General features: G+C 46.9%; 4 protein-coding genes across 5 annotated transcripts; 2 read left to right on the plus strand and 2 right to left on the minus strand.

Moving 5' to 3' along the window:
- Nucleotides 1–2,023: 2,023 nt before the first annotated feature.
- LOC149350445 (terminal nucleotidyltransferase 4B-like) lies at nt 2,024–57,814 on the minus strand. The gene is made up of 9 exons (XM_089579478.1): nt 57,136–57,814; nt 15,259–15,382; nt 13,412–13,458; nt 11,812–11,932; nt 10,958–11,053; nt 9,389–9,740; nt 6,870–6,993; nt 5,879–6,040; nt 2,024–4,125 (listed from the first exon to the last, which is right to left on the minus strand). Exons 1-9 carry the CDS (start codon nt 57,492–57,494, stop codon nt 3,708–3,710), a joined length of 1,803 nt encoding a protein of 600 aa, XP_089435604.1. The 5' UTR covers nt 57,495–57,814; the 3' UTR covers nt 2,024–3,707.
- On the plus strand, nt 45,266–47,279 carry LOC149350446 (uncharacterized). Its single transcript, XM_089583058.1, has 2 exons — nt 45,266–46,214; nt 47,068–47,279. Exons 1-2 carry the CDS (start codon nt 45,365–45,367, stop codon nt 47,277–47,279), a joined length of 1,062 nt encoding a protein of 353 aa, XP_089439184.1. The 5' UTR covers nt 45,266–45,364.
- A 357-nt stretch (nt 57,815–58,171) lies between the features above and the next one.
- NHP2 (NHP2 ribonucleoprotein) lies at nt 58,172–59,279 on the plus strand. The gene is made up of 2 exons (XM_089579481.1): nt 58,172–58,977; nt 59,024–59,279. Exon 1 carries the CDS (start codon nt 58,226–58,228, stop codon nt 58,796–58,798), a length of 573 nt encoding a protein of 190 aa, XP_089435607.1. The 5' UTR covers nt 58,172–58,225; the 3' UTR covers nt 58,799–58,977; nt 59,024–59,279.
- A 2,087-nt stretch (nt 59,280–61,366) lies between these two features.
- Pgi (glucose-6-phosphate isomerase) lies at nt 61,367–79,411 on the minus strand. 2 transcript variants are annotated; one of them, XM_089579479.1, is made up of 15 exons: nt 79,148–79,411; nt 78,250–78,481; nt 75,940–76,074; nt 75,583–75,726; nt 75,421–75,492; nt 75,229–75,327; nt 75,088–75,148; nt 70,276–70,355; nt 69,641–69,724; nt 68,316–68,478; nt 66,819–66,895; nt 66,594–66,722; nt 62,380–62,455; nt 62,241–62,307; nt 61,367–62,140 (listed from the first exon to the last, which is right to left on the minus strand). In XM_089579479.1, the coding sequence occupies exons 1-15, from the start codon at nt 79,285–79,287 to the stop codon at nt 62,020–62,022; spliced, it is 1,680 nt and encodes a 559-aa protein (XP_089435605.1). In that variant the 5' UTR covers nt 79,288–79,411; the 3' UTR covers nt 61,367–62,019. The 2 variants fall into 2 exon arrangements, with proteins under 2 accessions (XP_089435605.1, XP_089435606.1); XM_089579480.1 differs by lacking the exon at nt 79,148–79,411 and adding an exon at nt 78,617–78,910.
- Nucleotides 79,412–117,822: the final 38,411 nt, after the last annotated feature.

Consider the following 117,822-nt stretch of genomic DNA (forward strand, 5'->3'; position numbering starts at 1 on the left):
CTGAAGCTGATTACCTGGCAAGCTTGTTGTGAGAAATTTAAAATATGCACTAGCATTACATTTACACTCTGCCCATGATCATACATTTCAAGTATTGCAATTATAGGTATCAGTTTGTTTTACTATGATAGCAGCACCAGTGGCATTTGGCGAATATGCCATCGTCGTCTGTGTGAAGCCTCGGCAAGTGAAGCCTCCACTCATCACCAATCTTACCTCTTCCACAAGGCCTGCATCCACTAGAAGCCCATGCACAAGTTGGGGCAAAAAAGTGACAGCAAAATCACATCCAAAGACACAGTGGCAAAGCCAGCTGCATTCCAGAAGCACCAACCCTCAGCCACCTCTCTAGCTGGAGAACTTCCACCTATCCATTGCCATCCTTGACCCACCTCTGTCCACCTTCACCCTCCTGAAAATTGTGCGTGCGAAACCTTGGCTTAGAGTAAAAGCATCCAAGTAATTATTATCAGGCCAAACCCGACTGCTGTTGCAGTTTTTTTGCACCAGGTTTAATGATTGTCATGCCAATTTATTTATTTGTGAATACACTGAATTAATCTTAAAAGACTAGTGCCTAGGTCTGCTACTAGAAAAAAAAAACAACTCTTATTTATACCTTCAAGAGCAGCAGTGGCGTAGAGTCGAAATTTTCGGTAATTCTGTAGCGCAAGCTTCAGAAAAAGCAGGGCATAATGCACTGTGTGGTGTGCATGTGTGTTGTTCAGTAACTGAACGCAAGTAGAAAGTTTGCTAGTGGAAGTTCATAAAACAACACTACTCAAATGTGTACATGCATGGTATGTGGGGTTTAATGTCCCAAAGCTCCACGTGACCTATGAGAGATGCCGTAATAGACTGCTCTGGATCAATTTTAGCCACCTGTGGTCCTTTAACGTGAACCGGCATCACAACAGTTTGGCATTTTTACAATTTGTCTATTGAAATGTAGTCGCTGCAGCCAGGATTAGATCCTGCTTCCTGGGGCTTGGTTGTTGAATGCAACTTCAGCGGGCAAACCATACTATATTAGCAATGACCAACATTTTGAGCCTAACTACATACTACATAAATTGCTACTTGAAACGAGAGAGGGATGGCCATCCAGAAAGTAGTTGAGGACGATTGCAGGAGGGCAGATATAGCTGCTTTGTACCCACAGAAGCAGTGCAGATCTGTCAAATTTCTAGACCACAAACTCCATAACTGTGTGAACGAATTCAGACAGACCTTTTCGCTAATAGGTCGAAAGGCTCTGCCATGTTTAAAGGGATACTGAAGCAAAATCTTAAAATTGGACAAAAACACTGAAAATAGTTTCTCGAAATGTGATTACATCGAAATCTAGTAGCTTCGCATATTTTTCAGTGGATGGTTTTATTTTGTTTTCCGACCACGCCAAGCCCTACTGGCCGGTGCGAGGTGAAGAGCGTGCAACGATATGGCAACAAATCGTTAAAAAAACATGCTGTCTGCCTTTTTTCGCTGAAATGCTTGTTGCATTTATCAGTTTTAGCAGTCAAGCTCTTGTTTACATGTAAAAGAGCAGCTCCAAAAGTTTGGTTTAGTATCCCTGTAACACTGGGCTGTGGGGAACACACAACACCTGCTTATAGAACAAGGAGTTCACATACAATGCTCCCCCACATGCTCCGAAAGCCAGCTGTCTTGGTCACGGAAAGGTCTATAGGCATTTCCAAGCAGATTGCTGCCATATGGCTGGCTGGACTGAGTTTTGTACCTGGCGCAATCAATCCACCACACCTAGGCAAGGGGCACGCAGCAGGTTAGTTAACAATAAGGCGATGCCCAGGAACGGCTGGTCACGCCAGGTATAGTCCAGAGAGCAATATGGCGGCAATCAGGTTGGAAAGGTATATAGGCTAAAACTGCAAGCCAGTCGCAGCCTTTGGGGAAAGTGGAACAAATGCATCTCTAGCTTGAAAAAGAGTGGAAGCAGTGGCACAACTGTGTGCAATTAGACACTGTGGAATTGGAATAAAATGAACACATGAGACATCTATCATGATGATGTTTTGTTTATTCTTTTGAAATATTTGTTGATGAGACCTCCCAGCAAAATGTAGTTACAGTGCATAGTTATGAATGCCTTTGCTGGGAGTTTTAAGTAACACAACTGACCTTTTTTTTTACACAGTGGCAACGTGTACTGTAAACTCATTTGTGTGACTAGGATGACTTGACATTAATGGAAACCACAAGATGCACTTTTACATACACATCAGAAGGTCTTGCAAAGCCACTAAAGCTGGTCTCTGTGCAGTTTTCTTGATCTTGAATGCAGACGACTACACCCAGGAGCCCACAGATGGGCATCATTACTTTCACACCAAGAGCACAAGCAGCAGTGCCCCTCTGGACACCAGAGCCGCAATCAGAATGTGAATTGCCTGGTGAAAGAAAACGTGCCACCACAGACAATTGTGAGGCAAACACAAACACACTGCACATGAGCAGCCTGGTAGGCAGTATCCTATTGGCACACCACAAAACATGGACTAGCTCCTTTTAACAACTGCCACCATCCACTTGCACTGGAGAAATGTCCCCACAGCCGAGAGAGCACAATGTGGCCCTGCCCAGAAATGGCACACTTCTCACACAAAACGCACAACATCGAATGAGAGTCCACTCAACAACTCATGATGAAACATGGTCATTAAAAAGGAAAGAAGAACAGCGTCCTCTTCTTGGAGACACATTGTGCAAGGCCTTCATGAAGCACCAGGTTTTGAGCACTTCACAACAAACTTGTAGAGAGCCATTAAACACAACACTAAATCAGTGACATTAAAAAGAAAAGTGTCTAACAAGGCTCTCAAGGGTACAAAAACACCTTAATGTCACAGCACTTCACTGACCCAATAAAAGACCCCACAAAAAAGCTGTAATTCAGGAACAAAATGTTCCCGTCATCACTGAACATTCATTACTTCTACTGCAGGCAGGTGCTCCAGCACTTAAAAAAAAATCCTGCAGTCCTAGTGCGAGAAATGATCCAAACAAAATCCCTCAAATCAATGAGTGATGTGCTTTCGTTTCAAAGGTTTCAATCCAACAGCACAGAAAGGTATGTTAAAAATGTGTAGACCATCTGCATCAGTGCAGAACATATTACACACAGTATTTACACATTCACGAACACAGTTTTCATGAAACTAAAAATATACATGGCAATATATTTGTAGATGTGTATAGCATCATCACTATATACAGACAAACAGTGCTTACATCCACAAATAATAGGAATAAATACAATTAATTGAAAACATCTGTATAATTGACCACCCATTCATTACGAATGAATGATTAAGGACATGTACAGACAAAAGAAAAAAAAAACACAATTTAGCACAGATGCTTACTTAGCCAAACTAAGAATAGCAGACCATCACTGGCCTGAACTTGCATAAATGCATATATTTTTTTTTGGTGCAATTTTACATCTCAACTTTCAAATTTTTACTTTTTTTTTTCAATTTTTTTTTGCATACATACAAGACAAACTCACTCGCTCCTTAAAAAAATTAATAAATAACTTCACTCAACTTGTAAAAATGAAAGTCCATAGCAAAGAAAAAAAAGGGGCGACAAACGGGCACAGGTGAAACCAATGGTGCACACACGGCACAAGGTCCCAGCGAGTGGTGGCTGCCTCAGCCACACAGTCTAGGCAGTCCCTGGCACTACCTGAAGGAGGCCACTGTGTACACGTCCCGGTGCACAAGGCCCTGTGTCACCAGCACCGTCTCACGGGTGGGCCGGCTCAAGTTGCGCTGCCGCCGCCTAGCACTGCTGCTTGAGAAGCCCCGACAGCTGCTATGCTCGGCTGCTGCCTCGGGAGTGCCCGTCGAGAACTTGCGCTGCTTGGGAAAGAAGGTTCGACTGTTGGTGAGCTGGCAACCGTCAGCCAGCTGCTCGCTGGCTTCACAGGTGCCCTCAGAGTCCTGGGCCCACACAGCAGCCACGCCGTTGGTGCACGCCCCCTGACTCCGGACCCCACTCACGCCATCACTGCCCGTTGCAGAGGTGTGCTGTGGACTGCCCCCAAATGAAGGCCCACTTGGTGGTGTCGAGCTGCTGCCATCGGCCTCGTTGGTTGTCCTGTGCCAAATGACATCTCTCCCTCATGACCAAAGTAAGGTACACGGAACGAGTGTCACAAGACCAGGCCAGGCCAGAACGGCTGATGGGTAGTCACTTTCTATAATCAACACAACTGCTAACTATAAACAGGGGATTTAAAATGCTGCGAAATGCACGATGGGCGACAACACTGGAAATCTGCACAGCCAATTGTTACCATGTTATGCTTATCCCAGCTCAGGCTCATGAATGTCAAAGGACAACCATTTTTTTGTACTGCGTCGCAACAAATCAATTTAAAAAAAAAACGGACAGCACACTTTAGCTGCACCATGAACCACTTGGAAGAGGTGTCTGCTTCAATGGAACTGTGTCGTCTCAGCTGCATGTACGACTGGCAAGCACAACTGAATGTCGCCAAAGTTCTGTTGAAAAATATACCTTAGCTGCTCTGCTACTTGCAAGGCTTTCATAGAGATGAAACAGGATGAAATTCACTGACAGCCTGAATGTGGACTGTGTTGCTTGCAGCACTGAGCTTAGAGACTGATTTCTGTCCGAGAATCAAAATCTTAATTTGCGTTACACTGGGCGATGCTTTTGCTTTTATGAGTACAATGCGATCACCTTGAACACCACCAAGGTCAGCTGATCAAGGGTCAGCAAGGTGAAAAGGCCTCCATAAAAAGTTAAAGAAAAGAAACCTAGTGCACAGGCTTAGCAACTTGCAAACATTCTGCTTCTTATTCTGCGTCAAGGGCTAAGGAAAAGTTACACTGCTCTCAACAGGATCAGCTACTGGAAAAAAAACGCTTTTCCAGTATTTTGGCTCCACAATAGCGCCTTTGTCCCACTGCATCCTGAACAGATGACTCAAGATCAGTAACTATTTCTGATCTTCAAGAACCATGACATCAAAACTTTTTCAGAGTGTGACACAAGACCACAGTGAATGTCCCAGCATTCTTATCTGTCTGCTACACAAGAGCCTTTATTGACAATGGCACCCATTTTACTGTGAATCACCACAAAAGCCACAATACTGTTCTTTTGCTTTTTTTTTGTAAAGCAGTGTGCCCCTTGCAATAATACTTGATAGGTGCTGAGGGTGTGCTGTGAATAAAAGGAAATGGAAAGCGCATGACCACAGTTCTCTGCTCCTGTTTGCATCATATATGTCAGCAAATGCTAGTTTCTTCTTCCCTGTCTCCATCTACTGACAAAAAAAAGTTGTTAAACAGAGGCAGTCGCTACGAACAAAACAGAACAAGTGAAATCTGAGAGCCAGCATAATAGTTAATATTGGTTCAGTTGAGACACCCTCTGTAAAATGCGAGAACCACCAATAAAAGATCTTGCTTAATAAACAGCCTGAAATGACCCAGCTGACTTCAACAACCTGTACCGAACAGTGCGAGCACAGACAAGCACAAGACACGAGGAAACAGCTTGTCTGTGCTCGCACTGTTCAATACAGGACGCTTAGCCAACTAGACCGCCAAAACGCTCTAGCGCAGTTGACTTCAACAAGCAATGCCACAGCAGCAGGACAAAGTTCCCATCACTTCCACTTTTCGGACTTCACAAGTTTACAAACCCAACACTGCTCTTAAGCTCTGCCACTACCGGCACTGGTACACAACTACAGAAACTTATCAATTTCCATCAGAACACATACTACCTTCGCATATCATTACAGACCTGTACTTTACAAAAGTGCAGGCAGCTTTTCAGCAAAACGACGTTGACTGACTTGCATCAACAGACTCACCTCTTTCCATGGGACCTATTGCTGGCTTCCTGCTTTGTGCATTCAGAATCAGGAGGTGGAAGCGTAGAAAGCTCCTCATTGTTGTCTACAGGGAACTTTTCTTGAATCCACTGGCGGTATTGGATGACCTCATCAGTCACTCGAATGATCCTCCCGAGTATGCTGCAAACAGTGACGACAGGTTCATTAATGCTAAGAGCGAGTAATAAATATGAAATCACTCTTGCCTTTAAAGGATCTTTAGAGGGCTCCTAAACAACCTTTCAGATCATCTAAAACAACATGTAGGCCTCAGGAACATGGTCACCTTGACCAAATAATTCTACTCAATATCTTCTAGCAAGCCCAAATTTTCAAACCGAAGCAGTGAACACTCTGGTAGTGGTGGTTGCATCACTTGATGCCGGTGCTTGCATCGTACGGCTGGCAGCAACAGCAACATTGTAGCACACTGCTGCTCTTGCAAGAAACTTCACAGAAGCTGGCAGTGCTGGCAGACAAACAGTAGATGAAACTGTTATTGCCTATACTGAAGACTTGCCATGAAGCAAAAATGCAAAATATAATGTAAAGGACCACCACTGTGACGTAAGGCACAGGCTTGGACACGGGCTCACGCGGCCCCTACCAAAAACCTGTAGGAGTTTGCACGTAATGAGGTAAAAAGAAAGATCAAGGATGTACGGAAAACACTATCACCTCTACTGCTCGAAATGCAGCTATTACTTCGCTTTCTTCCAGGGGAATATTTTATGCACAGTGCCCTGAACACCAGTTAACTGCAAACTTTGAGAAAACATGGTATAGGGAGCCTAACTTTTCTAGCAATTAAGAGTAAAAAGATAACCTTAAAATTACGTGCATAACTCAGTTTCACAACTAAGTGCAAACTGCTTTTTATCAGACATTGACAATTTATTTCCCCAGCCTACAACTTCTCGAACTACCTTCCAAAGCGACTAAGATATGAAGCTTCAAAATGGATCCCTACCTTTGTTTTGGGTCACTCATGGCAGGATGAAAGGAGTGCACTGCTTGATTGAGTACCATGAAAGCATACTCAAATGCTTTTTTCACTGTCAATGCTCCATACGAGCTACGTCCAATATCATTACCTGGGGGGGGGGGGGTAAAGGCCAATAACAAGAAAAGTCAATACCAAGGTGAGAGATTGAGATTTTGTTTCAAGCAGACTACATTTGTCTAGAAGCTGAACAACACCATGTGCACTTGTTATTACAAACAGACGCTCACAACACAGCACAAAAATGAACGGCTGCTGTTAATAGGATCGCCTATAACCAAGTGTCTTGAGAGCCTTGTTGCACAAGGGCTAGAAGACAAACCCCAAGACAAGGACACTACCATGAAGGGAGCAGGGAGCAAAATACAATAGGACCCCGCTGTTCGGTTTCTAAAAAAAAAAGTTAACTGGGAAATGCAGTAGCCAAATACAGCATGCGAGAAAAACTGCGGATCATTGTCTGCAGCATTTTTCTTATTTTCTGCAAGTAAAACATACTCCTCTGGAGTATGCAAGGTTTTGCGACTCTCGTAGTCATTCTGTATGCTCAGAAGGTCCCAAGCACCCTGCGATGGTTCTCCGCCTGCCCGAGCAGCTGTCAGTGGAAGGAAGGCAGCAGCAAAGAGGGAGTGGGCCAAGTTTCGGCACGTGTGTGCGCTTCTGCACCGTTTTCATGGTAGTCACTTTAATCCTACACATTTCTAGTCTATTGGCACCTACGATGAGTCTCTCAAGCCTGAGGGGAGAATAAAGCTTGTGACAAAAACAAAAGCCTTGGACTCAACCCATTCAACCGCATCTTGTGCAGCGCTGCCCGCGCGCCATCCCTCATGGCATAGTTTCTTTTGCACCTTCACTCATCCTTGCTCGCTACAAAGTCGGGTCAATGCATGCCAAATACCCAGACATTGCCATTCGATCTTAGGTTCCAAGAAAAAAAAATTATGGTGCGTAGTGTTACTGTGGTGAACACTCTCCCAACTGGTTTTCGGAAAACATTTCTTCCTGCCGCGGCTGCCACCTTAAGTTTGCACTAAAAGCAAAACCTAGCTAGCCTGTGAAAAAAAATTTCTAGAACAAAATTTTCAAGCACGACTTCGAATTTTTTGAAGGCGAATATAAGACATTGTGCTTTAATATATGATGACTTGAAATGAATTAGCTTTATTTTTCCTCAAATATGAAGCACTGAAAAAAGTATGAAACCAAAGTGCTTAGAATTTTTTTTATTGGTTTTTATGTTCTCACAGAAGTCATTCCAACTTCTCACATTCTGCACGCTCAAAGAAGCCTTCAAAAATGCTTCGGTGCGCAAGGAATACAAAGCACGTCAGAAAAAAAAAATCTAAACTTGGGAAAAAAAAAATCCAGCTTTTGAAGGCGTGCTGTCGCCATACAGTGCGCACAAAACACAGGCTGTCAAAATGCTGGCACTGGCTAAAGCAGTATAGCACGAGGGGACACTCAAGACTTGCCACGCAGGAATGCTGCCACAGTTGTGATGTTACAGCCCAGTTTGTACTACAAGGGGTAATATGGGAGCAACAGCTGGACTGGTCCAAACATGCAGCAACGGGCCTGTACTGAATGGCTTGAAATGACACATTCAACTACATTAAAATAATTCTAGCAGGAGAATGACCCTAGCAAATAGCTTTAGAGATCAACCAATTCTGAAGTTATATCCACACGAACTTTTGACTAACAACTTCTGCTTAACACTATTAACTTTCTTTATACCCCCCCAACGGATTAAAACATAACGCTCGACGATATGCACACCTGAGGTTTCAGCCATTTTCTTACCCAAAAAGGCACCTTTTTAGATGCAAACAGCATATTATATTATCTTTGAAAGAGCATCAGTCCAGATGAACTTAATGCATGTCCATAGCCACTTCAAAGGTTGACATTTTCAATGCCTACGCTAACTGAGAAAATGAGTGGACTAGAAACATGCTTTCATTAAATAGCGAATAATATGTCATTCAAGAGCTATCGCACGTACTTCATGCTTGAACATTTCCCATGCGGCAAACAAGGGTAGGCTGCCAGAAAAACAGTTTCGCAGCTGCGATCGCACATGAATAATAAACTCTTGGTCATTCACAAGCGACAAGTTTAACTTTCAAAGCAACCACTACGGCCTAAATTGTGAACTGTCCTTGCCTCCAAGCCGAGCAACCACCATACAATGATCAGAAAATGAAACCCGTAGTATAGTTCCACAAACAAGCCCGCTTGAAACTACAGCGCAAGGTGCGTAAATCGATATGAACACTACACAAACCCAGACATGACTAGTTAAAGCCAAATATAAATCACTCCACTCCACACTCCTCTCTAGGACAATAATAGTACATGAGGTGACCAGCTGTGGCATTTGTGATGTCTCAACATAGAAACCTGCACAGGCCATGTGAATTGAACTCTCTCTGAAGTCAGATGTGTGTATTGTGTGCACAATTAAGAATGTGCAAGCTCACCTGGAGTGAGAGGATCCTCGATGCAAAGAATAGATGGACGGTAGGAGTCCCCTGCATCACGTAGCATCTCTTCTTTTCGTATATAAGCACCACCATCTTTGATACGAATTCCTGTCACAAAATAGTTGAAGTGCTTGCCGTAGAGGTCAAAAAATTCGAGCAACAATGTGCCAAGGTTTGGAGATGGAGCATCCCCGCCCCGCGGGTGCAGCTGCAGAAAGCTCACAGTCATCAATATCAAGGAGTAGGAGCTGATGCCACCAGTGAACACTTCGTTCAAGTCCCGCTGCAGAAGAAACTGCTTCAGCACTAGCACCAGCTTGGGAAGCGCAGGGAACTTCTCCTTGAATGACTGCAGAGGAGGAAAAAATATTACTGCAACTCGCATATGAGAAGCAAATGGCAAACAGCAACAACACCACTCAACTAGTACACTTTTGCGTCTCTCCCTCTCCAAGCACTACATCAACAAAACAGAGGTTATCAAAAGACTTGGTTGTGACACCATCAGAGACCCCTATGCCAAATGTACCACATTGTATTAGTAGGCGAAGTAATTAAAGTGACTGGAAAAACTCTGATGTCCACCAAAGGCCGAGGGTAGCTTCATAAATCTTGGCTAAGGCCCCTAGCTTCCAGAGATTCCACAATTCCGCACAAAATTGTGGGTTTAAGCATTTTCAGTGGAATTGCGTTTTGGCAGCTACATTCTCATTTTTGACACTACTGTTATAGACATCAGTAAGGACGACAGTATGATGGAACAATGATTATTTTACCTTAACTGCACAAATATAATGTGAGAGGAGTCTGAGAGTTCAGGAGAACTTTAAAAGAAATAGTATAAGAATTGTAATGCAATATCAAACTGTTCAGGCCTACCATAGCTGAGGGCTGCCACAAGAAATGCAGACTGCATGCTAAAATATGGACGCAGCATATACGTCAATGTAATTTAAGAAACACCGCTTCACAAGTGTTAGACAACCGAGCACAGCCGTGCCTCCGATACTTGCACGCAGCCCCGTCCCCACTGTGCCGCCACTACTTGGTGTTTAGAGCTGACCAGTCCTATGCTCACTTGTCCTCCTTTCCTTTCCCTACTCCACTCAACTCTTTCAGTGCCTTCTCTTTCCCGATGACAAACATTGCTTTCTCTCCATACCATAGCCACCATTTCCTTTCCACTTGTATGGTGCACGCTTCTAGCAGTTCTCAAGCCTGATGGCGAAGGTCACTTTAGCTACCTCGAAAAGTGAAAAAAAAAAAAAAAAAAACAACAGCAATTACAACAACAAAAAACAACTCTCACTATATTCATACCTCTGTTCAGGATATAACGCGAGTATTCTGAAGCATTATTTGATGTCTCCCATAGAATTTCATTGATTCTTTGTTTTGCAATTCACGGAACTTGACATTTTCCGCCCGCAGAAAGTTAGGAGCCTCAGTCTTGGTTAGTGCAGCTTGCCACAACTCTCCAAACTAAGTTTATAAACTGTGCCCATTGGTGAAGAGATTTGTTCAGAAAAACTGGGCTACAGTCATCTGCAACTGCAATAGGATTACCTGAATGAGGCAGGCACTTTTGACTCCATTGTTCATGTTGAAGCTGATGTCGACCTTGACCGTTGTTTTTGCATCGGTCAGCTTCACAATCGGAACCTGAAATATTTGAAGAACAGAGTTCAAACTTCTGCACTATTTTCAACAATTAAGGCTAAGCAGTATGTGCTGGTGTCAGAAAGCAAGGATAGAATTCTCTTCCGGTTAACTATGAAAATCACTATAGAAAGAAATAATATTGATTTTATTCAGCTGTCATAAATAAACTTGCAGAATCTTAGTTTCCCCAAAAACTGTCACGACTGCCATAAAATTTGGGGTGAAAAAACCTGCCTACTGTTTTTCACAGGGTGTGATTATGTGGCCATATCCAAAAAAAAAATCAAGCTAAACTGCATTCAAGTTGTCCCAAAACATACTAAGTTTAAAAAGTAACAGCATTTGTACTGAAGATAAAGCTCTGGCTCACCTTTAGCATTACTACGTACTGCTGCTGTTACCACTACCACAGAGTGTCAACTCGTCACACGTTCACTTTCCTGAACAGTGTCCCCTGCCACCCGTCAGCTGACTGATTATCTTATTTTTAAATGGTGCAAGGGCAGCTTGGCCAAAGACTGCAGTTCTTCATATACCCCGAGTTCTTTAACGTGCACTGAAATCTAAATCAGCATCTCTGCACGTAGTCTCCAGTGAACTGTGGCCACCTCACTTCAATCTGATATGCAACACCATGCTCAGCAGCAGTATGCCACCTTACCACTGAGCTGCTGCAAAAGTCATCTGCACAGAAGTAACCACTAGCGGCTATCCAATGAGCATGTGTTTACACCAGCCGGGTATGGAAAACAACTTACAGAGGCCTTGTCAAGGACCTTGATGGACTGTGGCTCGGCTATTCCATGACTTAGCAAGGCCTTCTCTAGTGTCCACATAGGCAATGTTTCCCACTTGCCGAGGACGACGACATCAATGTCGCTACAGGGAAATACATATTGCAGCATGTCAGAGCACATAGTAAAAAAGAGGAGAATCGGATGAACATTTACTGTTTGCCCACACTGCTTTAAAGAGTTTTTCCAGAAACTTCTGCAAGGCGCTATGAAAACAGTTTACTCCCAGCGTTTGCCCACAAGCTCTTCAGAATAAAGTAAAAGATGATGTCACTAATTGCATTCAGAGAATGGCAGAGTTACATTGAAGCCATTTACAAAAAAAAAAAAAACCATCAAAAAACAGCTAGCCAAATGAAAGACATTTAGCAGCAATCTGCACAGTCAGTCCTTTGGCAGAAAGATCAACAATGAAATATGTACGAACAAGTTTCTTGCAACGTACACCAGACGAGCTTGGTAATTATTTTGTAGCCACTACTACACGTGGCTAGGCCCTAGTACAGACTGAATTTAAGTGCTAAGAGTAAACAAAAACAAATGCTGACACAAGGGTTTCCTGGAGCAATGCCTTCCGAAACAGTGAATAGCAAGAACACAAGACTCCATGCTCTCATAGACAGTGTTTTTACACTGAAATTTCACCTCAGCAGCAATTCTTTGATCACTGCTCTTGGTGCAGTCACTAGGACAGCGACATACAGCACTATGTGAGGCAGAACATAAAAATGGGTGCTACTGTCCCCAAGGCTGGAGCCAAATAATTTATTTGCTACCTTTTACAATGACCAATGCAATGTGGCATCCCTAAGAACAGCTACAACTCATATGCATACACAAGTAAAAGCAGTATAAAAAGAAACAATTAGCATGCAGTCAATGACGTCTCCTGAAGCATATCCGACACGCACCCCTTTTACATCTTTGAAGCAGTCTTCCTTAGAATGCATGATGCTCCTAGCATCTTTTCAAAGTTCAATACAGAAGTAAACACCAATTTTGTTCCTCAGTTCAAGCCAGGAGTTACAACTGCTCATACCTGCACCTCTGGGTTCCTGCACTAAAGTAAATGCAGGAGAAAGGCACATGGGCAAACTTGCCTCTTCTGGTTTAGATGCTCCAACATGCCTCATGAGGAGCAAAGGGCCATCTCTATTGATATGAGTGAATAAATGGTATGCTTCTCAATGTACTGCAAAATCATCACCAGCCACCTGTACTGATAAAACTTCATGATAAGCATTGATAAGGCTGTCATTACCCAACGGTTTGGTTTGGTTTGGTTTGGTTTGGTTTGGTTTGGTTTGGTTTAATGTCCCAAAGCAACACTGGCTATGAGGGATGCCATAGTGAAGGGCTCCAGAAATTTCAACCACCTGGGGTTCTTCAACATCCACTGACATCGCACAGTACACTGGCCTTTAGAATTTTGCCTCCATCGAAATTAGACCGCCGCGGCCCATAACCCAATGCCTAATTACCTAAATACAGTGAAAACAACAGTGATTCAATACAAAATGCAAAGCTACATAGAAAAGGAATGCCATGCTCATGCTTCACTCACCTGGTAGGAAGATAAAGGCCAGTCCGGAAGCTTCCAAAAATCTCCACCTGGAAGTATTTCCCACCAAGGAAAAAAAGGAATACAAATTATTCCCACAACTTTCAGTAAACAATATCACCATGCAAACTTGCAAATACAACCATTTGACATTTTTATTCCCTGTATAACAAAAACTATGGCCACAGAGAAAACTCCTATTTCGTCGGCTATATTTGGAACAAGCACTGCAAGCCAGGACCATAATTTCAATGCAGTCAATCATTAGCTGAAATGGCATTTTTCAATTACCATAAATTCTGGTGCATTTTTTTTAAACTGCTGCCAGTGCAAATCATCAGTGCATTTTCTTGAAGGATCTACATAAATTGTGAGAAAACTTTAGGTAATGCTGCGCTTTTGCCATATGCTTCACAAAGAATTTTGTGTTATGCATTAAGCTTGTCACATCAGGTCAAAGGCAAGAAGGGGCAACTGTTATTTTTTTTGGTAGCCAATACAAATGACTGAAGGAAAAGCAGAAATTTGTCAATGTAGCCACTACAACATTTGCCGCAACATTAGTGATTTTTATGATTCAACACTTCCTGAAGTAGTGTTTTTTTATGGATGCTGTGAGTTTTTTTGTGGATGAAGTGAGATTTCTGCAACACAACATGGTGGCACTCAACACAGGTTAAGACTAACAATTGTTCCGTGGCAAAAGGAGTGAAGAAATATGGCAATCGCTCATAGATATTTAATGTACTGGTAATGGCAATACATATTCAGATTTATGAACACAGTTTCATCACACCTGTACTTGTACAACTTGTACCGAGGAGACAAAAGGCCAGTCTATGTAAAGGTGCAACTACAGACCTGAAAGTACGGTACTAACAAATCTAAACGCCAGTAACTAACTGTAACTAAGGCCTCAGTAAACAGATGAAGGTGAATTTTCTGTGGCCAAAGAATACCATGGCACAAGGTGCTTTCATCTACTCAGGCTGGGGTCAAGTCCAATTTTCCAAGCATTTAACCCTAAAGAAATTGGGCACCAGGCCAGGAGAAAGCTTCCATCCATTGTATCACCGGTGGGTACCTGGCAGTACTGGACTTCGAACCCTGCACCTTCCATATGCGAGGCAGATGCTCAAACCTCTAGGCCACCACTGTGGTCTGCCTCATAGTGAAAATAAGCTGCATTAAGAGGCCGAACCTGCAACCTCTGCGTTTCATTTACTGTGCTCTCATAGCTAAGCTACAATGGTAGCAATACACCACATTGCATTTCTCTTCATATATTGATGTGCAAAAATATGCAGCCTTGAAAAAAATGTTCACTATGACCCCTGATTAAGTTGCTAGTAAATGACTTGAGCACATTTTTATGTGACCAGCTTGTGATATGGTCACAATGAGCAGCTCTTACGAAATGCCCTTCTTTGACACTCAATGCCCCACTTACACAACAAAGGGTAACAAATAGCTCAGCATCAAATAGAGGGTGAAACACCCATGACGCATGAAATGGTATCAACACAGCAACACTGCTTTGCCCATAGCTTGATATCATAAACATCAAATGACCAAGTGTACATGCAGCACAGTAAGCGAACACCTCAAGGCACAAGCCTGACAGAAACATTTACTGCAATGGAGTATGTGAAAATGGTCAATACAGTTTATATGTTTCCCCTCATTAGCAACATGTTCGCAAACATTACCCTGGCACTAACTGCTCACCTCACCAAACTATCATTGCAAGGATTCAATTTACAACAGCCACAGCTGCTTTGCTTTTCAGAAAATCAAAACAGCTGAACACACCCCATATTTAAAACAAAAACATGAGACTGCAAAAGCACCTCCGCTTGTGGCCAAAGACCAAGGATGACATCTTTTATCCTCTGGATGACCCCCAACCGCATCTGATGCTCAGCTGGAGTTGGCTGCATGTATCTGTAGAACTCTTCGATCTCATCATGAAGCCTGCGATGAAAAAAAAACAAAGCAACAATGACAAAGTGCCACAACTGTAAGCACAGCAGACATCAAAACATCAGACCTGGATGAAAACTGAAAGCATGGCAGATTCTACCATGCCAAAGAAACACTTGGACCCACTGCAGTGGTGGGCTCAATCAATTTCGCCCACCTCATTCAATTTTCACCGAAATCTAGACACACCAACAAATTACCATTTCCCCTCCACTGAAATGCAGCTGCTGTGTCTGGGACTAAACTCGCAAGCTTAGAGTAGCCAACCACCACAGCCGCTGAGCCATCACAGCTGGTACCCGTAGACGAAAATAACAAAAAAGAAGTTACAGAAACCCCAGCTTGAACTCAGCCCTGCCCCTGGATTTGTTTTTCTCCCGTTACCCCTTTATTCTTTCTTCAATACATATAAATGAAATGACCAGCCAGCATTATACTAACACTGAAAGCATTTTAGAAGGACTTGTAGCCGGGCTTGCTGCTGCATACTTAGGAAGAATATTATGTCGAGAAAAGGTACACACAAGTCAGGCCTATGTCTTCTTTGCTCCTGGAAAAGGCTCCAGTTTCTTCCTTTTCCTGCCACAATAGTCTTCCATAACCAGACCCCTACAGCAGGATACAAGTCAAGAAGGCAGCAGCAGATGCCCCTCAAAGTAAGCCCTCAGCAGGCCAATGGTTAATCCCCTAGCTTCACATTGCAGGTGGCTGGCAGGTACCCCCATGAAATTGATCAAATGCGACGTCATGACAGTCAACTTCATTGGCTGTAGGGCGGGGCAGGGGTTCAGCCAGCCAGCAATGTCATTCCAAATCCCACCACCCAGCTTGCCCATGTGAATCTCGCTGCTCCAGCGGTTGCACAAGCACCCACTGACGATGGAGTTTCCTTTGAAGAGATAGATGAACATCTATGACGTGCAGTTAGTGAACGGTGACCGAATTGCGTGCGCAATCAACTTCAACAAAGTGGTGTGCATGAATCCTGCAGCACAGAGTGATCTCGCCGCTCAAGCAGCACCACATCGTCCACCATTATAAACGGATCGAATTCAAACACCATGGAAGTCCGCATGTGCACATTCTTGCATGGTTGCACAAGCGTGCAGCATCACAGTTTCGAGTAACACGCAGCCCAGTGTAAACTTTGTTTACATTGCTTCTTTAGAACTACTAACAGCCCACACATTACACCAACTTCCTATAGACTTGCACCCCTCTTTGGACAGCAGACTCACACCAGCAACAAAGCAACTCCGACAAGTCACCTAATCCAGCAGCTTATGCTGGGAGAGGGCGCTAGAAATAGATGTCTGGCTAGTTGGTTTGTCTTGTAAAGCCACGACGAATTGCACTAAACGACGACACACAGAAGACAGGATGTGGAATGGGCATTGTACATTTTTTTCACTCACTATGATCATATGAACCGTACTCGGTGGCCAAATGGGCCGTCGCCTCGCACCTACACTTCGACTTTCACGACTCCCTTTGCATTTATGGAGACAGCTGTTAAATTGCGAGGAAACCCAGCGGGTGCATGTGCTCACATGATAGCACATGGAACTTCGGAAGGCAGAAGCGCTTGTTATTTGTGATGGGGAGAGAAAACTGCAGTATTGGTCTCGTTCTTGCTGGACACAACTGCATCGTAGGAAAACGGATAAAGTCGCGACTGAAAACAGTAAGAGTGACGTGCCATAGCGGAGGATGCTAATAATTTCGCTCACTTGAGGTTCCTTAATAGTGCACTGGCATCGCACAGTACAAGGCACCTTTCACATTTTGCTTTCATAAAAATGCGGCCGTTGCGGTAGAGATTTCCTCAGTGTTCTTATGATAAGCTTCGAATGCTGCATAAGACAGAAGGCCGGAATTTCAACCCATGTCCTCGTGCTCAGCAGCCGAATGCCACAGAAGACGCTGTCACGGTGGTAGTAGGCATGAACTGCACATGTATAACGCTGACACAAAACCAAACCCACACAATTGCCCAGGGCTGGATTTGGTGTTTGGAAAAGACTAAGTATCGACTATCTAAATTTAGCAACACACTTCAGTTGCGATACGCTGATTAAATTCGAGGACAAAGTTCACATAGCGCCGGAGTACATGTTCTGGCAGTGCGAACAAGAATGGGGAGCATACAGTGTGAGCAGAGCTTATAGTACAGCATTCAGTGCAAGACACTGAAAGGAACCAGGAATTTTCCTCCTCACCCACTGCTACCAGAGGTATCCACCAATCAATTCTCAATGAAGCATGAACAGTAGACGCAACAGCAACCTGCATATCCTCGAGGGATGCATGCTGAAACCAACTGCACCAAAACCTATTTTGAGGAAAGGCACAGTAACTGCCTCAGTCTCTAGACACCTCAGCAGCGCCTTGAGAGAAGGGATGAAAGGGAGAATGAAAAAAGGGACAGAAAGAGGCACCTTAATGGGGTAGCGGAGCTTCAGATACATTTATACCACCTGGTAATCTTTTAATGTGCACTGACACTGCACAAAACACTGGCGTTCTTTGCATTCTGTCTCCACTGAAACGCAGCTGGGATTTGATCCCCCGTCCTCGCACTCAGCAGCCGAATGCACTAACCACTGAGCCACCCCAGCGGGTCCAACTGCACCCTCTACATGCTTGTAAGGAAGCACTCCTCGCATCAAGCCATGATGCAGCATCTAAAGCACCCACAGCGTTCAACAGGTCGTCAAACCCCTGCTCATTCATCACGCTAGAATAGGAAACAAAGAAGACAAAACCAAAACAACAAGAGAAAGCAGTTAAGAGGAAAGAATTAACTAGAGACAAATGCTGCAAAAGGCAGCAAGCGCTATTAGAGGTCTACAGATAGACTGGAAAAAGTTACAACAACCAAAGAAAGCGTTCATTTGCATGATTGCAGAGTATGCAAAAGAACCCCATACAGCCAAAATTAATCTGTAGCCCTCCACTACGATTTTACTATACCTTCTCGGCTTCAGCACGTAAATATCCACCAATATTCTGCGGTATGAACGTGCACAAGCCAGTGCAGTCTGGGCATGCAATTCTCTAACTGGTGAGCAAAAAATAAAAAAGCATGGAACACTTTTTGCACATTTTAAAATTTTCCACCAAGTACCAGTGCAAATCAACATGCTTTGTTTACAGCATATGGCCTTTAAATCCAAGCTCTTGACAGAAAGATACAGCCGCTTTGCTCTTATCCACTGTGGCTCGACATGCGTGCTTTAATGTACTCCAAATTCACAAGACAGGTGAAGGTGGTAAAGCTAAACTCAATTGTCTCATACTGTGGAAGCAGAAATGACAGCAAGATAATTTACTAAAATCCGGAGGGAAAAACAAGCGCGAACGATGTTTCTTTTTTTTTTTTTTTTTTTTTGCCGCGCACAACGCTGCCGGACCTGCTCACTCTGACGACGCCCCTGACTCCAGCGCCCCCCGCGCGGCAGGGGCGCCAACTTTCGGCGGCCGCTCCTCAAGTTTTTCCCTCATTTCGCGCAGTCGTCCACGGTGACGTCCACGGAGGTGTGTAGCTTTAGGAGGTGTCCCATCCACATGCGCCCCGATTTTTTTCCCTCTCTCGGGTGGGGAGTGAAAACAAACGGTGACTGGGAGCGGAAGGGGAAGGGGAAGGCGGACGCAGGAGAGAGAGGCGCCGAAGAGGAAGGTCACGTGGCGGCGCGCGGGGAGAGTGGTTGCGAGCGAATATTTTTGCTTCCGTGTTTTCTTTTTCGAAATGATGCGTTAGATATCAGTTACACGGGTCGCAGCGTGATATTCGTCTGCGAGCGCTAAATGAACAAATTGAATTTCTTCTTGAAGCTGTTTCGGTTTCATCACGCGAACGATGACTGACGTGAGTTCACGTTCAGGTTACGTGAGGCATGGAAGAAACGGCAATATAACTGCTGATACGTCGTTTGTTGTCACTCAAGCTCTTGAAGCAGGCTGGTTTTTATGTATAGCGCATCAGCGTTCCTATTGCAGGTGTTTTCGTGCCTCACGTGATCTAAAGGTCAACTACACGTCACGTCCATTGGTCGGTTGATGAAACCGAAGGTATGAGGCGATAGCGTAATGGGTTAACTCCTACATGCAGAAAGTCATTCTCTACACGCATAAATCCCTGCGAATCCTTATACCCCTCCCAGCGCAGTGGTTAATAAGCTATGCGCCACTGCCTTGCGATGACATGTTCTCCCAGCGGTGTAGCCCAGGTTGCTCTTCCCGAGCGACCAATCAACTGCCTCCTGCCACGGCGGGCAGTTTGCTCACTACCCGGTGGGATTGATTGATTGATTGATTGATAACTTTTATTTCCATCGATTTAGGAGGTCCCCTACTCCCCGTCCCTGGCACGCAGGCCTAGGGGACGGGGGACGGGACCTCCGCGACTAAAGACTGGCGAAGATACATTGTCTCTTCGCGGCTTCAGCCGCCAGGCGGACAGCTCGTTTCTGGTCGGCGGGGACCTCGCTTCGCAGAAGGGCCTCCCAGGCTTCTCTACTTTTAATGTTGTCCTCAGCACCCGGGGATCCAGGGCATTGCCAAATTATATGATCGAGGGTCCCTCTCGCTCCGCAGGTCTTACATTTGTCACCTTTTTTATCGTCTAACGTGGTTTGAAATAACCAGACAGGGTTAACGAAATTTCCGGCCTGTAATCGTCGCCAGGCGATGGCCTCTGTATTGGTTAAGTTTGGATCTGGTGGTGGCATTAGACGCCTGCCTAACCTGTAGTGCACGGCGATTTCCGCGTACGTTTGCAAACGTTCGTCCATCCCCTGGCGGTCGGGCGGCTCTACAGTTACCCGGAAGTAGAGATCTCGAGCTAACATGTGGGCCGCCTCGTTACCGGGGACGGATGTGTGTGCTGGGACCCAAATTAAGGTGATCTTGCGATCAATTTTAGCTGCGGACAGAATTCGAGCCGTTTCTGGCGAGACCCTGCCCTTTCCGATGTTGCAGATTGCTGTTTTGCTGTCACTAAGAATCAAACTAGCCTTGGTTCCGGCGCAAGCAAGCGCTATTGCGACCTCCTCGGCCGTATCTATGTTTCTACTCCTAATGGAGGCGGCAGCGACTGGTGCACCTCGGCTGTCGACTACTGAGGCGACCGCCGCCCCCGACCTGCCACTCGCTGCGTCCACGTAGGCAACCTCATTTGCCCTGATATTTCCGGCCCTTTTAACCAGCGCCTCCGCCCTCTTCTCCCGTCTTTCCCGGTGATGTTCTGGGTGCATGTTGCGGGGGAGGGGGGGAACGATGATATTCTCGCGACATTGTGGCGGTAGGGCGACCTTGTCGCATATGCCCCTATCTACTTTTCGGCCGACCCACTCTAAGATGGTCCGGCCCGTATTTGTTGTACTCAGTCTTTCGAGCTGGGCGATTCGCACCGCCTCGGCGAGTTCAATCCACGTATTATGCACCCCCATTTCCAACAGGCGGTCTGTAGAGGTGGAGATAGGTAGGCCCAGCGCCCTCTTGACGCAACGCCGAATAATTGCGTCGATCTTCTCTCTCTCGTTTACCCTAATATCGAGGAATGGCGTGGCATAGCATATTCGGCTAATAATATAGGCCTGCGTCAGTTTCAAGAGGCTGCTTTCTTTGAGGCCCCTGCCCTTCAGCGCGACCCTCCTGAAGATCCCTGTTACTTGCGCAGCGTAGTTGCTGAGCTTCTTGATCGTTCCTTCATTGTAACCGTCCCCTTGGATAAAAAGTCCGAGGATCCTGATGTGATTAACTTTCGGTACAGCTTTGCCCTCTACCTTAATTTCAAAATTCCAGTCGCGCTTGCACCGGAGCGCTTTCGGATTGTAAACAAAAAGTTCTGATTTCTGCGGCGAACACACAAGGCCCCTTTCGGCCGCGTAGGACACTACAGTGTCTGCCGCTGCCTGCAGCCGCTCTTCTATGCTACCGTCACTACCACTGTTCAACCATATGTTGATGTCATCTGCGTACAAGCTAAATTTTATGCCGTCTATGTTCCTGAGTGCGGCGGGAAGGCCCCTCATTGCCACGTTAAAAAGGAAGGGGGAGAGCACCGATCCCTGTGGCGTTCCCTTACTTCCCAGGTAAACCTTGGGGAATTCTAAGTCCTGAAATTTTAGTTTTATCGTCCTGTGCGACAGGAAATCCTTGATGTAATTATACGTCCTTTCGCCGACACCTATGTCCTGAAGCCCCGCAAGGACGGCCGCATGCTTAACATTGTCGAAGGCTTTGGTTAGATCTAAACCTAAAATCACCTTCGCGTCTTTGGATCTCGAATTTATAATGTCATGTTGCAAGCGAAGCATCACGTCCTGCGTACACAAGCCCGGCCGGAACCCGACCATCTCGTGCGGCCACAGGTCGTTCTGCTCCATGAAGCGTGTCAGTCTAGCCTGGATGACGCGTTCCATAAGCTTTCCTACGCACGAGGTTAGGGAAATTGGTCTGAGATTTTCTAATCCGGGCGGTTTACCCGGCTTAGGGATTAGCACCACGTTTGCAGTTTTCCATTGCTGAGGGAGACGGCCGCTACTCCATACCTCCTGCATGTATTTCGTGAGCGCCGTTATGGACATGTCGTCCAGATTCCTTAATAACTTGTTCGTAACCCCGTCTGGGCCGGGGGCCGATCGCGTCTTTAAAGTCAAAATTTCGGCCCTAACCTCCGCCTCTGTTATGGACGCATCGAGAGTCTCGTTAGGAGGGCCCTTGTACTGCGGGAGGGGGAGGGATTCTGTGTCGCCAATGTAGGTGTTTACTAATTTTGCCACGAGCTCCGCGTCCGTCCCCTCGAACGCGTGCCTGGCCTTCGCCAATCTAGTGCCCGATTGTGTTTTTGACCTATCAGGGTCAAGGAGATGTCGCAGCAGACCCCACGTCTTGGAAAGGCTCATATTGCCTTCCATTTCATCACATCTACTACACCAGTTTTGCTCAGAAAGTTTAATTGCGTATTCCTCAATTTCCTTATTATGCCTGGCTATACTTCGCCTCAAATTTCTGTTCCATCTCTGTGTGCGGAGACGCTTTTCCATGCCTCGTTTAGCTTCCCACATGTGCAAGAGTTTGCTGTCGGCAGTTGTCGGTGCGTCTTCCTCCTGTAGGGTCGTGGTAGCGGCCTTAACGTGGCGCATGAGGACTTCCACCCATTCGTCGATATCCTGGATGTTCTGCTCTACGTCGGAGCTTTCTCTGAGTTGTCTGAATTTATCTGGGCACGTTGTAGTGACGTCGCAAGGTCACGTGACCCAGGTGGCACAACTGCCTCCTCTGGGGACCACCTGCCAGAGCCAGGGCCGCGATTTTTCACTCACAACGACGACATCGGATTTTCTGATGAACCGGGCATTTAACGCTATCGTGTTAAAAATTCAATTAGAAATTATTCAGCAGCTGTAGGCGAATACCCTGCAGTGATACTTATCTAACGAATCATTTGAAAGACCGCGGCGGTTGAATTTCTTTGGAGGAGAAATTCTAGAGGCCCGTGTGCTGTGCGATGTCAGTGCACGTTAGAGAACCCCAGGTGGCCGAAATTTCCGGAGCCCTTCGCTACGGCGTCCCTCATAGCCTAAGCCGCTTTGGGACGTTAAACCCCAATAAACCATAAACCGAACCATCATTTGAAAGAAAAAAGCCGCGTTGCGTAAAAGCCATGCATGCAGCCGTGGCGGAGCGTCGTGCTCGGAAACCTGCACCCATGCGGGAGGCTGAGCCAGAAATGTGCGCCGGTTCAGAGGACGGACGCTCTCGGGACGCTGCCTGCGAACGCTGCCGAAGCGGACGGCTGAGCTCGGAACGCGGCACGTATGCGGTGGCCAGAACCACAAACGTGCGGCGTCTTGAATGGAGGATGAACGTTCTCGGGACGCAAACGCGCTTGCCGACAAGATCAAGACCTAGCCAAGTATTACACGAAACGCTGTACGACGAACGGTTGCATCACAATTTTGATACGAAGGATGGGAAGGCATACAATTGAAGGTGCATATGTCGTCATTACGAATCCCTATAGCAAGCTATAGCCTCCAACTTGCCCAGCACATGCAAGCTATGCATGCAAAGAAATCGTATGACACTATCCCGAACGCTGTACGACAAATGGCTGCGTCACAATTTTGGAACGAATGTCGGGAAAACTGGCGCCACATGGAGGTCGAACGACATGTATGGAATGTCTAAAGTGGCGGTGCTCGGCTTGCTGTGCGCGTTATACGGCCGCTTTATGACGTCACCCTATTGCCATCGCTGGGATTTTTTTAGAGCATCTGCGAGTATACACACACCGCCGGCTTTTCTCGTAATGGGAATAGCAATGCTTTCGCGTTAAATAATAAAAAAAACGCGCTGGTCAGTAGTTGCACCCTTTCGGTAAATAGGCTCTGTCCGCTGGGTAGGCCTGGGCGGCATACCCCGACAGTTACCTAACGCTAGTACCCAACCTAGGACTGTATTTTGTAATGTTTCGTTTTCCCCTCTTTTAGTCGTCTGTCATAGCCGAGGCTTGGCGGTGACATAGGCCGCGGCGGACGACGTTACACTTCCGTTTGCATAAACAGGCCCACGCCGCTATTTTAGTACGAGCGGTCATGATCATCAAAACGAGTTTTCCCAGTTGACTAGGGGGAACTTCATTTCAAAAGAACGGAAACTGTGGTGCCATTGAGGCTGCGTGCATCGCGGCCACGACAGCATTCTGCTTGTGGGTGCCGGCGCCGACACCCTCGCGTGAGCGAGCACGACGCATTTGACATGCGCCAAGAAAGAAAAAAAAAATCAAGCAAGCGAAAAATGAAGCAAGGCCCCTATGACTGGTTGTTTGCTTCCCTCACCTCATGTTGCCTTTATCATGACTGATGGAACAAATTTCAAGAAATGCTTCGGCGCGGCAGACAAGGACAAAACGTAGAATAACACCAGAGCGCCAACTAACAACTGATTTTATTGAAACCCGCGGCAACGAATATATGCTTTGCGCTCATCAACGACAAAAGAAAAAGATAACATGCAGTGAAGACAGCATTAGGCACAAAATGATCAGCACCGATGGCACGTGTGACGCACGCGAACATCGTCATGCCCCAAATCTAATCATTCTGATAGGAATTCTAATTCTCTCTTGAGAAGCGTCGCTGATGGATTGCTCACGCATGTGTTTGTCCCCGAACGAAGGATGACTGCTGCTTCAAAAATTTCTCTTTGAAGCTTGTCTTTGCCCGATGGTTGGCAGGGTGCAATCAAAGAATAGTCTGCGACAAAAAAAAAAAAAAAAACACCAAAATCTTTTCATCCCATGTGCAGTAGGCGTGATCTACAAAATTAAGTTCACCTGTGGTCAGTTTTATGTTGGACAAACCGGCAGGTGCATAAATGACAGACTAAGAGAACACCGCACTGGGGAGCACCTGCCGGCGCACTGCAAAGAATGTGGCTGTTTCCCGCTCTTCAGCGGTACAGTTATTTTAGGCCGCAGAAAAGACAAGCTTCAAAGAAATTTTTCAAGCAGCAGTCATCCTTCGTTCGGGGACAAACACATGCGTGAGCAATCCATCAGCGACGCTTCTCAAGAGAGAATTAGAATTCCTATCAGAATGATTAGACTTGGGGCATGACGATGTTCGCGTGCGTCACACGTGCCATGGGTGCTGATCATTTTGTGCCTAATGCTGTCTTCACTGCATGTTATCTTTTTCTTTTGTCGTTGATGAGCGCAAAGCATATATTCGTTGACGCGGGTTTCAATAAAATCAGTTGTTAGTTGGCGCTGTGGTGTTATTCTACGTTTTGTCCTTGTCTGCCGCGCCGAAGCATTTCTTGAAATATGTATGACCAACTGGCCTACAAAACAACCCTTCTCAGCTGATGGAACAACCAAACGAAATGGAAAACGAAGTTTTACAAAATACGGCCCCTAACCACATTGCGCCTTATATAACAGAATTTCGCCTGCTTTTTCCGGACGCAATCAGGGAGGTAACCTTTCAAGACAGAGAATTCGGAAATGAACTCTACAAATCTTGGATATAATTTGCGGCAATGAGATAAGAACGACACCGGACACAATTCAGTTGCAGTCGTTCCATCAGAAACGCCCAAATAAACGGACTTCCGTCGGGAAACATCGCACCTTGCATGCCTGCGTTTCGAAACAATTACATGCGCGGTGGGTCTAAAGTACAATTAGGTTGGCGAGCCCACGCACCCCTAGGCCATGCGATCTAGGACGCGCACTTTTCTCGCCCCTTTTCACTACCTTCCCTCACGGCGCGGTTCACACGTTCACCCATAGCGGGACAGTTACGTTATTTTCTTCATAGCCTCCACTTTCTCCAAACGTTGCCATGCAACACTACAGTAAGTGGAAACTTTTCCAAGCACTGTATTCCTCTTCACGCTACCAGACTTGGAAGGTTTGAGGCTGCCGCCAGCTGATGTTCCGTGGTGCAACAAACACCACCGCGGTACTGCCTCTGTTTGCAGCGCCGTTATTACCATGACAACCCTATAAACCAGCACATTTGGTAAATTTCAGCGATACCGTGCATCAACGTTCATAAAGAAATGAGAACAGAACTTCTGCAACCAGTGCGGACAGCGAGTTTTGCATCGGTGCCAATTCTACAAAACAGCACAGATGCAATGGAACGATTCAGCTACTGGAGGGTGGTGGGGGAGGTTGCACTGAATATAAACTAGTACCCTGCAAGAAAGACTCGACGCGGATCCAGTGCAAATCAGCTTCCGTTTCTTGCGCGCACCTTCAACCAGGAGAAAAGTGTTTTCTGTTACACGAGTCACCTGCATCATCCTCCGTAAAGCCAGGGCAGTTCAATGCTCGGCACGTACAGCCGGCCAAATCTTTAGCTGGCGTGCGCGATGGCCGCGTTTTCCGTGCTCCTGCCCCTTGTGACGGAGCAAACTTGCGAAAATATCAACTCTAAGCACAGGCTCACTAAGCCCGTGCTTAATAAGGAGCTTTCCGAAAGTTTGCTTCGTCGTAAAGAGCAGGAGCGCAGAAAAAGCGGCCGTCGCGCACGCCAGCCAAAGATTTGGCCGGCTGTACGCGCTAGAAACGCGCACAATCGCTGAAAGCGCCATAAATGCACCAGCGACCAACGTGTGGAAGGCGAGCGCCATCTCTCAAACTCTGAGGCCACCTTCATAGGCCAATGCGCGTGGACGAACAGTCCCGCCGATATTGTTGAGACCGCGCGAGTTTTCAAAGTCGTCGCGAATCTCAATGAGACCTGTTGGCATATCACTTTTATAAAAAATAATGCGCAATTTAAAATGTCACTCATTTCACCCTCGCATTAGAAGGACTCGAAAGAGCACAGCTGGTAATATCACGCACAACCTGCACCGACTCCGTGTTTACATTTCTCGTATCTATCGAAGCTCTTTCTGCATTTGTTTAGGTCATACGCTTGATCGCACTCGCAGTGCGCAGCGAGTGAAAGGATGAAGGTGAAAGTGAAAGAAGAAAAAGCGGCGTCTTGGCCGACGGCTCCGGAACTGTGCGCTTAAAGCCTGTTTCACATGACAGCGAAAATGCTAGCGAATCCTGTCGCCGCGACGGAAAAACCTGTTTTGAGTCGTCGCTGCGACGAGCGGCGAGGTTTCAACAAGTTGGAAATTTTCGCTGCGACGCGTCGCTCAATCGCTCAGTCGCTTGCATGTGAACCGGCCTTCACTGCCACAAATGTCAGTACGAACACACGCCTTACGGCACTTGGTAGCGTGCCGTCAGGAAATACACAACACATCGGTAAGGCCTGTCTTTTTCACGTCAGACCCTGAATTAGTATCCATACGAGAAAAATGTAAGGCTTCCATGAAATGTTCTCTTGCATAACCTCAGAGGTCCAGTAAACCCAAAAGTTAAGAATAACAATGAATCAAACGATGCAGGACCAGTACCGAAACTTGTCGAGCTGCTCTAGCAGCTCGAAACTTGAACGATCAGCAAGGTATATAATGATACAGGGTTGGTGCACTACTAAACGCATAAACTGCAGTCACTAAATTTAACTACTTCCGTTCGCTCGCTTGGTGTCCCGCATTTCAACAGTCTGGACATGACGAAATGAGCGCGAAGAGTACGCCCCTATGTGGAAGTCGTGATTACATTTCAGACAGCCCGGAAGCGGCTTTCTCGGCAACCAAGAATGAAACCTTCCCTTTCTACTGGAAAATTGTGCTTTGGAGATGTCGGCACACTGTACAAATCACTTTTGACACGCGATATCACTGCAGCAACAAGAACAAGAACAACAAAAACAGAGCGAAAGCCCACGGTACGAACAATGAACGGCTCAACTCGAGAGATGAGTCAGGTGCAGAGCGATGAAATAAGGCCCCAGAGAAATACTCCAAATGCGATCGGTACCACGGCTCACACGAGGATGGCGTACTCTCGACGTACAATAAACCCAGCGTTAGCTTGTTTCTAGCATACCGCAGACGTATTAGCGGAGACGTACACCTGTTTACCAGAAGGTTCCTGCGCGCGCGCCTGGCCGCACCTGTGTCACTGGGCGTGCGCAGGAGGAGTCAGGTGAACAGGTATACGTCTCTGCTAATACGTCTCAAGAAGCGCTGCACTACGCCGTTTTAGTAAGCAAGCATCTCTCTCTCTCTCTCTCACACTCACACACACACACACACACACACACACACACACACACACACACACACACACACACACACACACACACACACACACACACACACACACACACACACACAAAAGCAGCAAAATAAAATCAGAGCGCAAAGCCGCACTGCCCAAAAAAATGAAAATATAAAGAAAGAGGGAGGGGGGGAATTAAGAAGTGACAGCACTTTTTAAGGGACAGAACACTGAATTTTAAGCACCCAATGTTTTCGACGCAACGAAAAGCTCGCTGTATAAGGTGCTCGATTCCGCAACGGTTTTGTAAGAAACGCTGCAGATTTTTACCGAGAATTTTTCGATCAGTGCGCGCGCCCGTTTTTACGCATCCATATTCTGGAAACAATGTTGAAAACAAGCGAAAGCGATGGCGACTGCGTGCTGGTAGAAGTGATGCACCGTATAAAATAGACGCCACCTGGCGCCTTCAGGGCGATCTGGCGCATGCGCTGCGCCAACGCGCGCTATGCTAAAGGCACCCACCTAGTCGAGGCCACGGGTCGAGGCCAATCAGCGCGTGCGAACTGGAGACGTGGCGGTACGCGTCATGCTAAAAGTGTTTGCGGTTCCACGATGCCTCTGCACCAGCACGTCCGCGATTACGTGATCATCACAAATACGAAGCAGGTGACAAGGTACAGGGGAGGGGGAGACGGAAGAGAGCCAAGTGCGCACATGAGAGGAGGACCAACAAGGACCTGTCCCTTCCGCCGGCCGCAGCTCGAGCACTGAAGCCATAAGATAGCAAAATGCCGCGGCTGGCAACATTTTCTCCTTTTTTTGTATTTTTTTTTGCATTAATAAACCATTACTACTACCACTACACGTCGACGCGGCGAGTAGCGATGAAAGTAGCTCTATGAACGAGAAGAAACGGCGCCGTGCAAAAACCTGCACGGACTCGGCGCGTAAGTGGCACGCATAAGCTTGGAAACGCGGAGCGCCTAGAGCCCGGGGGATAAAGGGTCCGCTAGAAGCCCCAACTCCACTGCGCGCTTGCACGGCAGCGTTACAAGCGTGGAAGGCAAGAACGTGGAGGACCTCGAACTTCGCGCCCGCGAAGCGCTGCAAAGACGTGAGGTGAGCAAAGACCCCGAGGTCCGGCGTCCTTGGTGTAGACTTTTCCTCTGTCCGCGAGTTTCTAACGCCGGAAACTTGAGCTAGAGCACATCAATAATCGGTGAAGCATTTCGTACAACCAGCTAGCGCTGATACTCGCCGCAACAGGGTGATGAGCGCTGGGCGATTTTTTGCACTCAGCCAGCGTGCTGTGCGAAGTCAGTACGGTCGCTGTACCAGGCATCAAAACGGCAGTTACACAGTTATAGTTTAATACGGGCTTTCAGAATAGGTTTGGTTTTGGTTTATTAGGGTTTAACGTCCCAAAGCAACTCAGGCTATGAGAGACGCCGCAGTGAAGGGCTCCGGAAATACCGACCACCTGTTGTTCTTTAACGTGCACTGGCATCGCACAGTACACGGGCCTCTAGAATTTCGCCTCCATCGAAATTCGGCCGCCGCGGCCGGCATCGAACCCGCGTCTTTCGGGTCAGCAGCCGAGCGCCATGACCACTAAGCCACCGCGGCGGGGCGGGCTTTTAGAATAGGGGAACCCTATCGATTAGGGGGATAGGGGAATAAACGGGGAGCCAGTGCACAGGAGCAGGACATTAACGCCCCTCAACTAAATATCCTGCGCCCCCTAATCGAAAGGGAAGTTTCTAATGCTGCGCTGACATTCATGGTGGCGGTAAGAGCGTTCAATTAGCTGACACGCTGGTGGCATTACGGAGAACCCTGTCTGACTTGAAATTCACCGGCGCAGCAAGCTAACAGTAAGCAATGAGTTCCGAGGCGCACGATCATCCCACCCACCTCTACGATGTTCTACTGTCGACCGCGGATTCGAACCTGGCCGCGGCAACAGAACCTCGACGGAAGCGAAATGCCCATGTGCTGAGCGGAAGCATGATAAAGCTCCCCAGGAGGTCGATATAACCGACATTTTTCCTCAGGCTAAACACAATTACATAAGGCGTCAGCGATGACACAAATCAAACAGTTGTCAAAGGACGTTAAGAAGGTACCGCAACAAATCGAGGTCATTATAATAAAGGCAAGCTGCAGAAGAACTCTGGTATGTGGGCACGTTTATAAGCATTCCTGACTAGCACTTTATTCAGTCGAAGAATTAGCAGCACCATGCTACAAAGTTGACAAGTTCACAAAGCGTTACGCGTAAACGTTTCGGGTTCGTTCAGGTTAAGAAGCTTAAGCACAACAAGACTAATAAACAACGGCAGGGCGAGCGCGACCCGCTCAGGGAAACCCAAGACATGCGCAAACTGACACCTGTGCTGCAAAGCTAGACAGCAAGCAGCACACTGCGCCTACAGCTGACGCGAAAAGTGCACGAGTAGCAACACTCCTTACATCACATCAACAAACTAAAGATATCAGCCAAGGACCCCCCCCCCACCTTTTTTTTCGCGGTGGGTGGAATAGAACACGCGCTACTTGTCCCTGCTTGTCCGATAAGAAATGTGCGCAACAAAACTGTTGCGCACGCATAGGTTACGTTCTCGCCTCGACACAAACTGCGTCAAGTTCGACCGACGCATTCACGGTCGCAGTTGAGTTTTGAAATTTGGTCACATTGTTCTTCCAGCACGTGATACTTTTTTCATTTATTACAGCGCCCACTTAACTAAAGGGCGCCGAGAGAAGTAACAATTTCCAGCACTTGAAGACTGCGCGAAAATAGGTGGCTTGGTATGGAATGTGCACTTTTTGCGCTTAAGTTGTTTTTCCTGTTTGCGTTTATTTTTACGCAAGGCTTTCCACACGTTCGACACCATATCTGCGGATTACTCTGAATCTTGCAACAGCGGTACCGCGCGTCAAAGAAAACTGCAAGCAATTAGTCTACCATCCCGATTTTATGCATTAGTCCAAATTGCAGTAACCGAAAAAACGGAACCACCGATGCAATTTATATCGGAGGAGAACAAGCGCACAGGGAAGCCTTCTATCCTGCTATTTAGTTTGGTTTATTGGGGTTTAACGTCCCAAAGCGACTGAGGCTATGAGAGACGCCGTAGTGAAGGGCTCCGGAAATTTCGACCACCTGGGGTTCTTTAACGTGCACTGATATCGCACAGCACACGGGCCTCTAGAATTTCGCCTTCAAGAAATTCAGCCGCCGCGGCCGGGATCGAACCCGCGTCTTTTGGGTCTTTTGGGTATTTAGTTTCTGTTGATGCGGCATAACAGACGAGTTCGTTTAACTTTATCAGCTTTAACGACACTGCACAGCTTGCTCCCGAGTTCTGGTGTAGTACCTGTCAGTTTTGACAGCGCATATCATCGCAGGCTCCCGCTTCCGTCGCACAAATAAAGTGGCTTGCAGAAAAGCAAACGTAGACAGGCAGTTAAAGCCTGTCCAGTCGCTGTGTTTCCTGCTCTACCTCTGGCCAAGGTCATGTCGCCCAGATTCATTCCTTGCATCAGTAACTCTTTAGCTCAACCGTGTACCGCATTTATGCGCATCGATCTTCCGAGGACATCAACTCCACATCTCTGCTTGTCGGTACCTGCACATGTCTGCAAGCGCGAAGGCTGACTCGGTCACACGTTTCCCATCAGGTCATAGCACAGCCGCAAGTGCCGCTACCAGCGCAAAAGCAAGGGGCCCCGAGGTAAATCCTCTCGCGTGGTCCAGTTAAGACGTCCTCGCAAAGAAGCAGCCGTACAAGCGACGCTCTCTACCTCTGCAAGAGCTGACCTCAGGAGACTATCAACCAGCAAGGTACGCGTACGGATGCCAGAACCTGGCACCCCGGAAGCCACTCGGTGCAGTCAACAGACTGAAGACGCCCGAATTGACCAAAAAGACTGCGTGCTTTGTTCTACCGTTCGAACAGTAAGCGCAGCGACACCTTCCCTGACCACCGTTCATTGAAGAACAGTGAGAAAGTTGGTGAACTTGCAACTTGCTCTGCCTGCTTCGCCGAACGGTCCCCCGAGTTCGGGGGTTTGAACTAACGCTCTTTCAGAATTAACCCCGCGGCGCCAAGCGGGTAGCCGTGCGCGGTTAACCGCTCGCTGTGAAGGCAGCGCTGCGCAACAACTGACCCGCATTATCCGTCAAATATATTTCACACACGACAGCAGTCGCCCGTACACACAGACATATACATCATAAAACGCATCTGCCACGCGTTCCGCTAAAGACATCCAACTCGTAACGAGAGGGCCACAACGCGGCCACGAAGTAGCGTGTCTCGGAACTCCAATGGCACTTTTCCTCCCATTGCACGCCTGTTTCACTGCCGCTTTAGGTAGCGCGTCTCTGGATCCCGACCCAGCAGTATAGTTGAGATAGTGAGGTGGCGTGCAACTTTTTTTTTTTTTTCTGCGCCTCGGCTCGGTGTTCTGGCATGTTCTGGACCCAACGAACGGCACGAACTCAGCAGTGTGCCCCCTCACGCAGGTAAGGCTGCGAAAGGGCACGAAAGTTACACACTCAGTTCAAAAGCAGACAATGCAGTTCAGCGCGTTCGAGTAAAGGCTGGTGCAGTGCACGAAGCCTGCCAGCAGAAAAGCACAATGATCAGCCCGATGAACCAGTACCTAAGGCCGTGGATTTACGATTGACGATACGCCGAAGGTGCATACTGCGCAAGCTTTGCGCAGAGTTCGCACCGTCGGTTCTTTCACGGCTTCTAAATGAGACGCCCGCCACAGCGAAACGAATTAACTGCCGGTGTCGATTTTCGGCTCGGTTCGAAACCGGCAATTTTATACCGGAACGAAGCGAGAACATCGAAGGTTCAGCCGCACATAAAGATGCACGAAACAAACGTCAGAGCATCCAGCACTGGGCGTCTACTGCCACCATGGCTAGTCAGCATACCAGCAAGAGTTTAAATTCGTGTCCCTTTCAGGGGAAGATAAACATTTTTGAACAGCGCACAAACTAGCCTAAGCTTCTAGAATGAAAAAAATGCAGCTCCCCAAAAATGCGTCAAGAGTGCGCGAAAGAGCGGTGGCGACGTGCGGCTCTTCAGTGCCAGTTACACCAAGTATGCGCCGCCGAATGGTTTGCACCGTCCCGTGTTTGAGAGAGCTACACCGACCACAGGCGACACCCCTGCCGCGCGCGGATACGGCCGGGCCACTGACCTCCATCGTTTTTACGCGTGGTTCAAACGCGGGTCGCTACGCTGACGCCCCGTCAATGGCACGGTGAAACCCGGAAATCACGACGGCGAGTAGCCACACGCGCTACTGCCTGTGCAAAGAAGACCGCATTTGGGCCAAAGATTAACGCATGCAAAGTGGCTGCGACCGAAGCCGGCAGGAGAAGGCGGAAAACAGCTTCATCGGCAGGAGGGTAGAATGAATCACCGGGAAACACAAATGTTGTCCGAACCAGCGAGAGCCGCTTTCGCCGCAGGGGCTGCGTATTTCCGTCAAGGGGGGAGGACGCTAAGCGGCGGCCGCGAATTATGCGAAATTATCGGCGGCCGCTCTTCGCCCAGCGCGGCGCGGCGGATGCGGACGAGGGAAGAAAAAACGCGCTTACCGCTGCAGACCCTGGCGCGGGTCTCCACACCAGAACAGAAGGCCGGGCGGCGTCAGGAAGCCGTTCCACGGCTGTCGACACCGCGGCAGCTGCAGCAGGCTCATCGCACTTTTCGCAGCGCTGGCGGCACTGTAAGCAAGTTGCGACCACCGCGCTATCGGGCCGCCTGGCCGGTGGCACACTGCGAGCCAGATTGCAACATCACGCCGCCCCCCTCTTTTCCCGCTGACTGCGGATAGGTGGTGTGCGCAGCGGCTCACGGAGGCCTTCCCTGGCGATGCGCCGATAAGGGACACCGAACCAAGCCTCGCCAATGCAGTCGCAGAAGGGTCACTCCAGAGAACATTCGTCGCTCACAACCGTCGTGCACCGGCAGAAGGCCACCCGGCCCTGCGCCGCTACTTGCGCACGGAACATCTCACAAGCTTCGATTTATGCCGGCCTGCACTCGGGATGGGCCAGCCAGGTGGGAGCTCGCAGCAGGTCGCCGTCCGTAGCAGACCGCGCAGCGGCCGGTGCTGTCTCCGGTTCCAGGACCGAGGCGTTCCGTCAGGTCGAAGCACCGACTACACCGGGTCACTCGCGGAAAGCGCGGCCACTGACGACGCTTGCGGACGACAGGGTGCGTACGCTTCGGTGGATTCACGAACTACGCAGCGAACAAATGACCAGCGTGCTAGACCCGATCATGTGGGGGGAAAACGCCCTCGCGGCAGCTGCCAGTGCGCAGCCAACTCGCGCAAAAGCGAACCGTCAAATAAAACCACCGCGTTTCGAGGCTGCCGCAAAACGCACCGTCCGCTCCTTCAAATCTTCGCAAAGAGAGCGCGGAATACTGGACGGACGCGCGCGCTGACCGACGAATGGCACCGTCACGTAACCAAAAATCTCGCTACGAGCAGCAGGAGGCGGCCGCTCAAGGGGACGCGGCGCAGCTTTTTTGATCAGACGCAGGGAACAGCACACCGCTCACCCGCCGGCAGCCGCCGCGCTACTAACGGAAGCGCGAAGATGGCTGCTGCGGCCGCACGATGATTCGGGCCGCGAACCGAGCACGACACAAACGCTATCACAAGACAAGCCTCTGAGCGCCAGTGGAGGGATGAACGCAGCAATAACGGGCATTACAAGGCGTCGATTTTGTACCACGCTATAGGGCCACAAAAACAAACACCCGGGTCTACCAAAGACGACGCATAAAAACGAGATTGCTTTCGTCACCGAGGTACAACGAAGAGGTTTATGCAAGGAAACTCGCGAGCTGTCGCGGGTTCGCACAGTCAGCACGAGCTGGCGATGGTCACAGGCAAAGATGCTCGATAGCACTCTTATCGGGAGTGCAGCGCGGTCTAACGCGGTAGCCAAATCCACCGAGCGTCGCTGGCGGACCCTCTCGAGACCGGCGCTTGTCGCCACCGAGAGAGAATGCCCCCAAAGTGAAGACCAACGGTGGTGTTGGTCGTCACTTACACGACACGAGCTGAGCGCTCCGTTATTTCGAGAAACGCGCCATTATTAATGCGAAAGCATTTCTAGGCTACGTCGGCGGGGTCGTGTCACCAAAACGTGTAAGCAAAACATGTCCGCAGCAGTTGCGACTTTCTCAGAAGTGGTAGCATCAAACGAGTGGTTGTAATCGAAGGATGATGATGTGAGGATGCTGCCCCCCCCCCCCCCCAAAAAAAAAAAGACTAAATGTCGATAGAATGATTAGCTAGTCAATCAGATCTAAACATGTAGAAAAAACGTCGAAATAGCACGGACGTCGATATAGTGAGTGCATGGGAAAACAGCCGTGGACGGCTAAGTAATGGAAAAATAAGCAAAGGAGTGAAAATAAAGTTGGAAATGAATTGAAACGTATTTGGTGAGCGATATCAGCCGTAGCCGTATGGCTGCGCTCGGGTGGATGCCAATGAGTAATTACTCACTTATTAGATATCAATCGAACAAAAAGTTTGCCAGATTAATTAGTTAATTATCAGCAAAAAACACTGGACGGTTGAATAGGCTGGATGCGAACAAAATGGTTGACCCAGTTGAAAGAAGGTATACTCAGAGTAAATAAATCTATATTTAATTAAAGCACAAGCTAATCACGCTAATTCAGTAGTTAATTTAATTAACAAACAAAACGAAAATGATAAAGAGTGGCGAGGAGGCGTCAATGCTTTCGCATTCTCCCGATGCGGGTCGCCGCAGCGATCTCTTAATTTTTTCACCTACATCAACCAAAAAATTCAGGGGGCACTTCGACTGTCGAAAGTGCGTAGAGGCGAAAGCGTTTTCCGCACCACTTTGCCTATGTGACACTGGTGACGTCACCACTGGATGACGTCACACATAATTGATGACAAAGTAATGACCAATTACTAATTAGTGGCTAATTACTGATTAATGACTAAATAATAATTAACGACGCTTAAGCTTCGCCTTTAGGAGTGGAACGCGACAGCGTGTTGTAGCGCTGCCAGGCAGTCCACGGAACGCCACCACCCGTTCGGCGCGATGCCTTGTGCTTTGAACGCAACGCTTTTTGAGGAAAGGAAATGGCGCAGATTGTCATTTCGGTGGACACCCGAACCCCACCTTACAGGAAGGGAGGAACGCCACCACCCGTTCGGCGCGATCCCTTGCTATTTGAACGCAACGCTTTTAGAGGAAAGGAAATGGCTCAGTAATTCTCTGTCATCTCGGTGGACACCCGAACCCCACCGTACAGGAAGGGAGGAACGCCACCACCCGTTCGGCGCAATGCCTTGCTATTTGAACGCAACGCTTTTTGAGGACAGGAAATGGCGCAGTAATTATCTGTCATCTCGGTGGACACCCGAACCGCACCGTACAGGAAGGGAGGAACGCCACCACCCGTTCGGCGCGATGCCTTGCCATTTGAACGCAATGCTTTTTGAGGAAAGGAAATGGCGCAGCTATTCTCTGTCCTCTCGGTGGACACCCGCACCGTACAGGAAGGGAGGAACGCCACCACCCGTTCGGCGCGATGCCTTGCCCTTTGAACGCAATGCTTTTTGAGGAAAGGAAATGGCGCAGCAATTCTCTGTCATCTCGGTGGACACCCGAACCGCACCGTAGGAAGAGAGGAACGCCACCACCCGTTCGGCGCGATGCCTTGCCATTTGAACGCAATGCTTTTTGAGGAAAGGAAATGGCGCAGCAATTCTCTGTCATCTCGGTGGACACCCCAACCGCACCGTAGGAAGAGAGGAACGCCACCACCCGTTCAGCGCGATGTCCTGCCCTTTGAACGCAATGCTTTTTGAGACAAGGAAATGGCGCAGCAATTCTTTCATCTCGGTGGACACCCGTACCGTAAAGGAAGGGAGGAACGCCACCACCCGTTTGGCGCGATGCCTTGCCCTTTGAATGCAACGCTTTTTGAGGAAAGGAAATGGCGCAGCAATTCTCTGTCATCTCGGTGGACACCCGCACCGTACAGGAAGGGAGGAACGCCACCACCCGTTCGGCGCGATGCCTTGCCCTTTGAACGCAACGCTTTTTGAGGAATGGAAATAGCGCAGCAATTCTCTTTCATATCGGTGGACACCCGAACCGCACCGTAGGAAGAGAGGAACGCCACCACCCGTTCGGCGCGATGCATTGCCCTTTGAACGCAATGCTTTTTGAGGAAAGGAAATGGCGCAGCAATTCTCTGTCATCTCGGTGGACACCCGGACCGCACCGTAGGAAGAGAGGAACGCCACCACCCGTTCGGCGCGATGCCTTGCCCTTTGAATGCGACGCTTTTTGAGGAAAGGAAATGGCGCAGCAATTCTCTTCCATCTCGGTGGACACCCGCACCGTAAAGGAAGGGAGGAACGCCACCACCCGTTCGGCGCGATGGCTTGCCCTTTGAATGCGACGCTTTTTGAGGAAAGGAAATGGCGCAGCAATTCTCTGTCATCGCGGTGGACACCCGCACCATACAGGAAGGGAGGAACGCCACCACCCGTTCGGCGCGATGCCTTGCCCTTTGAATGCGACGCTTTTTGAGGAAAGGAAATGGCGCAGCAATTCTCTGTCATCTCGGTGGACACCCGAACCGCACCGTAGGAAGAGAGGAACGCCACCACCCGTTCGGCGTGATGCCTTGCCCTTTCAACGCAACGCTTTTTGAGGAAAGGAAATGGCGCAGGAATTCTCATCTCGGTGGACACCCGAACCGCACCGTACAGGAAGGGAGGAAGTGGGAGTGAAAGAAGAAAGAGGGGCCGTAATTAAGAAACTGAAAATTGTATTTGAGGAAAGGAAATTACGCAGTAACTGTCTCATATCTCGGTGGACACCCGTCAAAACGCGGACACATCTGCCGACACGGCTGCTAACGACAGTATGAGGCATTAAAGGCTTTCGCCTTAAAATCTTCCATGTTGCGTTTCTTCATTTGTACCGTCCAGTTGGGGATTTCATTCGTCCACGACAGGTCGCACATCCCTTGCACTGAGCACGCCTGGAAAGTGTTCCCTTGATTTCGGGAAAAGTGAGAACGCATAACAACGGACGCCACGTGCGTGCGCGCTTTGCTGGAAGCATTGCGACACCTTTGCGATTCCAAGGGCTCAGCTTAGGCTTACTACGAGCAGGACGTAGTGTATACGAGAGCGTTACAACCATGTTGGGCCAGGACGACGCACCAGGCACCTCGCGACGACCTTGCCCTGTGGCTTTGGGTATTGAGATATTAATGTAAATTGTTCACAAGCTGTTCACCAAGTGGGGGCCTTGTGTCAGAGGGCCTTTCATGTCAAAGCCGCCGCGGTGGCCCAGTGGTTATGTCGCTCGGCTCCTGACCCGAAAGACGCGGGTTCTATCCCGGCCGCGGCAGTCGCATTTCGATGGAGGCGAAACGCAAGAGGCGCCCGTGTGCTGTGCGATGTCAGTGCACGTTAAAGAACCCCAGGTGGTCGAAATTTCCGGAGCCCTTCACTACGGCGTCCCTCATGGCCCCAGTGGCTTCGGGACGTTAAATCCCCATAAACCCAACCATTAATGTCAATGCTTTAATGTCAAAAAGTTGGCACATGCTGTACGATTGAATGTTTGTATGTATTCTCCCTGCAATTATGCCTTCATGGCGCTGCAGAAATGTAAATAAATAAATAAAATAAAACTGACGCACCGTCCCTCGACTGACAACTGCTCAGGGAAACGCGTCAAAGGAGGCAGGAAGCTGCCTGCCAACGCAAATCAGGACAAATGCCTTCCGTACATCAACGTCAGTATGAGTCGCCGTTCCATAGGTACACGATGCTGAATCCAAAACGCGATAGTAGCAGCGAGCGTCAAAAGGACCTCCTGACTATGTCTGTCCAAGGCCATTGATGGAAGCTGGCCATGGTTTGCGATCGCACACAGGGTCGCCTTCCATGGTAAAATTTGTACCAAGGGATCGAATTATTAACAAGCTGCGCCTCGACGCTTTGGCGTATGCGCGAGAAATCCAAGCCGCTGTAACCCTGCAGATGAGGTGGATATAGGGACACGTTCTTCGACAGATGTCGAAAGGCACTGCGCCCGGCACTGTACGCCCGGGCGGAGGTACGGTGCATTGTATGCAGTCGTTACTTACGCGCAACTCATCTCTATTTTCATATTCTTGCTCTTTATTTTCTGTCTGTTGTTGTACGCAGCAGTGATAGCGGCCCAATTGGTGCCAGCCAATAGGCTCCGTCCCCCTAACTCGATGGTTCGAGGCGCGGCCACTAGGAAGCACCGCGGTTTGGCATTCAGTTCATCAACTAGCCCGACTTCAACCGTGCTGCTCCGTGAGCTCAACTGGTATACCTCACGCTGGCGCAGCAAGTTGGGGAGACCCAGACGGCAGCCTCTGCGTGCCGGCACTGTCACCGAATCACACGAAAACGACAGTAATGAAAGTTCTACAATACCGTAAGCTTCCCGCGCAAGTTCAAAAATGAGTGGCGCCCTCTCGGGAACGCAAAAAAAAAGCTCGCGTGATCGCCGATTGGCTGCGGTTCCCCACCTCGTCCTCCCACGCCCCACTCGTGTTTACATCAAAATGACATAGCGGCAAAGCGAACTGTTTCGTGGATTCGGCCCCAGTATTTCGCACCTGAGCTTTCGAACTCTCGACATCGAAAACGCCACAACTGCCATGATCGGACCGGTCGCGCGTGACAATGCGGCTTCACTTTCTTCGTCTTTTTTTGTTTTTCATTTCTCTTTTCTTCGTTTAGGTGCTCCAATTTTTCTGTAGTCTTTTATTCCTAATTCTAAAAGCCTCTCGAACACCATTTAGTTAACAAGACGCAGATAAAAAGCTTGCTCACTCGTCTGACGACTAGTACAGAAAAGCGCATGCTGAGCGGGCACGGGCGGCTGAATTTTACAAACCTCAGAGCGCATGACAGAATTTCAGGAGAGGATGGGACTAATCTGGACGTTTGACGTCGTTGAAAGGCAACCTGGAGACCTCGACTTCCTCAAAATTAGGGTTCACACAGTTCCTTTAACGGGACCCCTGACCCTCACCACTCGCGAGGCGACGTAACGCACTCTCGGCATGTAGGGCCACGGCCGCTTGATGCAAAGCGTATCTAGCGGCCGTGGTAGGGCGATGCGCGTCTCAGCTAAGTCATGCCGTAACTGCAGGGCGCGTAACAAGGACCAACAAAGCATTCCCTCCTGTCCTATGACGGTGAAAGGCAAAAGACGGCCGTGTGCTGTGCTACTTATGTCCGTTAAAGAACACCTGGTGGTCGAAATTAATCCTCTAAGACGGCGACTCTTTCTGTGCGGGCCGGGCAATTTTCTTTTTAGTTTTTCGTGCCCATTCTTTTTTCTCCACTCGCTCCCTCCTTCACGGCGTGGTTAAGGCGTCGAACAAGGACGCGACTATTACTGCACCTGTCCTTCGCAAAACTTTGTCATTCCTTTCCTACAGCTTCCGCGTGACATTCATGGTGCGGTTTATGTACAAAGAGCCTTGGCTCCTACCATTCCTTCATCCATAATCGTTGGTTACGAGGTAAGGAAAGGTGCTGTAACTGTTCTACTTCGCGGTGGATACCTCAACCGCGCTGTGAGGGAGGTGTGGAAGGCGGCAGTGAAAGAGAGAAAGAGGTGCCGAAGCGGAGGTCTCCGGAATAATTTCGACCACCTGGGGATCTTTAACGTGCACTGACATCGCACAGCACACAGGCGACTTTTGCGTTTCGCCACCATCGAAACGCGTCCTCCGAGGTCACGGCGAATTTTAAATGCACCTCACGGAAAAAACATGACTAAAGACGATTCCTGACTAGTCTGTTTCAATCACCGCGCATTATCCGTTTTTCAACGCGGTCCCTAAAATGCATCAACAACAATCACGGTTAGAAGGTCCAAATAATCGACTTGTGAGCTGATTAAGTCCTACATACAGGCTAACGGTAGAAAAATTAAGAGATCGCTGCGGCGACCCGCATTGGGAGAATGCGAAAGCACTGACGCCTCCACGGCACTCGTCGCCTCTCTTTAACATTTTCTTTTTAACTACTGATTAACGTAATTATCTTATGCTTTAATTAAAGAACGATTAATTTACTCCGGTTAAGCCTTCTTTTATCTCAACCGCTCTGGTTTTTCAAATTTGGCGCCGTGGTTGCTTTCCCGTCCACTTACTATATCCCTTCACAGCTTATTCAAAGGTCTAATGGTTTCTAATGATAATTAATCTATGTCAATAAAACTTTTTGTTCAATTAATTATCACTCATCAAATACATTTCAAACTTTATTTTCACTCTTTTGCCTATTTTTCCACTATTCTGCCCTCCACTCACTATATCGACGTTTTTGGCTCTAATTAAGTAACTAATCATCTTATCAACATAATTTTTTTCCCGCAGAATCCTAACATCATCCTCTTTCGATTACAACCACTCGTTTGATGCTACCTCTTCAGAGAACGTCACAACTGCTGCGGACAAGTTTTGCGGACCCGTTTTGATGACACGACCCCGTCGACATAGCATAGAAATACTTTCACATTAAAAGTGCAAGAGTCCTGCCAGCGTCTGAGGCCAGTGCGCCGGCCTCCGTGGACTGCACGACATACCAGCTGCACTGCATGCATCCGCAACTGTGGAGCGCCAGTGCTACGTATCGCGCCAGAATGCTTCCGCACCCCAGACTGGCGTCTGTTCAAACGGCATGCCAAGAATTCACTGAACTTAACGCGTTGCCGAGAGGCTCCGCGTTCAAACCGCTAACGTCGACCTGAACGCAACTGTTTGACACTCACTCATTTACTTTTTTTAGAGGCGTGCGAATATTAGAAAACTCCGAAACAGAGAATCGAATATCCTCTCGCCGAAAGAATATGTTCTCCAGTTTTCGAATGCTATTCGAATAATTGACAGGTAGATCGAACAAGGCTCGCCAGTATTAAGGCGAAATCCTTTAATGCCTCATACTGTCGTTAGCACCGTGTCGGCAGCCGCGTCGGCAGATGTGTCGGCGTTTTGACGGGTGTCCACCGAGATATGCGAGACAGTTACTGCGTAATTTCCTTTCCTCAAATACAATTTCCAGTTTCTTCATTACGGCCCCACTTTCTCTTTCACTCCAACTTCCTCCCTTCCTGTATGGTGCGGTTCAGGTGTCCACCGAGATTACAGAGAATTTCCTTTCCTCAAAAAGCGTTGCGTTGAAAGGGCAAGGCATCACGCCGAACGGGTGGTGGCGTTCCTCTCTTCCTACGGTGCGGTTCGGGTGTCCACCGAGATGACAGAGAATTGCTGCGCCATTTCCTTTCCTCAAAAAGCATTGCGTTCAAAGGGCAAGGCATCGCGCCGAACGGGTGGTGGCGTTCCTCCCTTCCTGTACGGTGCGGGTGTCCACCGAGAGGACAGAGAATAGCTGCGCCATTTCCTTTCCTCAAAAAGCGTCGCATTCAAAGGGCAAGGCATCGCGCCGAACGGCTGGTGGCGTTCCTCCCTTCCTGTACGGTGCGGGTGTCCACCGCGATGACAGAGAATTGCTGCGCCATTTCCTTTCCTCAAAAAGCGTCGCATTCAAAGGGCAAGGCATCGCGCCGAACGGGTGGTGGCGTTCCTCCCTTCCTTTACGGTGCGGGTGTCCACCGAGATGGAAGAGAATTGCTGCGCCATTTCCTTTCCTCAAAAAGCGTCGCATTCAAAGGGCAAGGCATCGCGCCGAACGGGTGGTGGCGTTCCTCTCTTCCTACGGTGCGGTTCGGGTGTCCACCGAGATGACAGAGAATTGCTGCGCCATTTCCTTTCCTCAAAAAGCATTGCGTTCAAAGGGAAGGCATCGCGCCGAACGTGTGGTGGCGTTCCTCTCTTCCTACGGTGCGGTTCGGGTGTCCACCGATATGAAAGAGAATTGCTGCGCTATTTCCATTCCTCAAAAAGCGTTGCGTTCAAAGGGCAAGGCATCGCGCCGAACGGGTGGTGGCGTTCCTCCCTTCCTTTACGGTGCGGGTGTCCACCGAGATGAAAGAATTGCTGCGCCATTTCCTTGTCTCAAAAAGCATTGCGTTCAAAGGGCAAGGCATCGCGCCGAACGGGTGGTGGCGTTCCTCTCTTCCTACGGTGCGGTTCGGGTGTCCACCGAGATGACAGGGAATTTCTGCGCCATTTCCTTTCCTCAAAAAGCATTGCGTTCAAAGGGCAAGGCATCGCGCCGAACGGGTGGTGGCGTTCCTCTCTTCCTACGGTGTGGTTCGGGTGTCCACCGAGATGAAAGAGAATTGCTGCGCCATTTCCATTCCTCAAAAAGCATCGCGTTCAAAGGGCAAGGCATCGCGCCGAACGGGTGGTGGCGTTCCTCTCTTCCTATGGTGCGGTGTGGGTGTCCACCGAGATGACAGAGAATTGCTGCGCCATTTCCTTTCCTCAAAAAGCGTCGCATTCAAAGGGAAAGGCATCGCGCCGAACGGGTGGTGGCGTTCCTCCCTTCCTGTACGGTTCGGGTGTCCACCCAGATGAAAGAGAAATGCTGCGGCATTTCCTTTCCTCAAAAAAAGTCGCGTTCAAAGGGCAAGGCATCGCGCCGAATGGGTGGTGGCGTTCCTCTTTCCTGTACGGTGGGGGTGTCCGCCGAGAGGACAGAGAATTGCTGCGCCATTTCCTTTTCTCAAAAAGCGTCGCATTCAAAGGGCAAGGCATCGCGCCGAACGGCTGGTGGCGTTCCTCCCTTCCTGTACGGTGCGGGTGTCCACCGCGATGACAGAAAATTGCTGCGCCATTTCGTTTCCTCAAAAAGCGTCTTATTCAAAGGGGCAAGGCATCGCGCCGAACGGGTGGTGGCGTTCCTCCCTTCCTTTACGGTGCGGGTGTCCACCGAGATGGAAGAGAATTGCTGCGCCATTTCCTTTCCTAAAAAAGCGTCGCATTCAAAGGGCAAGGCATCACGCCGAACGGGTGGTGGCGTTCCTCTCTTCCTACGGTGCGGTTCGGGTGTCCACCGAGATGACAGAGAATTGCTGCGCCATTTCCTTTCCTCAAAAAGCATTGCGTTCAAATGGAAGGCATCGCGCCGAACGGGTGGTGGCGTTCCTCTTCCTATGGTGCGGTTCGGGTGTCCAGCGATATGAAAGAGAATTGCTGCGCTATTTCCATTCCTCAAAAAGCGTTGCGTTCAAAGGGCAAGGCATCGCGCCAAACGCGTGGTGGCCTTCCTCCCTTCCTGTGCGGTGTGGGTGTCCACCGAGATGACAGAGAATTGCTGCGCCATTTCCTTTCCGCAAAAAGCGTCGCATTCAAAGGGCAAGGCATCGCGCCGAACGGGTGGTGGCGTTCCTCCCTTCCTTTACGGTGCGGGTGTCCACCGAGATGAAAGAGAATTGCTGCGCCATTTCCTTTCCTCAAAAAGCGTCGCATTCAAAGGGCAAGGCATCGCGCCGAACGGGTGGTGGTGTTCCTCCCTTCCTGTACGGTGCGAGTGTCCACCGAGATGAGAGAGAATTGCTGCGCCATTTCCTTTCCTCGAAAAGCGTCGCATTCAAAGGGCAAGGCATCGCGCCGAACGGGTGGTGGCGTTCCTCCCTCCCTGTACGGTGCGGGTGTCCACCGCGATGAAAGAGAATTGCTGCGCCATTTCCTTTCCTCAAAAAGCAATGCGTTCAAAGGGCAAGGCATCGCGCCGAACGGGTGGTGGCGTTCCTCTGCGGTGCGGTTCGGGTGTCCACCGAGATGAAAGAGCATTGCTGCGCTATTTCCATTCCTCAAAAAGCGTTGCTTTCAAAGGGGAAGGCATCGCGCCGAACGGGTGGTGGCGTTCCTCTCTTCCTACGGTGCGGTTCGGGTGTCCACCGAGATGAAAGAGAATTGCTGCGCCATTTCCTTTCTTCAAAAAGCGTCGCATTCAAAGGGCAAATCATCGCGCCGAACGGGTGGTGGCGTTCCTCCCTTCCTGTACGGTGCGGGTGTTCACCGAGATGACAGAGAATTGCTGCACCATTTCCTTTCCTCAAAAAGCGTCGCATTCAAAGGGCAAGGCATCGCGCCGAACGGGTGGTGGCGTTCCTCCGTTCCTTTACGGTACGGGTGTCCACCGGGATGAAAGAGAATTGCTGCGCCATTAGTAGGAACTCCTCAGTGTCGGCAAGCATGCCACCCAAGCGACACTGGAGGTCGTTCTCGAGGGACAGAACATCCCGGAAATGCAGCCACACCATCAGCCTGCTGAGTAAGGCGGCAGAGCAGGTGGGCCGTATGATCAACAGAGTCTCCCAAAAGAGATACGGAATGAGAGAAGAAGACATTCTCAAGCTAGTTAACAGCCTAATTGTCAGCAGAGTCACGTACTCCCTGCCGTACCACGCGACGACCAAGGCGGAAAGAGAGCAAGCCGACATCATTCTCAGGAAGGCGTACAGGACTGCTCTGCACCTACCCACGCACACGTCGAACGAAAAGTTGCTCCAGCTAGGCATCAGCAACACCTTCAGCGAGCTCGCCGAAGCTCTGCTGGGAACGCAATCCACGAGACTCAGAGGCACCCCCACGGGACGAGCGCTCCTAAGAAAGTTGGGCCGGGACACGAGCGGACTGGTAGACAGATACGCGGACGTACCGGACCACCTTAGGAAAACCATTAACGTGGGACCATTGCCGAAAAACATGGACCCCAATCTTCACGAAAACAGACGAAAAGCGAGGGCCGAGTACGTGGAGAGAACGCTAGCCCAGTTAGACAACACCGTATACACGGACGCTGCCGTATATCCGCACGAGAGAGAACGCGTAGCCGCGACGGTAGTGGTAAACAAGGAAGTAAACATGATCACGTGTGCCACGGCAAAGGTCGCCGGCACAGCGGAGGGCGAAGAGATTGCCGTTGCGCTGGCGGCAGCAGAAGGCTACAGAACGGGCCGATCTCTCAGCATACTGACGGACTCGAAGGAGACGAGCAGGAACTACACGAGGGGCAGGATCAGCAGAACAGCCCTTAAAATACTCAGCGGGGTAACCTCCGCGGAGGAGAAACCCAGGAATAACCTAATCTGGATCCCGGGCCACGCGGACATAGGGGGGAACGAAAGGGCAGACAGCTTAGCTCGAGGTAACGCATTTCGAACAGGGCAGTCAAATGCTCTGGAGCTCCGCCTACAGGCTTGTGAGGGGGGATACGCAGAGACCTTGCACTTGCATAGGGGAGCTAGAATTAGATATCCACCACCACACAAAGCCCTAACAAAGGAGGAAGCGACTGGCTGGCGCAGATTACAGACCAACTCCTTTCCTAACCTACACATACTTAATAAGATGTTCCCGACACAATACAGAGCCACCTGCCCTTGGTGCGATGCCACACCTACACTTTATCATATCACGTGGGAATGCGAACGCAACAAAGCATTCCACCAACACGAACACCCGAGTGAGGAGCAATGGGAGAGTCGGCTCACCAGCGGCGAGCCTGCGACCCAAAGGGCCTTAGTGCAGCACACGACTGATGCAGCACGACTCAGTGGAGCCTTGGAATAGGGGCCCACCCTTGCTGACGAGAAGCCTCAAGTCGCCAGCGCCAGAGAAGACGACGGAGACTTCACAACCGCGAAACCCTTGAAAGATCCAATAAAGTTTTCACTCACTCACTCCTCAAAAAGCGTCGCATTCAAAGGGCAAGGCACCGCGCCGAACGGGTGGTGGCGTTTCGTGGACTGCCTGGCAGCGCTACAACACGCTGTCGCGTTCCACTCCGAAAGGCGAAGCTTAAGCGTCATTAATTAGGAGTTAATTAGTATTTAGTCCTTAATCAGTAATTAGCCACTAATTAGTAATTTGTCATTACTCCGTCATCAATTATGTGTGACGTCATCCAGTGGTGACGTCACCAGTGTCACATAAGCAAAGTGGTGCGGAAAACGCTTTTGCCTACAGTCAAAGTGCACCTGAATTTTTTTTTTCTTCAGGGCTCGCACCCACGTGGTGCACCGTGGTGCGGGATCGGTATACAAGGACTGAAGGGTTCAGCACCGCGACGCAGTCCATTCGTGCGGCGGCGTTCACAATCCTCATACACGACTTCCGAGACTGGACGACGCGGCAGGGCTCACGCAGACTCGGCAAACCCTGCCCTGATGCCCGATCTCGGAGGCAATGGCTCTCGCCCGCCCCGTACTGAGGCTAGTTAAGTTTGTTTCAAAAGTAAAAGGTAAACTTCATACGCAATGACTAGCCGGTGATCCGAGTTATTATACCGACTGCGTGTTCGACCCTCCTGTGGAGACTATTCTTTTGTGCCATTTAGCAGCTGTAGCTATATACCAAAGAGCCATACCGCAGCGCGCAGCTAGTCGCCGTTTCGCACGACAGCTCGTTTTGTACTTTTATTTGCAAAACTAGCGAATGTAAAATTATTCGATTCGTATTCTATTCGGTACTACAACTATCGCTTCGTATTCCTTTTGGAAAATGTACTATTCGCAAACACCTAATTTCATCAGGTCCGTGACGTCTTACGACGAATTAACCATCGAAACACACTTACGATCCGTAAAGAGCTCACTAAAAAAAAAAAAAAACGGCGGCCACCTTTGCCCTTCCCGAATACGGCTCATCTCTCTGGTGGCAGTCTTCGTCGCCAAGTCGCTCCTGCTGCGCGGCCCGATCAGCGCTGCAGTGCTGACGTTTCGCACGGGCATCCCGTGTTCCTTCAGAGCGACTTTGTTACTCCCGGCGCACACATTGTGCCTCGACCCATCTCCGTTTCCGCAGCCGTTCATCCTGCCCATTCAGTACTCGCTTCGGCTGCATTCCACGCGCACTACATCACATCCGCGCGCTCCGTTCTCGGTTCGCGTAACTTGGACCGAGCTACCGACACGGTCGAGCAAGACAGTTAATGGGGTAAAGGCACCAATATTTTCGCAGAGTATTTTTGCTTCCAAATAATGCGCAAGACATTAGTAAACACGAATCAGCACGTGAAATCCGCCTACCCTCAGCACCTAACTTGTAAATGAATTCATTCTTCCATGCAGTTTCGAGCTGTCAAAAGACGGTTGCCACGTCACAAGTTAGCACAAGATCACGTGAGGCATACAAAAACTGCAAAAGCTCTTTGTTCACTTGCTACCATTCGGCCTTCAGCAGCAGTTTAACACAAAACGTTTGACGGAATTACAAACGACAAAGCAGCGGTTATATAGGAATTTGCGTATGCCTCACATGATCTCATACTTGTGACGTCGCAACCATCGTTTGGCAACTGAAAGCGAAACCAACTACAGACGAAAAAAAAATTAAATTCGAAGTTAAGCGCTGACGAATTACACGTGGCGATCCATGCTTAATAATGCTGCACGCATCATTCCACAGCAAAAAACACATTGCTAGAAATTTGGCGTCTTCACTACTCTCAACGCGCCTTACCCTTTCTCAGAATCAATTTTCCTTACTGCTGGCTCACGTGGTTTTTGCGTGGTCGGCACGTGTCGCTCTTTTCCCACGCTTTCTCCCTGCTGCATTACACCCCACTCCTCGCACTACTTCGCGGCCTTTTCGCGCTGCGCCACCGGCGCAACTTGTAGTGCCCGATTGAAGGACGTTGAAATCATGCAACCGCAACCTGTACGGACGGGTATACGCGCTGAACTGATGTTATGCGCGGGGGCGAAAAAAATTATGGATATCGCCACCTCCTCGGCACTTGTCGACTCTATCATCTTTTTGCTAGTTTATAATTTATCTTATGCCTTCATTAAAGATCGATTTATTTGCTCCGATTATACCTTCTTTCATCTCAACCATTTTGGATTTTTCAAATTTGGCGCCGTGGTTGCTTTCCCGCCCACTTACTATATCCCCGTCCAGCCTATTTAACTGTCTAATGGTTACTGCTGATAATTAATCTGTCTAAAACTTTTTGTTCAGTTAATTATCACTCATCAAATACATTTCATTTCAAACTTTATTTTCACTCCTTTGTCTATTTTTCTACTATTTCGCCGTCCACGGCTGTTTTACCGTCCATTCACTATATCGACGTCTGCGCTATTTCGGCGTTTTTTCGACATTTTTGGCTCTTATTAACCAATCATCCTATCCACATAATTTTATTTTTTGCACAGCATCCTCACATCACCCTCTTTCGATTACGACCACTCATTTGATGCTATCTCTTTTGGTAGTATCACACCACCAATGGAACCACTCGTTTGATGCATCACACCTGCTTGATGGGGTGAAGGCACACGGATGGATGCGTGAAAGTAGATAGGGGGTGGGGAGTGTCCACTGCTACCCTAACACATCGTCAGGGAGTGCCAGGCTGATGTTCCCCCGCCGGGCTCGGGGCTTTCCACCTGGGAGGCCTCACTGCGCGCGATGGGCCCGCACTGGCAGAAGACCGCCACCACGCGGGCCGCAAGACATCTAGCGCAGTGGGACCATGCCTGGCCCGGGCTTGTAGCCCACACCAGTGGACAATAAAAGTTTCTTCTCTCACAACTGCTGCGGACACGTTTTGCAGACACGACCCCACAGACACAGCCTAGAAATGCTTTCGCATTTAAAAGAAAAAGTACAAGACAGCCGCGTGCTTACAGCACACAGCAATGAACTGGTTGCATGTGTGCGTAGCAAGTTCACTGCTGCACTCTGGAAGCACTCACCTCTGCTGTGCTATTTTTTTTCCCCGTAAGAAACACGTTCCCCTGCTTAAATGTGCATACCTCTCCGCATTACAACTTACTGGAAATCGCACAAAAACCATGCTCCCGTGACAAAAGATGACCAGCGCTCGGTTCACGCTTTGTCTCCAATTAGTAGCGCAGTATGAGTAAACTCGACTCTTTGCTGTACCTGCAAATGAGGCAGAGAATTTAAATCCCCCTCCCAACCCCCTTATTTTTTTGTTTTACTTTTTCTGAAGACGCCGAGGATGGTGGTGAATATTCAGCACTGCCATGAGCTCAAGTTCACAGAGCTTCTTGTATTTAACATAAACGAGGTACACTTAGCGTTCTAAGCTGAAGTGACGATGTCTAGCCAGAATCACATACGTGTCAGGCCCATTTCACATGCAGCGACTAGAACAGAAAAATTCGGCGCAACCGTCAATGGTGCGACGCGCACGAAAAAATAGTCAAATCGCATTGCCGTTGCGACGCCAATCACAGCCGCTATTCCACATGCTAACGATTTCAGTCGGGGCGACGTGAGTGGCTTTCCATTGGCAAAAACGGCTTTGGCGAGTGTAAATGCCAAACACTTAACTATGCGTTTATTTTATAATCGTGACTGATTTTATTTAACTGTCGTGCATTTTTTGTTCGATAAAACATTAGTTTTTTTTTGCGCTCATCAACAGACAGACTAAGAGCAACCTGCCATCCTTTAAATCCTATTGGCTGACGGCTGCGCCGTTCGCCACGATCGCGCAGACGGTGCGCAGCGCGACTAACTCGTTGGAAGTCTCGCAAAAGATTTGTGACGACACCGACACGCCGTTTTGTCCGAAATGTCCGAAATCGCGCAACGCTGCAGCTACAATCGCATCATGAGAAACAGCCTGTTGTCACTGCGATTTTCGACGAGTGCTTTCACATGCAATGCATGCCCGGCGAATACCGTCAAAGCAGCAAGCAGGTTTGCTGCCTATGGAGTCTACCACTTGGCTACTACCGCCGGCAACTCCTACGTGACCACACATGCCACAAAGCCACGGCGATGACATCGACGCCAAGATTCGCAAGCCATCTGTGGCTACATCGTTGCTTTCTCCCGCCGCAGATTAACGGAAATCATGGCATGTGAAATGGGCCCGACAAAAACGCCGCTCACATGCTCTTCCCCAGCCCGTCATGCAGCTAAATCCAAGTCGTAGCACCTAAAGCTTGACATTTGCTTTCTGCCCGGAAAGCGATGTGGTTACTCCTTGAGTGAATGCTGCAACAACCGCTCTCTGCAGCGACCGTCTGCCCGGATATTCTTGCAACCTCGCAAGCAGGCCACTGGACCCTCTGTAGGGAGTGCGCATTGCCGTCCATCCGGGCACATTCACTCCTTGTTTGGCATGCATTAGCCTTGACTCCATCATGGCTCATTCTGCCTCTGGACACTGGCAGCCAGCAGAATCCCCCTGGACTCCTTTCCAACATCCCCAATGACAAGTTTCTTCAAGGATCAATTTGCTCGGGCCACTCGTGTACTCGTTTTTTTCCACGTGGTTCTGACTTTAACCGGCGGCCCAGCCCATACAGAGGAGGCGCTGCTTCGAAGACCAACTCTGACATTTCAGCCATGCAGGAGTTGGCAGCCACATCTTTATGCCTCATTTTCGAACACTTGCCCCCCCCTTTTTTTTTTCATGACACCTACAAGCGACCACCTTTGACCACCTACAAGCGAAGCTGACCCCCAGCACTCCATCTGCGATTGCCCCAGTCTCCGTGTGCTCTGTGTTTGTCACCTTTGAGGCAAGGGCATCACTGCACTGGCCTCCTTCCTTGCCGCTAGATACGGGAACCGCACCACCTACCTATTGGCCCACATTTAGGATCATCTGTAGATTGCAACTCCTTCCCATTAGCCACAGGACATAACTACACGATAAAAAAAAAAGCATGTGGCCCCACCCACAGTCCGGTACTAGTGTTCGCAACGCTGAACTAGGCACTGTTTCTGAGTTGGTGTTGCCTCAAATCATGCAGCAACTGTTCATATTTGAGCTGTAGACGTAGTAGCTACAACTTATATATTTATACGCCCCGGAACACATTCACGATGCGTTGTACTAAATTAAACGCGCCCAGATCCCGACCCAGCAGCCATGAGTTCAATTCCCGGTGGGCATGCCTTTACTTGTCTTTTTTTTTTGTCATGGGCACTGTGCAAGGACCTATGAAACGAAAAACGTCATAACGCAGCCAATGATCCCTCATTCTGCTATAGTTGGAGCACAAAGATTTCCAGCTTAGAAAGTGACCAAGCAGCTTTTTCCAAGTCTTCTCGCTTTCACCAGTATCGCTCCAATGTGTTGTGGTTGCAGAGCCCTTGCAGTTTGATGATCCGTGCAAAGTTCATAGGAGCCACAGCCGTTCACTCACTGTGGTCTTGGGGACAAGAGCTTCTCGGCGTTATGCGCTATGCCACACCAAATCCATTCATGCAGCCACCAATAGGGCTTATTCCCAAGCAGTGCAGAGTCCCTAAAGGCTCAAGCATCCGGTTCATCGGTTTACCTGGCACTGAAGCCTGACATGCTCTAGATATGGGCGGAACTCAGGAGCCAACGTTTCAACAATGGAACTTGCTTGCTTATGTCGGGGCAGACGCTCTTGCCCAGGTTCTTTTAATCAGAACCTCGGTGCTTGTTTCAAAGACAACTCCCCCGAAATGCTGGCACCGGATTCAAGATCCCTCTCACATTCTCAGTCAGTATATCTCCCAGCTCCTCCAGTCCTTCATGCAGCAGCCTCAAATAAGCGATTTCCACCACTGAGCATGCACAGGGCAAATGGTAGACAACAGATTCGTGCAACTTCTACTCAAGTGTGACACCACACGCTAAATGAATGGCTCGTACAACAATGAGGCTGCAAGTCCAGAAATGCATATCAACCTAGGCACATGCTAGCCATGACCACTCGCTCCTGCTACCAGTCTGTGGTCCTGTCTTTCGAAGTGAAGTACCTTCTTGAAAATTTTGTGCGTTTCACATTGTGCATAGCCGTATGACTGCACAAACAATGCAAAAAACATTTATTTTTAGACAAAATCATAAAGACATCTGAGGAACCATGGTTGCCATATAAGGCCGCACTCAGGCTGCAGCTGCAATGGATGCATTGTACACGTGCCACAACGAATGTAGCAAGAAACTAGCCTGGGGGAGCTTCAGCTATGATATGATATGCCAGCCTGAGACAACAGTAGATCAGTGAAGCACTATATAGCTCTGATATGCATTACTTCCACTGAATAGTAAACGCTACTGTCATTACATTAACTAGCAGCTCAAAGCAGCCAAACCCATAAATCAACGACGAGAAAAGTGGCACGATTAAAGGCAGCAGTTCCTTCACAAGTTAATGAATGAGTTTCAAATGGAAGAAAGCCATCCAACCAAGAGGAGGCAGCACTGAGGATTCTGGCTATTATGGATTGAAAACTTCTGGCTAAAAAGTGAATTACTGAAGCTAGCAAAGGAACCTTTGCCTGCTTTGACAACACTTGCGGATAATTACAGTTTTTCAAAGAGCCACAAAACTAAAATACAAGTAAAACTGACAGCATAGACTAACCACCCCAATGGGTTAAAAGAAATTACATTTTGTCTCCTTCTGTTCTAAGATGTTCTGTGGAGGCTATAACATTGGCAACAAATGCATGATAGCTATCGCTGCATACGCTGTCCTTCTCCTAAGGCATAAGACACACGATGTCACTCCAAAAGCAGTGACAGCATGGTGCTTTCAGGGGCGATGACACCCAGATAGCCCATCTAGCTAGAAGCGTCCATGCTCCTTCAACGCTGCAAAATAGGCTTTGGAGAGAGCTCACACACACAGCTCTAGTTTCTGGCAGCGTCAAACTGACACCCAACGAGCTCTACACTGAAGAGTTAAATGTGTGCTTGTCATCAAAGTGTTCGACATGCAAAACTTCCAACAATTAGCGAGTTGGACGATTCTAATGACAAAAAGAAAGAAAAAAGATGGTATTGCAGGATGCCATTTGGACCACTTAGTACACTAAGTCCAACCACTAAAAACAGAACTTCCCACTGACCTAAGCGCAAGCAGTGCCAGGGCCAGTGCACACCGTTTCCACTAAGTTCCAGCTTAAAATGTTAATACAAGGTAAAATTTAATGAAAAAAATTCTTGCAACTTTTCAGCTACTTCAGCATATAGGAGCTCAGGTGACCCAGAATTGAAACTTTTCACAACACAGTTCTTCCTGTGATAGGAAAAACATTTTGGTAAAAACCTATAAGTACATAATATTGTCAAAAACTATGTTGAATCTAACAGCTTTGGAAGAAATGAAATATTTCAACTAGAAAGCATGTGAAACATCACACATTAAAAAAGTAGCAGCCATTAGGTAACTATGGCATATTCACGTAAATATGTAAAACCATTCACAAATTTGATGCCATTAGCCTCAAAAGACATTTCCCTATCTTAATATAATTTTCCTTATATGCCGCCACATAATAAAAACTAAGGTCATTTCCTAATGATGGTGTTTAAAAAACATAACCAGTGCCTTCTGAAACATATATGTTTCAGAATATAGTTACTCATTGCAAATATCATTAAGTTAAACGACATTTTACAGTATACAGTAAAAAGGCTATAACAATTACACACGAATTTACTGACGTTGCCAATAACCATGTAATCATGGCAAGTAAAGCCAAAAGTCAGTAGGACAAAAACTACCCATAGCAGCACTGCAGCTAATGCAAGCAACAAACTGCTGGTGGCTAATGCACAAAATCGTAGTGCTGCGTTATAATATCTCTTATGTGAGAAGAAAAGTGACATTCACTCTCCAAACAGTTATGTTCTTCATGATGAAGAGGCATTAATTCAGTGAACTCGCAGCAAACAGCAGCAATAGGCTGTGGCATGCAGGGAAGCCATGGTTACATGGCATTGAGAGCAAGCATGGGCAACAGGTCAATTGCTAGTTTTGTCACAAGGTATTTATTTTTAGTATTACAAAATCAGTGGTAATTAAATAAAAATGCTAGAGGCATATTACCATTGTTCCAATAATTTTCGTTACTAACATCACACTTCTGTCCAATTAGAATAAATTGCACAAAACTGTGTGAGTGCTAGGGCTCTGCTGTTGAGATAGCACTTCCAGAACCAAAAAGAATCCAAATGCAAATGTCATTTTCAACTAATGTAATTGAAAATGAGGGTATAAGGCCTCCTATCAAATAAAATTCACTCTATGAACTGCCAACATAACATCTCAGATGTCAGAGCCTCGGCAATCACTCCCAGTTCTGACAATGGATGCATGTTGTATGTCATGTTTTCCAGTGCACCGCAGCTCCTCACATGCACTAAAGGGAAAACAGTATTTTTGAGAGCCAAATGATATTTGCTGGCATGGACGTGTTCAGGCCACATGACAGTCTCTTGGTAGCCCCACAGCCGTCACCTGACCCTATGCCATGCAGCTCAATGTGCACATAGCCTCATTAAGGCTGTCATTCCAGCACGTGTACAGAGCATCTGACATGAAGAACACAATTTTCTAAGGGAGTACAGATGCATCACAGGAGGCAACTGAAGAAATTCTGTCGCCCTGCAGAAGAACAATAACAAGCATATGAAGTTTGAAAACAGGTACAGAAAGCTCTCAGTGGACACCACACAGAAACATGCGATCTGCTGCTGCAGTAGCCATGCAAAAGCAGGTATGGCAAGTCTTTCTCAGCCAAACCTTGCTTAAGCCTTTCCTTCACTTAGTGTCGACAGTACGTTAAAGAGCATGCAATTAGCAAAAAAAGGGTGATGCTGCTGCAAGCACCTGCAAACAAGCATGAAAGATGAAAAGATGAAAGCATAATTACAACTAAAAAAAAAACAGCAACAAAAACAGCATGTCAGAACAGACTAAAATCAGAAGCCAAACCACGCACGTAAAATACGCGACCCAGCTCCACCTGCTCTACCACTAAACTACCTACAGGTTTGCAAGATGCATGATGAAAAAAATCATTTGCCCAGCACACAATCTTTGTCAGAGCCAGTCTGAAATCACAGCAAAAATATGGCATATGGACATTTTCGAATTATTTCCCCATTCAGTGAACATTAACAAGTGTGTCAAGGCCAGTAATGAAATGTGTATTACAGACAAATGTAAATGGCAATATATACTCAATCTGTTGCTAAAAATTTTCACTAGGTCACAGATTCCTGGTCAGCCATTTGCTGCAGACATTGAGCACATGCTTCACTGTGCTCAATATCTGTTTTGCATTTCAACCCAAATTGATAACAACAATCAAACCAAAGTATTCTTTACTTCCCCTGATCAAAAAACTTTACTTCTGACATTATACCGCTAGCCTCACGAAATGAAAGGCGCGCAGGCCACGGGGCTGGTTCCGTAATATATGCCTCTCCCCCGCTTTTAGCTTTAGCAGAGCAATGCTTTGAACGTTAAAATGGGCTTGCACAAAATGCCATTTTAAGCACTTCCAATAACGTGAGATAAGTGATTTGAAGCGCCTGCTTTTTAAAAAACTCTACAGCGTTTATTTAACAGCACAAAAACTAAACGTGGATTCTCCGGCACCACGTGTACAAAGTACCAAAGTTTAGCACCCCTTGGAATACTCTCTGCACAAGCGCACTGCGCGCTGTTCTAGTCATTTTTTTTTTTTCCATGTTTTTAGCGCTCCGCGAATTAGGCCTTAATCAGCACGTCGCAACACAGCCGCGTGGCCAGCAGCAGACGAGACGACTGAGCGAAGTAAAAGCCTGGGAGGTCATCGAAGGTGTGGCTCGTAAAAAACAAGACGCTGATTCAAACAAGCAGTTAATCTTCCCTGCGTACCCCACACGCGCACATGCTATAGTGGGGGAAAAAAAAAAAACACGGGAAACTGACATGCTGCCTGTTTTGAGACGCGAGCTCCGCGCTGACAGGGCTAGCTGATGGCAATACTTGAGAGCACTTGGAGAATCGCACGTGTTTTTCCCGAGTTGCGGAGAACAGCGTGCGATCCACACACCATGCTCGAACGAAGACGTGGAGTACAATCTACCTGTCTGGCAAGCGTAGGAGACGGCAGTTTTGCCACCGATGGCAAAATCCCATCACCGGCAATCCTAAACTGTGCGTACACACACACTTTTCGACAAGCCTCACCATAGTTATCACGTGATTCACAGCGCGCGCCAGCAATGCGAGCAAATAAGAGCAGTCAATCCTCCACCTATGACCACTACGGGTTTAACAGGTAGACGGACTTATCTTCCATGTGGAGTTGTCACTTACCCGAGAATTCCCGGACGAAAGTGTTTCACCTCAGTTCTCCACGGCGTGCCGCCATATTGACTGATCAAGTGTTGGTTCCTATTGAGAGCATACGTGCTTGCACGGTTTTCTCTTTTCCGCTTCGTAGGATTGTAGAACTTGTCTGCGCCACTTGTCAGTTCGTTCTGTCCATTGACGGCTTTCTTCGGCTCTGTGACACTTGCTACAGTACTGTTTATGGGGATATACTCAGGAGCACGGAAATTCGAGTTGTTGAGATCCATCGTTTCTAAGCCTTGCTGCGTTTCCCAGATGGAGTTCCACAGTCGCAGAGCCGGCCCGTAATGTTCAGGCTGATACCAGCCAATACTAGGATCCATCCACTGGACCAAACACACAGTACGTACAGAAATGCCCACCCCGTGCTTCTCGAACACTGATTGCTACGAGAAGAGCGAGGGAGGGATTATTAAAAAAAAGGGGAACTCTCCTGCGGGTGTCCACCGAGGTGCACCAGATAGTCGACACGACCGATACACACGCCGTTTGGAAAGGCAAGAAAGGCAAGCGAGGCAAGCCCCCTCGAACGGCGCATGCGTGCGGGCGTACATACATGCACCCACAACCACCTTTCATTGCACTGGCAAATATTAATTGCAGGCTCAAAATACAACAGCGTTAATAAAAATATATATGATCTTAGTCACGGCTTATTATTTAAAAAGGTAAGTTCGTGGCCAGCCATGTTTTTGTCTAGACATGTCAACACTGAGCGTTGAGAAATGCATCCTCACCCTATCCGCCCTGTGGCTTCTCCGATCAAAAATATAGTGCCGCGTCAAGGGTCGTTTTTCGTTATTAATACAAAGTGCAAAACATCTTTGGCATAGTGACTGGTTTTGTCTACAACAAATTCACATTATGTTAACTTTTCTGTTTATTTTAATGTTGTTCTTGCCTTCATGTGGTGGATGGGCAGTGGAACTATGTATTCAAGCCCCTGAGGTGAGCGGTTGCAGCGATTGTGTTTTGTTTTCCGCCGACAACGTGGTTCAACGAGACAACGAGGCTTGAGCTCAGTGCGTACGGTAGACCCACGCTCTTGTTCAGTATGCCAAAAATCAAACGAGAACGAACTGAGGATACTTATGAAGAGGGAGGTTCCGTCATGAAGGTTTCGAAGAAAATCAAGAGAGAGAAAGTGGAAGATGATGCGTCTGCTAATGTGGAAGATGGCTTGGACGAATCTGCACGTGCCGTCGAAAACGGTGGGCAGGATTCTCTGACTTATGAGGAAAAATTGGCATTTGTCAACTCTATTGCGAAGCCCATGGCCACGAAGAAGTTCACGAAGAAGTTGTACAAGTTGATCAAAAAAGCTGCGAAACACAAGGGCTACCTCTTGACTGGCTTGAAAGAGGTGCAAAGCAAGCTCCGCAAAGGAGAACATGGCTTGGTGATATTGGCTGGTGACGTCCATCCAATCGACATATTCAGTCACATTCCTGGCATCTGCGAAGAGAAAGGCCTGCCCTACATCTTCACGCCTTCGCGACGTGACATGGCTACAGCGGTGGGAATGAAGCGAGCGCTGGTCATAACCATGATCAAAGAGCACGCCGATTACAAGGAGCTGATGGCGGAGTGTGCTCAGGTCATTCAGAACGAGTATGTTATGGTGTAGGGGCTACGTTCGTGCTCATTCGACACTCGCAAAAGGACGTGTTCATTGGCGCTGTGTATTATCCATATTGGCTTTCATCGTGCTTGCCGCACATCGCACTTTGATGACGTCGTATGCTGGCGTTGTCTAGTTGCTTTATATTTTTGTTGAATGTCATGATGAATTGATGCTACTAAGCTGCCTGTTGTAATGACAATGTTTTCAGAAATGTACAACGTGGCAGAGGTGTGCTGTGAATGTCATCATAATTGATGCTATTGTCCAGCTTATTGTAAAAAGCGCTACCAGAAATGTGCAGCGTTGTGGAGGTATGCTGTGAAAATGCTGTATTTTAGCAAAATTTGCAGCTCTAGGTCACTGTACATTGGTAGTGGTTAGAAGTGAGCGTCCAAAATTAGCCACTTGTTTCAACTGCTTTGTATCTGTATATAAGGCACCCAAAATAAATGACAGGAATGCTGCTATGCAGCTATGTTGCTCATGTTGTGTGCTCCCATTTCTGCTGCATGCCCCTGGCTAAGGAATATGGCTCCTGTGCCTTATTGCATCCAATACTTGACACCACATTTTTTATTACATTTGCAGCATGGCTTTTGTGAAAGGTTTTTCAGGTCTTAGCGCAGCCCAGTTATGAAATTTCATTTGACCAGGACCAACTCTGCAGTTGTCGGAAGGTAATAAGGCTGAGCTGCAATCCTGTTATGAATGACTTCAGCACAAATTGTGCTCTGCTCAATGAATTCCTATGTCTAGGGTTCAAAAACATCACTAAGGCAAGGTGTGCATCCCCCCACTGCTTATACACTGCACCGACATCTCAAGAGTGGCTGTCATCTTTGGGACCAGAAGCAGGACAGAAACTGCACATTCACCTAAACTGCTTATCACCACCTCCTCCAGCTAACACTGGAAGCTAGGCTCTGCGTCCACAGTTGGTGCCCACAGTGACACGCACTAACTATCTGTAGGCCTTTTCACAACCATTCAAGAAGACTTTTTCTGGGCTGCGCGGAGAACGTGGGGGAGCTTAATCCTGAACTCTCCTGTACTACGAGCATAGCGCAGTGCCAATATGGTGGTGCCCCTCCACCTCTTTTTGAAAAGGTCTGTACGATTTATATTTGGGAAAAATTTGTGCCCCCAGCTTGCTTGTTGCAGAAATCCAGAGCAGTGTTTGTGCTACACCTGTTCCACATGGTCTTCAAAACTACGTTTTAAGCTTGAAGGGACATGACAATATTGTACATCTGTTTAGTAGCGATGTGAGTTTAGTCTTTAACCAACTTTCACAGTGTATGTACATTTAAACATTATCTTAAAGTAATGATTAAAACGAAACTGCGCAGAGGACAGAACACAGAAGAGAAGTATACAGGATGAGCGTAGAACACTTGATTTATTGGAGCGGCGCCTCATTCCTTCAACAGCAAAATGCATACGCAACAAACACTCAAGCACTACACCCAATGAAGTCATGTTTTCAAGCCAAGAAAGTGAAGCTCTTTATGGTTTAAGGGGGTTTTGTGTCCCAAAGCGACTCGGGGTATGAGGGACGCCGTAGTAAAGGGCTCCAGAAATTCTGATCACCTGGGGTTCTTAACACGCATTGACATTGCACGGTACATGGCCCTCTAGAATTTTGCCTCCATCGAAATTCGACTGCCGCGGCTGGGATCGAACCCACGTCTTTAGGGTTAGCAGCAGAGCGCCATAACCACTGAGCCACCGTGGCGGCTTGAAGCTCTTTCTTGTACAGGTGTATCAATGCCTCACTAACGCACTTTTCAGGCCCATAACTTACGATGTGTAAGGCTTCAATGATTTTGCGTGCCTTTTTGTCCCTTGCGCTGCCTATAATCTTTGCATGCTTGAAAAGTGGCATACATTTTTCTTTTTTTTTTCTTTTCACACGACTGGCAATGTATAGGCAAGTGCTGCCCACAATGCGAACTCAGAGTTGCTGTGCTCTAGAAAACATTTAATGCAGCGTCTTGCCTGGCCTACATACATGGAACCGCAGCCGAATGGTATGTCAAACAAGTTCTGTTCTGCAGGGCACATACTTGGTTCTGTGTTTGACTCATCTTGCTTTCTTCAGACTACTTTTGTCTTTGTTCGCTAATAGGCAGATATAGGACAGCTTGCATGGAGCAGAAAAGATAACATTCGCATCACATTTACCTCCCACCCTATTCAGGTCATGCAAGATCTTGTGCACACACAGAAGAACTTTGAACTTTTTATAATCATGTCTTACCAACTAGCCCCTCATCGCTTAGTCCTGGATTTCATGCCTTCAAGCAAGCTGCAGTTATTACTCGACACACAGGCAACATCCTTGATGTCGTTACGGAACCTTTAAAATCAAGTTCTAGGTAATAATTATATCATAAGCAATCTCATTGGTTTGACATGGTCATGCTGGCTTAGCAAGTGGCATCTGTCAATGGTTAAGCCAGCATACTCAAGCATGTATTAATGCTAATGTGCGGTTTAGTGTTCTGTTAATCCTGCACCTGTCCCGTGCCCTAAAATTGGACAGTTCTAATACAGGAAGCAAGCACAATATGCCTGTCACAACACTTTATTTTTCTGTCACTACAGCAGAGAGTACAATCCACAAGCTAGTGATAAATTCACTGTTCACATCTGCTAACAGAAGAGAACAAATACACCAGACAAACTTGCACTGCGCTCTGCATAATTAAACTGTCCACACAAGCCATATTTTCCTACACCAGCTCTATTGAAAAAATTACGAGTATGACAAGTAAATGGTTAACAGGTTAAAGAAACAAAGGCTGAGCAATGGCTTTATTGATCTGGAACAGTACACCTAAACTCTGAAGAGTATCAGGCTGCACTTCCCAAGACATCTCAAGGCTTGATTTGCTCCACTAGTCATTTCCAAGAATAATAAACTTTCTCAATGAGACTTCACACAGCTTTCACTCATGCATTATAACAAAATGCATCTGAAGACTTTTCCTCTTTCACATTGCAGCAAGAAAGAATGCTATGGGCAGTGTGCAGACACTTATTTCCTCCATCACACTAAACAGGAAATTGTACATTTCCTCAAGCAGAACTGAAGTCCATCCATAAACCACTTTACAAAACTACACATTGCATTAGTTACTGACACAAGTTGGGTGCTGGTGAAAACAAAACAGAAAACTACTCGGTATATTCAACGTCACCGTGGCACCAGTAATAAGTTGCTAGTTGAATGACTTGATAAAGTTGATCAAGCCGTTTGTGGATGAGTCATGAGTGGATACTTGGTTCTTGCCCTTCAGCTCTGGTTGGATAGCTTTGGCCAGCTGTTTGCCCAGTTCAACACTGGAAAATAAAACAAGTATTAAACATAATACACTTCCAGTACATGGATAATGCATCACGTAAGGGAATAATGCAGCTCTCTATGCAAAACAAGACGTACCCCCACTGATCAAAGGAATTGACATCCCAAATGATGCCTTGAGTGAATATCTTGTGCTCGTACATCGCTGCAGAATGAAGTGGGTAATTAGTAGACAAAAATGATTAAAGCACAAGTTCTCATATTTTGCTGTACCTACCAACCAACATTCCTAGGCTGAATGGCGTTACCTTATCCACAAGAATTGAATTAGTTGGTCGGTTGCCTTCAAAAACCTGTGAAAGATTATGCGCAAATCAGAAAATCGCATACTGCAAACATGTCAAGCACAACAGAAATCAACAGAACATACAAGGTGTCTTGCTCCGAGCTGCCACGCAGCAAGTAAGACATTCCCAGTTTTACAAAGGTTTCAGGCGTAACACAAATATTATTGTGTAGCTTTTGCGAAGGCAACAGAAATTCAGTAATGTTCACAATTGGCAACCCCATGAAATGCCCTGTCTGAGGGAAATGCCACAGGGAGTGCACAAGACCAATTTCAACTGCGTGGGGTGCAATTGCAAGACATCAGAGATTGTAGCAGAGGAAGAAGGCGCAAACCTCACACCTCATTTCATGGCTCTGGCTTGTCTGCAAGTTTGCAAACGAAACATTGAACACCATTTTTGCTCCACTTTAAAGAAAATGCTACACAGTGCAGTTTAGCTACACAGTGCAACAATAAATTTGGAATGGTTTGAACTGTTTAATATTAATGTTTTTAAGAGTATAGCTAAGCAAGCAAAATCAGATGCACTTATCTCAACAATAAAACAGTTCCTCGCAAAAAAATGAATAACCTTTTTCATTTAAATAGAAAAACAATGAAATACACTGTGCTTCACATGGTGCGAGACATATCGCAACCCAGCCCATTATCAAGGATAAGGGAATGGGTAAATTTGGGCTTGCACTGAATTTTAATACTGCAAATTGCACACTGAGGGCTCAGAAAAAAAAAAAAAAATTAGAGGAAGCTGCTTACACAAGAAAAAAATGACATTAATTTCCTTCTTCGCAGCATATTCATGAGATGTACTACTTGAATCACTAACAATGAACCAAAATCATTGAGGCCACAAGCTATGTCTTAAAACTAAGGCTGAGAAATATACACATGACAGTTAATCTGGTCATTGTCTCTGAACAACGTTCAAGCTGGGTGCTTTTTCTTTTCTGCAGCCCCGGGTGAAAATTTTCTAATGGGAATGTGCTGCTTTGTACAAGTTTTCAGTGGGTTGAAGTGGTTCCAGTAGAGCAAAAACTGGCTTTGTGTTGGGGTCTACTGGTACCAGTTGACAGTTTACAGGTTCTGAGCTTGGATAAACTGGTTCCAGCTGATAATTTACTGCTACCCAACTTCGAACTTTCTTCTTGGTTCATAGCGTAATTATGCACTTCAACCACGAGAATTGTGAAGTTAAATCTATCAAATTGTGCTTGCCACACATTGCATAAATAGTGCCATAATTTAATCACAAAACTTTCCTTATTAACCATTCACCACTTATAAGTGAGGGACACCTTAATGGCAGGGCATATAAGCATGAAACCAAGGTACCAATTGCAAGGTGAGTGTGCATGAGTTCTATGCATTAGTTGTGTATACTGTAGTGCTCTCGTACAGTGCAGTTTGAAGTTGTGCTCTCAGAATTGGCAGATCAGGTCCAGCAAGGTGACTAACAATTTAAGAAAAGTTGCATGCATGTTGTAACTTTTTTGTGAGTGTTTAACATTTAAAAAATATTTAATGCTTATTTGTACAGTTTCAGGAAGGTTGAAAGAAAAAGATGTACAAGTATTTTGCCCGAACAAATAATGTTCTAACATTTAGGTGCTACCTGGGTAGCTGCTTTTTCCAGCAACTACTGCCACCAGTAGCAACTGGTTTCAGCAGTAACTAGATCCAGCAAGGACTTGTTTCAATAACTGCCAATAAACCAATCCTAATGCAGCCAGCAGGATCCCAACTGAAAACTTTCAGCTGGATTCCTGTTCAGGGCATACTTTGAACATCATAGTAACCAACTCACAACACTGCACACGTCAGAGCAAGGGATGAAACATGCCTGGCATCTGGCAAGTCGCATTTAGCCACGTCACAGTAAGCTGCATATGCAAGCTCACCTAGTAGCACAAATCGCTCAACTTTCATCCAGAAGGAAAAAAAAGAATATTGAAAAAGAAGGAGGTTGCACATAACACTTGAATGTAAGTTGTAATGATGGCACTAACAGAAATTACTAAGGTGGCATATGTGGTGATCTGCACACCAAGTAAAAAGTGTTGCGAAACAAAATGCAGCTTTACTTACAAAAACTGTTTTTGAAAGTAAATTGAGTGTCAGCAATGTTCCTGCAAATCCTTCACTGTGACTGTGCCATTTCTCAATGCTCTTTGTAGGTATAAAAAAAAATATTAAACAAGAGGAAAGCGCCTAACAATCGCGAGTTGAGACCAGAAGCAGACACAAGTACATCGGCTCACAAAGGCCTTCTAGGGCCTTTCAAAGGACAACAAACCGAATGCTTTGCTTACCGCATGAGTAACTTCCATTCGCCTAATTTTAATAAACACCATAAACAATTCTAATGTCTGCACCATTTATAATTCTTTCTCTTCAGCCACATTCTCTGCTCAGCGGCGACTGACTGTCAAGCTGCATGTGTGTCAACGCACAAAGAATGAGGAAGGCAGGCTGGGCAAGCTCTGCAGGCCAATACAGACACAGTACCACTGATGATTGTTCTATATGGCAAGTTCTCGCACGGCAAAAAGGAAAAAAAAATAAAAAGCACCACTGACTAAAGTTCGCATATAACATAGCTTTCCTTATTTGTTAATAAGAAACATTCAAATCACTTGAGAATATGAATGCTAGACATTCAAAAGCAGCATTGGAAAATTAGACATATTAGATTCCAATTTTAAACCAGAATATTTACATACCCCGACTAAAAAGTAATGGATCTTTACTAACCAAACCAACATTTGTTAGGCATGCAAGGTAAGGCTCTGGATTAATTTCAACCACCTGCATCAAAATACCGAGTACACAAGCACGCTTGCATTTCACTTCCAATAAACCTCCCCGGTGGGCGCTAACTCATCTAAATATTAGCCTGTCACTTGGCATGTCAAGACTCAAAATTTCTTCATGAACCTCTGGAGCTCTTGAAACCTCCGTAACTGCAGTGTGCATGCCTTAACCCATTTGCTACTGTGTCATAGGCCATTGGTCATATATGACTGACATTTCCAAGTCTGCGCTCCTGGACAAGCTGCGCCATCTAGTTTGCTTATAACACTAACTCTTTGGTTTCAGTTTTGTTTTCTCGTTTTCTAACTCAAGCTCAAAAAAGCTTTGACCTGATGTTGTCCACTGGTCGGCAATCATGGCATCTGTTTCACCGCACAACCCTCAAAGGCAAAAGGCTGCGGCGAGCGCTTTAGTCGGCTCTGATGCAGTCCTTTTCTTTTTAAAGCAGCAGCAGTGAGTTACACAACAATATGGAATGATTGGATTTCAGTTCTGATAGCGAGACTTCGTCTCAGAGGCGTGGGACATAGTGCGTCCACACAAGTGTTTCGTTCTACTGTTCACGTTGTATTTTATGTAGTGCACTTTGTTTGTAAATGAAGAGTAGTTTTATTGGTGCTTTAGGGTCTTCGCAACACACTGCCAAGATATTTTACCAAATGCGCCAGCAGATTTTCGATTACGATGTCAAGGAAGAATACGCCCCCTTTTCACCCACAGAACCCATTAGCTACCTACTGAAAAGAAATGGAGAAAAGGAGGAACTGCAAGCTCTGCAATCAAAAAACAAGAACAGAACTCAGAACAAGTGTAATATGCAGCATATTCCAGATCTATGTCTACTTCACGTTCTTACGCGACTGCTTTCTCTATTGGCTCAGCAGTCATATTCCCTACCTTGAAAGGCCACGGAAAGTGTGTTGTATTATATACAAAGCTGAAAATGACAAGAATGGTAGCTAAGAACATGTGCAATGTTTTGTATATTTCAATTTTTTGTAATCAACTTCTCGCTCAGTGCAGTGGCTTATTTTTGTATTGCTTGCGTTATCAGAATATTTAACCAATAATTTTTCTATACGTTTTGCACACACAACTCTGGCATTTTTTCAGTTTAGAAGTATAACCTATAAGCTACAGTCTGATGCATTACAATGCACAGTGCATTTTTCACTTCTTGAAGAAAGAATGCTTAATTTAGAACACTCAAAATTTGTTTTTTCGTGGTAGCAAAAGAGTTAGCTTCTGTGTAAAGGCTTAACTACACTGGGAAGCAACCCTTAGAAACAATTCCTCAAGCAAATAACAGTACAAAAGCACACGAAAAGGACCTTGTGTGGAAGAATCTTCTCCAGCATATCTTGGCTCATCCCAGCCTTCTCCAGTTCAGCTCTCGCTTCTTCTTTTGTTTTGCCTTTCATGAGAGCCTCTGGCTGAGCGAGGAAGTTAGCCAACAAAATCTGAAGAAAAATGGGCCCACAACCGTTAAAACTAAGGCACTTGCAATCGCATCAACGTACTTTCTAAAGAATGGCATGCAGAATTTAGACACCTGCCTCATGATGAATTCCATGACTGATTGGGTTATGGGTCTTGACTGGAGCAATGAAATCGCAAGGAATCAAGCGAGTCCCTACAAAAAAAAAAAAAAGAGTATAAGTATCCACCCACTGCAACAAACACTATAATCTTAACCAATGTGTCAAGAAATTTGGGCATGAATTGAGAGACTACTTAACAGATTCAAAAGCGTCAAAGAATAGACAGCCAAAGCATAATTATGTCTACCCTTAGTCTTCTTTGTGCAATGGCCATTATAGGAGAAAGCATGCTGGTCCCGTTTACCGGTTCAAACCAACAGTTAAGCATCGCAACACAGCCAGAAATTTTTTTTTGAGAGGGGGGGGGGGGGGGGGGGGGGCATTTTATTCTGCTGCTTTGATTAAACAAAAAGAGCAACACAACAATTAAAATTTTAGAGGAGTTCCAACTACAAACACCTTGTGCCATGGCTACGTCCATGGTAACAGAAGTAGGCCATTGTAAGAAAATGCTGCTTTGATGAAGACTTTTAGACTATTGGCACAGCTGTTACTTAGTGGCATGCTGATTAGAACTCTAATGCTATGAAAATCACACCCTCGCTTTTAAGTTCTCCACTAAAAGCCCCATACAAAAGCACCTCATATGTCACATTTGCAAATTCTAAACAAGAAATACAGTATTAATGACCTTTTAAGCAGCCCCTCTGTGATGCCAATACAACTTTTTGCTTTAAACACAGCAACTGCTGCTCATGCCAATGCCACAATCTGCCTCATGGCACACAGTATCAGTGAATTTTTCATGATATCCCCAGTGCACAATACAGGCAGGCATGCTTAGCATCCACTCATATTCCACTGATGTGTTGCAATGCAATGCAAACCACTCCTGTTACACCACATGAATGCAGACATGGATGGGCGACTGGTTTTGAGAGATTCAGGAGTCTTCACAAAATGTGTCCCGAAGAGCTCAACCCAGAACTTGCATGTAGGTACGGCAGTGCACGACGACTCCCTTTTAGCAAACAGCACCTAAAGCCATGCACGCACCCGAAGAGTCAAGCATTTCTCTGATCTCGTCAGCACTATCTAGTGAATATTTAAAAGTGACAAAAGCCCTGTCATCTGTTTGCTTCATGTAAATTGTCTCAGTTAATGCAGATTCGAAAAGAGTTCAGCCCACAAAAGGACAAGAATGTGACCTTCACCAAAAGGTACCTAAAAGATGTGAAGTAACAACACTCCTATTTTGTATTCTTGGCACTGCTGCTACGTTTGTATGGCTGCTACTTCTTTACACACGAAGCACACATATCTCTGATTGCACCAATACGGGTAAATTGACACGGTTAAATGATGAAAGCCTTTCACTCGGAGCCGTCCAGTTATAGTTGCAGTTCATTGGTGCTAATCATGTAATCAGTGCCCATGAGTCTTTACTCCAAAACATGATACGAGAAATATCTTTTGGGCTGCATCTTTTTTTTTTAAGAGACATTTACATACCTTGATGTATGAGCTGGTAAAAAGCATGCTGCCCATTGGTGCCAGGCTCACCCCACACAATGGGGCCAGTTGTGTATGCTACTCTTTTTCCACTTCTAGTGATGTACTTGCCATTAGACTCCATGTCGCCCTGCTGAAAGTAGGCTGCAAACCTGTGCAAATACTGACAAGAACAAGATGGCCAAAATTAACAGCTGGCATAACAGTTTCTTTCATAAATCCATAGTTAGCAAGAATATCTAGACATTCAGGCAACCGATCAAAAAAAGGGCAAAGTAGTTGCATTTGGTGCGTGCATCTGGAGCAGGACAGTTCACCTACCTTCGAACTGTTCTCAAGCTTAGCTTGTGAAGCATTCCACACAAAAATATTTTTCTTGGTTTCCTATATAACAATGGAATTTTTCAAGCTGAAGGTAGGTCTAATTGTAAGATCGATAATTTCCATGTTACGAGTAAATGCATGGTTCACATACCTAGCAGCAGCTTAAAAGATGATATTTATTACTCCAATAGGTTTGGGGAGTCATCCAAGGAGGAGTATAACTTTCATGACAAAATTCTAAATCGCTGGGTTGAAATCATTTCAACTTCAAATATCTACTGGCCGTCCTAATTAGCTTAGTTGGTAGCAGAACTGCGCCAGTGTGATGGTGAAACCAGGTTTTAGCTTAAGATCAATTTTTTTCCACAAAGTACAAAAATCGGAGAAAGCTGTGCAGCCTTTCTACAACTGCATGATAGGGTTCAGGAGTAATATCCTAATGATAATTATCGTGTTTAAATGACAACTACCAAAATGTCATATTTAAGATTCCCAACAGTACTCTTCAGCAACCCTCTTAGCACTTCCAACAAGGTAACAACAGTCACTGGTTTTCTTTCAAGAAATCAGCCGGTAATGCAGCCATGCTCTAGTCATAGATTTGCATTTATACAATAATTTCTGTAGTTCCCTAAGGTACTCTTGAATAACTAATAGTACCAACAATCTGCTTTCGTGTGCTAAAATTTAAAATGAAGGCCATTAAAAAATCTCAACTGGCCTTAGTACGAAGTCAACTACCATTCCATCACTGTTACATGGCAATGCTGCAGCCTTTGCCTGAATTCATTTTGCTTAAAAATTTTGCTTAAATTTCAGAGTGCATTCTAGCCAGTCAAATGCACACAAATATTGTTCTCAAATGCACTGTTAACTGGCAAAAAAAAGAAAAGAAATCTAAATAATGAACAGAAAGGCAAATAGCCAGGCACACTTCCTGCAATAGTTGCTGCTAACTGAAACAAATAGCACAAAGAAATTATAATACAACGAATGAGTACCTGATCATAAGGCAGAAGGGCGTGGCTCTCTGCTCCAAAAAAGTTGTGGTACCAGACCCCAAGCACAGCAAGAATAATTGGTACCTGCAAATGGTGGCAAGCAATCTTGTGCTGTATATGAATGCTCACAATTATGCACACAGGCACAAATCCACACAATTTTAAGAGCTCTGTGCGTTACTACTCAGTGACCTCAGTAGTAGCCATCAAACACATTTAAAACTGCTGCACTGAACACAGGACAGCTTGCTGGCAAAGCTGTCTGCTGTAAGCACAACACAGTAAAGAGGAAGGTTACTTCAAGTCCCCTCACTCGGCTCTGGTCTTTTTTTTTTTTTTATGTTTGCACTCAAGTCCATGCTAAGCATTTTGTGAAAATTTTTAGTTTAAGAGAGGGTCATATAACAGACTCAGTGCAGAGATTTTCCTGTTCTTACGATTTTCTCATGAAAGGGAAGTTCCAAGAACAAAAGAATTTTCAAGCAAGAGTCTGTGGGTTTAGTTTGAAACAAAAAAAAATGACATTCTTAAATGACATTTTCATGCTTTCAGAACAGTCGCACGAAACCTAGCAATATTCACTAACTAGAAATATTCGTGCAGCATGCCAGAGACAGACCAGCTTATGTACCTACATTTGCCTCCACTGGTGCCTTCAGGAAGTGTTGGTCCATAAAGTGAGCGCCACTAAGCAGCTGCTCAAAGTTGTCCATGCCTGCAATAAGATAATAAATATCAAAACATAACATGCATGATAAGGGTGCCAGTAAAATTAAGCGTGCTTTCAAGACAGCTGTCAATGCACAAACCATAAAACCCATTAAAGATGGTTCATGAAGTTAACAATGTATGGCACTAATTATGACTATGAAAAATTTCCCTGCCGCTGCTTAAGTTTATTTGCCTCCAAGTACTTATGCAGTTCTCTGGTGAAAACCGACATGAAAGAGAGCATAGCTCATTTCTTTTACACAGCACGCTAAATCCCAAAAAGCCAGTAACTTGATGCACAAATGGTTCGACAAACTTGTTCTGCAAAATCAGCAACATCGTTACAGACTGGTAAGTCTTCTGGTGAGTTCAATTCACACTCCATCAGGCCTAGATCAAAGCACTCAGAACTTAAGATCAGAACACAACACAATGTGCAAGTTGTATACGAGTTGTTAGCAGAACACAAAGCCCTGCATTCTGCATTTGATACTTCTAGAAGTTCGATTTTTCAGTTAAATTTAAAAAAAAAAATTATGATAAATGTATGTCACATTCATTTTTTGAAGTTTGGTTTTAACTGCAAAAGGCCAGTGCCCCCACATGCATGCCACAGCTAACTGGCTATCGCGTATAAGTTGCACTCAGTCATCACCCACTTCATTGCAGTTGTTTGGAGGTTTTTCCAATGCATGTACGAATGCTGACAAAATATACAACCATGAAAGGCTAACATCAATGCAAAACCAGCTATAAGCATCACAAACCAAGTAGTGAGTGGCCCTGTTGCCAAACCCAGACTCCAACCAGAATGTGACAACCAAGTTTTGAGAACCAAACCTCACTAAGAATTCTGCCTCATGGCCCTATCACTTAACTACCTCACCGTTGCTTTTTATTTAGGCAACAGCATTTCCTCCAGCAAACACAGCTCTAACACGGCCATTTCCAATTAATCACGCACCAACTGCTGCTCAAGCTCAAAAAACAAAAAAAAAGACGACAAACTCTAAGAGACTTTCTAGTGCACAGGAATACTGCATAGAACTTTTTGCTGGACTAGTTGGTGCATTTTTTGATAAGGAAAAAAGCACCAACACAGATGAACATAAGGAAGAGACATGGCCAAGCACTTGTCCGTGTCTTTCTTTTGTTTGTGTCTGGGCTTCTTTCCGTAACAAAGAATACTGCATAAATCAGAGAAAAAAAATCCTAGCTGAAAAAGCCCAAAATTCATCACTACAAAACAATACTCACACAAAAAAATAAAATAAACATTCCAAAATAAATTGTAAAAGTCCACCGAATGTTAAAAAAAAATAAGCACTGAAAAGTCAGGCTTCTAGATATACCTAACCACAACTATAAGACCAAATTACCCAGCATAACAACCCAGGGGCCTCGTTTATTCCAATCAATTTTCTTCAAAATATTACCTTGCATGTTTACACACACAAAATAAAGTGATACAATGTAGTGTAGCTGGACCTTGTAATATTACGGGGGTTAGCTCAGCAGCAAGCTCGACAGGCTGCAGTCAGAAGGCACACCAAAACCAATTCACTCAAGCACTAGCTGCAGCGTCCTCGTAGTCGTCAATGGCACAGCAACATAACAACGTCCTCTCCGCCACGCGACTGTGCAACGTAACAATATTGGGGCCCAGTGAGAGTAAGAGCAGCGAGCATTATAGGCCAGTTAATCTACCCCTTGAAGCTGTTCTGATCAAAAGTTCCGAATGCAACACAAAAAAATTCTGAAAGTTTTAAAATCAAAGACCACTTTGAATTATCATCAAAAGCCAATAACGGAGCATCACAATTATGTTACGCCAATAGCAAGCCAGGAACTGAACCTTTGCATACAGCATTTACAACATAGCCAATCCAGGATGTCAATAGAAAATGCGGCACGATATGGTGAACAAGAAGCGCCTTCCTATCTTCTTAGCAGGTGCTCTTTACACCAACTTTGTTGCCCTTCCAAGACAACAGAGCAGAAGATAAAACGTCCATACATGTTAACTTTCTACACGTGCAACTGCTACTCTAATATTAAAAAAAAAAAAAAAACATGGACTATAAGTGCAGTTGCTACAATGGCACTAATTAGCGAAGCACTAGTTTCTCACCACACTGACCTAACTGGATAGCTTGATATAGGAGATTATTTTCCGTATCGGTCCAGTACCACAAATATGCATAGCAGGTATGCATAGAAAATAGAGTGTAAGCATAATACCACGAACTTCCAAGGAGTGTTTCATTTTCAGTTCAGCATATGAGTGCCGCATCTACAGTTGCAACGTTTTGCAGGACAAAAAATTTCAACCTTTCCTGAGCAACAAATGAATTATCAAGTATATGTAATTTTTTACACTACTGGAACAATCCTTAGATATGAAATTCCACCCTCTATGGACCAAGGCTGTGACAGTTCAAAAATACAAAAATTAGCTGCACATTATTAACTGCTATGATGTATCCACTGCTTCCATGACAATGCATACTATACAAGAGAGAAAGAGACATTCTAACTGTGACAAAGTGTTCACACAGGACATCAATTTCTATACAATAACTTTAGCCCAACACTCTAGATGGTACCATAGGCAGGTGTTTGCCGAAACACATCACTCGAGATTCAGAAACAAATATAATTCAAGACTTTGTGGACTGGCTATAACATTATGAAACAGTTTAGTCGATGCAAGAATCTTGGTGGATGAAATGCCACCCAGCAAAAGCCTTGTATAGAAACAGTACACTGGGCCAGCCAACTGTACTAGAGCCAGAGATTACTGCCAGAAATCACCGCCAGAACACTTTGCTGAGCACTCTGAGCTATAGTACAGCCTATCAGTTAGAAACATCACACACTTCCAGCCTAGAAGCAGTGCTGCCAGCTTTAGAAACCCGTCCTTCGAATGTCCCAAGGATAAATTACAAAGAAAAGCACCTATTCTGAAACCTGAAAACCGCGGAACAGTGAGCATTAATGACATAGTTTCAAAGTGTTTCATGACGTCATAGTCAAAGCTCAGTCTCCAAATATTATAAATTATAGCAGTATTAATTATATTATAAAACTATAAAATCTAGACAGCATGAAATTAGGAAACATTCAAAAACATATCACATGCAAGAACCACGAACACACAATTACATGTTTGGTTATAGCACTTGTGCATCATCCTTTCACATGTTTTGTCTCTCTTTACGCTAATTTTACTTCAACCAGGTGCAAATTAGGTGCTCAGCAAATCCCTTTGAGGCAAAAGGTGTTTAACTTCTAATTAACCAGTTTGAAAGCAATGAATGATCTAAACTAAATTACCCTTGGTAGCAGCCACATGCATAAAGCCTGCACTTTTCCTCACATTTTGACTTTTCACCCCCCCCCCCCCTCTCTCCACCCCCACTGCAGTTGTGCCCTTGGTATAAGGGCATTAGAAACAAATCTGCACAGTGAGTGAGTGCAACTATATCATATTCAAATTGTATTTTTGCAGACTCATTCTGTGGAAGGACATTCCACAGTACAGTAGAACCCCGTTATAGTAAACTCGGTTATAGTAAAAACTCGGATATAGTAAGAAGCTGCAGTCCCATTTAAGCTTCCATAAACCACAAATTTTTTTTTTTTCAATGATAGTAACAATTTTTTTCCAAGAAACGGCTATAGTAAAGAGCGTCTGGCCATGGCGATGTACTGCCCACGGAATTATGACATCGCGGCACGCGCGAAGTCTAGGATTGCGAGGCAAATAGATACAGAATGCGCTCTTTGAGGTGGCTTCACCACCACGCTGATAGCCGCTAGGAGAAGCCAACTTTTGGAAGACATTGAGGCCGTGAGGGAAAGCGCGCGCCGCGCACAGAAAAGTAAAGCCGGATATGAACGTAGAAAGAAGTCGGCGTGGGTCGCTGAGAAAGAAAAGCCAGTAAAAGTGCAATGAGGAGTAGAAACGGGAGGTAAAGGGCGAGCGTTCGCAGCACGGCAGCGCGAAGCGTGGAGAAGCAGCGGCAAAAAACGGCGGCGCGGCGAAACTGCGTAGGCGGTTTTGTGTCGTGCGCGTTTCTTAACTACTGCCTCTCAAATGACGCTGAAGCTACAGAAGACGACGCCATGATCATGGAAAGCTTTGGTTTCAGATGGAATCAAACTCGCTTTATTTTTGCAGCCACGTTGCATTCGTGTAAATGTGGTACTTCCACAAGACGTAAACAATGTAGAAAACGTGATAACATGTGATAACTGATAATAATTATCACATAAAGGGACGATATGAGTAGGACGTGCGGTATTTCTGAGTCTGTTTTATAGACGCTTCGTGATCAGTAAGCAGCCAGAGCATAGTCAGAGTTTTAACATCACCAACAAGTGATATAGAAAATACCCTGATATAGTAAAGATTTTTACTGGTCCGAGCTACTTTACTATAGAGAGGTTTAAGTATAATTTCAAATTTCAATGCAGCTAGTTCAGTATGCCACATCTTTAAGTACAGTTACATTACTGTCTATCAGAATAATATCTTTTGTAGGCATATGTATTCAGTTGACCCAAGCATGCTTGGAAAAGGTTCAAGTGTTCTGCAAGAAATAAACTAAGCTAACAACAACCACCGGATGTACTGTTACACAAATAAGGGTACTTTTTTTTATGCTTTTTGCTAGACCGGATGAATCACTTCAAAAAGCTAACCACATTTTTTGACAGCTACATATTCTTACCAATAAAAAGAGCAACAGAGAGTCCAATAGCTGACCAAAGTGAGTACCGGCCACCAACCCACTGAAATAGAGAGAAGATCTGTAGCATTTATACATGGAAAAAAAAAAAAAAAAGATTACACAACATAAGCTAGCACTTACATCCCAGAACTCAAACATGTTTTTCTCATCGATTCCAAACTCCTTGACTTTTGGACCATTTGTTGAAAGAGCCACAAAGTGTTTAGCCACATCAGCTGGCTGGAATGACAGTACATGTTAAAAACAACCCACCATGCAAAGCAGCATACTATGGAACATCCAAACACAACTATAGATGCTACAATTCCTTACATTTTTTGTATGATTCATCAGCCACTCCTTTGCTGACTGAGCATTGGTAATAGTCTCTTGAGTGGTGAACGTCTACGGAGTGAAAAAAAAAACAACAACAACATGCAATTGCATTCTTACTGTTGTTGCCCCAATCAAGAATGAAAGCTTTGCGGAACTTGCCTTTGATGCAATGATAAACAAAGTGGTCTCTGCACTCAGCTTCTTCAGGGTCTTTGCAAGATGGGTACCATCAATGTTGGAGACAAAGTGCACATTTGGACCACACTGGTATGGCTGGAGTGCCTCGGTGATCATGAGTGGGCCCTGTAGCATTGTCCAGTAAGTTAATATAAGGCAAAATGAGTCCCCTTCAATGGCACACGGCCAACAATAATGCAAGCAGCAACCCACAGAATAAAGCACTACTGCAAGTTTGATACAAACATACATTAAATTCAGCCAAACAACAAGAAAGGGACACCAGCCTAGCTGCACACAGTGTGATGTGTCACCTACTGAACTATACCAAACACTCACAAGATCAGAGCCTCCAATTCCGATATTAACAACGTCAGTGATGGATTTCCCAGAATAGCCCTTCCATTGACCCTTGCGGACAGAGTCGGAGAATTCTCGCATGTGCTTCAGCACAGCATTGACACCGGGCATTACCTGCACAAAAATGTTCCACGTGCACATAAGGCATGAAGGCATCGATAACAAAAAATATACTTATCACTTCACAGAACTAAACAAAATATGATGCAGCAGTAGAAAATTATCAAGACCGCATCATACAAATCACTGTTGTTGGTCACCTAAATATCAGGCAAAAGACATCCTGATATTGTTCTACAAAACTAATAGCAGCATCTGAAGGATTGTCAAGCAAATTCACCATATTAAAAAAGCATAAAAAATCATCTGACACATCAACCAAATTTAATACACTGGTCATAAATATGCAGTGAATTCTTTTAGAGAAAAATAGTAACAAATGGAATCGATTTTCAGTAATCGAGAAGAATGAGCATTGGCCAGGCATGGGAAGGCAATGAGAGCAAACTTAACACTGCACTGGTTGTGCATTATACTACCACCAGCAATATAAAATTAATTATTTTTAAAAATACAATATTGGTAAATACTTCCAATACATGCACTATGGCTTGGTTTTATGAGATTTAACGTCTCAAAGCAACTCAGGCCTCCATAGTGGAGGGCTCCAGATAATTTCGACCACCTGGAGTTCCTCACAGAGCACTGACATCGCACGGTACACGGGCCGCTAGCTTTTCGCCTCCATCGAAATGTGACCGCTGCAGCCGGGATCGAACCCGCGTCTTTCGAGCCAGCAGCCAAGTAGTCAAGCACCATAACCACTAAGCCATTGCAGTGGCTTAATACACATACTGTAAGTCAGCAACTGCACTTCTGTTACTAGTGGTTTATTTTATGACAGGAATTATTCTACAACCTGACTCAAGACCAATTACAAAGCACTATAACAGACGCTTCTAAAAACTTCATCTTAGTTTTTTACTACGCATACATTTTTAACCCACAGACATATACAGTCAATTTTCAATTTCACTTATATTGATGACAAACAAAAAAAAAATGATAGGTTGGGTGCACTAGAAGTATGGAATTGCCTTTTTTGGCAAGTTCCTTCAGCTCTTGCATAACACTGATCACTAGGAGTTTTCTAATTCAGCTGGCTTCTCTGCAATGCACTTTGCCCAAATAATGGTGGAAGCAGCAGTTTTCTAAGCAGAAAATGGAAGTGCAGTTCATGCATTTTTAGACACGAGATATGTCAACATGGTTTATTACTTGGTGACCATGCCCATGTCAGAAAAACGCACAAACTGAGCTTATAGAAATTTCCAGTAAGGGCTAACTGGGTGTTGCCATATTGCTGGCTGGACTGCTATGTACACATGGTGCTAGTGTGATGGAAGTGGCAGCAGAACCAGTTTGCAACAGTCCAAGGAGGAGCTGTTTTGACATCTCCCTTGCGGATGGAGAAGTCTATATTTCCAGCTTGTAAAACTGCCCGTTCTGCCATTAGTTTAGCAAAGTGCATTAAGGAGAAGCCAACTTGAGAATTACGAAACTCCTATTCTCCCTTCAAAGTTTCACTCATGAGTGGAACAAAAGCTTTGGCTGTGGCCAAGAACAAACAAGAAAAAAAAAATAACTACAGACTGAGTAGCTGTACTAATAAAGGAAGACCTCGCAAGATTTAACAGCAACAACTTGGAACAACTCGCACATATAACTCTCATATGTCTGCCCAGTGGAAACAAGATGTAAGACCATTACGAGCATAGGGACACATCACCACTGGATGACTGCACCTGCTCTTAGTCCTTTGCCTTGTTTGCGCTGGTTTCTGTGGTTTCAGCCATGTAAAAAGAGGCCCAGCAGACTACTTTAACCACATCAATGACACATCCAAATATTTTCACCAGCAAGGTACAGCCAGGAACAATAGCTCACATTGACTACTTAACTGAAACCTATCCAAGTCACTACTTGGGCACATGAGGCTTAAAAGTGGTTTAAGCATGCGTAAGCACACACATAAAATATGGCCTAACATGCAATTTCAAAGACATTAACAAGCGCAATAGTGAGGACTAAATGCAATGGTTTCGGCAGCATGTAAGCAACTGAAACAAATGTACCAAGTCTTTTCTTGAAAACTCAAAGTCCAACCGTGGCTTTAACTATATTGATTGAAAAAAAAAAAAAAAATTCTGCACTATAACTTCACCTTGACTACTTTTCTGAAACACACAGTCAAAGCTGCAGTATGAGCAATGCACAACCACTACTTACATCCTTTCCATCGACAAGGATGGGAGTGTTGCTGCGGTTGCGCAATGCAACGTGAAGTACTGCCCTCCCTTCAGTGAAGTTGATCTTTTCCCCTCGAAACATTGCATCACGGGCCTGTGTGACCTTACGGGACTTGACGAGGTCAAACAGTTTTGCCAAGACTTCTTCATTGATGAGGTTTTTGGAGTAGTCAAACAAAAGTACTCCAGAGTCAGGGGTATCTAGTTTAATGCTGGAAAAAGCGAAAATATCGGGAAATTCAAATCTGACAGCACTCTCGAACACTCAAGGTGGAACATGAAAAAGCCCCATAGTTACAGGAAAACGAAATAATGCACGCCTGAGGTGTTGAAGTGCTCTCATTTACCTGCTACAGCGAAGAACTAATAAAGCCGCCTCTTTACTATAGGCTAACAGAAGGAAGCCTTAATATGGTGGAAGAAGCACGAGAAAAATGAACGCTGCTTTAGTTTAACAACCATTTTGTTCCGAAAGGCATATGCGCCGCTCTCAAGGCGAATCTACCGGCAGCAGTAAACCAAGAAAATTGCTCTCATTTGAATGTGCCTGAGCTGCGACAGCCGAGGGAAAGAGTGCACACGAACGAACAACGGGAAAAAGAGCAAAGAGAAAGAGAGAAGGTGATCCGCGCGATACAAGGCCGAAAGAAAAGCGGCGGTTTCGGTCGAGTTCCTGTTTCCTCGCGTCAAGGAAGTAGCATAAACCAGTCAAACACACGGGAAACCCCAAGGTCAGACAAGGACAAGATGAATGCGTCCAAAGCAGAGCCAGCCGGAGTTACATCAGGGATTTCTAAAGAACGCATGAGGAAATGAAAGTCTTAAATGTGGAGTCGACATTAACCACTGCAACTCAAAAAAGCAAAAACACGTCTAACCTGCATTTCTTGAACCGCTCCGGGTCCTTCTTAAATAGTTCTGGCATATTGAGCTTCTTTCCATTGCTGTTGTAATATTCTTGCAGCTTCTTGAACGCAGGATCTTCAACGAGAAAGTGGTCTTGAACGAATGTGGCCATGACTAGTAGTTCCCAGCAAAGAGAAAGGCCTTCGGACGAAAACGCCGTCTTCTGTATGCTGCTCAGCCCCAACGCCCGGCGCCTCCCAAGCAAGCCAACCAGCCAGCCAAGCCAACCAGCTGTCAAACAAGCGAAAACGAGAGCGCGGGAGTTTTTGGGCGCAAGGGGCGAGGGAGAAAGCGCTAACTCCGCCCACAACGGCTACAGTTGCGCCGTCTTTGGAGGGAGATTCAAACGTGTATTTTAGACGAGAACACGAATTAACACTGCGGCCAACGAGCCAACTACGACCACATCCTATGGGATTGCAAAATATAACCACCCCCGGGTGACCTAGTTATCGGCCCTTCTCTCGAGCGGTGGGAGGCCGTGTTGGCTAGCTCTGACCCCAGAACCGAAGTTCCGCCCGTATTCTCGACCACGAGATCGCGTTAGCGATCTCTTAGCACTAAGCTCTTTCCGACGAATAAAATGTTTTACAATAAAATCGAATTGAGTGAAAAATTAGCGGTCTAATCCGTGCTACGCCTAGATTGCCCCACTGCAGGAATGCATGCGTTCTGTTCGATGTTTTGACGTCATGCATACACAGGGAACAACACAAGGGAGGTTGTCACTAAAGGCGTTATGTGTCTCAGTTGCTTCGTTACGTCAGTTGTAAGCGCCCAGCGATGACGTAGCATGTACGACATGTCTACTTAGAATCATCGCCTGTTATCGCCGCCTCGGCGCATGCATTTTTTTTTTAAATTTCACTATAAAGTCACGCGTTCCAGGTGCGGTACTAGGATGCTAGCGCTGGCCAGGGACGGCGACAGGATGCAGTGGGGTGGCGGGGAGAAGAGAGAGAGAGAAAGAGAGCTCGTGTGTGTGTGTGTGTGTGTGTGTGTGCGTGCGTGCGCGCGCGCGCGCGCGTGTGTGTGTGTGTGTGTGTGTGTGTGTGTGTGTGTGTGTGTGTGTGTGTGTGTGTGTGTGTGTGTGTGTGTGTGTGTGTGTGTGTGTGTGTGTGTGTGTGTGTGTGTTCCTCTCCTCTGGGTTCCAGCGCACTGCGGAAAACACGGGTGGGCTGACCACGAGCAACATGAGCTCTCTCGTCAACCGAGCAGTTCATCTTCGCTTGTTCTTGGTCAAAACTGCTCGGGACTGGAACAGTCTGCCAATCGACTCTGTGCGCCACTCCAGTCCATCTCAGTTCAAAGCTGCCATCGAATAATTCTTCAAATGATCAATCAGCCCGTCACTCGAGAATCATAGGCCGACACATTCACGCATGAGTGCACTCATATCGCCTCACTCACACTCGTGCATGTGAGTGGATGTGAGTGGTTGTGGGTGAGTGCGAGTGAGCGGATGTGCATGTAGGCGGTCATGAGTGTGAGTGTGAGTGAGTGGATGTGAGCGTTAGTGGATATGAGTGTGAGTGCTCATGAGTGTGAGTGGACGTAAGTGGAGATGAGAGCGAGTGAGTGGATGTGAGTGTGAGTACAAAGGGGACACAAGTTATGAGTGGATGTGAGTCGACGTGAGTGGAAATGAATGGGTGTGAGTGGTTGTGAGTGGATGTGAATGGACGTGAGTGCAGAGTGGAAGTGAGTGGCGGGTGGATGCGACAGCGAAGTTTGTCGTGTGTGTTTCTCGACGACGGTATCCGCATAGCTATTTTCATGTTGTTTACAGCTGAGGGAAGAAAATCTTCACTGCCGAGGGCACTCGAGGCAACGCAAGCCATCATGCCGGTGTCTTTGGACAGCCGAAGAGGAGGACTCCGCTGCTGCAGGAGCGCAATCTTTCGTAGCTGTTCGCCTTAGTCGTTCACCGTTGGCATAAGCGCAGGCCCTTCGCGGGTGTAACGTGCCACCACGAGTTGGGTCAGATTCTTTGATCGAATTTCTAATTGCCACTGCTAGAAAGCCTCGTAATTGTCACGCCTTCTACACGGCTCGAGCTCATATACGCAAAGTTCCAATGCTTGCTTCTGAAGTGACGACTGTCTGCTTCTCGTCAATAACTAGCGTGAGGTGGGATATCGAGTACTGCAGCGGACGCTTACGTTTATTCTGTGCCCAGGTGTAGCTCTGCTCTGGCCTTAATCTTTTTATTGGGCCGGACTTATTTGAAGAACCTGACCTACTTGGCCCGGCTCCTGAACTGCACAAGCTTGGCTCTAGCAGGGAACAAGGCGAAAAAAAAAATGAAAACGAGTTTTGAGGTGAGGGGAATGGCGCAGTAACTGTCTCACATATCTCATTGGACCCGAACCGCGCCATTAGGAAGGGCGGAAGGTGGGAGTGAAAGAAGAGAGAGAGAGAGAGAAAGGGGTGCCGTAGTGGAGGGCTGGGAATAATTTCATCGCTTTGCGTCTCGCCGCCGCGAGCAGCAAGCGCGCTTTTCGGTAACGCTAGAGGTTCTTGATTCTACCAGAAACCCTGCATCGCTAATCAAGTATGTGATTTTTATTTTTTGTATGTATAGCATAAGACATGGTGATGCCTTGAAGCCAAGGAGATAGCCGAAGTAATAGTGTTTAATGATTAAATCTGCTCCAGAAATTGTTTCATGCCGATAGTGATGTAACGTTGCGGCGATTTCCGGCAATGGATTTGAGGTGGAAGCGAAATTTGCCGCACCCTTTTTGATTGTTTGGACGTACAGTTCGAACCTAATTCTCATATACTCGGGAAAAGGATATAAAATATGTCTCTTGAGTATTGTGAGTCACCTTTTTGCTCGAGAGAAACAGTACAAAAGAAAAGCTGTACAAGCTAATGAAAGCTAAGAAGAATCAAGTTGAGGGCGACAGTTTTCGTTTCGCTTTAGTATCGTGCCAACTGCCAATAATACCGAGATGGCAGCGAATAAAAAACCGCCCGACGGACGGCCAAAAATGTGACGAGAAGAGAACAGGAGACTTAGGACAGCGGGCGGGTAGGGGGGCAAGGAGCTTTTCATAAATAGGTTGAAGGGTGCCAGCATGTTGGACACTGAGCTGCGCTCGTAGTACAGGAAAGAGTTCAGGATTAAGGTCTCCCACCAGTGCCGTACCCAGAAATATTTTTCGGGGGGGGGGGTTGTACGCAACCGGTAAAAAAATAGAAAGAAGGAGAGCGTGTGCCCAAACAATGTCTCACGCATTTTTCGTTTTTTCTTTAATAAAGCCGAAGGGTTAATTTTTTCGTTCGCTGTAATATTTACACAAAAATACGAGTGCATACAGGACTTTGAGGACTTGATTCGCAAAGGACATTCATTCTCTCACACAAAAAAAAGACTCGTATGAAAAATCGCGGCTATTTGCAATATTTTTCACATAATATAAAACAACACAAAAGCTTCCGCTCTACAACAAAGTCAGCAACTGCGTACGAATGGCATTCGTCAAAACTTCTACCTCATGCTTGTGAACCTGCGCCCGGCCGCAGAGTCACTTAAAAAAAAAAAGCATTTTTCATTTTCGCGATAGTTTGTGATCATTTGAGGATGAAAAAGTCAAAGGATGAAAAAGTAGGCTGACATGACAAGGTATGTTTAATTGGGTGAACTGCGACTACAACTAAAAGGAGTGCCATACGTCGTGCAATGGCGAAAATAAGTGGCTTTTTTGCAATCGCTTCCGCTTCCTATTATAGAACCCCGACGTGTACATCAGTCTTTTCGAGAATAAACAACAGAGAACGCAAATGCATCAGAACATTTCTGAATAATTACTGCGACACAAAAATAAGGGACACTGTTTGAAATTCAACACGGAACTGTCAGCGAGGAAAAAGAGCGCTATTAAAATACGGTCGCGGCAATGCTTGAAACTTCTGTGAGTTCCTCTACGAGTTGAACATTACTTAAAATGGTCCATTCCGCTCCGCGACTGTAAAATCGTCAAGAGGAGGGGGGGGGGGGGTACGTAGCGCTCAGAAAATTTTGGGGGGTGTTCTGACACCGAACCCCCCCCCCCCCCCCCCCCCCCTGGCTACGTCCCTGTCTCCCACGGTCTCCCGGGAGGCAAAAAAAAAATTTTTTTTCAGGTCATGAAAATGCTCCTGTCAACATTATGTGATATATTGGTAAGTTGGTTCTTGAGAAAAGGAAATGGCGCAGTATCTGTCTCACATATCTCGGTGGACACCTGAACCGCGCCGTAAGGGAAGGGAGGAAGGTGGGAGCGAAAGAAGAAAGGGAGGAAGAGGTGCCGTAGTGGAGGGCTACGGATATTTAACGTGCACTGACATCGCGCAGCACACGGGCGCCTTTTGCGTTCGGCCTCCATCGAAACGCGGCCGCCGCGGTCGGGTTCGTACCCGGGTACTACAGCTCGGTTGAACCCGAACGCGGCGGCCGCGTTTCGATGGAGGCGGAACGCAAAAGGCGCCCGTGTGCTGTGCGATGTCAGTGCACGTTAAATATCCGTAGCCCTCCACTACGGCACCTCGTGTACACTGACTCCCAAGCCGCCATTAGCGCTTTTCAAGAGTGAGGCATACCCCCGTGCGTACACTGACCTAGATCTGGCGCTTCTGGATATGTAACCTCGTACAGTCACATGAAGTTGGATCCCTGGGAATTCAGTGATTACCGCAAATGAGCTGCGTAATCAGCTCGCCCGCAAATCTCTCAGGCGAGGGCCTTGTGATCAGGTAAGTCACTCCGCAGTCCTACCTCAAATTCAGGCAGGAGCTCGCCACTCTCACCCTTGAGGTAGCTCGCCCTAATCGAGGAAATCGACACCCTCGAGGGAACGAGGCTTGTGGTGGGTGGGCGGGCAGCCCACCCACCGCATCGCACCTTCGGGGGTGCGATGAAAAGGTGGCTGGTGTTTCAAAACGGTGGAGGCTTTATATATATATATATATATATATATATATATATATATATATATATATGACACAAGCCAACAGCCCCAGAAACCAAGGGGGCACAGGGGATTTTTTTTAATTTATAGATAATCAAAATAAATAAATTAATAAAAAAAATCCCCTGTGCCCCTTGGTTTCTGTGGCTGTTGGCTTGTGTCATATTTATGACGAGCTCCTCATTCCCCTTTCCTTGTTTGCTATATATATATATATATATATATATATATATATATATATATATAGGTTGCGAAAGCATGGAGTACTTGACTGCTTACAAGAGTATATAGCGAAATATACGCTTCGTTAAAGGAAACATATTTATTCTACTCGACGTTTCGATCGGAAGACCGATCTTCTTCAGGAGTGATTTTACATTGTTAAAGGGACTATGAAACAAATTAATTGAGATTACGTAAAGATAGGCAATCCATCACTCGTCACCCCAGCGAAAGAATTTTCGAGCTAGCATGAATAACAACGAAGATATAGACGATTAAAAATCACGCTCCTCCTCTCCCCCCTCAACTCATACGCGCGGAGCACGAAGAAAAAATAAAGAAAACAGCTCCGGGACTGGGCTCCGCCCATGAATACGTCATTCGCTGACGTTCGGTTTACGGCTTCCGGTTGTCGCACTCCCGAGGAGCAGCGTGCGTCGGCAGCGTCTCTCCGGTCTCGGCGCTTTCTTTGCTCCCGAACTCCTGGCAGAAAGAGGCGGCAGAGGTAAATTGGAAACATATGCGTGAAGGCAATGCCCTGGCCCGCGCTTGCCCGAGGGGGTCGCGCGGCGCCTCGAGCAGACGATTTTCACCGCTACCGGAAGTGTGCCCGTGACGTCGTAGCTGCCGCGGCTCGAGCGAATGACAGCGTGTGGTGGCCTACCGACGTCATGGGACTAGTGACGTCTGTTTTCCCGGTTTTGGTTTCAAAATCGCTCCCTACGAAGACACCAATCGGCCCGCGAATTTTAAAAAACGCGATTTTTAAAAAGCCATAATAAATTGCCGGCTCAGTTCCGAAGACTCATACTTGGTGTCAGTGCTTCTGAGCATAACTTCTAACATTTACAAGCGTCTTTTAATTCTTTTCATGGTCCCTTTAATGCATCCCCTTTTATAGGGGTGGGTACAGAACAGGTAAGTGGGAAACACAAAGCACATAGCAGAAAAATACACATAAAAAATTATTAGAGGCAGCGCGACCCACACCAAAAAAAAAAGGCAGCTTATTGATTAATATAAGATAAAGTCACCAGAAATTGAAAAACAAGATTTTTTTCGAGTGCATTACAGTATATACAGGGTGTTTCACCTAAGACTTTCTGCAATTTTTAAAAATAAGCTATTTGAAATAGATGTGCGCTTTTTCTGGCATAGCATTGTCAGTGGTGTAGTACATCAGAATGCAGCTAAGACGTGCTAACTAGCGGGCTTGTTAACCAATATTTAATAGTTAACTTTTAAACTATTACCGTTGGGCTCCTTAATTATTGAGAGGCATAGCCCACCGTAAGTAATACCCATATCAGTTTTTAGAATTTCGAAAACGCGGTTACCCTTGGCGCTGTGGCCCAACAAATTTCGCCTACATCGCGCCAAAATGCATGCGGTTTGAGAAGATTGCAGGCAAAGCAACCTCTCCAGTGAACCTAACTCGTCGAGATAGCCAAAATTTGTTGGGCCACAGCACCGAGGATAATCGCGTTCTCGAAATTCTAAAAACGGATATGGACATTACCTACGGTGGACTACATGCCTCTCAATAATTAAGGAGCCCAACGGTAATAGTTTCAAAGTTAACTATTAAATATTGGTTAAAAAGCCTGCTAGTTAGCACGTCTTAGCTGCATTATGATGTACTACACCACTGACAATGCTATGCCAGAAAAAGCGCGCATCTAATTCAAATAGCTTATTTTTAAAAATTGCAGAAAGTCTTACGTGAAACACCCTGTATACATACACATATATGAGAGAAGCCAAGAGCCACAGAAACCAAGGAACACAGCAGATTTTTTATTTTATTTATTTTATTTGTGCTGTTCGATTTAGAATATTACTGAATAAGTTATCGCTTAAAGCTAATTGATTAGAAAAGCAGAAGAAAAAACAACCACACGCCGCCGGTGGGATCCGAACCCACGACCTCCGAATTACGCGTCCGGTGCTCTACCGCTGAGCTACGGCGACGGCTGTCAAATCTGCTTTCGGGGGTGTTTATGTTTACAAATAACCTGTTCATCAGCGCCACCCACGTTCTTAAGCGGCGGACGTAGCACGTCCTGAGTTACCGCTTATGTGACGTAGAACGTCATCGAACGGTGAGGGTGGAAGCTGTGTGAGAACCCTCTTATGCTTCCTATGGCGTCAAGGGTGCCAGAACCGAGGCCCTCGCTAAGCAATTAAGCAAACAAGGGAAGGGGAATGAAGGGCTCGTTAGAAATATGAGAGAAGTCAACAGCCACAGAAACCAAGAAACACAGGAGATTTTTTATTGATATTTATTTATTTTGTGGTGTTGATCAATAAAGAATATTACTGAATATGCTATCGCTTAACGATAATTGATTAGAAAAGCAGAAGAAAAAACAACCATGTCCTGCCGGTGAAAACCGAACCCACGACCTCCGAATTACGCGTCCGGTGCTCTACCGCTGAGCTACGGCGACGGCTGTCAAATCTGCTTTCGGGGGTATTTATGTTTACAAGTAACCTAAACTCGAGAGTGTTCATCAGCGCCACCCACGTTCGTAAGCGGCGGACGTAGTACGTACTGAGTTACCACTGGTGCGACGTGGAACGTCATCTAACGGCGAGGGTGGAAGCTGTGTGAGAACACTCTTATGCTTCCTATGGCGTTAAGACTGCCAGAACCGAAGCCCTCGTTATACGCAAAAAATATATGAAGACGTTCGTAGCTTAGAACAATTTAATGACCTTTAGGCCGCGGGACCGACCTTCGTTGGAAAAAAGCGCGAATGCTTAAGAGCGTCATATATATACACTCTTAGAAAAAAGGGTGTGATAAAGGGGTAAAAAGGGCATAGCATGGACTTTTACACCCTTTAGAGGACCCTAGGAATAACTTTACACCCGTTAAAAACACGCTTCCATCACTTACCCCCTTTAAGAAAACTTGCATCCTACTTACACTCTCTACCAGTGTTGATAACTGCGCGTCCGTTCCTACCCCTAAAATAGCGGGAAGACTATAGTTTGCTCGTGTGCCACGACGGGGCGCTCGTGCAGCATTTTGTGAGGAGTGCCTTGATGCGCGCCGTCTTCATAGAGGGACGGTGAAGAACGTATATAATGGTCGATGTTAAGGCAGAAGCCTACGGCGCCCGTAGGCTAATTCCCCCCCTACCGTGTCCGTCTGAAGTCGGGAGGGGTTAGGAATGGCGACAGCGGGTCGCGCGCTTCGGATGCCGTCCAAGGCTGCGGGAAAGACCGCGACCGCCTTGTCGGGGACCAAGGGGCCGACGACCCCTTGAAAGGATCCCTTGACAAACATAGAAGTGGGGCTGGGGACAATAAGGTCGACGACTCCTTAAACCCCCGACTGTCTAGCTAAGCAGTGGCGCCTCCAGAGTCGGGCCCTGGCGTGCACTGGGCTCCGCCTACTTGTATGCGCAGTGCCACTGCAGCAGTATTGGTTGGAATTGGGCGAGAGCCGGTTTATTAAAGCTCCGCCCAATTATCGAGGGGATAAAAACCGCTGCAAACAAAGAGCGGGGAGGAGCGCGCCGAGTCTCAGTCTCGGCCGCTTTTCTACAGCCCTTTTTTTAAACAGCCTTTTTTTTGACAGCCTTTCTTTAAACCGCCTTTTTCTTAAGTTCGTTGTGTTTTGGTCTCGTCTTCATTAAATAAGTTTTGTTGTCAAGAAGTTTGGAGTGGCTGCCCCAACCGGCAACGTGTCGCCGGACGAGCGGACGAAGTACCGCTGACCAACGTACGATCGGACCAACCGGCCAAATCCGACCTCCTTTCTTTTAACTGGTGCCGTGACCAGGATAGTCCGAGCGGCTTTCTGCGAGCGGTTGGAGGCAGTACCTTCCGGAAGCCTGACGGGGCAACATCTTGGCGAGAAGCCCCGGGGACCAAGGTCCAATTGAGGTGATTTCTTTGGGAGAGGCCTCGGAGCCAAGACTCCACGACAGTGCCGAGGAGCGAGCGAAGCGAGACCGACGGAGCGAAGCGCCGCGACTTCGGCGGCACTGTGCAACTTCGTCTACCGGGAGGAAGTGATGGGCCTGCTGCGAGCTCGGGTATCCGGACTCACTTCTGAACCCTAGGACGAGATCTGCTGCTACCACGGATCAAGTGCCATGATGAGTGAGTTTCTCCATTCTCACTTTACTTGCCTCGGGAGTGCTTGAGCCGCAAGAGTTAATCAGGGCACAATGGATACGTTCAGTTGGCGAAGTGGGTATGGCTATCGCTGTGGACATGAGCGCGCACAACTGTCAGAGGCTAAGCGAGCCAAAGAAAAGGAGAGAAGCGACGCTTACATACTAGACCTGAAGCGCCAATTGGCAATAGCTGAAGATAATCTCCGGCAGGAGAGAAAGAGAATTCAGCAGGAGCAACGCTCACGGAGAGCGGCGAGTGTGCTGCCGGAGCCGGCACAGACAAAGGCATTCTCTAATAGCGCGACAGGCGCTGATCAATTGCTGATCGAGATAGCGAAGAAAGAGGATAGCGGCAGCGGCATTCGGTCGGTTCCTTTTGAGAACAGCAAGGAGGAACCTGTGGTTCCTGCAGAGAGTGAAGCGATCACTAGCGCCGAGGAGCCGCCCATTGTGCTGTCAGCCACGAGCGTTGACACAGGAAAGCAGGCTTTGGTTCCCGAGGTGGAGGCGAGCTCCACGGACATTGCAGGTAAAAATTCGTCTCGTGATGAAACTGTGCAAGCCAACTCTGGCGAGGCAGCCGAACATGTTAGTAGGGGTGCTAATGGCACTGATGAGCAAAACGGTATGAACGGCTCGGCTGGCCGGGTTGCCCAGTACGACCTTTCGTTGCCCACCGAAGCATCAGTATGCCAGGCAGGGTTTGATGAAAGTGACAGGTGTGTTCAGACACCATGCGCAGCACTCACAGCGGTGTCGGAGAAGCCAGCAGCACAGCTGGGTAGGCGAGGCTGTTCTGATTCGGAAAAATCAGACCCATGTAACACCGCGATAGCCTTCGGGGTAGATGAGTGGAATCTGAGTAGTGGCGACGGCGAATTCGCTCCAGGCCTTCAGAGGAGCGAAGTTACACTGCCGCTGATAGGGGCGTATCGCGATCCATGCTGCGATCTCGTTGCGGGTCGGCGCAACAGGTGGATCGCAAGCTTAGACGCCGCTTATGACGGCGTGTTCGATCCTGGTGGATGGCGACGAACGCCTAATGTCCACAGCCTTAGCCCACTCTGCCACTGCCAGGTTGCGATACGCGCAAAAATGCTCTGTGGCTCGAGCGCAATATGAGGCAGTGGGTGAGAGTGGGGAGACATGAACAGTGTACAGCTGAGACTGTGAAAATGACTTGACAGGATCATGCGGGTGTGATGATTGTGTCCTTTGTGAGCTGTTCTTGAGCTGAGGACATAATCCGAGTCTGAAGAGTGCCGTGTTATTTGTCTTGCCCCCGTTGGGATCGTGTTGCGGTGTATATGCAATTTAATGAAAACTCTGTAGCATAATGTTTTCTTCATCTTGTGTTTATTGACATGTTGTTCCATGTATGATTTTTGTCAGGAGTTTACCAGAGGGTTCTATTTGTGCTTCTCTGCTTGGAATTGAAATGTGTTAATTGAGCATTGTGTTTGCATCTGCATGCAGACAGCGTCCTGAGCAGGTTTTCTCTTGGAATTGTTAGTAGGACGCAGAAGCGCTCCTTTTTTATATTGTTCGTACAGTGCTCAGTTGAGATCCGTTTTTTTTTTGTGTGTGCTGTCGGGTTTTTTTTTTGCTGTTCACGGCCGGGTCTTTTGTACTTTTGAGCGCTTTGGTATGTTGTGTGTACGGCGAGCGTCCACCCAACATTCTTGGTGGGGAGGTGTTAAGGCAGAAGCCTACGGCGCCCGTAGGCTAATTCCCCCCCTACCGTGTCCGTCTGAAGTCGGGAGGGGTTAGGAATGGCGACAGCGGGTCGCGCGCTTCGGATGCCGTCCAAGGCTGCGGGAAAGACCGCGACCGCCTTGTCGGGGACCAAGGGGCCGACGACCCCTTGAAAGGATCCCTTGACAAACATAGAAGTGGGGCTGGGGACAATAAGGTCGACGACTCCTTAAACCCCCGACTGTCTAGCTAAGCAGTGGCGCCTCCAGAGTCGGGCCCTGGCGTGCACTGGGCTCCGCCTACTTGTATGCGCAGTGCCACTGCAGCAGTATTGGTTGGAATTGGGCGAGAGCCGGTTTATTAAAGCTCCGCCCAATTATCGAGGGGATAAAAACCGCTGCAAACAAAGAGCGGGGAGGAGCGCGCCGAGTCTCAGTCTCGGCCGCTTTTCTACAGCCCTTTTTTTAAACAGCCTTTTTTTTGACAGCCTTTCTTTAAACCGCCTTTTTCTTAAGTTCGTTGTGTTTTGGTCTCGTCTTCATTAAATAAGTTTTGTTGTCAAGAAGTTTGGAGTGGCTGCCCCAACCGGCAACGTGTCGCCGGACGAGCGGACGAAGTACCGCTGACCAACGTACGATCGGACCAACCGGCCAAATCCGACCTCCTTTCTTTTAACTGTCGATTTCTATTGTGTGGCAAATACATCAAGTAATTACGCTGAGCAGTCTGTGCTGAAAACGGAATGCAAATCCTTAGAGCTTTTTTTCTTATAGACTATTTCTAGTACGACAAAAAATATTCGATGCTTTAATTTGACATGATGCGACGATAAGCTCCAACGCTCACGTTCTATGCGCATTTTAATCTGTGTTCATTTTGAAGGAAATGTTATATTTCCTCCTCGCGCTCAGCTGCATGTAACAGCAAGATCGGCGGGCCTCGATTTAATGTGATAATTGCACTTAAACCATAAGCTCACGTTGTTCTATAGGACATTCGTGGTTTACGTATTGCGTCAGTCGATGTTACGAGTGCTTAAATAACCTAAATGCAATTTGCACTTGACAACCTTGCCGTTAGCAGGACGGGGGCGGGGATGAGCCTAGGGTAATCTTTTACAAAGGAAGAGAAGAAAAGCTACTGATTTTTGTGAAGCAAATTGGGTCCTCGGCCACTTTACCCTCCTCCCTGGCACTGCAATTTCTTGTTTATTTCTCCACTAAATTTGAAAAATACTTTTGAATACTATGCGCCAAGAGAAAAACAGAGAGCAGAATACTTCTTGTCGTAAATGATTATTGTGTGATCAATAAATGAATGCTCAAACTTTCTCACATCTCATATTTCTCATGGCACACTCGCAAAACAATTTCTGCAGAAAGGGCTGTGCAGGGAAGAGGGAAAGGAAGGCGCCTTCGGCCACGGTGACTGCAGCAATTAGTCAAAGTAGTTTTTTTTTTTTTTCGCGAGTCCACTACTCCGCATTTATAAACGACCAAAGGGGACAAGAGCGCTTCGCTTGGAAACCGTTGAAGCTCGCAGAAGGGCTCGCATTCGTCACTTAAACCTGGTTTCCGCGTCTGCTGAATATGTCATGATAAGAGCCTTCTGCGTGGGCGCGGCTCGCTGTCCAGTACATAGTTTCCTCGAAGTCTGTCTTGTGGTCACAAGCCTCCCTGTGTCCGCCACCGCGCTTCATTTCCTGTTCATTTGTTTCACATCCATTTTGTTCAGCGAAGTTTTTGGTCTCGCCATGACTGTGATCTCGCCGATGTACGATGCCGACCGCGTCCAAGGCTCTTATTTGAGTCATCAGTCAGACGCGGCGCAATGTAAACCGCTCCCTAGAAACTCTTCCCCCCTCTTACGTCCATGGTTTACGTTCAGTGACCCGGCGGATGACTAGCAGAAGGCTTAAAATGCAAGCTGTAACTCGCCCGTAGTCGCACGTGATGAAAGAACCAGTAGGTTACAAAACGTGTTTTTTTAGTAATTTTTTTGGTTGGCGTTCTCTCCAACTTAAATATGAACCAAGAGTCTCGACCACAAGCTCTTTTAAGATCACTTCGTCCATCTCCCATTGCCTAAACCACTATCGAAGAGGCTGCTTGCTTCTTTGGTCTCTTTTTTTTACTCATGGAGTGTCCTGGAGGTTTGAAATGCTGCATCCTGTCCACCCCCGCCCCCTACTCTTCCTCCCATCTCCAAGCCCCCTGGATATTCCCGTGAGGGTTCTCTTGCGTTCCCCGACGCGGAAGCGCTTGCACAAAAGATCAGTCAGGCACGGCCAGGTGTCGACCAGCGCTGCCGGCACCATGGCGTCCGCCACGCTTCCAAAGAAATGTGTCGGGAATAGAAAAAAAAAAGCATGAAATGAAGCGGGAAGCGAAAAGAAAAAAAGACCCCAGCAACGAAGAATATCTACCCTGAGCCGACGGCGTAGCTTTCTGCTGCCCCGGCCGAAAACTGCGACATCTTAATGACCTCAACTATCAAACATAGGATGAGCTCTTCCCAAAAACATGGAAACGAAGGCTTAGCGGCGCCACTGCAGAGGCCAATGCCTTGCCGAGCACCCAAACTTAAGACCGACCTTCAAATTCTCTGTGTACAGTTTTATTGGAATTTTTCTGTGACCCCAATGAGGAACGAACGAATATTGCAAAGCACGCTGTCGCTAGAGAATAATACAGGAGCGAAAGAGACGCGGACGCGCAGCTTACCAGAGCCTTTTAGATTCGCAGCCCTGATAACCGCTTGAAAGATAATAACCCCGTGCTGTCCAGTCTTGGCGCGATTACCTTGCTGTCTGTGCACAATGCTGACTCCCTGTTCGCACGAGTACAGTCAGTGGTTTGAAGTTATCCCGCATTACGAGCTTTCCGACTGACTTGGTACTGCAAGCGCAAGATAGTGTGAATGCTAGATACATGTGTAAATGCTGGAATAAATAAATGTTGTAAAACTTATTTTTTATTAACTCTGTTCTTAAAAAAAAATTCGTTCAAATAAGCGCACATATCCATGTTTGTCCCACATTTTGTGGACCATCCTGTGTACCATCTCTTCATGCACCTTTTTTTTCGAGTATGTATGTATGTTTACCTAAGGCTTCATAAACTAGTACCTACATGTTTAAAACACATTGGCTTCATCTGCTCTCCTGCTATAAATACAAGCTGACATTTGTATTGTTTTGATACCTGGGACATCCTCTTGAAAGAAGTACACCAATGAACATTTCAAATTCATGAAATTTGAATTTCAGATGTTGTATGAAATTTCAAACCATTAAATTTCCCCAGGAGTGCGCCGATGAGGACGACTGCACTGATACTGTTGTTTACATATCGCTGCGTACGAACATCTAGTGCTCGTTTTCATGAAATAAAACGCAATCTGCGCTTTAATTATATTAAACAATCTCTCCTCTTTTGTACCGGTTGTACCCGTGCTTGTTTACGCAGTGCGACAATCTGTGGGAAGCGCCGATGTGATCGCTCACCTGAGAAACACATGACAGCCGGGTTGTTGCCATCGCGTAGGAACGGCACTTCTCACTAATTGTCCCTGCTTCTTCCGACGTGAGCAGTACTCTATTTTAAACTACTTTATCCAGAAGTTTGTTTGGTGACCGTTCGCGTTAACTGAAATGGCCTTAACTTGTTATCCACAAACTAGCGTCGGCGACGACTGCTCCTGGCCGTAAAGCACTGCTCGGCGGTCTAGGTCACACCGGCGCTTCCCGTTCATCATATTGTTGACGTCGAGGGTTCAGGACAGGAGTGCCGCTGAGCGAAGAGGTAGATGGCGAAAGGAGAATAGGTTTATTTACATTTTACAATGGTGGTTAGAGACTGAAGTGAGGCTCCAAAAGAGGCTCTATGGGAGGCTTGAAGAGAGCTCTAGTGAGTTCTGAAGTGAGCTCAAAATGAGGCGAAGTGAGCTCAAAATGAGGCGAAGTGAGCTGATCTGCCGCATTCGTTCTCGACATTTATAGCCTTCTCGTTCCCCAAAGTCCCTAGGTTGAGGACGCCCACGCCGGGGTGGGAGGGGCCTAGAGCTTTCACCTGTGCGCACACACACGCCACTGCACTTAGGGCCACGCCCACGTCACATGTTGAGTCTGAGGGAGAGAAGGTTGTCGTCGAGGTAGCGTTGACTGTGGTAGGTGATGGCCTCCGGCCAGTCGAAGGTTTCTGCGGGTCACCAACATCTGCTGATAATCAGACACCCGCCGCTCGAGGCCGGACGCAAGGTCACGAAAACGCCGAAAGTGGTTCCTTGTCCCTTGTCGAAAGATGCCCGCCAGCTCGTCGCGGTGCTTGGCTCGCCTAAGAGCCACAGCAAACGAAGCCCTTTGTTCCCCCGGCACGCTCACAGCAATTGGGGAAGATAACGTCGGTCTCCCCGCGGCGGCGGCGGCGGCGACACTTGAAGAGACTTCGGAAAGGCGGTCTGTTTTTGCTAAAACTTCAATCCCTTCTTTATGGTTCTGTACTCCGACCAGGGAGGGCTCGGTAAATGGAATCAGCTGTCACCTGGGTCCCCTGTGTGGTCCATGACGGCAGGCTTGGGGCAATGGTCGCCGAGTAGAAAGCAGGTACTCTCAGCCACCCAGGAGACATATGTGTGCTGGCTGCTTCCGCCGCTGCATAGCCTTCGCCGTACCGTGCTTAACGACGACCCACGTCTGATAGTAATTCTTTCCAGGCCCGTGTACTACGATCTTTACAATATGTGCGCCCAGCGATGTAAACAAAAGTTGACTTCAGCTCACAGTTGTCGTAACTACACTCGCTGACCATTGGCATTTGGTTGTGAATTCGCTATTCGCAACCGCCGCAATCACAGACCTCACCCTGTGGACTCGCTAGGCCTAGTCGTCGCGAAAGGGAAGGGAGTCGACGACTAAAATTGATTTCGCAAGCCCTTGTCGTTGGTGAGTGTTCACCTGTGCACATTTGAAATAAAGCCGTTCATTTCGCTTATTTCTAACACAGATAATGTAGAAGCGCGAATATATTCACGCTCAGCCGCCGACCTGCCGAGAACACGAAGGCTGACTGTCCGCCGATCGAATTCGTCGGTGTCGTTGACCTAAAAAACTTTTCCCACTACAGTCACATTATAGTCCATTAGATAGTTCACTGTAATCACATGCTGCTGTTGACCGTGACAGTGTTATTGTCGGACTAATGTGACCGCAATGACTGCCGCCGTCGTCTTCATTCCAAGTCTCGAATGCCATTCGACTCAGATCCCATTCTAACGTATCCGTGTAGCACAGGTATAATTCTCCACGGTAATCAATTACATTTCAGATCGAGCCATATTAGTTGTAATCGGCTTGCTATTTTCTGTAAGGTGTACAAGACTGATGCCAAACCGAGCTGTGCCAGCTGCGTCCCCATTTTCTACCTGAGCAAGGAAGGCGGTTTGTACCACTGCTCATTGTAATGAGGTGGGGGGAAAAGGGGAAAAAAATATATTTTTTTTTGTATTCACTCCTCTTTCCTCGGCTGTTCTGGGGGAAGCGGAGACGGTAGAGGTGAAATACCAAGAAAGCAGACACGAAGGACAAGCGGAAACCGGTTCGGAGAAGGAAAAGAAGAGAAGAAGCAAGAATCTGCCTGCAGAAGGAGAAAAGGGTGAAAGACATGAAGAAAGGCTGCAAAGGACGCGTGGGTTCGCTCATTCGTCCTTCCGCGAATAGAGCGCGACCCGTCATTTCGCTGCGTGTAACTGGCAGCTGCTGCCGGGTGTAGTTTGCACTTCGCGCCTCTGGACGGTGCATCTCACGCTGTCTGCTATGCGACTCTGTGGTGTGCAGTCGCCGAGGGAATAACGCGTTTCGATAGCCTGCCAGCAGGCTTACTTCGCGACGACGTCATCAATCCTGGTAAGTACTGTCGAACGTTTATCTGCTTGTATTTTGTAGAAGGGTGAGGAATTACTTATGCTCATGTACACTTTCACTAAAATAATTCAATTTCGTCATCGTCTTTCCGTGCATCTTAGAATAAATATATGCAGACTAATTGTCATGGTGCAAATTGCGTTGCACCCTTATATCTCCAGCAATAAGTTTTGGGCGCGAAGCTTCTACATGTTTTCGACGCAGTCGCCTTTCATCAGCTCTTGACGGCGGGTGTACAGGGTCAATCGCACTTAGAGGGAACAAGGCTCCGCGTGGCTTGCGACCAACCACCATTGCGACAAAGCCGGTAACAAACCCGTGCAAAGGGGCGCATGACACGAAGCACCACTTCGAGGTCCCTCTTCTCGTGCGCCACTGTGCATTGATTCATGAACGGGTTCGATGCAATGGCACTCCGCAGGCACGCGGCAACGCGGAGCCGTGTTCCCTCTAAGTGTGATTGACCCTGTACGTTGCAAATTGCATGCAACCTCCAGCATGAGTGCAGCTAATAGGGCATTTAAGCTTCAGAGGTTGAGTCCTACTTTCATTTACGAACCTTGATGATTGCTCTGAATGGTTGAAATCTAAAAAATAATTCAACTGGAGACCAAAACTTTCTATGATCCGGCCCAATGCCATTTGGCAATCTTTGTTCCAGACGCACGTGGTGAGGCAGTTACTGCATCATTTCCTTTCCTCAAAACCAATTTTTAGTTCTTTCTCCAAGCCGCTATAGCCGTTCTCAAGCTTCACCCGCAAACATTTTTCTATCGCCATTTCACGCCAGTAAACCCTCACAGCAGTTAACAACTTGCAAAATTGCCGCTGACTTAGAAGGTGTTTTCCAAAAAAAGATTTTTTCCCCAGTCTGCGTTATGAATTCCTGCTCGGCCCACAAAAGGGGAGATGCGTCAGTCGATGCCGAAATAGATTAGGGGCTTCTCCCACCTTCCTTTTCTAGAAAGAATGCGAGACTGTTGACTGTAAATCGGAAACCATCCTTCTTGAGAATCTGGCGTATATAATTTTGCAAGTTGTTGCAGAAAGAAACGCATGATCTCAGTGCGCATGCGCCTTTGTTGCACGCAGGCGCTGCGATAAGGAGCTAAACTTTCTAAATTCAGCCGGAATTTTTCTAGCGCCAAAAGCATAACTGGACAACAACTTTCTCTTCAGTTTATTTTTGCTTGCGAAAAGTGTTCCAGGCTCATAATATTAGTGAATACTTGGTAGCACCACTGCATGCATGACAGGTGAATAAAGATACCCTGCCTCTTCTTTTAGAACCGTCAATTATACTGCGTTTCGGTTTCGTATATATTTCGTAAAAATTATACTGGTACAACATAAATGAGAACGTTATTAGGTGGATAAAGGAATATTTGAGCGTTAGGCGTCAATGTGTTGTTGTCAACGGGAAACAATCGCATGAGGTGGCTGTAACATCAGGGGTGCCTCAGGGATCCGTCTTGGGCCCATTACTGTTCATAATTTACATGAATGACATCTTTTCAGGTATTTCTTCATACATGCGTCTTTTTGCGGACGATTGTGTATTGTATAGAATTATTAACGATCAAAGTGACTGCGATGCATTACAACAGGATTTGTGTAAAGTGGCCCAGTGGTGTGAGAACTGGAGAATGCATATTAACTTACAAAAATCTGTACATATGTGTTTCACTAAAAAGAAGGTTCCCCATATTTTCACTTATAACATAAATAATAGCAGACTGCTTTCAGTGTTGGAATTTAAATATCTTGGTGTATATTTAACAAGTTCAATGTCTTGGCATCGTCACGTGCATTTCGTTACTGCCAAAGCCTGTCGTGTTTTAGGTTTCCTGCGACGTAACGCTAAACTTTTCCCTGTAAAGACTAAAGAACTGCTGTATAATACAAACGTTAGAAGCATACTTGAGTATGCTTGCACAGTCTGGGATCCGAAAACCTTGCTTGACGTTCAAAAGCTAGAAAGAGTTCAGAATTTGGCCGTTCGTTTTGTTTTCAATAACTATGGGCGATATTTTAGTGTAACGAGCGCGAAAAAATCTTTGGGTTGGGACTCACTTCAAAAACGTAGGAAAGTACTGCGTTTAAAATTATTTCATAATATATTTCATTCTAGAACTGGAATAGACAGAACCAAATATATAGCCAACCCTGATTACGTGTCTTTACGTAGAGATCATTCACTTAAAGTTAAAGAATACAGGTGCCGGACTGACCTTTTTAAAATGTCTTTTTTCCCCAAAACGGTTTCGGAATGGAACAAGCTGCCTGAGGAAGTAGTGTCCATATTATCAAATGATTCATTTTCTTCCATGCTGTGACATTTTTTTGTGTATAATAATTCCGTGTTCTTTCTATCTCATTGTTATCTTTTTTTTTTTTGTAACCACCTGCACGCGGTGGCTTGTGTACTTTTTCTTCTACCCCCCCACTGTAATGCCAGCCAATGGCGCTGTGGGTATGATGATAAATAAATAAATAAATAAATAAATAAATAAATAAATAAAGTATGTCTTGCTGATTTCAGCAGCATCATCGTGCCCCTTTGAATCAACGCCGGAAGAACGCTGCAAATAAAAAAAGAATAAAAAAACTAGGCCATTTTCGAAGTTGGAGCTGCGCGCTACTTCCCCTGCATGTTTGATATGTGCATCAAATGAGGAGCCTACAGTTTGGTCTACTTGTAGGGGCATGCATGTTCTTCTGTCAAGTAGCATGAACGATTCTACAGTGATTTAGTGTCCAGAGCTTGTGTTGTTCATTCTTCTATTTATTTTCTTGGCCTGTAATCTGTAAATCAGCTGCTCCGCAAGGTTTCTTTTCCAACCAAACGGTCTCGTTCCCAGACGACACTCTCGCATACATTGTGGAAACGAAGAGTCAAGTTCCCCCTTCTGAGGAAACTGGCTTGTAAAGATGGCCCCGAGAGGACAGTCAAAAGAGTACAGTGGTACAGTATAGAAAAGGGTATTGCAGTCAACCTTCTGTAGCACTGCAGTAGAGGCTATAGGCAGGAAGTGGAAGGAAATGGGCCTTTGTTCCTATGCCAGTAGTGAGCTAACTCATATATAGCATTCTAAAAATTTTTCTGCTGAACAACACCGTGCCTTCAACTTCCTCCCTTCCGAAACTCTCCTTCCCCCACACTCTTAGCCAGAACACGGAACCCACTCACCATAGCACTGTGACAAAGGACGATCTCCCTCCTTCTCCTGGCTAGGATGCTGCAGGCAGAGTGCGATCATCCGCAGTTTTCATAGGCTCGAAGACTGAGTGTACCCAATGGGTTCGATACCTTTTTTTTTTTTGGAAAACAAATTTGCGGAGAAGACGACTTACGGGTTTCCGCAAATGTTCGATTAAAATTTATGCATTAAATGTGTGTACCTCCCCGCATGCTTCAACGATCTTTTTTTTTCTCACACAGGTTCACTTGGACAATGGATGCCATCACGACGTTGACAGAAGACTACTGAGAGTTATGCTGCCATTTTAAACTCAATACGAAATAAACCCTGTCGTGCGTACTGGTGTACTGTCACTGGAGTGCAAAACTGCCTTCTGATGTGCTGCACGGCACGCCACAAACTTATCGCACTAACATAAACATAACCAGGATTGCGGAAGAAAAAAATGTCTTTGAACTGCACGCAAAATGAGGTACTTATCATGCCTTTTCAGCGAGTAGCTTTGTTCTGTAGGTGTATGGTAATGCTGCGTTTAGTTGCAATGTGAGTTATACATTACAGCTGATGCACCGTTACCACACACTTACATAGGGAATTAGTTTCCAGGCCCAAAAAGTATCACAGCGAACGCGCCTGTGCCTTACTTTCGAGAAGGTGTATCAATACACTACAATACGGGTTAGCCTACAGTCCTCTGGACGGTAACGTTACCCTACCAAAAGAGGCGAAAGGATGCACCTCAACGAGCAGAACATACACACTTGCAGAGCAATGTTACGCCCACTGATACGGTGCAAAGTTGCACTTCGGGAGCGCTGTTATAAACTGATTAGGTAGGTTTACCTATAGCCCTTGCGAGGGTAAGTTAACGCTTAACATTACCCTTTCTAACACGGTGTAAGGGTGCACCTGAAAAGATCAAAACCATATCCTCTTGCAGAACAACGTTACGCCCATTGATAAGGTGTAAAGTTGCACTTAAGGAGCGTTGTAGTAAGCTCATTTGAAAGGCTTAATTGTAGCCCTTGGGAGGATAAGTTTACGCTTTGAGATCGAGCATAAGCTTATTCCGAGTGGGTGCAAACATGCATCAGAAAGTAAAGCATATGTTTGCACTTTCAAGGCCTAAGCGTCAGTCTCTCTGAGGAAGGGTAACGTTAGTCATAAAGGGCTTATACTTACACCTGATCAAACGGAATAACATTACTCCTATTGAAGCCTAAACTTTACACCACACACACTTAGTCCCCCGACGAGGGTGCAAATTTGCACCAAAAGGGGCTCGCCACAGCGTCAGTGGATTTACCCCCTTAAAGGACTAAGATCACACCTTTTTTTCTTAGAGTGTAGGTTGGCGATATCAACATGACATGAAAACAACAAAAACAGAAATATGCAGTCTGAAAAATGCACGTGGCGAAGCATTAACATGAAACTGCAATGACATAAACAAGATGTGATTACATATCGTGATTTCAGGTCAGGGGTGCTTGAAAATATGATCAGCTTAGAGGAGGTCAAATGCATGTGGCGTAATGCAAACGTAGGACAGTGCGATACAGAGCATGCGGTGGTTATATAAAGGGCAAAAAATGCATGTGCGAGATGATGCACAATAATGAAAAAAATTATGATATTACTGGGAAATTAACCAATATAAATAAAAACGCGCGTATCACATATTTGAAAGTTTACGCGGTTTAAAAATAGGACACCAGTCAAGACCCCATTGGTATTTGCAAGGTCGTCGAACGGGACGAATTACGACAGGCAGGTTAATTTTCCAACGCTTTCATTAATGCCTGACGAGGCAGCTTTAAATTTGTGAATTAGGAAAGATTCCCTGGCTTCTCGATCGTGGTGTGACTAAATCCTGATTCCAAAGCTGCAGCCTTTAGTTTATCAAATGAGTGACCCTGAATGCTTACATGCTTGGATAATGGCAAATTAGGAATACTGGTGCTATTAGCTTTGTGGTTATTAAAACGCAACCGAAATGATGTCGCAGCTTACCCAACATACTGAAGCCGGCAGACAAAACATTCAAGCAGATATACTACATTTTCGGTGTCGCATGTGTAATTGCCTTTTATCTTTACTTTGTAATTAGAAGCGGTGCGGACGGCTACTTGTGACGTGGTCATTTGGAAACAAACTTTACATCGGGGTTTTTTGCAAGGCGAACAGCCGTTAAAACTGGAGTCGTTATTTTGTAGGAAGTTAAGAGGTCACGTAAGTTTTTAGCACGCGGGTAGACTACTCTCGTTGGTTCATGAAAGATACCCTTCAACCGCTCGCTTTGCATTAAGATACTGTGATGCCTTTTCAGAATGCGTGTTACATTGGGCACTGATGCTGAGTAAGCTAGCACAAGGTTAGTTCGTGGTTGTGGCGCAGGTTCTTTAGGTCTGCCAATAAGGGCCCTACGGTCAAATTCGTCTACTCGTTTAATGGCATCATTAATCATCTTTGGCGGATGTTTTTGTTTGGCAAGTTCTCGAAGTTTTTCACAGTTGCGGTTAGTCTGAGGGTTCGGAGCATATTCTATTGAAGCGGACTCGACTGTAAGGAATGTTCGTCTTGCTATGTTTTTTGTGGCTACTATCAAAGCAAAGGTACTGATGGCAGTCCGTAGGCTTCCTATAAAGGCTGGTAATTAGTTGACAGTTACGCACTGACACTGACGCGTCAAGAAAATTAATATTTGAAGTTAAGTAAGAGTGCGAAATCGAGATTTATCGATGGAAAGGGTTAAATTCTGCAATGATTGTGCCTAGTTCTGCTTCCCCGTGATCACAGAAATAAAGATGTCATCAATAAATCTTCTATAGAAGAATGGTTTTAAACTCTGGCTCTCTAGAAACGCGGTTTCAAGGCAACCCATAAAATATTAGCATAATTAGGGCCTATTTTCGTACCCATAGAAGTTCCACTAATCTGAACATAATGTACAGTCGCGAGCAAAAAATATTAGCACAGATCACTGGCGATCAGAATTCGTATATCTCACCACGCGGCGCTGCGGTACGCAGACCTGCTTATCGGGCCGTTTCCATGTTTTGCAGCCTAGGGGTGGACGGCAGGAGGTAAGCTTTATCAAGCGTGCACCGCCCGAGCGTTGAGGTGCTGACCCTACGTAACTGTGCATGCGGCATTTATTTTGGCTCGGTTATCAAGCAAAGATGGCTTCTTTCTATTACTATTTTTTTTATGTCCGCGATGGTTTGTCAAAAGGAACTCGCGGGAACAATAGCTGATAGCGCTGCTTTTAGCCAGTAATTTTGCTGGTCCGTGGCAGTCCACTGAACCCCCCTAATACTGTAGAATGGGAACGGCCCGGCACTCTCGTTATCAGCCTCTTCGCCACCCGCAGCGCCACGCGTTGTTATTCCGGCGCTCTGGTGTTCCGTCTCGTGTGCTAATCTTTTTTACCCGCGACTGTACATCGTTAAACTCAAAGTTGTTAAGCTCAAGTATCAGTCGTAGGAGAGTGCCTAAAGTGGAACTATCAACTGGCCTGCCTGGGCAGTGTTGGCTGTAAGCTTTAATTACGGACAGGATACCATCCTCATGTGGTATATTCGTCTAAAGCGAAGATACATCTAGAGTGACAAGCAGGGAATCGGTAGGGATTGTGAGGTCTTTTATATCACTGAGGAAGTGAGTAGTATCCTTTACAAATGAAGGAAACATGGCAGGAATATTATTGATGAGCGAGTTGACGAAACTTGAGAGCATTTCCGTAACAGTACCAACACCAGAGACAATGGGCCGGCCAGGGGTGTTTTTTTTATGTATCGGCAATAATAAAACCTACCAGCGACTGCGCTAACGGGTACAAGCGATTGGAATATTTTTTCGGTTATTTTGTCAGCTTTCATGAGGCTTGCCAGAATATTGCTGATTTCGGATTTGTATTCTATTGTCGGATCCTAATCGAGACGACTATAAAATGTTTTGTCATCGAGGTGCCTGAGGGCCTCGCGTACGTAATCGGACATGTCTAGAATAACAATGGCACCCCCTTTGTCTGCCGGCTTAATTATGATATTTGAGGACGTCGCTAGTTTTGTTATTGCCTCAGATTCTTCATTTGATATGTTACGCCTGAAACGCGCGTTTTTATTTGTATTGGTTGATTTCCCAGTAATATATATATTTTTTCACTTCTGTGCATCATTCTCGTACACGCATTTTTTGCCTTTTATATAACCACCGCGTTCTCTGTATCGCATTGTGCTATGTTTGCATTTCGCCACATGCATTTCACCTTCACTGATTACTTCTTTAAACGCCCCTGACCTGGAATCCCGATATGTAATCACACCTTGTTTACTCCATTGCCGTTTCATGTTACTGCTTCGCCACGTGCCTTTTTCGGACTACATATTTCTGTTTTCGTTATTTTCATGACATGTTGATATCGCCAACCTATATGCTATTTGACGCTGTTAAGCATTCGCGCTTTTTTCTGACGAAGGCCGGTCCCGCGGCTGAAACGTCATTAAATTGTTCTAAGCTACAAACGTCTTCATATATTTTTTGTGCGTGTATATATATATATATATATATATATATATATATATATATATATATATATATATATATATATATATATATATATATATATATATAAGCTGACTGGCTTAGCTCATTACTCAGCGAAAGCTGGTTGGCATTAACGGCCGAGAGGTCAGGAGTGGCTGTCCCATTTTGACATTTCACAGGTGACTCGGTTCCCGTTTTGGCGTCCGTATACACTTGCACGAAGCAAATAGTCTAGTTCCCAGTGCTGTCTTATTCGCGGTCTAAACCCTCCGCTGGTTTTGAGGAAAGGAAAGACGCATAACTGGGTCAATGGACACTTCAATACTGCTGTAAGGTGGCGGTGATGTGCACCTACAAGTTAAGGCAGTTATGCGCCTCTCAAAACCAACGGCGGGTTTAGCCTTGCGGGCGAGCTGATTACGCAGATCATTTCCAGTAATCCCTGAAAGCCTAGACTCCGTTCGCTTTGAGGAAAGGAAAGGTGCATAACTGGCTCCATGGGTCAGTGGAGTCCTCAATCGCGCTTTGAGGTACAAGGCGGTGGTGTCCACCTAATGCGTTACACGGCTGCCGTTATATCCTCAAAATTTCTAAATGGTTTGTACAGAGCTATTACAGCATTTGCTGTGAATATCAGATCACCCGAATCGTCTTGCGAATGACAACGGCAGCTATATTGCCTGATATTTGATTTCGAAGAGATGCGTTTGAAAGATGCTTTTCAGATGTGCTTTTGAAATATGGTTTTGAGAGACAGTTCTCGTGCCACTGCGTCACTGTGCGTCGCCAACTCCGTGCACTGCCCGTCCTCCGATGGCGCGCTTAACTTGGGCGGCCTACCGATAATTGGGTTCACTTAATGTCCTTAGATTTGTTTGACCTTGGGCTTTCTGGGCTTCCGCTGCGCCGCCTTTCCTGGAGAAAAACTCGTCTATTGCAGGGAGGGAGCGACAGCACGTCTCCTAGAGGAGCCTCCACAGTGGGGGGGCGAGGAGGCTTCCTTCCTCCTTCCCGGAAATCAAATTCACCTCCGCCCCCGCATCAGACCCACGGAGGAAAAAAAAAAAAAACTCGGGAGCGCGATTCCACGCGGCCAGCCTTCGCTAGCCAAGTGCCCATTAAGCCGCTCCCTCCCCGTCTTAGTGCGAAAAGCACTACTTCACTAGCAAAGCTGAAAACCCCGGGGTATGCGTGAAGCCTCAACCTAAACCGGCACCTCCACTCCCCGCGGGCGGCTGCCGATAGCGGCTGACGATAAAATGGAAATGAAGTTCTGAGAACCTGGATGGTGTACTCAGAGTGAACAAATTCTATTTACTGATTCTGCTGCAAATTATTCGGAGAGGGAAAAGCGTCACCTACCTGCTTTGTCGCGGGGTTCAACTCGTGGGGGAGGTTGAACCCTATAGACGCGGCGCACGAGTCATCAGTCACACATGCCTTGCTACGAGCGATGGAGGAGAATGGACGCCAGCCTCAAGCCAGACCAAACAACGGAGAAAGCCTTGAACCGAGAGAAGGAAGTGGAGGGAAAACGCTGGAGAGATATACTGCATCGCCTTCTGGACGTCGTCTTATTTCTAGCGAAAATGAACCTTCCTTTCCGTGGGCACAGAGAACACATGGAGTCGAACAACAGGGGTAATATTCTTGAACTGGAGGAGTTTCTTTCAAATTACGACACCACTATGAAGGAACATTTCTCTGAAGTTAAGACTACTATCCCTCCCGACGGAAGTCTTACCTCACATCTGTCGCCGCAAACGAAAAATGAGTTTATCCAACTCTTGCATAGATACACGAAGAGGAAAACTGGAAAAAAAATACAGGAGGCTCAATATTTTGGCATTTTGCACGACACAATTCCGCACTGTTTCGCACGTGGACCGTATACGTCAGGTAATTAGGTACGCGAGCATCTATGACGGCGAAGTCACAGAAGTGTCATTCTTAGGCTTTGTTGACAAAGAACGAAAAACTGCTGCTCAGATCACACAATATATTAACAAACAACTCAAAGACGACGGATTGGACATAAGCTTTTGTCGCAGCCGACTTTACGACAACGGATCAGTCCGGGGTTCACGGTGGCGTACAGGTCAGGATCAAGGAACGATGTAAGCTACTGAAGGATGCTGAAGTGCAAGTAAAAAATCTCAGCCATACGAGGTGAACGCTCACTACGACGCAGTGCATGAAGCAGGAATTAGCAGCAAGCAGCTAATCTCGACGCTGGAAGCGCTGCTAGATGCGAAGTACAACGTGGAAACGAGGAAGAGAGTATTGACTTTGGCCACTTCTGCATGCGAATTTTGTTGTTTTTCCGTCTTTCTGGTCGGAGGTCCTACAGGAAGTTAACCAGACACAGAAGTACTTGCAGTCTCAGCTTCCAGCACTGCACCCTGAAGCTCAAATCTAAAAGGATGCTCCTGAAAGAGCAGCGTGTTCAAGTGATGGAAAAGGCCATCGCCCAAGCCACGGCAAAATGTGAACAAATGGGACTGAAGTCCATTGTCAGTTTGGACTGACACTGTCAATGGACTGAAGTCCATTGAAGCAGTTGTCAGGAGAAACAGCAAGGGTCGCTGGCCTGAACTTAACAGAGAACGACACCTTGACCGTTTCCACAGAGAGAAGGATACCCGGTCAAAGGCTATCGAGGAGGTGACATCGGTTTTCAGCATCACTGAGCCTGTTTCCCTGATATTTGAGAACATGAAAACGCTTCAACGTTGACGTCTAGTCCTACTGAAATATATGGCGAGTTTTGAGGCCATGAAATCGTTACATAGATCCTAGCTGGGGTATCTCGTTTAACTGCACGAAATTTTATTTAAAAAAAAAAGGTGAATTGTGTGAGAGCAGTGATATCAGATTATGCGGCTTTGTGTCCACTAGAAACTCGGCATCGTGCAAAATTCCGCTGCTAATTAGCAACGACATGTTGAGTAAATGTTTGATAAGCAATTATAAACGGCACAATGCAAACCTGAAAATCAAGCCAGAAATTTCCAAAGGTAAAAACTTGCGCAAACAGTAGAAGAAGAAGGAGACGGTACAACAGGACAGAGCGCTCTGTCCTGTTGTACCGTCTCCTTCTTCTTCTACTGTTTGCGCAAGTTTTTACCTTTGGAAATTATGAACCAACTCGCCCAGAAGAAAGTACTTATCAAGCCAGAAAGTCATGTCTGCTAGCTAAACCGACAAAAACTTCGAAAAAAAAAATCGCCTTGGGTTTTAGAGCCTGCAATAGTTTGGCACAACGGGCGGCCCAGAGCCGAAACGAATATTAAGTATCGCACCATTGACGTTGATCTCACCACCCTCCGCTTTGCAAGTGCAGATAGCGGTAGCGCAAGACCTCGCTGGCATTGGCTTCATCGCGGTCTTCACTTTTTTGCATGGTAACACCAAGAACCGGAACGAGGCATGCTCTATTCCGTTCTCAGCTGTTAAATGTTTGTTTACCCATTGTTGTGATCGGGGGCCCAGCCAGCGGAGAACGGCGAGCCGGGCTGGCGCCATCGGGCTACGCTGACCTTTCGGAAAGCGCTGCTGTTTTTCGGAGAAGACGCAAGGAAAAGCTGGCCTGGGGGCGGCTTCTGGCGACGGCATCGGCGTGAACAAAGGCTCTAATCCCCTTCGCCGGCGATGCTGAATGCGGCACTGGTGCCGAACTGCGCTCTGCTGTGGACTAGCAGAGGAGACGGCGACGGCGGAGGCGACGGCGACGGCGGCGCCAACCCCATTGCCCGCGTGCGCCCTGAGCAGCCGACAAAGCGGGGGTGGTCACGGCGGATTTGTCCCTTCCACCGACCTGAAGAGGTCACCGGTGGGAGCCGTCAGCACTCACGTCTCCCACGATCAGGATCGTCACTCAGCAGCGAACGACCTTTGGGCCTGGTTGGCCTGCGTCAAACCAAACAGTTCGCGATGGCCAGGCGCCAAGTTCCTCCTTGCCAGTGTGTGTGTCTGTGCGGTGTGCGTGGTCACGTGGGGAGGGCGGAGCCTAAGAAGAAGCTAAAGGCCCATTGGACGCTCAACCAGAGATAAGATTCCCTAGCAGGGTGCCTGGGGAATGTGAACTGCATTTAAGCAGCAATCTGTGCTGTGTCAGAGGGCTTCTTCCCTGACCTCTTGTCGGGAGCTTCATCCCTTTTCTGACTTTTGGTCCCCTTGTTACTTGTAAATAATGTAAATACACCCCTCCAAGTTCTTGCTTCTCCTGAAGACTTCCCTCCGTAGTCTTCCTGCTTCGTCCTCATGCGGTGAAACCCACGGTCCCGATCCACCAAGCACATCAACTGGTGGCAGCGGTGGGATGCTGCTGCCCCAAGTACATCAACTCAGTTGATGTGCTCGGGGCAGCAGCATCCCACCGCTGCCACTAGTTGATGTGCTCGGTGGTCGGGAGCATCCCACCGCTGCCACCAGTTGATGTACTTGGGGCAGCAGCATCCCACCGCCGCCATCAGTTGATGTGCTCGGGGCAGCAGTATCCCTCCGTAGTCTGCCTGCTTCGTCCTCATGCGGTGAAGACCCTGGTCCCGACCACCGATCACATCAACTGGTGGCAGCGGTGGGATGCTGCTGCCCCGAGCACAAACTGGTGGCAGCGGTGGGATACTGCTGCCCCAAGTACATCGCCATGTATGTATTTACATATTTATCCCTGGCAATGGCATTACGCGCGCTTTCAGGCGAGAAATATAGAGCAAAACGATGCGCTAGGCACACCAGTCATAACCGAAGCAGGAGTGTCCTCACTGTTAAATGACGACAGAAAGTGCAGTGGTCCAGACAGAATTCCGAACTGCTTCCTGAAACGTTAGCTGAGCCTATAAGCAAATATTTATGCCCTGTGTACAATAAATCAATTTTCGAACAGTGTCTTCAGCAGGATGCAAAATTGCCAAAATTAGTGCCAGTTTACAAATCGGGTGATACTGCTTGCCATTCTAATTATATGCCTATTTCCCGCACATGTACTTGGTGTAAAATAAGGGAACATATAATTTTAAATACAGATTTCATCGAGGCAAATAATAATCTCCACCCCACCAACATGCCTTCAGGCACGGCCTGTCTCCCGTTACGGAACTTGTTGAGAACCTGCATGATTCCGCTAAAGCAATTAACAACCAAACACAAATAGATGTGATTTGCCTGGATTTTTTCAAAGTCCTTTGATCGTGTCAGACATTCCAGACTGTTACTAAAGCTTAACATATATTAGGAGACGGGCAAACTGTTCAATAGATCATCAGCTCTTATTTATTGGACCACCGCCAGTTTGTTCAGTACGGTACCAACACTTTCGAAATTGTGTGTCCTTTCTGGTGTATCCAGGGCTCCGTTTAGCCCTATCCTATTCCTTTTGTTGATAAACAACATAATTAATCAGGCAGGATCCAAGGTATTCACAGACGAATGCGTCCTGTACAGAGCAGTACAAAACTGGCAAGATCAAATAAGTCTTAACAGGGATTTTGGCTTGATAATCCAATGGTGTGTGCAACTGGCAAATGACCATCAACTGGATAAAACAGTTTCAATGTCAATAACAAAAAAAAAGCCAACTTATAGCTATTCGCACGGCTTTGACAGCGCCATGCTTAACACTGTCATTGTTTATAGTGTACTTGGGCGTCTATCATCAGATCTACGATGGTCGGCTCATGTGGAGCACGTGGCAAACAATGCGATGCGAAAGTTTGTTTCTAAAACAGGCGCTGCGGCACTCTACGAAAGAACTCATGTTTTTGGCTTATGTGACGATGATTGGTTCGATCTTCGAATACGCGAACGTGACGTGGTTTCTTTTATCCAGAATCAAATAACTAGACTCGAAGCTGTAAAGCGAAAAGTTGCGCGTTTTTATGTGTAACACATATATGCGCACCGACTCCCCGACGCAGATGCTTTCTGAGATCGATACACTAACCGGTCGTGCGATGCTTCACCGTCTGAAAATTTTCCATATCATCCTGCATAACAATTGAACTTGAAGTAAGTTATGACACCTACATTTCCTTTAACACTTCCAGAGAATCCCGTTGTAAGCATCAGTTCACACTTCAAGAATATTTTCCCGCTATGATTGTGGTTCCTCAGTGGGCACAGGCCGCTAACCGCCGCGGGTTCGGGCTACGCGCGCGCCAAAGGCCCCGATCAGCCGCCACTCCATGCATCCTGGGGCACCACTGCAGCGCACTCAACCTTCGCAGGGAGGAGAGCGACTCGCCGCAAAGAGGCAGGCCTCCAAGTTCACAAAGGAGACGTTTATTCACGCCGTCCTCCAGCGAAACACACACTTAACAGTCACCCGATCCCGGGGACACGCGAGAAGCAAGCTCCGCTGCGCACACGGAGCGGGGCAATGCGCGCCGCTAGGACGCAGCTTCAGAGGAAAAGGTCCCCGCGGCGGTGCTGGGACCTCTCTCGCGGCGAGTGTTGGGTCGTTTTGCGAAAGAGAGTTGGCAATAAACGCAACGTCCTGCCGTAGGTCGCTGGACCCCACTAGACAAGCTCCAGCCGCTGTAAGCAAGGGCGTCCGCAGAACTTTTTCCAGGGCGGTGCACCCGATGTCTGGGTATGGGTGAGACGGTAGGTTGGTAGTTGTTTTCTACTAGGGCATAAAGAATATCCGTAATTCCAGGGGGGGGGGCAACCGCCCCCCCTTGCCCCCCCTTCCGGACGCCCATGGCTGTAAGTCAAGGACCCTGAATTGGCGAGCTCGAGTATGCGCTGGTCTGAACGGGCAAAGGCCGGCGTACAAGAACAGTACAGCGTACGCATCTTGCGCTGTCTCGGCGGAACCTCTCTCTGGGCTCCGCTCGGAGAGCGCCGCGAGCCGCACGGCCGCCGAGTCGAGTCCAGAGTTTATTGGTTTGGTTTATTGGGGTTTAACGTCCCAAAGCAACTAAGGCTATGGGGACGCCGTAGTGAAGGGCTCCGGAAATTTCGACCACCTGGGGTTCTTTAACGTGCACTGACATCGCACAGTACACGGGCCTCTAGAATTTCGCCTCCATCGAAATTCGACCACCGGCGGCCGGGATCGAACCCACGTCTTTCGGGTCAGCAGCCGAGCGCCATAACCACTGAGCCACCGCGGCGGCTCGAGTACAGAGTAACAGGTTGTAGTTTGAGGCATTTTAAATGAGTAAGAAAAAGCAGCTCGTCTGCACCACTACTGTATCGCGAGTATATATAATCCCAATTGTAATATAAGAGATGATGGCCGAAAGCAATTGCGATTTTGGGGTTTTTCCACCCGAAGGTGGAAAGAAATCGCAGGGATGAGCTACTACAGCGACCTACAGCCGTGGGAACTGGCCCGGGGAGGCTCCCCTGATCCCCCCTGGGAAGTAGCAGGTGGGGGTGGGCAATGCGGAATGGGAAATCTGTTGTCAGGTGTTAGGTTATGGGCGTTGCGGTGGAACTGTGCACAGCGAGTTTTTGCCATGATCTTTTCTGACTCCTTTTTAGGCCTGTCTGGCCAATGGTGCGGCCCTGCTTGCGGGGTGCATGTTCACCCACCGGGCGCACCCGGGCTCCGACCACGGAGACAGGAGAACCATCACGGGGGTACACCGACCTGGGGCCGCTCCCCGACGTCTGGTTCCATAGCCAGTACCAATCACAGGCCAGTTCGTTGGTTCTTCCGAGTCGCAGAGGAGTTTTCGATCCTACTTGCTACTTGCCGCCGAGTGTTTTTCGTGGTGTTTAAGACACCGGAAGTATGTATGATGTGATCCAACCTGAGGAATCTCTGATCGCTGACCTACTGGCCCACCGGCCGTTCCCACGGAAGCCCATCCGTGCTTCCGCCAACCAACCACGCGTGCACGTCTTTTCTCCCCTTGCTTGTTCCACGCCTACAGAGGAGGCAGTGTTCGAGGCAGGGCTGACAGGGCTACATACCAAGAACCTTAGGGTGATGTATCGGTGACCGCTAAAACTGTACGGTGCACGCCAGCCAGTCTGGCAACGTAATAAACGTGAGTTGTTCCATGGCTACTGCACGTGTAGGTCTCTTGTATACATGGTGTCAGAAGTGACCAGTTCTCGCGCCAAAAAATGACGGAGCTTCCGCCTCCAGAACCGTTACGATTCGGGGATAATGTGGCGGACAACTGGACTCGATTCAAGCAGCGGGTAGAGCTCTGCTTCATCGCCACTGAGTACACAGAACCAGGAAGACAACGCAGCAACAAAAGCCGCCATTTTGCTTCACCTCGCCGGCCAAGAGGCAATCCACGTTTACAACACCTTCGATCTTACCGCTGAAGACAAGGACTACGACAAGCTAGTGCAAGCTTTTTAAACCTACTGCCTACCGCAGAGCAATGAAATGTTCGAGCGCTACGTGTTCCGGAACCGCACGCAAGCCGAAGGTGAGCCTTTCGAGCACTTCTATCGAGACCTGCAACTGTAATCGACGACCTGAAATTTTGACACCCTTCGGGAATCGATGCTGTGTGACCAAATAGTGTGCGGCACATCTAGTAGGACGCTGAGGAAAACGTTCTAGCCAAAAAGGACTTGTCACTCACCACAGCCGTCGAGTGGGCAAAGGCTGAGGAAATCGCTGCCGCAAAAAGCAAAGTATGGAGTGATGACAAGAGCGTCGACGCAGTGGTGGAAGATGAAAGCAAGCATCAGCAGCACAGGAACGACGCGCCAGGTTACGGCAAAGGGAGACACTAAGAAAAGAAATGCGGATACTGCAACCGCTCGCATAGGCCTCGCGAGTGTCCAGCATATAGGAAAAAATGTGCTAGGTGCGGAAGGCAATCACTTCGCAGTTTGCTGCTAAGCAAGAGCAGCGGATGTTAACGAGGTTGCCGAGCGACCGGACGACAACGACGACTTTACCGTGCTGCACGTATCTATAGCATGCAAGAAAGCGAGCGCTGCTGAGGCGCGCGACTGGGAGGTATACCGACTCGTATTTCGGGACGGGAAGTGCGGCTGAAAGTCGACACCGGTGCGCAGGCCAACCTGCTGCCGCGCGGCTTGTTTGAAGCCTTGGGAACCAAGCAGCAGCCATAGCCAGCCAGAGCCGTACTACGCAGCTACGGCGGGAATGAAATCGTGCGTATGGGAAAGGTATGCCTCCCGGTTCGGATTGGCGCCGACACTCGACTAGTGAAATTCTTTGTTGTGAAGAAGGGCCGTCAGGCGATCTTGGGGCTGCAGGCTTGTGAGCAGTTTGGTCTTATCAACAGAATCAGAGCAGTAAAAAAAGATGAGGCCTTGTCCGAGTGCGTTCGCCGGCAGTATCCCAAGTTGTTCACGGGCATCGGAAAACTGAAGCGGGAATACAGCATGACTCTTCAAGATGGCGCCCGTCCTGTCGCCGAGCCAGCGCGGCGGGTACCTCACGCAATTCGACCGCGGCTGAAAGAGGAGCTTGATCGCCTGGAGGCTGCAGGCATCATTGCCAAGGTTCGAGAGCCATCTGACTGGGTAAGCCCACTTGTTATTGCTCGGAAGAAGAACGGTCAACTTCGTGTTTGCATGGATCCCAAAAAAGTGAACGAGGCTTTGAAGAGGGAACGCTTTCAACTTCCGCGCAGGGATTCCAACACACACGCACACCCACAACACACACACCACACAACACACACACAACAGTGGATTCCATGAAATCCCGCTTGATGACATAACCTCGAGAATTTGCACAGTTAGCAGTCCATTTGGTCGTTACCGGTTCCTAAGGCTACCTTTTGCTATTTCATCAGCTCCAGATATATTTCAAAGGACAATGACAAGATTTTCGACGGGCTACGAGGGGTACGCATCTACATCGATGACATTTTGGTTTGGGGTGCCTCATGGGAAGCACCAGGAAAGACTGTACAGAGCCTTGGAAACGGCCAGTGCTGCTGGCCTCACTCTTAATTGGGACAAATGTAGGTTCGGAGTGAAACAGATCGACTTCCTTGGAGACAGAATAAGAGAGCAAGGCATCAAACCAAACTCCGAACTGGTAGAGTGCCTAGCCCATTGCCAGAAACCAGCTACGAAAAAGGAAGTCCAGAGGCTACTTGGAGCAGTCAACTATTTCAGCAAGTATTTGCCGAACTTAGCTAGTCAGACAGAATCATTCGTGGTCTGTTGCGTGAGGACTCTGTTTTTGAATGGACTAGAGCGCACGACATCGAGTGGGCCCGTCTAAACGAAATGCTCATTCAAGCTTCTGCACTTGCTATATTTGATCTATATTTACCTACAAAGCTGTCCACTGACGCATCCGCCTTTGCATTGGGTGCAGCCCTTTCCCAGCAGCATGATAGCGACTGGCGGCGTGTGGGCTACGCGTCAAGGGTCCTGGCAGAAACTGAGCGCAGATACGCAAAGATTGAAAAGGAAGCCCTTGGAATAGTGTTTGGCTCTGAGAAGTTTAATGAGTTTGTTTTGGGCCGAATAATCACTATAGAGACCGATCACAGTCCATTGATATCTATCTCGAGGAAAGGACTCGGAGACATCCCGCCTCGACTTCAAAGGCTGTTCCTGCGACTGCTGATATACTACTACCTGTTGCAATTTGTTCCTGGGAAGAAACTGGTTATTGCTGACACTCTTTCCAGGATGCAAGGAAAATGCTTGTCAGATAACTTCTCAGATGACTTGGAAGTACACGCCATAAGTGTCTCGGAGGACTGGGTGAGCAAGAGAACAATGTACCAATTGAAAGATGCCACAGCTAGGGACCCGGAGCTGCAGCAAATCATGGCAAAACTGCAGGCGTCACAGTCTTTGAACAGGGGGTGGAAAACGCACACCAGTGAACTGTCAGTGGTGGAAGGTGCGTTGTTGAAAGGTACCAAAGTTGTCATTCCTTCCGAGCTTCGAAATAAAATGCTTTGTCGGTTGCATCGAGGGAATCTGGGCATAGCGAAGTGCAAATCACGAGCACGCAGCCTCATGTACTGGCCCAGGATGGCAGCTGAAATAAGAGAAATGGCTGAGCGGTGTCCGACTTGCCAGATACATGTATACAAACAGCCTGCTGAACCTCTGCTGCTACGGGATACGCCCAGTCGCCCCTGGTACAGGGTGGGAGCTGACTAGTGCGAGCATGCTGGGAAGCATTACCTTGTTGTGTACGATGCCTACTCTAACTATCCTCGGTGGAGGAGTTGAGCGGAACCACAACTACTGAGGCCATAAACAAAGCAGGCCTGCACAGTCGGATTTCTCCCGTATGCCAGTGACCCAGCCAGCTCTCGGTCGCCTGAGGCAGGATAGAGGGAAAAAGGAGAACAACGCTGGACGCTGGCAGAGACCGCGCAAGACAACGGCGGGAAGGCTGCATTCCCACATGATACATAGTTTTTTTTTCCCTGCGAGCTGTGCGTGATTGGAACGCTTTAGAGAAGACTGTGGTCGCACAGTCCACCGCTGACCAATTTGTTGAATTTTAAGTCAAAACTGTGTTTTGATCAACGAGTAAGTGATGTTATCATTAATGCTTTTGTCATCCTTTTCTTGCCGTGTATAATGGCAATATGTGATGATGTGAATCTGTGAAGCTGTGAATGATGTTATCATTTTTATATTCATGTGCTTGTCTTTCTTCTTTGCTGCACCGCCGCCCGCACACTTAAAACGAATGTTCTAGCGCTTGGCGTGCTCTGAGGTCAAAGCCGCTGAGCATCGGTCACTGAGTCCGAGACCTTGCTGTATAGTGTGTTAGCGACGACTGATGATAGCGGGTGTCCTGCAGCCACCCTAGCAAGGCTTTAGACCCAGCGGCCGACGCTCAGCGGCTCTGATGTCAGTGCAAGCTAAGCGCGAGAGCGTTCGTGTTAAGTCTGAGGGCGGTGGTACACGATATGAAGCCGAGCTAAGTTGATTAAGTATTACTTTCTGTCCTATTCAATGCTGTTAACATAGGTCTAATATCGTTCTATACTTTTCAGTTACCCGTTGTACCTTTATGTGAATGCCTATGTGTCTGAACGTCTGCAGGCCCTTCTAACCCACTCCTGCAAAAATCCCTAAAGGGATTGACAGTATCACAAAATAAAAATGTGATGGCGTCCCAAAGTCACGTGCTTTCTCTCGATCAATCAAGAAATTTCACGAGGAATTTCAAATTTGGCGCTGCTCTCTGACTTGTCAATCGGGGTCACATGACCCTGATGACATCATCATTAATTGACTAATCAGGGAATGCCACTACAGAGAATAAGGAAACAGCATGACAACAGCCTAAATAATATCGCGTTAATAAACCCCCTGTATACCTGCTACATCCGCGGTCCCTGCACTGTTAGCAAAAAAACACCCAAAAGGGAGTAAATGGTTTGTCCTCTAACGCACACCCAAACGGAGATTTTTTTACTCCCTATGTATGGTGTTTTTTAATTACTCCCTTATATAAGGGAGTTATTTTGGAGTATAAGGGAGTAAATTTTTTACTGCCCACAGAAATGGAGCCCAAAAATGCCGTCATGTTTATTTACTCTCATTCAGGCTCATTCTTACAGCAGTGTCAGCGGCGGAAACAGGCAGTAGCTCTGCGGGCAGCCGGCAACCCAACTTGGGAAACTGCGCTGCCCTAATGTGACCCCGCGACACGCATTCTTTGGGCCGTCTGCAAGCCCAGCGGCGGTGTAGGCGGCGGGTATCGTCTGCTTGTCTTCTTTTGCTGTACGAGATCGTTTGGTTGGCCATGTTCGTAGATAAAGGGATGTAACATTATAATCAATAGTTGAAAACTGAAAAGGAGTCGCTGGGTAGTTTCACGGTCATGCACATGGGCGTCCGGAAGGGGGGGCAAGGGGGGGCGGTTGCCCCCCTTGGAATTACGGATATTATTTATGCACTAGTAGAAAACAACTACATAGCTGCCGCCTCCCCCATAACCGGCCATCGGGTGCACCCCCCTGGAAAAAGTTCTGCGGACGCCCTTGGTCATGCATCACGCTATTTTGGACCAAAAACCAGAGCAGAAAAGTTGGAAGCATCCCTTATGGAAGTTTGGAATGGTCATGTTTGCCTTCATATTCACTTCATTGGATTGGCTTTTCAATATGACTTGGAAAAAATGTAGCTTCAACAGCTCAGTCAAGAGCTCAGCGTTGACACTATGTTCTATCACAGTTCCATGTACATGCAACACATAATCTGTTGCAACACACTCGAGAAACACACTGAAAAAAGCCTGTAAGAATTAGGCCTATTCGGGGGCTGTAACAGGGTGGCGACACTAACAAAGGAAAGTCAGGTATGGTTAGAGCACTGGAGGCTTCACAGGAGCAATTAAATTATGTAGCGTACTGTAGCGGAAAACGGCGGCAAGCCAATATCTTGTACCGCGGCAGGCGGCCGTTAAAGAGCGGAAGAGAGCAGAGGTCCAGCGACGATGGTAACCAAGCGGTCTTCACTCACCGCCATTATCAGACTGACGACGGACCACAAGCAGGCGAGACGCTAGGGGGCGGGGGGATTTCACAAAATGGTGTTTTTCTTTACTCCATTTCGACACTGATGGAGTATTTGGCACAATTAACTCCCTTTCTAGACTGAAGTAAATGCAGGTAAATCCTCATTTTTTCCATTATCCCCTCATGGGAGTAAAATGAAGGACAGTCCACCTTTTTACTCCACACTCATGGAGTAAATGTTTTCACAAATGGAGTAAAAAGGGTGGCCTCCACCATTTATACTCTCTTTTGGGTTTATTTTTGTTTACAGTGCAGGGTGGTCACATAATAGCGGAGGACAGCTGCGCGTGGCCATCTGGGGTCCAGAACCATGCACTGCACATAGCTGCAGTGCGGACACGTCGAAGCTCGTAAATTTTTATCTTTCCTATTTATTTATTCCTTTGTACATACTATCGGTTCAATCTGGACCAAGATAAAAGTGGGTACAAGCATCAAACTGAAGTAAACACAGTCCGATACGATAAAACAATCAGCACAGTAATACAGTCAATAAAATATAGTT

The sequence above is a fragment of the Amblyomma mixtum genome, chromosome 3 (assembly GCF_055824585.1).
Source record: "Amblyomma mixtum isolate Tamu chromosome 3, ASM5582458v1, whole genome shotgun sequence".
Classification (NCBI taxonomy): domain Eukaryota; kingdom Metazoa; phylum Arthropoda; class Arachnida; order Ixodida; family Ixodidae; genus Amblyomma; species Amblyomma mixtum.

Bases quoted from the DNA above. Each gene is read 5' to 3' on its own strand.
- Pgi (XM_089579479.1), bottom strand. From the start codon at position 79,287: ATGGCCACATTCGTTCAAGACCACTTTCTCGTTGAAGATCCTGCGTTC. The intron at 68,479-69,640 runs GTACTCATTCGT...TGTTCTTGTCAG, and splicing joins CCCTTCTGCCTTATGATCAG to TATTTGCACAGGTTTGCAGC. The intron at 62,456-66,593 runs GTCCTTTTCGTG...AATCTTTCACAG, and splicing joins AGAAGATTCTTCCACACAAG to GTTTTTGAAGGCAACCGACC.
- NHP2 (XM_089579481.1), top strand. From the start codon at position 58,226: ATGCCAAAAATCAAACGAGAACGAACTGAGGATACTTATGAAGAGGGA.
- LOC149350446 (XM_089583058.1), top strand. From the start codon at position 45,365: ATGATCAACAGAGTCTCCCAAAAGAGATACGGAATGAGAGAAGAAGAC. The intron at 46,215-47,067 runs GTAACGCATTTC...TTTTTTCTTCAG, and splicing joins GGCAGACAGCTTAGCTCGAG to GGCTCGCACCCACGTGGTGC.
- LOC149350445 (XM_089579478.1), bottom strand. From the start codon at position 57,494: ATGGATCCTAGTATTGGCTGGTATCAGCCTGAACATTACGGGCCGGCT. The intron at 15,383-57,135 runs GTAAGTGACAAC...TTTTCATCGCAG, and splicing joins TTTCGTCCGGGAATTCTCGG to GCTTCATGATGAGATCGAAG. The intron at 11,933-13,411 runs GTGAGTGAAGCA...ATTTCCCTGTAG, and splicing joins GGCCTTTATCTTCCTACCAG to CGACATTGATGTCGTCGTCC.